Raw genomic sequence first — 123571 nt, 5'->3', positions numbered from 1 at the left:
CTCTAATAATCAGTAGCGTTAACTAACATGCTCTACGCCTCCCCGCAGCTTAAAGTTGTGAGCCCCTACGCATAAGAAAAAATCACTTCTGCATTTATATTAGGTATTTACAAATATGAAAATACATGCATGTAATTTGAATCTATTTAAAAAATGGTATGAAAGGTTTTAAAAGACAAGCGGTAAGACAAGTGCTACAATTACAAATGAAAATGCACTGTTACTACAAAAATTACGATATTGGTAAATGCAAATTCCAATACTATGCGCTTTTTGATGGAAGCAAATTCTTGTGCTAGTTTCAAGTTCAGTTTTCGAGCACGATCGCTTTCAATGCTCAGCAGAGTTGTTCTTATGATTTCAGTTACTTTCTAAGCATTCCGAAATGAAACAATTTCTGTAGCTATGGTGCAAGATCTTGTTCATATTTCTGCCAGAAATTTGTAGCAGATTCCCCTACAACAACAACTAAAGAAACTTGCCAACAGCACAATTTCATCAAACCTTGCTAAAACGCAGGCGGTAGGTAGGGGAGGGGAGGGGAAGGGTGAAAATGTTTCCAGCACATTTCCTTGCCTGTCGTATTTCCTTCGGCCACGTAATCTATGACGTAAACTATTCAGCTAATGAAGGCTTTCTTCTAACCTGGAAATTCACTTTCTACTTTTCTAGTGATTAATATTTACAGTTTTAGGGCATAAAAATATAATTTGTTCCGTTGAAAATATATTTTAACGCCGAAAGGAAAACTTTTGTGAACTATCGGTCTTTCTTAACTTTTCATTCTTACTGCGTCCCCGAAGCTCGTGCGCCCCCCCCCCCTTCGCGCCGCGGGGGTTGCGGGGGTGTTACTTACTGCTAATAATTTGTTAAGATATGCTGAGAGTACAGCGCCTTGAATAACGTAGTGTGGAAAACGACCCAAGAAACTAGTTCCCCAGACGGATGACAAACATAGATGGCAGTGCGATAGAACCAGGTGCTGATTTGTGTAGATTTGTTTGTCTAGAAAGGCGGTAAGTGAATTGATGGAAACAGTTATATTTGTGGAGTGATTTGCAGTCACGAAATGACATTAATTTGGAAAGAAAAGTAAAATAAAATTAATAAATAAATAGCATGCGTAACACAAGAAGAAACATCGCAAAGTGATTCCGGACGTCAGGTGTTGGATTGTGTACTAAAGTTTTATTTTTCTATGTTATTAGAATATAAATAGTATCCAGAGAGATATTTCATATCGAGGCGACAAACCACAAGTGTCGCTTGGAAGCGAGCAGTCCGTAATCAATGCAGCCTTTCGAACCGTAGGGACACAAGCTCTGACTGCACCGTTTCGTCAAGGAGATTTTACAACAAAGCGACACGCGACAAACGATACGAGGATTTCACACCAAAGCGACACGGGTCCTTCGGTCCAAGCCAACTTTCATACCGAAGCGACACATGTTGCTTGGAAACGAGCCAATCAAGAGCAACATTTCACATCGTAGCGGCATGACGGGAAGCACAGGCAAGCGTTCGGTTGGTTAAATCCTCAAGCGATAAGAGTCGCGTGCCCCTTGTCGCTTTGGTGCGCAATCTCCCTAAAGCAAGACACTCATTGCATCGCGCATGCGCGAACAACAAACCACGGCAACATGTTGCAAGCTATTGAGGAAATGGCCCAGTTTGAGCGACAAAGCAACACGTGTGGCTTATCGTGTCGCCTAGATCTGTTGTCGTAATGTGCGGTTTGTCGTGTCGCCTATTTGTTGTTCGCACAATTAGCAGCGAACGCTTGCCAATAGACTGAAGGCACCATGTCGCTTGTCACTTAGTTGGGAACTCCCCCTGTAGCGCGTCGCTTCGGTCTGAGCACCCTTCCTTTAAGGAGCTTTCCGACCGAAGTAACAAGTAGCACGAGAATACGCCATATGAACGTGTCGTTTGCTGTTTGGACCCTCATGTGCAATGAATGCTATTTTACAGTCTGGAAGTGTGTCGTGTCGCTTGTCCCATTGGTTTGAAAGTTTCCTTACACTCATGTCGATGGCACTAAGAAAGTTTTGTGGGGTTCCCCTTGTCGTTTCATGGAATCATCATTATCATCATCGCCGCGATTAGTTTAAAGCGGAAGAAAAGAGACAGTAAATATCAAAAATACAAATGCTTCAGTGTGTATATCTTTAAAAGAAATGATGATGATGATAATAATAATGAACCTAATTCATACACAAAAATTTAGTTGCCAAGAGAATTCCACGCGTATTTCTTTCTCCCGTATTATTAACGAAAGTATGACGATATCAGGACGTGGTCGACTGTCTAGAATGTTCGTTAATATCTTCGAGACCACTGTACCAAATATCATAGCAATTATCACATTCATAGAAATGCTTCATGTAAAAGAATCAGACGATGCAGCGAAAACTCCATTTACTTCCATTATAAGCAGACGAATACGAAGCACCGGGTCCAACATCAGCGCCTCTAGCGAATCATTTTCGGGTGGAACCAGCCAGAGAGCGCAGAACCGTGCCGTTTTCCACACTACGTTATTCAAGGCGCTGTAGCTGAGAGGATGCAAATCAAACAACATGTTCCGGAGTTTTTACTGGAGAGAAATTTTGGGCAATGAAGTGCTACCACCTAGTGAGAATAACGCAAATTACCTTCTGTACGGGCAAACCTTCCTTCCATAGCTATTCGCCTCTCCTCTATGAACAAAAGTACACTCTTGATATCATCAACCGTTGACTCACACGAATGTACCCGCTTATCTTATTTGGGTCTCGCTGATGACGTAGTGGTAACATCGTTGCTTTATAATCCGAGTTCAAGACCCTGTGTATGCACATAATGGTTGAGATCCCTTTTTAAACTGTAGGTCCAGTCCCGATTAGCCTATCTGTCCATAAAGTGAACTCAAAACTCTCTCATCTGACTATATCTAGCCTCTACTTGTTATAGTTCTTGAGAATTAAGTGTTGTTTTAATCTACATTTTAACTGCCATGTGTATCAACTTGATACACAACTTGCGGACAGTGTGTATAGTTCTTATACACAGCTCCTTTGAAAACAAATGTGCATATGAGTTTTCCTGGCCTTCTGCAAAGGTCGTGCAGTCTTGGTTTCAGAGTTTTCTCACAGATGGCGCGAGAGTCAAGTTTCGAAAAGCAACTGCTTTATTCAAACTGTTTTACTTACTAATGTAGATTCAAGTGTCGTAATTTGCACTGTAATGTATGTTTTAAGTTTAAGGAGTATCTATTCAAATCCCTATCATGGGTTTCCACTATGACCTTGTCTACTATCCAGAAATTTGATTCCGAAAGATTCAATGAAGAGAACAAGAGGAAGAGACCCAACTTCACGTATTTACCCTTTGGAGAAGGGCCGCGGACGTGTATTGGTGAGTAGATTAGTTGAAAACATCTTTATTTGAAATTGCTTCTTCTCTGCGGAATCTTCAGAAACCTGACAACTTTGAACATTCAGTTACTGCAGACCCGACGCAATCTGGCAGACATGAAATGTTTACATAAAATCAATCATAAATGGAAAATTAAGATTCGAAATTCTACTTCCAGTATTCAATTTCAGATTGCCCTCTCGATCTACCCGAAACGCTCAACTGTTCCACAACTCTATCACTAGTCTTTCTCTTATACAGTACTATTGGTTTCACGGGCTGCCCCAGTTCTATAACAAACTACCCCCATACATTGGCATTTTCTTTCCAGAAAGTACTTTCCGATTGTCACTTACTTACTAGATCTTTTGTTTGTTTTTTGTTTATGTCTTGTCATGTTTATATTTACCTTTCTTGTTTTTACCTAAAGCATCTTGACTTGTTTTCGTTAATCTATTACAGTTTCAGCAGTGTAAAAGGGTCATTACAGTGCTCTATCTGAATTAAAAGTACTTAATTCTTGAACCGGATTGGTCTTCTTAAAGAAGGCTGAACTGGTAACAGCATGAATAACTATGCAATACATTCTGATATATTCAGATAGCTGCAAGTTATAAAATTCGGCTAGCAACAGTGAAAAAAATTATAATAGCATGTTTATTATTATGATTTAATGATACATGTGATAAATAAAACACACAAACATTAAAAAACACATACTATACTCGTTATTTTAAAGAAGGGGATGGAGATTTCCATAAGCGAACTCGAAATATTAAAAATAATAATTAGCAGTGAATTTGAAAATTTGAAGGCGAAAATTTTCAGCCACCATAGCAACCGGATGCTCTGTATTTTCCTACCCCTGTGTGTATATACATATAATTTATTTCATTTAGTATTCCATGGAAGTTAGAAGTAATTGCGTTAAATAAAATATAATTATGTCTAAGTATTTTCAGATATTATTTTTATGTATGACCTCGTGTCCTGTAAACAGTTAGACCAAGAGATAATTGTTAAGTATTATTTATTAATAATAATACTGTCTACTTTCGAATAGATTCAAGCGGGTTCTTTAAATATCATTGTCTTAGTGTTAGTGGTCGAGTGTGTTAACTGTTGATTTTCAATCTCGCCACCAAAGGAGCCAGAATTCGAATCCTGACCTAAGCATGGTTGTTCTCTGTGTTTTATACATTTCATCTAATCATCCCTCATCGTCGCTATTGCATAAAACGACGAAAAATAACAAACACGCCTACACTGAGAGTAAAAGCTTGTTTGGAATAACCAAAAACAACAGTTTCTCGTAACCAAATATTCATTTAAAACGGCAACAAACAATGATTGTCCAGCGAAACCAAATCCCTTTAGCAATCGTGATGCTCTGCACAGGTATTTCTTCACTGCTGAGATGCAGGTTTGAAATCAGAGACACAAATGTTCTGAGTTTCTGAGAGAGAGAAAGACATAAATATGCAAAATACCTACTTTCTGCATGCTATTCTTCTAAAAAAACAAAGAACAATATTGGAAGCATTGATACAATAATTGTTAATCAAAAGGAAAATTATACAAACTTTTCCTTTAATTATAAATATCTCTATCTACACAATGATTATATTATATTGTAAAACATGGAATTTCTTTATCAAAAAGATTATATACCAAATCGATCCTTCATGAGTATGTGATAGGATTATCTTTACTAATGAGAAAATGAAATGTAAATGGATCTTCAACTTTGTGTAGAAATGAACACAATACTTGTTTATACTATTTTTTTGAATCTGTAGGAACACACAAGTATTTACACAAATCATGTCAAAATGTTTACTTTCTTCTCTCTGATAGTTGTAGCCATATTCCACTTTTGGATTGCACTATGAAGTTCCCAGGATCAATGACCAATGGTATTTCTGTTTTACTGCAGGTTTTGACGTCATATTGAGACAGCACTGTCGTTAGTCCAATTTTTGTTTGAAGCAAACCGAATCTGTTTCCTGGAAAGGAAGCAAAATGTTACTAATTTTATGTTCCATAAGATAATCGTAAATTTTGTGCATGTCTTAAATCTTATAAATTTAACTGTTCTGCTTATTGTTAAAAAATACATTGACTGATGTGAATTATGAAATACACATTCTCTAATAAGAATAATTTCGATAAGTGTTAGGAGCATATTGAAGCCTAGATAGCTGTTAATCTAATGCTTTTCTGTACAATTTTCAAGACATCTTTCTTTAATTAGGGGTTTAAGAGTAAGAGAAAGGTGAACTCATTTGTAAGGCAATATTTGTCACCAACAATCCCTTTACGCGTGTTCCGCTTGCTGTTGCAAACAATATTGCACCTGCACCGGAATTGTTCTGTAGATTTCAAATAAGTTCACTGGTGTTTATGCCAAATTACATGAATACATAAATACAATATAAACGAAACGAAAGTAACAGAAGGCAGTAGCGGCGATTGGGGGGGGGGGCAGTTGATCTCCCACTTTTCGCCACGTTTGCACCCGCACTATGCTAAACCTTATATACAAAGGTAAATATACGGTCTCCCCCGGTTTTGGAACCCAATCGTCGCCACTGACAGAAGACATACCGTCGTATACCCTCGATTACAGACGGTTCAAGAAAGAAAAGGCAGTCGTCGGAAAGGTACAGTGATGTGTCTTAACTCACACAGGCCAGACCCGAAAGGTGAGCTTGTAAAATGAATCAACTTGAAGCCGGACATTTCAAAGCCGGGGTACACTATCATGGCGGCGATCATACCTTCATATTTCTACTTGTAACAACTATTTTGAAGATTGTGAGTCTTTGCACCGCACACGATTGCAATTTTTACGTTTTCTAAGATGGCTGTAACTCTACATGCTCTAATGCGCAGCTCCGCCATATTTCTATCCCCATGGCAATGCGCCAGCCAAGATGCGCGGCATCGTTACGAGTCTGTAATTAGCGTTACGAGTCTGTAATTAGATTAGATGTTTGTGAATCACTAAGCCAGTTTTAAACAAGGTTGCCAGGTGTAAGAGTATATACAGCTTTGAAGATGGTATCCTACAATACCACCAACATTAAGACCATACTTGCCTATGCACTGTCTAGGACCCTGTCCAAAGGGCATGTGTGTGTAATCAGCTTTACTCCACTTGTGTTCTTCGCTGAATCTGTCAGGATTAAACTTCTCAGGTTTCGGGAAATATTGTGGATCTCTCTGTATGCCGTATATGGGTACGTGTACGTTTATTCCCTTCTCAATTACCAAGTCGGAGTTTGGTACTTTGTACTCCTTTGTGCATTTTCTGCTGAGGATTCCAAGGGGTGGGTATTTTCTCAAGGTTTCTGAAAAAGATAGGTTTTGTTTGCATAAAATCACATTACTGGTTGCTAATTTTGTCCCGTTACTTTATTATGGGTGTGTGTTTTCAATCATTTATGTACTACGTGGTAGGGACATTTCCTAATGCCAGTGGCATCAGCACTAGAGTTGACGAGTAGTATCTTTGTGGGTGAACCATGACCAAACCAGCCTGCGCAGTAGCTAGGGGAATACTTCAGTCACTGCGCATCATTCTTCTTACTCTGCAAGATCTGTCGACCACACAATGTCGATTTGGTAACAGAGTCACACGAGGTCACCCTTAAAAATACACCTCGTCAACTCTAGGAAGCAATGGTGGACACTAACGTCTTAGAAATAACAGTTATCTCTTTCTCTAAAGGCAAAATCTAATTAGCTACTTTATGAAAGCAGTAACGGAATTAATAGTTACTTTAAAAGTCATTTTCTTTGTATTCCCTAACATTAACAAAGTTTTCAGAATAACACAAATTAAATTGTTATCTTCATGTATGCATTCGTTACAATAAAATTATTTCGTTCACGTAATAGTTTCCAAGAATAAGGATTAACTTTAAATCTTATCATGTCTATTTACATTTTTAAACATGAAGGTTTGTAATAATTAAACGAATATTAATGTTAATTTCAGATGATAACATCAGTACAGAAAAGAACAGGCTGATTACAGTTGATACTTTTAAAGCAAAGTGACGTAAAACCAACTGTAACTCATTTTCTTTTTAACAGTGAACTTTCTAGATACTAGTCTTGATACCATGCAATACGCCACTGTCTAGCTGTATGTCTTGTATGCATGAAAACTTATAACGCTAGCCAGAGTCGTCTCGTGAACGCATGCGTCAATTGTGGGAAAAGGGACAGCTTGCTCTGCGACGACATTCATGAACATTTCTACATTCTAATTTCTTCATATAGGAGAAGTATTTATTTTGCACGAGAGCGCTCAACTAAGCTTATGGGTCATTCCATGTCAAATCATCCAGAATTTTGAGAAAATGTCACCCACCATCCCCGATTTTGATGAAATTCGGTATGCTTATAGAACTTTTGATGCTGATCACAAAAATGACAACTTTTTTAAAATTGGTCAAAGGGTTCAGAAGTTACGCGCTTTTTAAGATCTCCGTGTACGCCACATGCGGCTCCACTTTGAATGTCACGCATTAGGTTATAAACGATCGTATCTTCCCTCGGGTTTGCCGTAGAAACTTCAAGTTTGTTCTATTTTGTTCAGAATAGTGTAAGCTTTCATTTAAATAACGTTTCAGATGAATGCATCAATAAACATGTATTTTTATATATAGTTTTATGTATTTTTTTAGAAAAAAAAATGACTAACTTCAAGAGCGAATTTCATGCAATGCCCCCCCTTCAATTTCCCCCCAATTTTATATGTAGGCAGCTCAGAGTGTGTACTAATGCCTGATGAAAAAATTGGGATGGGCGGTTCAGAGACAGGGTGATTAAAAAATCATTTGCATAAAATGACATTAAAAGTAAATCATCTTAAAAATTAGCACAAAACCTGAAGTACAATATGTTTCAAGCTACAATATTCAAAAGTTATGTTCACTATGTGTGAATGTAAGCATAGGCGTAACCTGGCGGGGGCAAAGGAAGCTCTTGCCCTCTCCCAAATTTATAGATTAATTTAAAATTTGCAAGTAATAATTACAGTGGAACTCATATTGAAGTTCCTCGATTTTACATTTTCCTTCATTTTGCATTCAATCTTGGTGGTCCCAACATAGTAAATTGTTTAGAAATGTTCTAAGATTTTACATTTTCCCGCATATTAATTTTTTCAGCTTGGTCTCCTGGATAAGGTAAAATCGAGGTTCCACTGTATCTAAGTTAGTTTCAACAGTATTCATTTTTTTAAAAAAATTATAGATTATATAATTATATATATATAATCATTATGAACATTCTCAAGTTTAGCAAATTTATCTTCGAGAACATTCTTTTTGTGCATTTTATCTCAATATGGAAGTTCTTTTTTGGCTACTCTTCATGGGGATACGTAATATGACGTAAGAATTAATACTACACATTTGTACTGATTGAAGTTTTTTTTCAAATTGAGCTTTTTTGCCACATACCACAGAAAATATCCTTGTGACGGGATGGTTGGAACAGAAAAAAAAATACTTGTATAGACTTCTATAGTATAAAGCAACAAGTACGGAAATTATGTACCAATTCCGTAGAAACAGTATTCAAGGCATAAATTTCTTAGTAATCATCTAGGGTGAAATGACAACCCACAGTTCAATGTATCAGCGATTGCAAAGTACTACAACAGTACCAGGAAGTATGCACTATTTTGAACTTACAGATTCCGTAAGTTACTTTTTACAAGTAACTGGGTTTCTTTTACAGTTACTGTAACAGTAACGTACTGTTAATGATCATTGATTTGTGTAAAAGTTACACAAAATCAATGATCATGAAGACTTCCGTGTTTTACTTATGTTTCTAGTACATAATATGTATTCATATATTTACATTATTACTGCTCATAAATGATGGAAAACACAGTCAGCTTTGCTTGAACGATTATAATTAAAAAATCATTTGTATGCTGACCATGGTGCTTTGAATATGGTGTCATTGATTCCACTTGCACCTATTTCTTTCTCCTCCATTTCAAGTTCAACAAGATCCAAAGATCCACTCCCTCGACAATGATTTTTTTCCTAGCTGCACAACATTCCAAACGAACACAGCAGTCTACCAAAAACAATGGAGTTTTCACATGCAATTAGAAATGAATTACAGTAAAGCGTTGATGTTCTAAATTTAGCATGCAACAAAGCATAGCTTCCTTGCCAGCAATTCCAAGAAAATCCTTTCATGTACCATCCGGAGAAGGTACATATTTTATTTTTATAGTCTTGAACAGAATTGTCCAATTTAGCTATTTCCCTACTGCAAAAAGTAACTCTGTTACCGTTGTTAACGTTACAGGTACTTACTTTTAAAAGTAGCTAGTTACAGTTAGAATTCCTAAATAAAAAGTAACTGTACTTGTAACTTTGTAACTATTTACTTCGAAACACTAGTTGTTTAACAGTCAGAGCAAAATAGTATGTGCTGATGTAATATGTTTTGTATAACTGTATGGTTTGACTTTTGTGAAGAAGTGGCTTTCCGAATTCCAACTGTAAACAGTTATGTAGTAGCATGTGTGTGCGTGACTCAAACTTGTTTGTAGGATTGCTTCAAAAGTCCACGTGAAAATGGAGATGCAGCTATTAAATTCTCGCATCCACTTGATCCATCAACTTCCTACTACTGGCCACAAAATATTCTGTGTCCAGTGGACATTAACAATACAAATGTATGGACATATGTACTTATTGATAAGTCAAATACTTTAGTGTGTTTGGAATGGTCAAAATATCCATGTAAAATGTGAACGGCACAATTTATAGTAGGCTACATGAAATTTTGGCAATGCATAGAGTACAATTTTTAGGTACTATCTTAATGGGTGTCACTTGGAAACTATCTTCGGGTTGAGATAATCACAAAGTTTTCCATCGCATAAAAATAGTGTCCAGGATTATTTGATAAATACATTTGAAAAACCACAATTATTGCTCTTTATTCGTTTGTTCCTCAAGTGCCAGGAGGATCAGAAAATATATTTAACTTGTAAATTTTAATTAATATATAAATTCGGTAGTGGCAAGTGTTTCCCTTTGCCACCGCCAGGTTACGCCTATGCTTACATTCACACATATGGAACATAACTTTTGAATATTGTAGCTTGAAACATATTGTACTTCAGGTTTTGTGCTAATTTTTAAGATGATTTACTTTTAATGTCATTTTATGCAAATGATTTTTTAATCACCCTGTCTCTGAACCGCCCATCCCAATTTTTTCATCAGGCATTAGTACACACTCTGAGCTGCCTACATATAAAATTGGGGGGAAATTGAAGGGGGGGCATTGCATGAAATTCGCTCTTGAAGTTAGTCATTTATTTTTCTAAAAAAATACATAAAACTATATATAAAAATACATGTTTATTGATGCATTCATCTGAAACGTTATTTAAATGAAAGCTTACACTATTCTGAACAAAATAGAACAAACTTGAAGTTTCTACGGCAAACCCGAGGGAAGATACGATCGTTTATAACCTAATGCGTGACATTCAAAGTGGAGCCGCATGTGGCGTACACGGAGATCTTAAAAAGCGCGTAACTTCTGAACCCTTTGACCAATTTTAAAAAAGTTGTCATTTTTGTGATCAGCATCAAAAGTTCTATAAGCATACCGAATTTCATCAAAATCGGGGATGGTGGGTGACATGGCCTGGATGAATTGACGTGGAATGACCCTTATATTACATTCCTTGGATCTGAAGTGAAAGAAAGTAATAATTATTTGCCCACAATTGATGCATGCGTCACTTCAGATCCAAGAAATGTAATATAAGCTTAGTTCAGCGCTCTCGTGTAAAATAAATACTTCTATATGAAGGCATTAGAATGTAGAAACGCTCATGAATGTCGTCGCAGAGCAAGCTGTCCTTTTTCCCACAATTGGCGCATGCGTTCACGAGTCGTCTCTAGAACCAAAACATTATCCTAGTAAATTCTTCACATACATACCTGAAAATAAATAACAATCCATTACTGGACTATCAGAAACAAGTTTCATGAGACTGTTTAGTAATTTGTTGGGAACGAGTAGGAAATTGTTTGTGTTTAAAAATCTGCTTAAATACGTGACTAACATATGAGTGATTACTAGTATCAAACATGTTGCTACCCGTTTGTATAGTGTTACGAAATAATTTAGTAAAAAATTTCAAATTTAATAATGGCTACCACATTTTCTTTTGTTTACTGATAGTGTTACAAGATTAACCAGGTGTGTTTGTTCAATTCATCCTTTATCTGAATCTTCCTAAAACAATTATGTCGATAACGAGAGAATTTTAACAATCCTCTTGCAATAATCAAATGTTTTGTTTATAAGCAAACTGATACTAATCTTATCTAACACCTGTGCTATTTCTAAAGTCTTATAGTTTTTCGTAATTCCAAAATTCCGGATTTCAACAATAGTTTAGTGATGCTACCATCTATCGTGTTTACCTTTAATTAAAATTAGACTCCCACTGCTGAATACATACCTTTTATGACTTTATCGAGGTAAACCATTTCGTGGATACCTTCATATGTCATTCCGCCATGTTTCTGAAGATTCGAGTCCATCTCTTCCTGTAGTTTGGTCTTTACTTCCGGGTTCAAGGACAGTTCGTACAGGGCAAACGTCATTGTGTTTGCGGAAGTTTCAAACCCGCCAATGAAAAACAGGAACGCCTGCGCAGTAAGGTCATCATGTGAAAATTCTGCAAAATTCAAAATATAAAGAATGTTCGTTTTGATAAGGAGCTTTACTTTCAATGGACTTCGGCTAAAGTTAGGTACATATATGGAAACATATTTCAGCTATTTTGTGGACCACAACACATTTCTAAATAGTTTTCCATTACAGTGATATTAAAATTGGCTTTTGTAATATGAAAATTGCTAATTGCTTCAAAACATTGTTGATGAGATTAAGTGCTAATAGCTAAATACTATTGTACTATTATCTCCTTACTAGATACAATTCGGAACAATCAAACTATAATTAATATCAATCTATTAGGCAACGCCTATGATTATTGTACACTAGAGCCCATATGAATCATATTCACTATTTCAAACATCTCAATACAACAGACACTATATGGAAGGCTTATGGCTTGAATGGATGTTTCTTTGTGAGTGTTCTTTATCCAATCATCACCACCGGCACGATTAACTCGAGGCTGAAGAAGTGTGACGTACAGTCACAGGCAATAAAACAATACCTATCTCTATGGCGGTAATACGATTTGCCATTGAAAATTTGCTATTAAAATACACTTATTACTGTAGAATTAGGCGACACACATAATACCTAGCAGGGAAGCGAACAGTTGAGGATCTAGGTGTCTCGTTTTTATTGTCTGTGACTGTACATTAAGAAAAATCTAATAAATGAGACATTGCGTCTATGTGCTGACACATTATACATGAATATGCATAACACTTGTTACAAACAGTAATTGTTTTTGTTTCTTTTTTGTGTTTTGTGTATAACTCTGTAGGCTGGGTTTTTTTCCATGGTTCTGTGTAGTTTAAAAGTGCCAATAAGATTTGAACTTTCAGCCTTCCCCCATTTGACGAGGGAGGAAGTATAAATATGGCCTCTTACAGAGGGCAGGACAGTGTGTGTGAAACGGATAGCAGAAGGGAGAGTGATCTTCGGTCTTTAGCTACCTCCCATGAGAAAGAGCATTCCGAGGCGGTTCCGATGCTTAGCTTCCACTTGGCAGTTCTGCCGTGGGGCTCAAGTTAGAGAAATGAAATAATGTAAATTAGAGAATTATTGGAAGAATCCGAGCCTTGTTTTGTTGAATTGTAAATAAATGTATAAAGCCCATTTCTGCGAGTTTTCAGCAATCACCCTGCAACATTAATTCTGTAAGTTCTTGCCTGTGATTGATTCTTTGGTTCCGAGCTCTCTGGTGAGGAACGGGATTGGAGCATAACCAATCAGAAGCGATCTCTAGGTCACGAGTGCAGTTGTAATGGCGGCCGCGTGAGATGTAAACAATGTATCACTTCACATTTTTAAAAGCCGTTAACTATTAAACCGAGAGGAATAACGTTTCGTGTAAAACGTTATTAGGTACAAAACAATGGCGCTGCTTAAATACATACTTTACAATGTTTACTATCCACGTATGGAAGAATATTTTAGTTGTTTCAATTGTAAACACTGTACACCCAGCATACATCGGGTAACTCAACATGCCTTTCATGCTGTATATGTTATACATTGTAATCGCAAAAGTTAGCCGAAAAGTTACATGAAATGCTTCCGTGTAAAAGTACTATCTGTTATAAGATTTCTGAAAGCATTTACATAGCATTTATCTAAGCAAAAGTGTTAATGGAAATGCTTTCGTCTAAAGCCGCCTTAATAGAGTTCTCGTTGGGATGACTTTTCAGTAATGAAGAAGATATAGGTCTACATTTTCACCATGCAATTCTTACTGTAGAAACAATGCACATACACACACACTGTCTCTGCCTGTATCAACTACTTCAAATATATATTTATCAAATGGCATAATCCAATTCTTACCTTGCTTTGGACCATCGTTCAACACATGTTTCACTGGGCTCAGGTCATCATCCTCCACATACCCCTTGTTCTTCAACTGAATCAGCAAATCTATCAGGTCATTTCTGGACACTTTATTCTTCTGGCGATGTTCCATGGAGTTCCTTACAAGATTCCTGAAAAACTGGGTGTTCTCTTCAGATACAAATCTTGCCCTGAAGTACTTGTTGAATCCAGGAAAGAAAAAGATTATAAACTGCTCAAAGGCCTTGTAGAAGCTTGGATTGTCCGTCAACTCTTTACCGACCTTTCTGAATTCAGCGTTTGGATCTTGAAGGCAGTTGCACCTCACGCCGAAAGCACAGGAGGAAATGACGTCAGTTGCGAATCTTGCCATGGTCTCTTTCACGTCAACAACTTCCTGCTTCTTTGCCAGAGGAACCAAATAGTTCTTCAGTTCCTTAGCACACTCCATCATGAGAGGAAACATCTTTTTCATCTTACCGGACGTGAACATAGGTGTCAGCTTCGTCCTCATGTTCTTCCACTTCTCGCCTGTCATGATTATCAAGTTCTTAGCGTTCAGAGGGTCAACGTCCTCGTGGACGGTGAAATTGTGGTCTTGAAAATGGTTGAAGTCTTTGACGAGGACATGCTTTATCAGGTCAATATCCCTGACCAGAAGACTCGGTCTCCACAACTCGTAGAACCCTATGTACTTCTCACCCTTTGCCTCATTGTAGAAATCTTGAAATAGTTCGGACGTCTGCTTCTTTTGGAAGAAGTTATCAGAAAGATTCCCCAACAAGAAAGTTGGCTTAAGTTGCTTCACTCCTCTTTTCTCCCAGTACTTGTAATTGTTGACCAGGTACAGGTACAAGACTCCCAGAATTCCAAAGAATATTGACAAAGCATCTAGAAGCCAGCTTCCTGTAATGATGGCCATCGTTCTACTTCCGGTTATCCTACAGAGAATAAAATAGAATAGGGGTCTTTAAGCAGACTTCATGAGCTGTTCTTGCAACCAACCTTTGTCAAAGTTACAATGAAATAATAAAAACAAAGAAGGAAAATGAACATAATAATACAATAAAGATAATACAAAGATTATACAATGGAGAGTCGAATGAAAACCTTAATTTGTTTTTGTTTGTTATCTAGTAGATTTCTGTATGTTGGGTTGCAAAAGTTTGCTGCACATTAGTACAGACCTACATGTACAACTTTAAGTTAGTTTCTGTATTCCTTAAGAAGAATAAAGTCATTGGGATCCACGTGCAGTCACTTGAGTCACTGCGAAGGCCTTTCCACTCATCTGCCTGCGAACTGAGGTCATTTTCGAACTTTCTCCTCTATTAGTAAACTTCCTGTGGTAAGCATGCACAGAGATGAAGCATCTGCTTCTAGTCTTCTTGATCTTAGTAAAATTGGCTCGACACATGCAATGAAATTTTTCAGCCGATAAATCATGCATCTTTATTCTCAATCAAAATTTCTGCTCATGGCAGCACTGTACAAAACTGTCTATGTCTTTTGGTGAATGCATTTCCCCCACATATAATAAAATTTCTCTGGTCCATCTTCTGTTTTTACAGATTTTTACTTTCTTGAAAGCAGACATTTCGGCTGTAATAACTAATAACGAGTATGCACGTATGTTATGATGTTCTTCTGAACACTCCCAAATGTTAACTTCATTTCCACGTACTTCACCTCAGCAACTGCAATCTTGGAGACCAACGAGGCTCTGGCGTCTGAACCTACCAGCACAATCCTTTGTAGTGTTGTTTGATTTGAGATTTTCATTTTAAGTACACTTTATGCACAGATAGGAAAACCCGGAGTGGACCTACAGTTTAAAGTGGGATTCGAACCACAGGGTATCGAACCAGGGTAACCTTGATCACAAGGCGACGACGTTACACTAAGCCATCGGGGAGGCTACCTTTGTATGGTTGTATGTATGGTCTCCTGTGTATTGCTCATACGAATATATGTGCTGAACGCTCCAGTACCGCCTCGGTTTTTACCTTGAAGTAAGATTTTGGACACACGCACGGTGATTTTTTATACGTTGCAAGGGGTTTGGCCTCATATAATATGACGGGTGAAAATAGCCTAAGTGCTGACGCATACAAAATTTTACTTTCAATCAATCAATAACATTCTTCCATGACCATCGGTAACAATTAAACAAAATTAATGGCTAGTTAATACTACAACAAAAGAAACAACTATTATTATTATTAATAATAATACTAATAACAATACTAATATAAATTATTATGATTATTATTAAATGCGATTGTATGTATATAACAATAATATACTACTTAATAGTCAATACTAGTTACAATACGTGTAAATGGAACTAAGGATACATGCTGCTGGAAGAATCCGATACACACACTACATAATTCATTTTTATATGAATTCTAAATTGAAAACCAAGAAATACAATATGTCAAATTAAAGATATGCCTTTACGCTACAATGTTTGTTTGGAACATTTTCTTCTCAGATGCCTAGATTATTAATAAATTAATGATAAATATAAAATTATTAGTAAAAAATACGATTTTTCTTTACTAATCCGTGATTAACTACTTAACGGTTGCTCCTATCGAAAAACTAAAGATAACATTAAACATAGAACATATATCAAGCTTTCATTTAATGAAAAGTTCGTTGAGATTGGGCCATTGGTTTCAGAGATATAGTCATTTATTCAAATGTCAACATCCGTCATCCTGGATTGGCCACCATTTCTATTAGCTACCAATTTGAGGTGGCAATCATGGTTTTTTGGCATCTATTCATAACCATGTAACTGTGGTATAAAGGAAAATTAGTACCTCCAAATTATACCGAATTCTTGATTTTGGCCACTTGGCCCATAGGCTATAGGTGACGTCACTTCCATCAAGACTGTACTTCAAGTCTGCACTTGGTACCTTTCGGACACAGCTTTTATAATGAATTAAACCTCCGCTGGGCACGTGGGGTCTTTAGAGGGTAACGACTAAATATATATATATATATATATATATATATATATATATATATATATATATATATATATATATATATATATATATATATATATATATATATATATATACCAGTGTCACGAACGGTTGAAATAACTTACTTTGATTTATTTTCTATAGCATCGGCCTATTATAACCGAAAAACAATATTTTTTCGTTAATTTGTCCTAAATATAATGCTACTTCGTACGGGCACTTGGGTTCTTTGAGGACCCCAATGAATATTTCGATATATTGTTTCTTCTACCGCTCGATATTATTATTATTATTATTATTATTATTATTATTATTATTATACTCCTTGTTTACCTTTATCTACAGTAGCTCACAAAACTCACACAGATAAGGGATCTGATAAGTTTCTGGGTCAATCAGTGCAGTCGATAGAAAACAACCAGGTTTTAAATGCATCTGGTTCCAAAAACACTCATCAAGCTTCGACCTTGCAAAATGTAAACAAACAGGTGAACGACGTGAAGAAATCAGTGCAAGGTCAGAATCCATCTACTAGGTTAGCAGTGCAACGCAAAGTTTTTCCTCGGAGAGCTCTATTTGTGACTCGACTTCATCCTGAAGTTTCAAATTCTGACCTTCAGCAATATATTGCTGAAACTTCTTCCGTAAAGAAAATGGTATGTACAAGGCTGAAAACTAAATATGATTCTTACTCTTCTTTTCATGTATCTGTTTCCCAGGATGACTATGATGTACTATTCGATGAAAATATCTGTCCTATAGGGGTATTAGTAACACGGTTTTATGGCGAATTGAAAAATGACAATATAGTTGCCAACAAAAACAAAAGTGTATCTGATACAAATAGTAACAGTAAGTCTGGAGAAAACTCAACTTCAAAAAACTAAGTTTGTCTTTCCTTAGTAATAATATGATTAAATGTTTTTATCAGAATGTTAGAGGAATTAACACCAAATTTGAAACATTAGTAAGCAATATAAATATTGAAAATTATGACATAATTTTTTTTACAGAAAGTTGGTGTAAACAAGATAGAGATTATTTTATAGATTTAGATCCAATGTACAGGGTGATAAGAAAAGATAAAAATCTGGATTTAAACAAACAGAAATCTGGTGGTGGTGGTTGTCTTTTATTTATTAAAAACAAGGTTCAGTTTATGATCTTGGAATCACCTTTTACAGAATTGGATGTTATTTGCGTAAAATTACTGTCTAATAATTCTGATCCAACCATAATAGGATTGCATTACTTGCCACCTGATTTAAACTGTGACTTGTTTGCAAACTACTTTGATTGGGTAGTTCAAGAGATATTAATGAAACACAATAAAATAATTTTAGTTGGAGATTTTAATGCTGGTGGAATTGACTGGGCTACTGGAAATTTGTATTGCTCTAATTGCTCTATGTTAAAAGAAAGGCTGAAAAAATTGTTGAAATCGCAACACTTTCAAATCTAATTCAGCACAATGTATCGTATGACCCTTCACTGCCTTTTAATGTTTTAGATCTTCTACTTACTAACATTTCCACTTGTAACATTAGTTTTAATGAACATCCTTTATCTAAAATTGATAAGTTTCATCAACCGTTTTCATTTTATTTTGAATTGGATAGGTCTAAAAAAGACAATATAGATACAAGGGAAAATAATATTTATAGATGTCTTAATTTCTCCAGAGGTGATTATGTGAATGTTTATAATGAATTGTTGCATTTACCATATATGGTTGAAATATCTAATGATGTACAACAATCTGTTATGGAACTGACTAGAAATGTGTATGCAATATTTAAAAAGAATATTCCTTCAAAAGTTAAAAGAACAAACAATCAACTGCCTTGGATGACAAGGAAACTAAAGAGAATGATCAATAAAAAGAGAAGGTATCATGATAAATTTGAACTTACAAATAATTGTGTATATTACAGTACTTATTCCCAATTAAGGAAGAGATGTTAAAAAGGAATATTCTAATGTAAAGGAGCATTACTCCTCCTCCTTAGAAAACAATGTTAATGGTGACAAGAATGCTTTTTGGTTTCACTTTAATAGAAAGAAGAGAGAAAATATTATCACTGAAATTATTTATGATAATGATGTACTGTTCAATGAATATGATATTGCTAATGCTTTTAGTGAGCTTTTTCACAAATCTTTCTCAAAAATAAGTCATGTAAATTTTAAAAATATTAATCTTCATTCATACACCAACTTAATTGATGTACCTGTTATCTTGGAAAAGGATGTAAGTGATACAATTAACAAACTAAAAGGCAGGTCTTCAATAGGTCCTGATGGCATACCTAATTTTATTTTGAAAGCAAACAAAGATGTTTTTGTACCATTGTTAACTAAAATTTACAACATGTCACATACTTCTGGAATATTTCCAGATATCTGGAAAAATGTGTTTATTGTACCTGTAACTAAAAACAAAGATGGAAAAGCCAATGATATTAATAATTATAGACCAATTACTATATTAAATTCCATGGCAAAGGTTTTTGAACACATAATTGCTGACTATTTGTCTTTTTCTTTTAAACAATATATTGATGGAAATCAGCATGGATTTTTTAGAAAAAGGTCTACTATCACAAATTTATTGGTTTTAATAGACTCTCTTAAATCTAACATTAGGAAGCAATCCCAGACCGATATTTTATTTATTGACTTGGCTAAAGCCTTTGATAGTGTCAGCCATCAGCTATTAATTTACAAACTCGACCAAATGGGATTATCACCACGATTTCTGAAATGGTTTTCCAACTTTTTAGTAAATAGAAGTTTCTCTGTTAAGATTGGTGAAACAAATTCTTCTAAAAAAGAAATACTTTGTGGAGTACCTCAAGGGTCGCCACTCGGCCCAATTCTGTTCGCTGTTTTTATCAATGATGTTACATTATGTTTTAAATCTAGCACATGTTTACTATATGCAGATGATATAAAAATTTTTAAGAGTATTTTAACAAATAATGATGTCGCTCAACTTCAGGCTGATCTCGATAGAATGATATATTGGTGCAAGATTAATGAAATGGAAATTAACTTGAAAAAGTGTAAAGTTTTAAGATGTACTAAGAAAGTTCATTATATAGTCTCCAACTATTTTATTTATGAAAATAAAATCCAAGTGTGCGACAGTCATACAGACTTAGGAATAGTAATAGACTCCTCTCTCATATTTGATGTGCACATTTCAGAAATTTGCAAAAGAGCAAAGAGAATGCTTGGTTATATATTTTTCTCGTGGAAAGTTTTTAAAAAGGAAGATACCTTAATATTCCTGTATAAAACGATAGTTCGTCCTATTCTTGAATATGCAAATGAATTATGGTTTTTGACTGCAACCAGTCACCTTCAAAAAGTTGAATTAGTTCAAAAACTTTTTATCAGGTTATTATGCACAAAGTTTAAAAAAAATTACTATGACCAACATTACTCTGAATGGTTATTACAGTTGAATATGTTTTCCTTAGAAGAAAGAAGAAAAATGAAAAGGATAAATTTTGTAGAGAAGATATTAAATTTCCAAGTTGACAGTGAATACTTTTTGAATAATATAGCTTATAAAATTCCCAGATATTCACATAGGTATATCTCAATTCTCACATGCCTAAACAAGGCAAGAGGTTTAGTAGCTGATCTTGTTGAAACCTACAATTTGAATTTATGTTGATGTATAAAATTGTAGGATCCACTGTTTTATTTTATAATTATGTATTCATTTTTTTTAATTTTGTATAACATAGTGGTTGTTTAATCGTTATCATCACTTCAATAAATATGATCATTATTATTATTAGAACAATACACAGTTAATTGCAGATATTATATAACAATAAACAATTATTACTATCAGAGATATAATAGATCTCATTGAAAACTGTAACTTGAAGTGTCAATATGCTAACTTGTTATGTTATGTTATTCTACAGCTTATGTATTTTATTCGTGTAACTTTGTACTTTTGTATTTGACTTAGTGCTGTATTAGGTTTCATACTGTGCTCAACACTTAAAATAAACGATTATTATTATTATTATGCACAAAGTTTAAAAAATATTACTATGACCAACATTACTCTGAATGGTTAACACAGTTGAATATGTTTTCCTTAGAAGAAAGAAGAAAAATGAAAAGGATAAATTTTGTAGAGAATATATTAACTTTCCAAGTTGACAGTGAATACTTTTTGAATAATATAGCTTATAAAATTCCCAGATATTCCCATAGGTATATCTCAATTCTCACATGCCTAAACAAGGCCAGAGGTTTAGTAGCTGATCTTGTTGAAACCTACAATTTGAATTTATGTTGATGTATAAGATTGTAGGATCCACTGTTTTATTTTATAATTATGTATTCAATTTTTTAATTTTGTATAACCAATTTTGACATAGTGATATACCTGGTTGTTTAATCGTTATCATCACTTAAATAAATATGATGATTATTATTATTATTATTATTAGAACAATATACAGTTAATTGCACAATATTATATAACAATAAACAATTATTAGTATCAGAGATATAATAGATCTCGTTGAAAACTCTAACTTGAAGTGTAAATATGCTAACTTGTTATGTTATGTTATTCTACAGCTTACGTATTTTATTCGTGTAACTTTGTACTTTTGTATTTGACTTAGTGCTGTATTAGGTTTCATACTGTGCTCAACACTTAACAATAAACGATTATTATTATTATTATAGTATCATTTGCTGTTTTTCAGAATTATGATCCTCGGTTGGTCTGGCTGCCAAGTATTACGAAACAAGTCCCGTTTCCCGGATATCTATTGTTCTTCCAAAATTGAAATGTAAACAATACATACGGTAATTTGGTATCAACTTTTGTATCGTTCGCCGATTCTCAGAATTGTCTTGTTGGTTGGCCTCGCTGTACAGTGTTATCACAGAGACTGCCGTTTTCCGTAGATCCAAGTGTAAGAAGTATCATAGGAAGAGGTATTGTTTCTATAAAGTTTATTCTGCATGACATATCTTACTATAACAAAACAAAATTAAGGTGGAAACACTTATTTGAATTACAGTAATGATTGGAATGTAATATATTATCCATCAATTTCAATTTCCTTAAAACATAAAGCTGGAGTCTTAAAATACTATGGCGGTTACAAAAAATAATCGATCAGACAATTCGATTATAGATGGCGGGGAAAGAACTTCCGGTTTGGGCAATTTTCGATTGTAAACAAGTGTTATACAGATCGTCACCGAGCTTATTTTCTTATAAAAGATCGTTTACCAAATGGATGACTTCAAATTTTTGAGTGATATAGAGAATCAAAGGTACCTAGAAAAGATTGGCAATTTCCCGGATCCCTTGGATGAAGATTTACCGAAAAATAGTAGTATTTTCCAAGACAATGTTGATCTTCTACCAACAGTTTCGTGTTAAGACTTCTGCAGGTTGCATAATCATTGAAATACTTCAATTTTACAACAGTAAAATGTATAATTTTCTTCATTGTGAAGTCAAACAGAGTCCCTTTCATTTTATCATATGGCTTAGAGAGAGCGTCGTCAGGAATTTTTGTAAGGGGTAAAGGCCAGTCATAAAAGTAGAATAGTAGAAATAATAATAATAATCACAACTGTTATAAATGTTATACAATAAATAATTACTAAACTAATCAAATTTTATTCTAAATTTTTTGTAATTATTTATGTATTAATGCTATTGGAGTGCATATCCAGCAGAACAGTTACAATACTAAAATGCAGTTATTGTATTTTATTATTAACTTTTGCAAGTGTCGTTCAAGAAAAGACTTTAGAAGTTAGTAAAAATTTTACTAATAAAGTTTACATTTATTACATTAAATTATAAAATTATATTTTTTGGAGTTCTGGATGATTATAAACAGCTTCAATTTTTAAATATAGTCAACACATGTGCGTTAGACGATTATGGTTTTCGAAACACGTAAAACATTTTCATTTGAATTAATCTGGTGATGTAGTGTCGACTATAGAGCCTATTCCCTCGTGTTTAGTCCAGTCTTTTCGCTTTACTGCCTGAATTCACTGATTTGTCCGTATCGGATCTGTCTGAAAACTATGTATAGATAGATACCCGAGAAAAAATATTTGTTCTTAACCGCGTGTTGTAACCAAAAACCACACAATGATTGTCGCCTTTTCTTAAGACACTGCCTTGACACCTTTGAACTCCATGTTATTCTATTGAAAACCGGAAGTAAAGTTCCCGCCAGCGCCAAGGAAGCACAGAAATGTAAACATCCGGTGAATAGCCACCATAATGAAGCTGCAATATCTACACTGAGCGTGAGCATGTGTAGGCATTCTATTTATTTTAGTTACATCACCGGCCACCAGGCGGTAGTCATTTGTGTACCTCAAGTGGCAGAGGAGAGCAATTTTGCTTTTGTGCAATGTAAGAAGTGTCAAATAACCACCCAGATCTCGCAATTTAACACATTAGATTTCTACGTCTGGGAAACTGAAGAACAATGTGTACGTGACAAATCCATGGGCACTGGATGACATGAAACATCGATTGACACCACCTGTACTTCTCTTCCTGTGGAAACCATATCTGCTGCTTGCTGATTTGTCGATCTGTTCTGTAGCATTGCAGACAAAGCATTGCAGCCAATGAACATCTATAACTTTAACGTGACATGCAGATAAGTTCATACTCGTACTTGATGTTACTAGTATTCCCAATATTATAAGCGTTCAAAGAGTGTAAACATTTTTTTGGGACACTCTGTATTTATTCTTTTCTCTTCAAATGTTATCGACTTTTCTTTTTGACAAAAACACTGCTATTTGGGAGTGTTGATCTCAATAGTAAAGGCTCTAAACCTGGAATCACCTGTAATAAGGGTGTAATCAGAGGCACAACCACGAATTTTTATCTGGGGGAGGGGGGGGGGGCAAGTACCAGGATAAACGTACTAAAAATAATAATAATAACATTATTATTATTATTAGTAGTACTACTATTAGTAGTAGTAGTATCAAATACGTTATTATCCTCATAAATTACGCAAAAAGGGGGTAGAAGCATTTGTTTGGAACAAACTATTTGAAATTATTTTTCAACACGTTCAATTTCACATTAACTAATAATGGAAAACGAGCATACAAACTATATTTTTAAATGGAAGAAAATGAATGATAAATGCATTCCGAACCGAATGTAACTCTTTTTGTACATATAACATATAAGAACTTTCATTTACAACATATGTTTTACGCATATGTAACACGGAGCGACATAAAATAAGAACACTAAACTGTATACGTATTCTAAGTTAATTCAATACATTATACAACATATATTATTTAAATAGTAGTAGGTCCCGGGTTCGATACCCGGTGGAGGCACATAGTGATTCGGATCCCACTTTATACTGTAGGTCCAGTCCCGATTAGCCTTACTGTGCATAAAGTGGACTTAAAACACCAAAATCAAATTTTAAATAGTACATTACAGAAAACAATCAAAATGCGAGCGAAGGGAGCATGAAAATTTTTAGATCCAATTTTTGCAACTGTAAACAATATTTATTTAATAGGGCGCAAATAATTTGACGGGGCACCATGGCACTCTCTCTCTCTCACAACGTCTTTCATTTAGATCCCTCGGCATTCATGGCTGACTCCCGCTGCCCCGTAGCTACTACGGCTCTGAGCTTGACAAGAGTGAGAAAAGCAGAGACTGTGAGCGAAGCGAGCAAGAAAATTTTACGAAATATTTGAAATCGATGGGGGCAATTGCTTCTCTGTGCTTCCCTGCAGGTTCCCTTGATCGTCAACGTTTGCACCCCCCCTAGAATGGTCTTCCATCGAAGGTTGGGGAGGGGGACAATGACCCCCAGCCCCCTGTGATTGCGCCACTGGTAATACTTTGTGAAACAGGATGCTGTATAGATTTCTTGTACACTGTAAGTGTGTCAACACTTTTCTCATTTGCGTTTTTACAAAACATATTTGATAGCCGAACGAATGAAATATTTAAAAAAAAAAAATTAAAGGAGATATTAACATGAATTGCACTTGCTACAAGGACAAAATTAAACATCACTTACCCTGACAACGTCGTCTTACTCCACCAGGATTGAAGCCAGAATGATTTGAAGTTTACATGCGCAGAGTTCCATAACATCCACGCCTGCAAGGCAGTGGGGTGACCTTGAAATTAAACTGTCTTCGAAGATCAGGAAAAAGACAACACAAATCACAAACCACAATGGCAAAACTTCATGCTTAGTATCACAAAGCTAAAGAAAAAAAAACTTACGTAATGGTGTGGGATCTCAAGGCTGTTCAGCCTCTCCCAAATATTTCTTTTAAGTGAAGATGCACCGTTGACATTGTAGCCATTGTTGATATCAGGGACTAGGCATACAGGGCGACAACAGGGGTTATGAAATGCTACAATAGTTCAATATAGAGGGTGCTCCATAAGTACGGAAGCACCAGTCTAAAACATTTACCAAAGGTGAAACAGGAATAAAACAGACTCAATCATGATACAGGGACGAATAAGGTATGTGACCAAAATGGCAGCCATCTTGAAATCCACCAACTTGGATTCAACTTCAGTAATTTAAATGGGAAGGTGGGCATGCGATATATGAAAATGGGCTGCAGGGTGTTGCAAAATACCTGTTACAACGCTTGGGAGATGATTCGATAAGTAAAAACAAGGAAAAAAAGGCGAAATCGGCACCGTTTGCGAGTGGCAGGCGTGCGAAAATCGCCTCACACTATGTTTAAAGCACAATAACTCAAGAAGGAAGAAATATATGAATGTCGGATTAAAAGAATGCAAAGAAAGTCGTGCCTGACGAATACAATGGTGCAGCAATTGAGGCCCAGTGTAAATTGCGCAAGGGGACTCTCAAAGAAAGTGCAGAATCCCCTGATGGAAATAACTGGAAATTTACTACTATTTTCTACATAATGTTGAGATCGGAATGTAGGCAGTAAAAATAACGACGTATGTCCACATGTCCCACTACTGCTGGGACACCGTCCCACACCCGAGAAATAGGAAAATAACTGCAAATGTCCTGTTGTACACGATTCACATTGCGGTACGAAGAAGAAAAGAAACCAATTTTTCGCATGTCCCACTACTGCTACTGCTGGGACACCACCACAAATGGAAAAAGATACGGGAAAACCATAAAAAAAAGTTTTCAATCCCTTAATGTTGACACACTACTTTGCAGTATACGAAAAACAAAAGTTAAACAATTGCCACATGTCGTCAGGCTGTGCATACTAAAAGAGAGCTCCCCAAAGAAAGTGGGTAATCCTCGAAGGAATGAAGACGGAGAATGGAGAGAAAACGCACACAATGGCATGTAACATATCCAGCCACAGCACATCTTGAAGGGATTCCACTGAGAAGCGCACAACTGAGAACTGAGAATGCGGAACACATTGCTATGGTGAGTTTGTCGCGTACGAGTAATGACAAGTGGAGCGTCCTATGAGGCCAGGAGGCCGGGCCTACCCACGCCATTACTCTTTTAAAGGTGTATTTACGTATTTCGTCAAATAATATATATAATGCAATGGAAAAGTTTGGAATTTTTATTTATGATAATTACAAAAAAATTCTGTCCAGTATACGAACTTTCCACGGAGTGAGGCACATTTGCTGGTGCCTCTTCTCTTCACATTCCGTCGTACGGTTGTATATGCGGGAAGCCTAAACTTACGAGTTCTGTACGTATGCTTATAACGTGCTCGTGAGGTCGGTCTCGCGGTGTTACCCACTAGGACGAACAGAATATCAGCAACACTGCATTTCCGCCAGGGTTGGAAATTTGCGATGTACCAGTATTTTTTATAAACATTAGCCTGTGTTCGTGCAGAGAGATTTCTATTTCATTGTACATCCTCCATATTGTGTACGAAACTTAGGTTTTCCTTCCTTTCATCGACAAGTGTAAGTGAAATTGAAAATTACGGAGTACTGTAGTTCTGACTTCGTTTTCTGGTCAGACTGCTGATGGTCTTGTCGCTTCACCCAACACCGTAGCGTAAACAGAAAGTCTGAAGAACTTATATTTGTAAAGTAAGTCTTCATACCAAATTATGTAAATTAGAATGCTAGCTACGCCTTATATTTACAAAGTAGTTTTACTTTCACTGGAAATAGAATAATTTATTTTTATCGTGAACGGGGATTCCCTCCTTTGTTCCCTGTCTGTGAAAACTTGCCTCCTGCTCAGGACGCTACAAGGGAGCGTGGCTCGGAGCGCGAGGTTCGTGGCGGTAAAGCTTTGTTTGTGATTCGTGTCGTGTGCAGCGATCAGATTTATGCAAGAAAGTGCAGGACTGAAATACAAGAAGAATCAAGTTCTTAATTGAGTAAAGATGTAATCATCGGTAAGGTAGGACTCACTTTTGGTCTTTCATGTTTCCTTTTTATAACAATCATTTCTAAAATGTTTTCAACTACATTTTCCTTTGCAAGTAGCAGTGGCAAGTGACAGCAAAAGTTGTTGAAAAGTTATTTAATGCGTTAACACTGTCGTCCAATAGATATTTATGCAGCCGACACAAACGAAGAGGTAGGCAGTTTCGTTTACCCTGAAGGGATAAGAGAAGTGGGCGGGGAATTAGAGTACAATGCATGGGAAGATTTTTTTTTTGGGTTTAGGACAAAGAGTGTTATGGGGTTATTGCGCGGGCCATGTCTGTTTCAGGTCTGGCGGAATAGGCCAGTGTTGTCACATTGGATTGGCAGAAAAGAGCTAAATTGCGTATATAAATTGGGATTCTATTCTCTCAAGCAACTACATTTATTATAACCTGTTTATATGTTACATAGTAACCTGTCGTGTTGCCGGGTCCCAAACAAGGATCCTATGTTCTATTATCACGTAAAGGTGTCTACTAACACAAGGGGTAGAACAAACTACTATGCGAAGTATACACACTGAATGAGAGAGGTCACCTTTAATTATGTTATTTCTTGAAAGCGGCGTGGTGGTCATCCTAACACGTTACATTGTGGTCATGTCAATGTTTCCTGATCATCTTTAATTCATTCTCCATACATTTTCACCGTCACGATTAGCATAGAGCAGAACAAATGAGACGAAAAGAATCAAAATGTAAATTATGTTTACTTGCACATACAGGTGTCAGAAATTCATTTATCTAGAAAGCCATACGAGACAGTGGCGAAGCGTAGAGTTCCTAGCAGGGTATTCACAAAAGTGCGATAATTTCCATTAGTTGCTTAAATCCGTAAAAAGAAAGTGTGGGGGCTATGTCATGGAGAGTGGTTCAATGTCTCTCCAGGCCACTTCTTTACTTGCCACTGGCGTGACGTTTTCAAAAGTGTTGTTTTACACTTTAACTTTTAACTACAACCATGTCTTTAGTTAGACAACAGATAACAATGGTGTTTTCCTCGGTGCAAGGAAGTCTTGCTAAAAAAAACTAAGTTGGGAGCAGTAGAACGTACCAAACTGACAGTCGCTGAAAGTGCGGAATTCTGTCGTCTGCTCACGGCTCAAACGTCAGCTGACCCGAAAATTATGGGGTTCTTCTAGCCCTTTTCACCTCAATTGCAAAATAAAAAAATAAATTTAGAAAAAAAAGTGATGAAGAATTGCCAACAGAGCTCGAGCACTGTTCGTTGGATTTTCACGATGTCTCATGATTGGTAGTTCTTTCTGGAGGTGTGTGCATAAATCAGGGGTTGAAAAAATACAAACAAATAAAAAACCCGAAATGAACAAAAATCTAGATCGATGACATCTTGTGGGCGGGAGGAGAACGTCTAAGACATAATTATTGTACTGATGGCCGGTAACAACACTTTTGAAAACGTCACGCCAGTGGCAAGTAAAGAAGTGGCCTGGAGAGACATTGAACCACTCTCCATGACATAGCCCCCACACTTTCTTTTTACGGATTTAAGCAACTAATGGAAATTATCGCACTTTTGTGCCTACCCTGCTAGGAACTCTACGCTTCGCCACTGCTAATGACTGGTGCCAGGACGGTCTCGTATCGCGTCCAACACGTCCTCTTCCAATTAATTGCACCGTGCGCGGGATGGGGGTCTTCCACAATCCCACCTGCGGGGTAATAGAGATCCAGTTTCACGGACTCGAGCGAGCATCAAGTCTTTGAAAGAGTGCATGTGCTGGTAACCGCCTATTGAGAAAACGTTCGTGATACGAACGCCGTGCTTCACGGCTGTTTCGATTTGAATATCCATAAACGAGATGCATATCAGCAAGCTCGTGGGTAGTCCGCCATTGTCCAGTTCGAGAACTGACAAGCACTTTCGCTCCGAGTGACGGACCACAACTACCGTGATTTGCACCCGCGTAATGTCACACAGGTGTCCACGCAGATGTCGCAAACCCAGAAGGAACACTGGAATACGTACTCTACGTACAATATTCCTTGGCGCAGTTCAACCACACACACACGCCAGACTAAACTCCACGCTGCGAGACGAAGAACAAGACAGGAAAAACAACGGTCGACTACACTCTCTACGTACACCAACACTAATACGTAACAGGTGACCTACACTCCCAGCGCCTATAGTGGGGCTTTATTTTTCATAATTTGACAATTCACAGAAATTAAAATAAATTTCTTATTGAGTAAAATGGGAGTTTTTCGTCTCCACAACCCGTGACACAAAATTGTTGATTCCTAGCTATAAATGTGGGAAAATATTTTAAGGGTAAGGTAGTTCAATCAGCAATGTTAAGTTTAATATTTCATTGCACAGAAACTGTAAGAAAAATGTTGCTTAACTATCAGTAGAATAGTTACTTTACTGTAAAAAATGTAGTCCGCTTGTCCCACCATTGAAAATGGAATGCGCCATATATGTGTGTGGAAAATGTAATGTGTATCTCTAACATTACTTATCGTATAAGTACTTGCCTGATACATTACTGCAAGAAATACGTTTCAGTTGCGTGGCAGTTAAAGTGTTTTCTAGCCTTAGTAGTTCTTGAGAGACCGATAGTTGAATCGAGTTTGTTCAACTATCCCTCGAAGTTTAAAAATGTGCGTATCATTGCCCAAAAAATATTACCGTTGATTAACTCTTGCCGTGTCCGAAAGGTGCATACTTCGAGAATGGTCTTGCAGTTCGGTCTTGAAGTCATGTACTTGAGAGCTTTTCGAATTACACTTCGACTGCAGCGCCATGTAAAACTGAGGACACGTTGTTCTTCCCGCGTTTTAAACACTTGCTTTTCACCATAGGAAACACATCGCATTATTAAATGTTCTGATACATATACAGGGTGTCCCAAAATGAATGTTACCATTTCAAATGTAAATAACATCTTTATTAATCAATCTGTTGACAATAAATTTGAATGACACATAGTATACAAACAGGAGATTCACTATTTAGGTGTGGAATACGATATACCGTAGATGGCCTCCATTATTGGCCAGACAGACACTTTGGATCTTTAGAGAAAGGATAATCTCTCGATACTCTGACTTTAACTGGCCTCCCAGATTCCCTGATTTAACAGCACCAGACTTTTACCTATGGGATTTACTCAAAGACCGGGTGTTTAGAAGTAAGCACAGGGCACTCCCCATCTCAAAAACAACATCCAGGAGGAGATTCAAGACACATTAAGAAAAGTTATGGAACAAGCCAATTGAAAGGGCATGTTTCTGTCTGGTGAATAATGTAGCCCACCTACGGGATATCATACTCCACACCTAAATAATGAATCTCCTGTTTGTATACTATGTGTCATTCAAATTTCTTGTCAATAGATTGATTAATAAAGATGTTATTTACACATTCATTTTGGGACACGCTGTATTTCCACATATTAGGAGTACTTGTTGGCTTTCTAACTCCGTGATTTCAAACAAATGAACAAGGAGTGCATGAGTCAAGTTCTTAAGCCTGAAACGATGCGTGCTCCACGCTGCGTTCTCGATTGCGCGTTTAATTGGCGCTGCACTAGGTGACGTCACTTCCGACAAGACTATACTACGAGAGACAACGAAGCAGGGTGGGGGGAGGTGCTTTACACAAATTGTCTTTACTGGAGGCAGTCACACACACCCACACCCACCCCCTGCATTACGCCATTGCCTCAGAATTTCTCTGTTCGATTCCAGTTCCATGCGTAAAGTGGACTCACAACCAGGGTTGATAAAGGTCCAAGAACCAATAAATTCGAATGGGGTTCTATTGGGTTCCACAACAGGACCGGAATTTGTTTGTCGCACAATTTAAATTTGGTCCAAGTTGTTCATTGGACCGGATTTAAATTGATCCGGAATAAAGGTTCCTGGAACGTACGTAAATTGATCCGAAAAGAAAAATAGGTCCCTGCGCCGTATTTAAATTCATCCGGAAAAAAAGGTCCTTGGACCGTATTTAAATCGATCCAAAAAAAAAAAGTTCCTTAACCGTATTTAAATACTTTTCAGATAAAAGGACTCTATACGGTCCAGAACCCATGTACACTTGTTGATTTTGCCTCCCGGACGGAAATTGAATTTATTTAAAATTCTGAACCTTTAACAACGCTCCTTACAGCAACTGCTGTCATCTCCTCGGAACGTAGCCCTAACCAAAGGCTAGTTCTCTCTCTCTGCAAACCCTGAGGGAGATAACCTTTGATATACGGCCACATCATATTTCCTCTTTAGCTCTTCTTCTTCCTAATAGAGTAATGACAGAAATGTGCTACGTAATCAAATCGGTCAAGGTCTCGCTGCAGTGATGTTCAGTTGGGCTGTGTTAGTGACAACGAATGATCTAGGCCTGTGGCTTTGGCAGATGGTAAGTCAGTTATTTCATTGTATTAGCGTTAGATGCTGAGTGTTATTTGGCCGTAAATACCAATTTTCAGAGATGAAGTGTGTCCTCAATGTATGTAGATAATTGTCAGTATTTCGACTTAATCTATATACGTATATATAAAAATGAATGTAGGCTATGTGTATGACATGGTATGCATGTTTGTTCAGGCATAACTCTCGAACGCCTGGAGCAATTTCAACCAAATTTGCTACACATATGACTTATAACCCGGAAATAAATACTGTTGGGGTAAGACACCCCTGACACCCCTAGGGTGGGGGTGGAAAGGGAGTGACATATAAAAATAAAATAAAAACGACCGATATTAGTGTGGAATCCATAGTTTTCGGGGTCGCTAAGCTAATTGGTGACATTCACGATGTCATTTGAGAGAGAGAGATGAGTGGATTTAAGATCTCCATGTTTCTTACACGGTCAACTTTAATAGAAGATTGGGATAAATACCTGGGCAACGCCGGCCAATCAGCTAGTTTTAATATAAGATACGCCTCTCAACTTATCAATCTTGATGCAAAACCTCTGTCATGCACACATGTTGACTGATTTTTTTTTTTTATTTTACTTCGATTTTCTGTTACTTTTGGCTAATCGCGATGATTTTGAGATACTTTTAAGATAACTTTACGCACAAAAAGGCTAATCAGGACTTGACCTACAGTTTAAAGTGGAATCTGTATTATGTGCCTCAATCGGGTATCGAACCCAGACTCCTTGATTTCAAGGCGAGGAGGATACCGCTACGCCACTATAGTGATTCGGATCCCACTTTAAAATGTAGGTCCAGTCCCAATTAGCTTTTCTGTGCATAAAGAAGACTTTAAAACAAACTCAAACTAATACGCCACCAAGAAGGGAATCGCGGAGATGTGGATGAGTGATGATATGATGAAATTGATGAGCGGACATTCATAAAGAACATTCATGCCCAGGCCAGGATTTGAACCCTGGACCTTTGGTGTCGTAGCGCGCTGTGCTAACCACTTCCCCACTAATACACCCCCCTCCCTTTCCACACCCGCTTGGGCTAAAAGCCACGACCTGAAACTATTTATTGTGCAAGAACAGTAGCGGTGACCGAGTGCCAAAACTGGGAATGAGAGGGTAACGACAGTTTACTTCCTCTTGTAGACAAGGCTTTTCCCTACTGGGGCAGTTGCCGATCACTGTTGCCAACTTCGCTCTTTTGGAGCCAGATCTGGCTCTTTCGTGCACTCGTTTGACTGTTAACTGTGGCACTTGCCCTCTGCCCCACTATTATGCCACCACTGGTTCCGGCCCATAAAGACCAACCTTTGCCATGAGTGTACATTTTGCACCTGACGTGATATTCATATATAGGCTGCGTCACCCACCCCCTCTTTACTCCCCAGGTATATTATATATAGCGCTGTGGCTAAGGTGAAGATGCCAATATTGTTATCAGGGAATCCTTTATTTTCGATTTGATATGAGCATCATTGGATTCTTGAGTTGGGTGATGCCGCCAAATCTAGGCGGTGAAAACTAAGAATAAATTGCCATCACTTTAAAGCTAACGGTAATAGCAGCGCCCCCACCCCTCCGACACCTAAAATTACCCTAGGAGCACTTTATGCAGCCTTCGTTAATCTAGCTCCTTGAAAGTCATCTTTAGTTCTATTAATGGTGAAATTTAGCTCCTTTATGCGCATCAGGTTTGGCAACACTGCCAGGATGGCCGTAGGAGGCAAGGAGAAATGCACTAGGCTTACGGGACCACTATTTTATTCGTTCTCTGGGGAATATCAAACATCCAATAACGTAGAAAAGTACATGGACGGAAAAAAGGACACGTTGATCTATGTCATAGTAGAAGAAAAAGTCGAAACTCCCATTTGATTAGCCGTAACTTGAAGTTGAAGTTGATTTCCCATAAGGAACACACAGGATTCTGTAAATAATTATTAATCATACTTTTTCAAACAATGTGTCTATCTTACTAATCAACTTCAAAAACAGTTTCCACTTGCAACATGGAGGAAAATTCATACTCTCTTGCATACTAAACCCTTTTTTTTTAAAATAGCAGTGCCCAATCCAACGATATTGAAATAAATGCACAACCGGTGCGTAATGGTCCCTCTTCGCCTTAACACTAAGAGACCATAATGCGGGGCAAAAAGTGGGGGCAACTGCCCCACCTGATCGCCGCCACTGTGCGAGACTATTCTTGAAAGCGAAATTGACGTAGAAAGTTGTAGATCAAGTTCTTTCCTACTCACATACGTTGTGTGGCAATAATTCGTCTCTCTTTCGCTAGAGGTCAGGTAATCGCTCAGTTTATTGGGCATCCTTGATGGCGAAGTGGTAACGTCCTCGTCCTGTAATCAAGGGGTCACGGGTTGGATACCCAGTGAAGGAACGTATAGTTATTTGGATTCCACTTTAAACTGTTGGTCCAGTCCCGATTAGCCTTATCTGTGCATAAAAATGAGCTTAAAAACCCATTCTAGTTACCATGTGATCCATTATTGTTCTTGGATATTGTTGAAATAAAGGCTTCTTACTTTTCAGATCCACTGTTTGGAGCAAGGATGGTGATTCTACTGGCATACTGGCTTCTTGGCCCAATCTCAATTCTTCTGTGTCTCCTGGGAATACTATATATCTACTTCAGCAACGTTTACCAGTACTGGGAGAAGAGAGGAGTACCATACATAAGGCCAACGTTCCTGTTTGGGAATCTGAAAGAGAACTTCCTCCAGCGAAAACACACATCTCATCTTTTCCAAGACTTCTACAATGAAGCAAAGGGGAGGGAAATAGTGGGAATTTATGAAATGTGGAAGCCTAGTCTTGTGGTGATGGATCTGGAAGTTATACGAAGGATCATGGTGAAGGACTTCGACCATTTCCAGGATCACAACTTCGATATCCACGAAGAGTTTGATCCGCTCAATGCTAAGACCTTGATGACTTTGAAAGGCGAGAAGTGGAGATACTTGAGGATGAAGCTGACGCCGACTTTCACCTCTGGAAAGATTAAGAAGATGCTGCCTCTGATCTTGGAGTGCGCCGAAGGGTTGAACCGGTACCTGATGCACCCGGCAAAGAACAAGGAGGTGCTGGAAGTGAAGGATATCTTGGCGAAATTCACAACTGACGTCATAGCGTCGTGCGCGTTTGGAATCAAGTGCAACTGTCTTGTAGATCCGAATGCAGAGTTCAGGCAGGTTGGGAAGAGACTGACGGATCCTCCTGGGTTCGTCCGTGCGGTCAAGTTGTTCATTCTCCTCTTCCTTCCCGCCCTCAATAAGTGGTTGAGATTTCCCTTCGTGTCTTCTGCAGATGCGGACTTCTTCCGCTCCATCTTGAGAGATGCAATGGAGCATCGTGAGCGTCACAAGATCATACGTCACGACTTTGTAGATCTGCTTCTGCAGCTGAAGAACAAAGGGTATGTTGAGGACGAGGAGGGTGAACACGCCAAAGGCCCTACAGGAATCGGAGCAACTAAACAAGGTATGGCACACTGTATTATAGTACAGTATGTTTCAAAAAGAATGACCCGGTTTCAAATAATTAAATTTAATAATGAAAATGTTACAGAATTTACTGCAGCCATGATTCTGTCCTTGAGTTCATACAAGCCAATGGGTAATGGTGGAACAAAACACGATGTTTTACGTATTCCCACAAGGAAAAGTCACAGAGTGTAATGTCTTGCTGAATTGGAGAACACAAGACGCTTTTTGTTGCATAGACGGTATCTTGTGAACGAGTCTACTATTTGGGTGCTACTAGTGGTATCTAGCGGCAGTCATTTAGAACTCTAGACCATGTGTGTTCAAATAGTGCGTTTCGTTAATTGGCGGTGCGTGGTTACACAGATATGATATTTTAAAATCGGGTCATTCCTTTTTAAATACGCTGTATAATAGCCTAGAACAAGGGTTTTCTTTGGTGTCAGAAAATTATACTATACCAGGGCCAACCCTATGTGGGTGCAGGGCCTGGTTTCACGTGACGTCAGGATTCGAACCACCACCATCTTGGCGGCCTAGTTGTTTGTCGTCTGCACAGAAATACCCACCACTTAGCGTTCGTTACACCTGCGACAACTGTGCGTACGTTTGTTGTTAGTACTGTGTAAAAAGTGGGTAAAATAATGACAATGTTGTCCCATGTGGAAATAGCGGAATTTTTCATATGTTCAAACTCTTTGCGCAGTCGACAGAAAAAGATATGGAGAAAAAGCGAAGTTTTGCGATGTAGATCCAGGTGAACTTGACGATAAGGAAATTAAAATGGGCCTAAACTATTGGCCAACTTTAGTTCACGTGTGTGTATTTACTTGACCCAGCTACCTAGAATCAATTCGTTTTCGTGGCCACTGTAGAGCATGCAACTGATGCCAATATGACTGTGAATTTATTTTGTATTTCAGAACTGTCACATGACGATCTGACCGCACAGGCTTACATATTCTTCATCGGCGGTTTCGAAACGTCCTCCAACACAATGAGCAATGCTCTCTACGAGCTGTCCCTGAACCAGGAGATCCAAAGCAAACTTAGGGAAGAAATGGACGCAGTTGTCAAGAGATACAGTGGAGAGGTGACTTATGAAGGCATACAAGAGATGACATACTTGGATAAAGTAGTTCAAGGTATGTACTGAAACGAAGAAATTTTTTTTCGCTTTTCATCAGAGATAGCATAACATCTTTAGGCCAAAAATGTTCGTAGGAGGATCAGTATTCGACAAAAAAGATTAAGTCTAGTAGCCATAAAATCAATATCAGTAATGTTACTATGAATTAATAATGGTTGAACTGGATAAAGCTACACCCTGCTCATTGCAATACGCTGTTAAGTGAAGATTATAGGCGTAGCTACGGGGTGTGCCGGGTGTGCCTAGGCACACCCTAATGGGCTGCTTTATCAAAGAGAATTAAATACAGATATTTCAGCAAGAGAGAAAATAAGCGGCGGTTTGTAAGAAGTTGAAAATGTCATTACTTGGTACAAACGTGTGCATTATCGCTGATGAAACGAGTGTCTATAGATTTTCGATTTTTTGATGTCATTGGAGAAAGAAGATATTTACTGCATTCTACTCTGTACTACAGCGCTTTTCTTCTATACCTGTCACAAGCTGCACATGTGAGAGCTTTCTCCAAGATTACCCAAGTTAAAACTAAATTAAGAGCAACTCAGAAGCAGGGTAGATTGGAAGCCCTGCTCTTGCTATTTGTGGAACAAGAAAAAGCTTCGTCTATTGATGTAAATGAAGTTATTGATGAGTTTAAGAACATTGTACCTTTTGACAGACGTCTCTTGTTATGGATGACGTGTATTTTGGTGTATTTGTTTATAACATTTATGAACATTTTGTGTGTGTGTAATCCCTATGCAATTTGATTTTTTTCTACTAGATATATTCAGAAATTTTCAACACTGTAATTTAGTGAATTTATATTCCTTTACAAACATCAGTGCAGTTAAAGAGCCAAGTAATCGTGTTGCAAAATATGCTATTAAAAAGGTACAAGACCTCATTTTTCTTTTGTTTGTGCACACCCAAATATAAAGTTCTAGCTACGCCTATGGTGAAGATCGTGAGTTGACCATCTAATGTACTCGGCCCAATGGTTGTGTTCAGTATAATGTTCACAAATACAGTGCCTCTCGTAGCCTAGGTTGCCGCAGAGGCGGCGGCTAGCGCGCCGGAAAGTAAGGTAGCATCTGCCGGCATCTACAGTCCATACCAGCTAACAGTAGACCAGGCGAACGACAACAAGTCTCTGCGCAAGTACTGACGCGAGACGGCTCCACCAATGAACAGTGAGAGAAACTGGATTGTGTAATGGGCAACGGGACTTACCCGATTTCCTGTAAGTGTTGCAAACTTTTGAAAAGGATAATACCGAACGCACATGGCAAACGCACATTTGTCTCCAGGTCCGAAACGATTGGTTTAAGAATTTCTTAGGGAAATATTAGGGATAAAACTGCAAGAGAAAATTTTCACAAGCCGTGCATTTAGCGTACGGACTAAGGTCTGGACCGTACGGTTGGCAACACTGCGCTTTCACCACTCGATTTTCCTCCTCCTCTGGCGTTATGCGCGGCCCTGCTCTACAGTTAGCTGGTATGGACTTCAGATCCACAGCTGTACGCTAACCGTGGCACTGGACTCGTCAGTGCTTAAGTATCCATATAGCTGGTGTCCAGTTTGCACGTGCTTGTGAAGTGTTAAAGTGTTAACAAGTGTTTTTAATTGTCTTGTATTAGTTTACGTATTGCTGGTGCTTTTTTGCTGTCTAATAATGGCACATATAATTTAAAACAACGCATTTTTATGTACGACTCCTACGTCAGTACGAATTCTTGTAGGGAAGTTTGAATGCTTTTGCAGCAGAATTCTCAGATGAACCTCTTTCACACAGAGACAGTGTTCGGATACTTGTGAACAAATTTGTGGTCTGTTCTTGATAAAAAGCGAAGGGTAAAAGGGCGTGTGCTTACTGGGGAGAAACGAGTGGAACATAATCCTCAAAAATCCCTCCGTCGCCTTGCACAAGAACCATACATTCTCATGAAGTCCGGGTGGCAAGCTATTAACGTTTTAAACCTGAAGCCGTACATTAGAAGAAGAAGAGAGAGAGAGAGATTGAAGCAATTTCGGAAGAGGAACTGATACATGTTAGTGAAAATTTCCTTAAAAAATGCCGTAAATGTGTGGATGCAGGAGGACATGATTTCCAACACTCCTTGTAACAAGGAACGTCATCAATTTAATTGTACGAGATTGTTTCGTTACACAGCTGGAGGTTCCAGTTGCGCGGATGTGGCATCCGGTTTGCCGGCAGACGCGCTCTCACTTCCCGGCGCGCTAACCGCCGATCCGCGGACACCTCGGCTGCGAAAGGCACTGTATATTGTATTTTCCCATATTTTGACGTATCACTCATTATTACTTTCGATTGGAAAATCTAAATTTTCATAATACAGTGTGTCCAAAAATAATGTTTAAATTTTGAACGTTAATGACAGGAATACTCATATGTTAAAGTTATATATGTTCAAATTACTACCATTGGCAGCCATACATCGTCTACAACGCTGAACAGGTCGACAGCAGATATGGTTTCCACGGGAAGGAAAGCACTGGTAGTCTCAATCCAATGTCGTATGTGATCAAGCGGCTATGGCTTTTTGTCTTGCACATCGTTCTTCACAGCAAGCACGTAGCCAGGGGGAGGGCTAAGGGGGCTGAAGCCCCTTCAAAATCCTTCAATTATCTAATTTAAATAGTGTATAGTGGTTTTTAATTTTACTTCCTTAGCAGGATTAAACATTAGATCGAAAAAAGTTTAGTGCATAATAGAGGAAGTATGTTATATTTTTATATTCTACCATTTAATCCAGAGAATAAATGGATCCACAGCTCTCAAGATGTATAGTTTCTTTGTGAGAGGTATGTGTGTAGATATTTTCAATTTTCATTGTTATTAATCTTGTTTACAGAGACTTTACGTAAATATCCACCTCTTGCTATTCTGAGCAGAAGATGCACTAAAGAGTACAAGCTTCCAGCATCTGATGACGTCACAATAGAGAAAGGTACGGATGTTCACATACCGATCTACGCTATCCATCACGACCCACGGTACTACCCGAACCCGGATGTGTTCGACCCGGAGAGGTTCAGCGAAGCTAGCAGGAAGCAAAGGCCCAACTACACCCACATGCCCTTTGGCGAAGGGCCCAGGCATTGCATAGGTAAGGTGAAAGTGCAAAGGGAGAGTGACTGTCAAAACCATGTGTATGATTTACGTTGCATGTTAAAGGAAGGAAGATAAAAGGGGGAATGAGAGAGAGAATTGAACCAGATAGAAATTGGAGAGAGAGAGAGAGAATGTGGTAGATTTGGAATAGAACGAGAAAGAAAGGATCAGGGAGAGAATAGAAGATAAAGAGAGAGAAAAGAGAATAGAGCAAGACAAGAAAGGGCAGAATAGAACGAGAAGGAAAGAAGTGAAAGAATATAACGATAGAAGAGAGGATGGTAGAACGAGAAAGAAAGGTAAGAGAGTAAAACGAGTAAATAAGGTAAGAGAGAATAGAACGATAAAGAAACGGGAAAGGGAAGAAGGTAAAAATATAAGTAGATAGAGAATGGAATGGAAAATAAAGGTGAGAGAGAAAAGAGAGAGATAAAAGAACGAGGAAGAAAGGGGAAGCGAAAGAATAGAACGAGAAAAGGGGAGAAGAATAGAACGAGAGAGAGGATAGGAAAAAATGGGAGAGAGAGAGAATAGAAAGCGAAAGACAGGTGAGGGGAAATAGAACGAGGAAGAAACTGCTAAAGGGAAGAAGAAAAGGGAATGAGAAGGAGAGTAGAACGAGAAAGAAAGGGAGCGAGAGAATAGAACAAGAAAAAGGGGGATAGAACGAGAAAGAAAGAAGCAGAGAGGGCATAGAACTACAAAGATATACACTCATGGTCATAAATTAAGGATAATGCTGAATCTTGAACAAAGAAATATTTGATGTGCGCGTTGCAGCTTGAAATGATGTCTGGGTACTGTACCAAAGAACCTGTGTTGACTATGACCTTGGTCCAGTGTGTGGTAGCGCTGTAAGCAGACAAATGACTCACAGGAGCGAAACTGCTGATCAGAGTACAGCGCCTATAGGAAGTGTGCAGTTGTGTTCGGTTGTGCTAATGGTGAGTGTGTGTGTGAAATGGCTCAACAAACACATATTGATGATGTAATGACGGGAAGGATACTTGGGCGGCTAGAGGCGGGCCAGAGACAGCAGGTCGTGTCACAGGTGCTTCATGTGCCACAAAGTGTCATCTCACGATTATGGCAACGATTCCAACAGACTGGAAACGTGTCTCGGCGCTACAGCAGTGGACGTCCACAGTGTACAACACCACGAGAAGACAGGTATCTCACCGTAAGTGCCCGGAGACACTGACGGAGTACTGCCGGGGGCTTGCTCGAGACCTTGCAGCTGCCACTAGAACAGTTGTTTCCAGACACACTGTGTACACACGACTCAACAGGCACGGTTTATTCGTCCGGAGACCTGAAATTTGCATTCCACTGTCACATGGTCACAGAGTAGCCCGTAACAACTCGTGTAGAAAACACAGGACATGGACAATGGAAGAATGGTCTCAGGTACTCTTCACTGACGAGTCCAGGTATAGTGTCAACAATGATTCTCGTCGTGTAACCATCTGGCGTGAACCAGGAACCAGATACCGACCCGGTACCATCGTCGAAAGGGACCAGTATGGAGGTGGTGGTGTCATGGTGTGGGGTGGCATTATTCTGGGTTCACGTACACCCTTGCATATCTTCAACAGGTACTGTAACAGGTCAGGTGCACCGGGATGTTATTCTGCAAGACTACGCTCGTCTTTTCAGAGGTGCAGTCGGTCCTACGTTCCTCCTGATGAATGACAATGCCAGGCCACACCGAGCTGCTATTGTGGAGGAGTACCTTCAAACAGAAGACATCATACGAATGGAGTGGCCTGCCTATTCCCCCGACCTCAACCCAATCGAACATGTTTGGGATGCTCTAGGCCGACGTGTCGCCGCACGTCTTCCACCTCCTGGGACTCTTAAGGAGCTCGGACAGGCACTGGTGCAAGAATGGGAGGCCATACCCCAACAGCTGCTCGACAACCCCCTCCAGAGTATGCCAAGCAGTTGTACTGCATGTGTCAATGTGCATGGGCATCACATTCCATACTGAAACCTGTTCACATGCTCAATGAACTGTGGAACAACATTTTACAATCTCCCTTGCTTTGTATCATATGTGCGCTCTTTGGTTTTTCTCACGTTTTCGGCAATGAACAGGGTTAAGCAATGTATGTGGATGTCTTTCTTGTGTGTTCAACATGTGTCTGTGCTACCACAACTAATTTGTGTCAGTGCTGTATCGGGGGGCACCAAAACTCTATTATCCTTAATTTATGAGCATGAGTGTAGAACTGGTAACCGAACTTTGCGTACACCCTGCAGTGGCGGCGTTTAGGGGGCGAGGGGGGCAGTTGCCTTCCCCCCCCCCCACGTTTTGCCATGTTTGCCCCTGCATCATTTTAACCTTTTAACCTTATGTACCAAGGAAAATTAATTTTGGAACCCAATCGCCGCCACTGTGTATGAGATATGAAGCAGTTGGAATAAATTAATTCTCTATAATCCTTTTTACTTATTGTATTCAGCATTTCTTGTATTTTAATAACTAATTTTCTTCTTTTAATGTATTCCAGGCAACCGATTCGGCCTTCTTCAAACAAAGGTCGGTCTGATCACCGCTCTGATTCATTACCAGTTCACAGTATGTAGTAAAACAAGAATACCTTTCATTTTCGATCCAGGTAACTTCTTTCTTCAAGCTAAAGACGGGATATGGCTACAGATATCCGAAAGGGCACGGTAAATCTCAAGCAACTTGTAATAGTGCATAGTATTTCCTGCATATAAGTAAAAGTTACTTGGTAGAGTGCCAAGATAGACACAGTACTTACTTTCATTACTACTGAAGATATATTTGATTGGACTACTTCATGGATGTTGTTGAATTGAACTGGCCACGGCAACAACACGGTGTTCTTAACAACGAGAATATTGTAGTTGTTCCTCTCGTGGACAGATGGCAGCATTTGCACAATGAAAATTTCCTTTGGGAAGAAGATCGTGTAATAGCAAGAAATATGGATAATTGTTTACTATTACTTGAAATTTAGTCTTTTTTGTTTACTGTTTGTACTACCGCTATAATTAAAATATAGCCATGCTTTATTGTTAGTGTTTAATGTGATTCCCACATACCTTTTATAAGACTCAGATTTATATAATGTGATTCTGTGAATAGTTGTGAACGATAGAAGAGTAATGTAACTACGATTTAATGTAAATTATGTGGAACATATTAGTGGTTGGTTATATGTTACCACTTAACACCTGTTTTTAGTAGAGGTCCAGGCTGAAACTTAAGTTCCGTCTGTTTCTAGATCTCTATGTTAATCTTGAGGATGAGAATAATGGTGAACTGATGAAATTAACGAAGATACAATGAAAGATCCCAGCTTCATAAACAAATCGAACTTAGCTGGCATCTTAGCGTGCTACCCTAACCGTTAAACCACGGATGTTTGTAAGAAATATACGTTACATAAAGTACCCTACCTCGTGTTCAGGAAAAAGTGATACCTCGCTCTCCCTCCTTTCTCCATGTATTCTCTCTATCCTCTTTTCTTACCAGTTATATTTTCTCTCTTTCATTCTTGTTCTATTCCCTATCTGCGACTTTCTTTCTCGTTCTACTCTCTCCCTCTTTCTTCCTCATTCTACAGTATTTTCTCTCCTATTTTTTCTCATTTTATTCTCTGTCTCTCCTTTTCTTTCTTATTCTATTCCCCTTCTCCTTTCTTTCTCGTTCTATTCGCTATGTGTCACTTTCTTCCTCGTTCTATTCTCTTTCTTTCTCATTCTATTTCCCTTTTTACTTGTTCTATTCTTACGTTCACGTGCTTCCTTTTTATATTCATATTCACCAACGAAACTTGTTTTTTTGGTATGTTGTAACCAAGAGACCAACAAAAATTGACTCCCACAACTTTTGTTTGCAAAATGCATACGACGATGTCAGGATAATTAATTAAAGCTTAATGTGGCCGTATTTGCATCAGGGACCTTATTCCCTATCTGCCACTTACCACTTTCTCTCTCTCTCTCTCTCTCTCTCTCTCTCTCTCTCTCTCTCTCTCTCTCTCTCTTCCTCATTCTATTTTCTCTCGTATTTTTTCTCATTTTATTATCTCTCTCCTTTTCATTCTTATTCTATTCCCTTTCCCCTTTTTTCTTTCTCGTTCTATTCCCCCTCTGCCTCTTTCTCGTTCTATTCGTTCTCTAAAACTTTCTTCCTCGTTCTATTCTCTCTTTCTTCCTCAATCTATTTTCCCCTTTTTCTTGTTTTAATCTCTCTCACTTTATTTTTTCTTATTCTATTCTCTTCATTTCCTCCTCGCTCTATCTCTCTCTGCCTCTCTCGTTCCCACTACTTCATCGAGGAGGTTCTTCGATTCCTAAATATAATAATATTAATAATTATAATAACCAAAATAGCAATAAAAAGTCTAAGAAATATGTTGTCATATTAACCGTTAATTGATTTCCAGCAATAACAAACAAACATACATACTATAGAAACAACATAACAGTTACAATGAACTGAGAGTCGGATGTCTAGTGTTTTTATATCTGAGAGAAACTGTGCATCCTATAAGACGAGTAACTCACAAGAAACAAAATTTTCAAAATGCTAAATAATTTTTCGAGAGCAGAACATAAAATATAGGAACTTGAGATTACAATTAAAATCTCTTTCGTTCCTGGTTCATTTTTTTATTATTTTATTTCTGAAATTGCTTTTCGTCTGGTGGATATCTTAAGCCAGACTCCATTCTTCGGCGCCATTGTTATTGCTGCAGGATCTATGGTGATGGGGACTTCAGTTCTTTTACTTCTGTGGACTTCGTATCGAGAGAGAATGGAGATGAGCTCCATCTTGATCTGGAGGAGTCCAAGCATCATGCCTGCAATCAACAAATATTTTAAAACTGAATGACCAAGCGTCGAGTACTTTAATTATGAATTTTAAAAATGTTCATTTGTCGATTGACTGATTGATTTCTTTACTCTACTTCGCTTTTCTGCCACCTTTGCTAATCGCGACAGTAATCAAATTAGCAAAGGGGCACTCATACAGAACCGGTACCCACGTTCATCTGTCAAATTTTAATTAAATAAGAAGCAATAAAATATGTGTTATGGAATTATTTTGTAGCACCTATCTTAAATCATGCATTTAATAACATGTTTAGAAGAAAGTATCTCAATGTTTTAAATATTTTAAGTTTGGAAGCAACAATCTTAAATCGTGAATGCTATAACATATTGCCAAGAAATTATTCATAATGTTTCTAAATGTTTTACATATTTCAAGATTGAATCTGTTCTAAATTGTGCATGTTAAAAAGATTTACAAGAAATGTTTTAAATATTCCAAGGTTGAAAGTAACTATCTATCTTAAATCATGCATGTTACAACATAGTTGCAGGTAATTCACATCAATATTTTTATGTTTCAAATATTTCAAAGTTGGGAGCAAAAACACATACCTATGCACGTACGTGGCCCCTCGATGAACGGCAAAAACGTAAATTTAGATCTGGATTGCCTCATGTCCTTGCTGAATCTCTGAGGGTCGAATTCTTCAGGGTCAGGGTAGTAAGTGGGGTCATGGTGGAGGGCATAGATGGGCACAAAAACTGCCGTTCCTTTCTCTATGACGACATCAGAGTTTTCGAATTTGTAGTCCTTTGTACATTGACGATCAGCAATCAGAACGGGTGGATATTTCCTCAAGGTTTCTGAAAGCAGTAATTAGTTATAACATCATTTCCATTATGTGACGGTCCTGTGAATCCGCACAATATAATTATATATTTATACCTACGCTGTATAAACGAGATATTTTGAATTCTAACGTTGCTATAGCAACGAGAATCAATAGTCATTATGTGGTATTGTGTGTGACAAAATGGAAATATAGGTAATAGTGAACTGCATATTCCTCAGTTATTTCACTAATATATAGACCCATAGAAGTTGTATCTTCACCTTCGCGTTTTTGCTTGAAATATTTATGAACGAAATGTAATCGTGCAAATGATTGACTAGTGAATGTCACAATTAATGCACTTCTAAGATTGGCTCTTAATTTGAAGTTACGGCATAATTGTACAGTCACGGACACTTCTGGCTTGTAACGACCTTATTGAAGAAGCACTGAAGCAAGCCATCCATGTCTGACCACCAAGCGCCTTGTGACTAGACAACCCAACCAGCATTGCAATTCTGCGGCTTGTATACTAGTCACGGGTATACATCTCTGTAAATTGAGTAGTGATGCCAAAGAGAAATACGAGATGAAGATTGTCGATCGTAATGTCTCGTGTTCTCGACATCGAATAATACTCGATCCACGTTACGTTCCATTATTTAATGTTGTTTGGGAAAGAACCTGACGAACTGGGTTTATATTTTCACTCCTTGCATTACAGTAAATTCCATATTTTACAATTATATTAATGCTTTGAACGAAAATAATACCCAGAAAAACATCGAACACACGTGCACACCACTCTTCTCACACACATGCACGTGAAAACAAACACACAAAGCTAAGTTTTAACTTCCAAGTGAATGTCCATATAACAGTAAATGGAGAAGCACGATGTGCGAAACATGGGACTTTCACAGAAAGAATGCGTCTACTTTTGACATACGTGGTTTCTATTAATAGACAATGAAACAATTATGAGAGAAATTAAGATGCATTTTTGTCTTCAGGTGTTGAGGAAAGAAACAGACTGACTGGAAAAAAGAAAACATGGTGTTATTGATAGAGTGTTGGTTAGCGTACAGAGCTTTCACCAGTGAGATCTAGGTTCGATCCCCACCAAGGACAATTTTTTTTATTCTTTTCTATTAGTGAAGAAGTATGTAATATTGTTTTCTAGGCATTTTGACGAAAGGATACACATCAAATGTGTTCGTTTAATCTGTATTTTTATTCTAGTAATAAGTTCTCTATCACAAGGGGATATAGAGATTCTCTATCTAGGCGATAGATATCTTCTCAATGGTTCCGTAGCTACGATTCTCCAGTCCCTTCCACCCACTTGTCTTATTTATTTACTTTATTCATATCAACTCACGAAACACCATGAATCTAACGAAAACACACAGATATAGTTAGAACAAGAAACACACCTCGCGTCGAAGGTTCCACACTCTGAGTTCTGGTTTTTTTGCGAGGGTGATTATTCCTGTGTGTCTGTTTATCATCTTTGTCTAAAAAATATTCCTCATTATTGCCGTGATTAACCTAGGGAGAGACCAAAGCGACTGAAATAACAAAAGTACAGAAAATGCAATACACATCTGCCTAGGCATGTTATACCTTGGGAATTAGCAATCTGAAAATTAACTTGCGTTTCAGTCGACTACTTGCGAAAGAATTTTGAGTTGTCTCGTTTCGAGTGTTGGTTATCCTGTCGGACTAACATGCACGCAACCCGAGTTCGATCCCAGCGGAAGGAAAGTTCTTTTTTTTGTCTAATTTCATCCAATCTTTTTATAAAACTGAGGTTTCTGCAAAACCTTTTGAATTGCATGCCACTTCGTATGTTGGTAATCTGAAAGCAGCAAAGATGAAAATTTGATGTTCCGAAGCGACGATATATTTGTGTATGTGTTGAAAAAGCGCAGTTATTTATTAGCGAAAAGCATGCAGCCATGTGATCATTGAGAACGCTTTCTAGTTGTCAGTGTTAATATGGCAGTAACTACAGTCTGTCAACACTCACCAACTTTTACGTTCCCCGTAAAATGATTACCTTTCCACGTTTCAAAATCATGAGTGCTGTCTAAAGCAATACTTTGATACTTGCGTTTGCATGTTCGAATCTAAAGTAATACGATTTTTTTTTTACCCAGCAAATGACATTGAAACCATTAATAACTGTTTGCAATGTTATATTGATATCATATATGGAAAAAATAAAAATGGAGAATATCGCTTAAAACAACTTATAAATATATTAAATAATGTGGATACCTGATCTGAAACGTACGATGCACGATCAGAGAGCCTGAATGTTTCATTTAAAACTGCAGAGAACAATGACTGACTTATGAACAGTGAAAGGTTTTTCCATGCTCCAATGGGATTTTATTTATAACTATAAATAAACAAGCCAGAAGGACACAGGTTGGTATGATGAACTAAATTGTAAACTAAAAGTTTTAGTTGAAAAAACAAAACACGTTCACGGTTAAAAATAGGGCATTCAATTTCAGGCACATTACACTAACTGACTGAAAGACTATTTTCAAAATTAATAGTATCACCCGTTTTTCACCTTTTTTTCAGTTGTCACACATGTCAATTTCCTCTATATTCTCTGTATTCTCATTGGGACAAACACACACATCCATGCTCGAACCGAGTATTGGTAAGTTTGATGCGCGGTTTAGACACAAGTGATTGGAATCCCACTTTAAACTATAGATCCAGTTTTCTTACTGTGGATTAAGTGGACTTCAAAAAAAAAATAGAGGAAAAGCGCTTGAACGTCTCGATGAGTTCCAAGTGCCTTGATGATTTTCAAGTGGTCAAGTAGCCCCATGGTATTATTTTTTACTATAGTTTTTTCACATGTCTCATCATTTTACAAACATACTCAATAAAATGTTATGTCTGGCGAAAAGTATATATTTTTTTTCGAGAAAATAATCCAGAAATACATATAATACTATTCACAAGAAATTATCGTAATCGTTTGGAAAACAAAATTCAATTCAAAATTCAACAATTCGCACAGCAAATAAAATAAGAATGTTCGCAATAAATAAATTGAAATATATAGTCGCTCCAGTTAAGAAAAAAATTGGAGGCAATCAAACGGGAATCGAACCCAGTATCTCCTGGCGTCAAGCTAACACGCTACCACCCCACCACCTGGTCTTCCGTCAGTCGGACAATATAATCGTCTTGTGAGTAACGCTTGCTAAGTTTCTAATCTTTGAAGCTCTTGTAATTTTTGTTGTGTGTCACGGAGTTATGTTTACTTCAACATTTGAGCACACAATCCAAAAATACGTAAATTTTGTACACAGAAAACATGGGTTTTCTGCACATAATTACGGAGCATGCGCTCTGTCAAGGACTAGAAGAAACCTCGCAAAAGTTACCGAAGCTTCTCTGCGGTGCTGACAGTTGGTCCCGGAGTCACGTGGTATCTCGTTATCAGTCGACATGACCTTGTGCCTGCAGAACCAGCACACTGAAATGAACGAAGGTATTTTACGTGATTTGTAAACTGGAACAAAACACGCCACGCGTTACAACAGACAGAGGTTTGCCTTCAGTTTTCGGACAGACAAACCACACTACGCATACAGACAGAGTATAATGTAAGATAAAAGGAAATTATTTCTCCGTCTCCTCAAACTGACAATTTTATTGCCTTTTTCTTTGGAGTTATTTGACCACAGAAACGGATTATATAATAATAATAATCCTATAGCGCAACAGTCCAATATTGGGCAAAGGCTTACCTACCGACTGCTGGCCTCCCTCCCACGCGGGCCACCAAGGGGGCGTGTAGATCTACAGCCAGACTAGGGGGACGGGTGGTCGGCCCGACCAACCCCCAGCCGTTATAGGACTTCGCGACCGGAAGAAACAAAGGCTATCCTTTTTAAAGATTACGCTGAATAATTGTTATTTGATTAGGAAACTAAAAATGACTTCAGTATTCCTATGCAGTACACAAGAGATTCTAAACACACTCTAAAACATACTACTGTTCGTTTCAATGTATTATTTCAACAAACAAGACACAAAATAAAGGGCATGCTCAAGAAAAATTATGTTTCTTTGATTATCAAGTGCATTACGTGCTTAACATCAAGTTTGGATCTGCCAGTTATCCAAATATTATTTATTTTGAAAATAGTCTTTCAGTTAGTGTAATGTGCTTTCACTGTTCATAAGTCAGTCATTGTTCTCTGCAGTTTTCAATGCAACATTCAGGCTCTCTGATCGTGCATCGTACGTTTCAGATCAGGTATCCACATTATTTAATATATTTATAAGTTGTTTTAAGCGATATTCTCAATTTTTATTTTTTCCATATATGATATCAATATAACATTGCAAACAGTTATTAATGGTTTCAATGTCATTTGCTGGGTAAAAAAAAAATCGTATTACTTTAGATTCGAACATGCAAACGCAAGTATCAAAGTATTGCTTTAGACAGCACTCATGATTTTTAAACGTGGAAAGGTAATCATTTTACGGGGAACGTGAAAGTTGGTGAGTGTTGACAGACTGTAGCTACTGCCATATTAACACTGACAACTAGAAAGCGTTCTCAATGATCACATGGCTGCATGCTTTTCGCTAATAAATAACTGCGCTTTTTCAACACATACACAAATATATCGTCGCTTCGGAACATCAAATTTTCATCTTTGCTGCTTTCAGATTACCAACATACGAAGTGGCATGCAATTCAAAAGGTTTTGCAGAAACCTCAGTTTTATAAAAAGATTGGATGAAATTAGACAAAAAAAAGAACTTTCCTTCCGCTGGGATCGAACTCGGGTTGCGTGCATGTTAGTCCGACAGGATAATCAACACTCGAAACGAGACAACTCAAAATTCTTTCGCAAGTAGTCGACTGAAACGCAAGTTAATTTTCAGATTGCTAATTCCCAAGGTATAACATGCCTAGGCAGATGTGTATTGCATTTTCTGTACTTTTGTTATTTCAGTCGCTTTGGTCTCTCCCTAGGTTAATCACGGCAATAATGAGGAATATTTTTTAGACAAAGATGATAAACAGACACACAGGAATAATCACCCTCGCAAAAAAACCAGAACTCAGAGTGTGGAACCTTCGACGCGAGGTGTGTTTCTTGTTCTAACTATATCTGTGTGTTTTCGTTAGATTCATGGTGTTTCGTGAGTTGATATGAATAAAGTAAATAAATAAGACAAGTGGGTGGAAGGGACTGGAGAATCGTAGCTACGGAACCATTGAGAAGATATCTATCGCCTAGATAGAGAATCTCTATATCCCCTTGTGATAGAGAACTTATTACTAGAATAAAAATACAGATTAAACGAACACATTTGATGTGTATCCTTTCGTCAAAATGCCTAGAAAACAATATTACATACTTCTTCACTAATAGAAAAGAATAAAAAAAATTGTCCTTGGTGGGGATCGAACTTAGATCTCACTGGTGAAAGCTCTGTACGCTAACCAACACTCTATCAATAACACCATGTTTTCTTTTTTCCAGTCAGTCTGTTTCTTTCCTCAACACCTGAAGACAAAAATGCATCTTAATTTCTCTCATAATTGTTTCATTGTCTATTAATAGAAACCACGTATGTCAAAAGTAGACGCATTCTTTCTGTGAAAGTCCCATGTTTCGCACATCGTGCTTCTCCATTTACTGTTATATGGACATTCACTTGGAAGTTAAAACTTAGCTTTGTGTGTTTGTTTTCACGTGCATGTGTGTGAGAAGAGTGGTGTGCACGTGTGTTCGATGTTTTTCTGGGTATTATTTTCGTTCAAAGCATTAATATAATTGTAAAATATGGAATTTACTGTAATGCAAGGAGTGAAAATATAAACCCAGTTCGTCAGGTTCTTTCCCAAACAACATTAAATAATGGAACGTAACGTGGATCGAGTATTATTCGATGTCGAGAACACGAGACATTACGATCGACAATCTTCATCTCGTATTTCTCTTTGGCATCACTACTCAATTTACAGAGATGTATACCCGTGACTGGTATACAAGCCGCAGAATTGCAATGCTGGTTGGGTTGTCTAGTCACAAGGCGCTTGGTGGTCAGACATGGATGGCTTGCTTCACTGCTTCTTCAATAGGGTCGTTACAAGCCAGCTGTGTCCAAGACTGTACCCATAAGCAATGCTCCTATTTTCAAGATAAGCATAATTCATGCAATATAACGATTAATCACAAGCAATGTGGGCATAACTTGATACATATATTAAGAACGCCGGCAAAAGATGGTCAGGGTGCACTTCCCCCTTCCCCTCCCAGACATATCTGGGAAGAATTAATACAATTCTAATTTTGAAACTACACATAAAACATAGATGCGAGGTGCCGTGAAAGACAGATTAAGCGTATATGCAGTAAAGAAATGGGTACTTTTTCCTACACAACAGAAAGACATTTTTGTCGATTATTCACTAACCCTTTACTTCAAGGCCGCCCGTGGGATTTTTGTGTGTGTAGAGAGGAAAAGTGGAGGAAACCTAGAGTTATGCTGTCCACAGTTAAGAGGATTTTCATTAAGCACCACCAGCACCTTCAGTTAATTTAAAACTAATGAAATTAAAAGCCATAATTAAAAGGATATTCTTCCAGATCTTTCTATAACCTTGAAATTGCAGTCCAAAATAGCATAGTACAGAAATCATGTTTAATATTACATGGAAAGACACGACATTTGAAGTTCAGGAGTTTTCTCCATTAATCATCATCAGCTTAACTTCTAATATGCTGTTGACGATAACCGCAAATTATAACGTTTATGTTTTATTTACAGTTATTGGCAGTCATCTCCTTGAGTTGTCTTACAATGACGTACATGTAAACAAGAAACACAATGTTTTAGAGTGCTACGACAAGCTGTATTGACCACATATATTTCAAACAAGTAGTGGGAAAGTATATAGGATAAACCCAGGAAAGGAAGAGCCCCCCTCAAGCAGGTTTGGCTATACTTAAAACTAGCTCAACATGAGCATATGAGCTTTTTGCTCTAGTGTGGAACCCTGCCTAATCCAAGATTTTTGTAAAAATGCCCTCGGGAATTTTTTGTGAAAGGAAGAGCCCCCTCAGATTGATTTGTCTATACTTAAAACTAAGCAAAGTTCTCTTATCATCTTATTGTTTATAGTATGTTTTTCTGTCAAAATCCCAGGAATCTTGAATTGATATTTATTGGGTTCTGAGAGCCAGTAGAGTGTGGTGCATGGTTTTTATTGCCTTGTAATCAAAAAGCTCGGGTTTGAATCCTGGTAAAATGTGAAGCCTCCCCTGATGGCAAAATGTTAATATTGTTGTCTTGTAAACAAGGGGCTCTGGGTTCGAGTCCTGATAGATTGAAATATGTGTGGCAAAATAATATTTCCATACGTGAGATTTTGAGAATAATTACTGCTAGTTGATATACAACTCCCAGATCTGAAAACCTGGTAAAAGTGTTATACAACAGAGCATATTGGGGATTACCCAAGCCTAGTTAATAGCTGTTGTCTGGGTATAAAATCATATTAACTGTTGTTATATTTTTATGAGGCAAAACTCCCTGATCAATACAATGGAATAGAGGTCAAGCAAACATAATTAATTGCTTCCATGTTCTTCTAATCTTTTAATCAATCCTATGTTTTGGCCGGCAATAAATTATGCTTGCCCGGGAAAATTATATTTCTTTTATGCCAACAGATATAATCTACACTGCGTCTTTTCAGAGAGAAATAACATATTATTCATCATCAAAGAGTAATTGCCTTCTTTCTGTATGCCTGGGAGATTATATCTGTTGGCTTAACCTGCACTGTGCCTTTTCCGAGGGAAATTACATGTCATTTGTCATAGAACTCAAAGAGAAATTCTTATTTGTACTGTGCCTCTTTTCAGGGAAAATTACTTGCCATTCATCATATTGAGGAAATTCCTAGTATTGGCTTCATGGATATTTGTCATGCAAACTGAATTGCAGGTTTGGTCTTGTTGCAATAATATAGGCTCAAGTCTTTAACTTACAGAATAATCATTGCAATATTTCTGTATTTCAGCTTTTGGCAGATGTGTTGTGTTTTGGGTAGGTATAAAAGCTTTTCTGCCACGAGCAGAGGTGCTATAAAATTTGGGTAAGTAATATATTTCCTGACAGCAAAGTGTTGGTATTATTGTTTTATAATCAAAGGGCCTCTGTGTTTGAATCGGAGCTCTAGAATTGCTCTGTGACCCTCTCATTTCTTACATCATAAACATATGATTTTTCACCTATGAGAATAACACTACATATGGTGTCATCAGGTAATGCCTCATGGAATTCACAGATAATTTTAATGTTTGTTCTGTCATTCACCACAACTTGTTTCCTTTTTGAAGTGTTGATTACAAACATGGGTCTCTGTGCTTTGAATTCATCTGGTGTGTAATACATGTCAGTATTGCCTGTAGTGACCCTTTTGAAGGATGAAAATGCTTCATATAATTTAAGGAAATCATTCTTGGACATGTCTAAATTGTAATTTTCTCTAGGAAAAACCTCATTTCTGCCATTTTTAAGATATATGTTCTTGATGTTGCAGCTATCAAATTTACTTGAATTTTTTTCCTGATTGTTGTGTCTTCCAGTCTGAAACAATACCACTACAAAATCAGGCATGTCAAATTGTATGCTGGAGAATGAATTTGTAGCATCAAACTCATAATAAGAACCAGTTGCGGGCTTCTGTACACATTGATATGTATAAAATTGTAGAGAAATTTGTGGATTTTTTATTATATCAGCTTTGTATTTAAGAGCATAACTGGCCTCGTATTCAACAACTGGGATTCTTAACTCCATAGTCTGAATAATGCATTTGCCTGCATCAGGTAGGGTATTAGGCAGAGCTTCTCCTGTAGAGTTTATTGCACTGTACCTCATCAAAGCATTGTTATAATTTGCAGCTCTTCTAAATGTGATTCTTAACCCACCCTTCCACATAATATCTTTGAAATCCGAGAAGAATCCTGGCAATAGGCGCATAGGGAACAGCACTGTGTGGTTTTTAGATAATATCTTATCACCAGCCTCAAATCCACCGATTTTGTAGTATGAAGCCTCGGTTTTGGATAATTTTAATGTGGCCAAAGCTGTGGAGGTAATGCCGGGATAATCTATTCTGTTTATAACAACACCATGTTTTCTGACCTCAATTTCAGAGAATAGATGTGGCACAAAATTGTCTACAAGTCTTATATTAGAATTTGCCGGATAATCTGTACCATCGAGCTTTACAACATCAAATTTGATGTATAGATCTGCTCTGTGGGGGTGTATAAATCCATCCCCTACATCAAGATCAACCTCAATTTCTGTGTTGGGTTGATTTAAATTTGCAAATGTCCTCCTGTTTGGGGGGAATGATTGTAGCTCATAACTCTCAATATTTTCCATTTTCTTCTTGTATGTATTTTTATTTAAATGTTAATCTCTATGATTGCAGTTGTTGTGGCTCCAGCAAAATCAACTAATTCTTCTTTTTCATTAGTGACCATCAATTCAATATAATCTATTCTGTTATGACACACAGGAAAATATAATGTTGGGGATGGATTGTAGATGATGGGCTCCATGAATTCAGAATTAGGTTTGAATGTTGCAATGATGCCGGTTTGTTTGTGAGTGCCTATGCCATTTGATTTGGTGATCATACCCTCAGCTACATTACAGTGAATATTCAGAGTTTCTATGGCCAAGAATTTAGGTATATTCATAGCAGTGTGTTTGATGCCTGGTTCAAGTTTTGTGTTGTTCTCAAAGCCTAACAGCTCTCCTATAGTAGCCAGATCCACTGTTTCTGTGGCAGATACAATTTCCACTCTGTGAGTGACAGAATTTTGACTTAACACTACACCTCTGGGTAATTGAGCATTTAGAGTGGAGAGATTATATTGCCCTGGAGTGATGACAATTTTTTCATCCCCTACTGCAATTGTATTGTTGTGGTGTGTAATATTAGGGATCAGGTACATGCCATAAAATGCCCTGAGAGCTATTGTTTTGGGATATACTATGTCATCATTCAATTTGAGTTTCAATATTGAATTTTGGCTGGTGAGATGGAATACCCCCATGATGTTTTAAATACCACAAGGCTTTTTGAAAATCTTCAATTGATGGTTTATTTATTTGAGACATATATCTAAGAACAGATAAACACAAATGTCCGCAATTAACATCTTTGAAATTTTGAACACGGGCATTATTGTAATAAAGATTAGCTGAATTTAGATATTTTATTAAATTTTCAGGTGGAACACCTCCAAATGAATCAAACACAAATGCCTCATCTTTTAAATATTTAAGATAACATATCCAGTGAGTGCCCTGATTTTTGTACTCATCCAAATTAACAATGCCACACTCTTTGTTGAGTGGTTGTTCTGGTAAAGAATCAGACATGTACACACCTCTAAAATGTTTGATGCCCAGTGGCTTGATTAAAGCTTCAATATCTTGGTTTGTAAGCGGCTCTTGTTTTTTTAAACTTATTCATGGCTCTCTTAACACCTTTGCCTTGTTTCTCTATTGCCAGGTTATGGCGCTTCTGCTCATCTAATTCTGCCCTATTTTTCTTGGCATCTATTACTGTTTTTGCTATGGCAGCTGATCCCCCGGCCAAGCTCCCAACAGCACCGAGAGCAGCTAAGATGGCAGGGATGGTAAATATAAATCCCCCCACATGTGATTTTTTTCTTGATTGCTGTAATTTTTTTAATTGGGGGGTACTAAGTAATAATTTCATACCATGACCCTTTGCAATACAAGAATTTTATTTCTTGCGCTGCTTTTTGGTTAAAAGACTGTCAATAGTTTTAAGAGATTTGAGACCTGCATAAGGTACTTTGATACATAACACCCTTGGCCTTCATTGTAGGTTTATTATATACATATTCACAACCCCCACCCCAGTTTTTGTTTGGTGCTCATAGCTATGGTGGTTCCCAATGCTGCTATTTTTTCACTCAAAGAAGCATCTTTGTTTACAAATCTGCCAAATGCAGCCTCTTCTAATTTCTTATCTGCAACATGTCTCTTGTCAAGATCAGAATGTGTGTTGTATGCAATATCATGGTCTCTACAAGCAGCATCTAAGGGATTAACACCAGGATCCCCTCTGTTTAATCTATGATCCAGTTTTGTGCCTGGACCACAATACTGATAGCCTGGAATATGTAGTTCAAATGGCAGTTTGTTTATAATATCATTAACAAGGCCCCGACCCTCAGAAATATTCCAAAATTTGGGGGGTAGGGTATTAATAATTTTTATAAGATATCCAATCCCCTTAGTGTCATTCACTATAAAATTAGACAATTTGGTGCTTATCATATCCATAATTCCAACCTTTTCATTGTAAAAATTGTGGTTCCCAGCATTTTCCTCCCCAGCTATCACCAATAACCTATCTACAAGTTTCCTGACATCATCAACCCACACAAATTCTTTAGGCAGGGTGTTGTATTGTTTGATTCCACTGCCAGTCTTGATCTGTGACCATATGGGTTTGATTAAATTGTTGTATTTTGCCCCACTGCTCGACTTGACTCTTTTTTGTGTGGGATCATTGTTCTGGTATAGAGCATCTGATTTTATTAATATTTCTTTGTAACCCTCATAATCTTGATCTGTATAGCTGCCAGGCCTTTTCCTAGTCATCAATTCCCACAATCCAGGTGTGCCGAGATACTTAACAAAAGCACCTTTTTCTCTAAGTCGACATTCTGAATATACAATTATATCATCTCCCATAAATGTTACTCTGAAATTGCCAATTCTATGTATGATGCTACCATCAAGCTCTGTGTCAGCATATAAGCCAAAGACCTCATCTTTATTGTCTTTAGGTGTGGTTAAATATTTTTGAGCAAGAAGACCCAATTCAATAGGATCCTGACTAGCCTCAATTCTTCTAGGAGCAATAGGACTAGGTGTATGAATACTGGAAAGTGGGGTGAATGGATAATCTAATATGTTCCTTGCAGCTACAGGTACAAGCTCTGTGAGCAAATTTTGATTCTGCTCTGTAACAGTTTTGATATTCTTACCTAAATTATTAATAGCATCAATTACAGGCTGTTCTGTTTGTTTGTGTTTTTCATAAATTCCACGGTTCTCTGATTTCCATCCCTTAAATCTTTTTACAAGATAATCTCTTAATTTAAGATCATCAATTATTGGCCTTTTCATGTTTATTTATATATGTTTCAATGTCTAAAAAATTGTTGATTTTATTTCTGTATTTACCAGTATTAGGTGTTCTTGTCATATCAATTGTGACAAAGCCATAACTGTCCTGGTTCCAGCACCTGCTGCAATACTTGGAAAAATTATTGTAGCTCAGGTCCCCACCTACATATTCATCATGTATGTGTTTGAGGTTGGTATGGTCTTGATGAAACACACATATAAAATTGCTGTTGTCTCGGATCAGCTGCTTGGGTATTTTTGAAAAAGTCTGTGCCAGGTAGAAGCAATCAATGTTTTTGTGCCGGCCCTGTGTAAAGAAATTTCTAACCTTGTTTTGATTATCCAGTATAATGTCATCAAACACAACAACAGAATTATCGAGACATTCATGAAGTGGCTTAACATCTGGTTCAAAAGTGGCTATATCCAATCCATCATATAGCTTTATCAGCTGCTGATATTTTAATTGTTCCAAGCTCTTAGAGAAGATATACAAGTGCCTGTTTTTCCAGTCTAACCAGTTGGGTGCCAATAAAAAATTATCAACCATTAGTGTAGTTTTACCACAAGCAGATGGCCCAACAATAAGACACCTAATATTATCAGGTAGCAATTTGCCATTTCTCTTATTCTGCTGTTCAGGTTCTGGCAGCCTCTTTATAACATCCCAGGTGTTTATATTATTATTTTTTTTGCATCGATCCAGCTGTGTTCTGGAAGTCCCAGCCATTTGACAAGTAACTTGTTGCCTTTTCTGCGGATGATTTTTTCTATGAGATATGTGTCAGGCTGTTTAGTTTTGCTGAGCTCTTGTTCATAGAACCTGCCTTTGAGAATTTCTCCTCGGTGATCCTTTATTATATATGTGTTGAGGGTCCCGGGTTTAACTTGAACCACTGTAAATAATTCAGTGCTCCAGTTTCTTGTAAAGCCTCTCTTGAATAAGTGCTTATATTTGCTTATTCTTACTTGATCCCCCACCTTGTATTTGGCCTTTCTTATTGTTGGCTGATATCTAGGATAATAAACAGTACTGATCAATTTTTGCTCATCAGATGAAGTTACTTCAGAGGGTTTCATGTTGATTGTGGAATGGACCGAGTTGTTATATTTATGTAGAAGTTCTGGAAGAATATTAATCCATTTATAATTAATTACCTTGAAGTGTAAATTGTTTATACATAAGATTTTTTAAGGTTCTGTTGAATCTCTCTACAATTGAGGCCTTGAGATCACTGTAACTCGAATAATGTTTTATTGCCTGGCTTTTAATAAATTGTTGAAACACTGAATTATAAAATTCTTTGCCATTATCTGTTTGCAAATAGCGCGGGGATCTTCCACTCTGATTGATGATTGTTCTAAAAGCTTCTGTAACACATTTTCCAGTCTTGGATTTGAGTGGCACAGCCCAGGCAAATTTTGAAAATGTGTCTATTACAGTGAGTAGATACTTGTAGCCCTTGTTGATTTTGTCTAAGTTTTTCAACTGTGAGTGTGGACATTATTTATTTGCTCTTCCAATTGTTGTTTCAATTGCTCAGAGTTGTTAGCCTGGGTCTTAAATTTGGCTTGAAGAGCTGCTACAGCTTCTTCCAAACTTTGAAAATTATCTAATGTGGCCAAATCAGTATATTTCTGAAGCAGCAATTTGAGTTCAGAATCAATTTTCAGAAGAGGGTCCATGCATTGTGATTGCAAATTTGTAATTTCTAATTGAAGACTGGCATTGAGTGTAGTTTGTAAAGCTTGTAAATCACTTCTTAATTTCTTGACTCTGACATCAAGCATCAAAATCTCATCACTGTGATCTTCATGTCTTGTGTGGCCAAAAATATCATTAGGCATTTTTGTTTTAGTGGTTATTTATTATTGAATATCTGATTCTTAATTCTATAAAAAAGGGTATAAGCTTGTCATATGATCCAGGGACCTCAATATATAAGCAGTCACCAGCAGAAACAGTATAAACAGTGCCGGAAATCATGTTTGAGTGCTTAATTCTATAAATATTTCTCCCTACTGAAATTTTAACATCACCCTCAGGAGTTGTAATAAATTGCAATTGCCCACCTACAGGTAATTGGTAATGATTTAAATTATTGTTAAATATGTACAATATTTTGCCTGTTTCATCATCAACATCTGTAAATATGCTGTTCAGATGAATAATTAACAAGCCACTCAGTTTAGATATCATATCAGAAGAGGGTTGTGGTGTTGGCAGTTCCATAATAGCCCGTTTTTTGAACCCAAATAAGTTCATAGGCATGTTTATTTATTTCAAATCATGCTCTGTAATTGGGCATTGATCCCCATTTTTCAAATCACAATGCCCCCATGGTAAAGTATGTATGCCACATGATAAAATGCATCTCTTATCATCATGTGGGTCCAGAGCCACTTTTCTTACAACATTTGAAGTCAATAAGTGATCCACACTCTGAATTCTGGATTCTGATGTTTTGATTAAATTCTGGGATTTGATGCAATTTTCATAATCTTCAAATTCAAGCTCTTTTTCCACAGTTACTTTGCCAATGCCCTTGGCCTTTTTGGCAGCAACACCACTACATGTTATAAAACTGTACATCTTGGCACTTAACCCAGCAAATGCCACAATAACATCACCAAGTGTCTCATCTTTTAACTTGCCAGGCACCTTTTTGTTGTGGGGTTGAATTATTGTATGTTCACTGGTATCAAAATATTTAAACAATTCAGGCTGGGAAATATCTTGATAAACATCTTCTGTTTGAATATCAAGAACAAAACTATCCGTGTCCATGTACATCAATTTTATATTATCACCATAAAAAGGTTTCAACACATCATAATACAATATTAACATATGTAATTTGGCCAATTCCAATATTACAGCCCCTACATAAATAGGTTTTTCAAACTTAATTTTTGTTTTTTTCATGTTGAAAAGTGCCATATTTTCATCATAAATTCTTCTATAATTGAAATTAGGCTTTGCAACCAATTTTTTGCTCAGGCTGGGGTCAGTAATTATTTTAACATCGGTATGTTTTCTGACATTTTCAATTGTTTTGCCATATACAGAATTGACCATCAATTTAAACAAAGATTTATCAAATTGGCTCTTTGCAGATGTTCGAAGCTCCGTATTTGTATTAATGTATGGTTTCAACCATTCTGAGTGCCTGAACCTCAAAACTTTGCCACGTTTGGTCACTTGAACACCATGTTTCATCAGGAACTGGAGGTTTTTGTAATATATGACATAGCCTTGTTTTGGCTCCAGTGTCATCATGAGCTTCTTCTGTTTAGAGCCAGGTGAGCACTGAACCTCAGGAATTGGGGGCAGATCAGAAAATTTATTGTGCAAATCATCAGGAATTGTCAGATCAACCTCTAAGAAGAGGCCATAATTACTGTCATCAAAGTCCTGAAGATCCTCAATATTGAAATCTTCAACCCATTCAAGCCCTGCATATGGCAGTTTTTGCATCATGGCATGACCATAGAGGCTGTTTGCATCTACATACAGTATATAATTTGATGGCCGTGCTGGATCATAATCAGGCATATATTTGTTATTTGCTCTGGCATATCTCTGGGAACATTACACCATCCCCCCCTCTTATACATTCCTCCATAAACAGATACTTATTTTGATCTTGGATCAGATCCAATGGCATTTTAGTGTTTAAAAACATTGCAGCCCATGCTAGGCCCGGGGCACTGTAAAAATACACTGGGTCCAGCTCATAATTTTGCATAGAAGATTTTCTGAATGATTGAAGTATATCAGCTAAGAGGGTCACATCAAATTTCAAATATGCCATGTGATAATCACCAAATGTCTGGCATTTTAAATTGTTCCACATCAATTGGGCATGGTGATAATCTTCATCAGTGATTCCAGATCCTCTGATTTTGCTGTAAAACTCTTCTTGTGGTGGCAAAGAACACTCATCAAATTTAGAAAAATCTGTGACATAATCATATGGATATACACCCTTCCGCCTAATTAATTTCAGGTCCTGATTTGGAAACAATGCACGTGTGATTTTGAATTGATCATCAGATAATTGAGTGGCCAGTGTAGCCAGGCTAGCAGATAAAATTCTGTAAGAATCAAGAAATCTTATGTGAATAGGAACACCATCAACTTTAATTATTTTGCTAATAGATATATATTTCTCATCATTTTCAGCTAAAATATTTAAATTCTGCTTGTCAAACCCCTCATATCTGATCAGATGATGAAAATCATAATTGGATGCTCCATGGCAAAATATGGGGACAAATTTTGGTCTCTTGATCTTAATATTACAGCTATTACACAGGGCCATTTTGAATTTACCATCTGTATGAGAATGGTGTTTCACCTTGATTTTTGTATCTGAAAATTCAGAATCACATACCGGGCATTTTTCTGCATTGTTGAAATCTTCAATCTGTTTCTCTGTTAAAGGCAACATGGGTTTTGATTTCAACAAAATATTAGATGCTATGTCACGGCACTCATTTTCTATTTTATGTGCAAATATTTTGATGGCATCTGGCCCCAAGTATGAATCTTTTTTAGTAACAACACCATCCTGTACAATCACATAACAAAAACTGGAAGGTTCATGTAGCTGGTATGGTGTAATTGAAGATTCTTCAGGATCTGGATTGCAGAATGCAAGAGGTTTGGGGTTTGATTCAAAATCACAGACAATATATGCTGGGTGTTCCAACAAGGCTTCAAATTTTTTGAATTTGCAATTTTCACTTGGATTAGGCATCACCATATGAACAGGTTTATGGTTCCCACAGTATTTCAGATGCTCAATTAACTTGTTTTTGGCAATTTCTGCATTCACTTTACAAACCCCTTTTATTATTTTTTTACCATCAAATACAGCTAAGCATCTTCTGCACAACTTGAATATTGTATTGGATTTGTCTAGTTGTGTTCTCACTAAAGCTTCAAGATTATGTATCAGAGTGTAATGATATGTGCCATCCCCTTCAATTAAGAGCAGATCAATCGGAATTGCAGATTCATCATCAATTGTACTGATTCTGAGAGGTTCTATCAAGCAATTGCCACTGGAACAAATAAATACATTAATAGATAATTGTTTGCCATTGATATTCCTGGCCTTTTTTTCAAATTTATCAATATTCTGAACAGATATTGGATATTCTAAACCCTCCATTGCTTCATTAAAATTCTGTTCATATTGTTTGTAATAAGTTATTCTCTCAGGATGCCTTGAAACTGGATACAAAGCAGTTAATATACACCACAAAAAGCATTTATCATCATTATTTTCAATATTAACCACGGCTCTTCTGTTTTTAATATTGGCAGGTAATGGCAGATATGTAGATCCTTGCAATGGGCTGAATTCAGAAATATTAACATATAACTTGTGTGGAGAACCGCATAGGCTCCATCCAGACTCTTTTGCTGCAAATTCAGAGTGTTTAATATTCAATTGATCTATCAACCTGCTTATTATTTTGTCTGAATTTGTATTTGAATATACCGGTACAGTTTCTGTTTTGTGGGGCTGTGTAAATTTTGTGCCATTTGGCTTCTTATATTGTGTATACAATTTGAGGGACAGCTTATAAGAACCATTTTGTGCATTTAGAATTGCCTGCACATCAGGATTTATATTGTTCAAAAAATTCTTAATACCACATCTTGGCTCTGATACAAGCCGATAATCTCTTAATTGGCCATTAAAACTGCTATGGATGGGTGGTGCATAGCGTGGCTGCTTTGCAGGTCCAGCATTAACAGGTGCTTCATGCTTTCTTTTCAGACCAGATGTAGATGGTTGTGAGGGCAATGTTGATGATTGTGCAGAGCAAGTATCTTTATGTGTATATGTGAAGTATTGCATGCTGTATTTTCTATTGCATTTGGGGCATATTTTTGTGGGGCTTCTGTATTTGTCTGGGTTACAAATCTTTTGGTGTCTGGCCCAATTAGAGCTAAATATATTTTTATTGCACTGATTGCAATATTTTTGATTTGGCATTTTTGCTGTTGTTTATTATATACAATTTCCTGGGTTTCAATTCAAAACTTTATACTGAATAAAAAATATCAGTTGGGTTTAGCTGTGTGATTTGTGTGTATATATATGTGTGTGTGTGTGTGTATGTGTGTTAATATTTTTGGCTTTGGTATTTATATAAAATTTCCTGGGGTTCAATTCAAAACTCCATGCTTATTATGACAGGTTGTAAAGCCAATAGCCTACAAGTGGAAAAAGAGAATAAATATTCATTCACATTGACCCAGCGCAAATACCTGCACAAACATGCATGTCTAGAATGGCAATAACCTTGTTATGTATTGATTTTTGTATAACAGGCTGGGACAAATATAAGCTTGACTCTAAATATGAGTGGATTACAACAAATATCAGATTTTATATTGTTCAATATGAATAATTATATATATTTAAACCAAACAGGCCTGTAAGTATGAGAGGCACTGTATCAACACATCTGTTCTCCTCAACCACTCTCACAATACTGGCTGATGCAATTTTTTTTGTTTGCACGCAAAGCTTCATTACTCGGAAATTTCTGTAAGGACCGGCGCAGAAGAGAAACATGCAAAGCAAAAAATCAATACTACCGTGTCGGGAATTGTACACACTGACACAGAGGAGAATTACTTGAAACATGCAAACATATAATATAAAAAATAAGAGAGTCACGGAGCAATTCTAGAAGAATTGCATTGTTTTAATATTAGATAAACAATTTGAACCTGGTATCCAATTAAACTTAAGCCAGAAGTAAATATGTATAGGTGGGTATGGGTTTTTGGCTTAATTTCAGGTATAGCCAAAAAAATATCAATTTTTGACAAGTTTATGGACAAAAATCTGGCTGATGCAATTTTTGTAAGTATAGACAAATCAATCTGAGGGGGCTCTTCCTTTCACAAAAAATTCCCGAGGGCATTTTTACAAAAATCTTGGATTAGGCAGGGTTCCACACTAGAGCAAAAAGCTCATATGCTCATGTTGAGCTAGTTTTAAGTATAGCCAAACCTGCTTGAGGGGGGCTCTTCCTTTCCTGGGTTTATCCTATATACTTTCCCACTACTCAAACAATGTATTATAAATTCCGTTAAGGTTTTTACACTCAAATTTAATTGGTAATCCTAGCTTACTTTATAAATTTTCCAACTGTAAATTTTTTTATAAACGATTGAAAATAAATTACATTGTTCCCTAGGTTGTTCCCAATATTTCTGTATTATTTTTGTTCATAAAAAGTACATGTAATCTAAATAGGAGGCAAGATGCAATAAGTGGGTCTATCAGACGCCATGTTTAAAGGCGCGTCATACGACCGATCCACTCATGCCAATGAAAGTGTATAATTGGTTGGTAATGATGGTATTTTTTTGTAATTTTTATAATTAATAAACAACTGCACCTCTATAAACAAAAAAAGCATTAATGAAAAATTGTTATGGTTTTTGTGAGTTTTAGTGAATGGTAAAATATGTGTGTTACATTCATGCAATAACAGGTCATTATTTCTTATTAATGATGGTTATTTTCTGTAATTATTATATAATTAATAAATAACAGCATATATACTTTACATATATATATATATATATATATATATATTTATTTATTTTTTATTTATTCCTTGTTTTGGATGGCGAAGTTAAGGCACAAGCCTTTTCTTCCACTTAACCATCTCTACATTACATTTTATAAATTGATTTTTATAGCTAACTGTATGTTAAATATATAAAAAACTAAATATTTAAGATACCAAGAAATGAAATCTATAAAAAACTAAGAACATTGAGATACCAAAAAAAAGAAAAACACAAGAAAAAATAAAAGAGAAAGACGCAAAAAACATAAAAAGTAAAGACAAAAATACATACACACTAAGTAAAAAAAATACACGTAAAACATAAACTCACTAAGTAAAAAAAAATACACGTAAAACATAAACCCACACGCAACAAACATAGTGAAATTACGGATAAAGTCGGTGGGTGTTGGTCCTACCAGTTTACACGAAGGTTTAATTTTATTTCCCTGTTTTCAGTTCTGGTAAGTTGACTCCAGAAGATGATTTGTTAATTTTGATTTGAATTGGAGAAGAGAAGAAGAGTTTCTTATGTCGTTGGGGAGGTCGTTCCACGCTCTGGTAGCAGTGACCGTTAAGGAATTTCCATAAAACGTTGTCTTGTGGGAGGGAATGGCCAGCAGAGAGTTGTCTCTCGAACGGGTGGCAAAGGTGTGTGGGGTTGAAATCGAGAAAGTAGGTAGGACGGCTCTCGTGAGTTTACTATTTTGTAGAGCGCTGTAAGAGCGTGAAAGCGGCGGCGAGTGGAAAGGTCGAACCAGCCTAGGTCCTTGAAAGCCGGGGTCAGGTGGTCAAAAAATTTGATATTATAAATGTAGCGCACACATGCATTTTGTATTCGCTGTAGACGTCTTGCTAGTTCACCGTTGAGGTCAATATATGTCAAATCACAGTAGTCTATATGAGACAGAACTAACGACTCCACGAGTGTTTTTTTTACTTCTTGTGGTAAAATATTTTTAGGGCGGTACAGCGAGTGTAATGCTGCGTAGGATTTTTTACATATGGCCTTCACATGGTCACTCCAAGTGAGGTTTTCGTCCACAACGACTCCCAGGTCTTTGACCGAAAGCGACAACGAAATGGGGTTTCCTTCGACAAGAATGTCAGGGATGGAGGACTTCTCTGTTGTGGAAATGAGCTGACGTGAGCCAATTAAAATACATTTCGTTTTCTCAGCATTTACTCGCAGACCGTTTGTCTGAGACCACTTGCAGACGTTCATAATATCATCGTTTAGGGCTTTGATGGCCATATTGATGCTTGTTTTAGGGAACGACAAATAACAATGGACGTCATCAGCGTACAGATGGTAAATTTGTCGATTGAAAGTTTCGAGATATATCATTTACGTACATGGAGAACAGCAGCGGAGACAGGACGCTACCTTGGGGTACACCGCAATTCGTCGGCAGCCACGACGACTTATTGTCAGAAACGAATGTGCGTTGCTGTCTGGCTGCTAAATATGAGCGAGCCCAGTCAACAGCGGGTTGGGAAAAGTTGAAATAAAATGACAATTTCGCCAGAAGGATATCGTGGTCTACGGTTTGGAAGGCTTTCCTGTAATCGAGGAGAACTAGCATCGTCAAATATCTCTTATCCATCGCCGACCTTACATCATCCATCACTTTAATGAGCGCTGTGCTGGTGCTGTGATGTGGGTGGAAACCGGACTGGAAGGGGTTTAACAATTTTTTCGATTGCACATACACTGGTCAAAACAATTAGGGGAGCAAGCAAGAAATCCCAAAACCAAAGTTGGAAAGTCAAAAGTAGCAATGTATGTTGATGAAGTGAGTGTGTCCTCAACCAGTACAATTCATCTGTGATGAATCATCAGCATGAAGAGCTCTCTAGTGACACCATAAGGTACGTGGCAGAATTTGTGATATGAGAAGCAATCACTAGGTCACTTGGGGACACCGGTTGTGTGGTGCTGGCAGACGGTAAGTGCAGGTGGGATTCAGTTGAGTAGTGTTGAATAGGAACGATGGCAGAACAACACGATTTAGGGGAATCTAGCGCATGGAGAGCCATTGGGAGGATGGAAGCAGGGCAAACACAACGTGAGTTGGCTGCAGCCCTTGGTGTGTTACGCAGTGTCATTTCCAGGTTGTGGACACGATTTCAACAGACAGGTACAGTACGAAGGAGGCCTGGGCAAGGTCGCCCACGGTCAACAACAGTTAGGGAAGACCGGTACTTAGCATTGTCGGCTCGCAGGAATAGGCAGCAAACTGCAACTGACTTGCAACGCGGCCTTGTTTTGGCAACAGGACGAAGAGTCTCGGGCCAAACTGTACGAAATCGCCTGCGGGAAAGGGGTCTTTATGCAAGAAGATCAATGGTGTGTGTCCCTCTGAATGCCCAACACCGTAGGGCCCGCAGACAGTGGGCTGTGGAACATCGTGAGTGGGGACATGGAGAGTGGAGTTCAGTTCTCTTCTCGGATGAGTCGCGTTTCAGTCTCCAGTCAGATAATCGACGCATTCTCATCTGGAGTGAACGTGGGACTAGCAATTATCCGGCACATGTGCGCGAAGTGTCTCAGTATGGTGGCGGTGGCTTAATGGTATGGGCAGGGATCAGTGTTGGTCGACGTACCCCCCTGCACATTATCCGGAACGGTACTTTGACAGCCTTACGGTACCGGGATGAGATTCTCAGGCCTCATGTTGTCCCAATGGCTGCAGATATCGGTGATCGTTTCATTTTTGTGGACGATAATGCCCGACCTCACCGAGCACGTCTGGTTGACGCCATGCTACGGGATGAGTGTATCGAACGAATGGTATGGCCAGGGTCCTCCCCAAAGTAGAATCCCATTGAACATGTGTGGGACACACTCGGAAGACGCATTGCTGCTCGGCCAGCGCCGCCTACAACTCTGCAACAGTTGGAAATGGCCCTTCTGGAGGAATGGGTGAATATCCCACAGGCTGTTGTTGATAACCTTGTTGGTTCCATGCAAAACATATGTGCAGCTGTCATAGCAGTTCATGGCGACCACACGCCTTATTAGAGGTATGGATCTGTTGCGTATCTGTCCATTTCTGTTGTCTTATCACCGTGCTGTTCTCCTGATTTTGTGCAGTACCTTGCAGAAATCACCCCTAGAACTCTGTTGTGCTAATGACTCAATAGATATGTATTGTACTGGTTGAGGACACACTCACCTAATCAAAATACATTGCTACTTTTGACTTACCAACTTTGGTTTTGGGATTTCTTGCTTGCTCCCCTATTTTTTTTTGACCAGTGTAGTTAAAAATTTGCTCGTGAACGATGTTTTCAAATACTTTTGACAAAGTTGGGAGAATACTGATCGGTCGAAAATCTTCAGCTCTTACTGGGTTGGTGATTTTAGCCAGGGGGCGTATGTGAGCGAGTTTCCAAATGCTTGGGAATGTGCCAGTGTACAGGGATGTGTTGAAAATATCTGCAATTGCGGGTGAGATGTGGGTAGCGATATACTTTAACATGTTAATAGAAATTTCGTCTGCTCCGGTTGCATTGGATTTGATTTTATTAATTGTAGTTTGGACCTTTTCATGCGTTATAAAAGAGAAATCGAAACTATTGTTGTTGTTGCTTTTATGAACACTTATGGAGTCGATTGTACGTTTCTTAATTTCAGGATTTATACCTGATACGTTTTGCAAGTGGCCATTTAGTTCTTCTGTGGAGATGCCAACAATTTCATTACTATCATATTTTTTCCCAACGCCGAACATTTTAAGTTTATTCCACAGCGATTTCGGCTGCGATCTGTAGTTTAATAGTTGTCCCGCAAAGCAAAACTTTCTCTTTCGTATTTCCTGCGTGCACCGATTCCGAAGAATGCGGTATTCTTCGAAATAATCGTGTACTGATTCCAGGTTTGCTTTGAGTGTGAACTTATACCGCCTGTAAGCTGCATCCCTACGGGACATCAGCTGAAGAATCTCGGGGGTGATCCACGGGCTGGGAGGTCTCGAAACTCTTTTTCTTTTCACGGGCGCGTGCTTGTTGTAAATATGAAGGATGAGGGAGTTTAAGAGATTCACTTTCTCGTCAACTGTTTGAAAAGAGGACACGAGGTGCCATGGCATGTTTCCTGCTTCAATATTCAGGGCTCGAATATCAAGCCGTTTAAAATCTCTGAAGGAGATTACTTTTGGTTTATATTTATATGTCTTCAGAGAATAGGAAAGAAAAATAAGATCGTGCTTCGATATGCATGGGACTGGAAATTGTCCGAAATTTAGAATTTTTAGTGGGTTGGTTGTTAATATATGGTCAATAAGCGTTTCACTTTGATGAGAACGATGTGTGGCTTTTAACGAACAGGCCGATAGGTTGAGAGACGATATGGTGTCTTTGTAATTTCGTACTTCCGGTTTGGAGGTCGAAATTTACGTCACCAAGGATAATACAATTTTCGTATATCGGTAAAAAATTAGATATTTCTTTTTCGAAATTTTCAAAATCAGTTTTCGGGGGTCGATACACTCCGCTGAGGAGGATTTTTTGGTTGTTTACATTTAGTTCAAGGATCAAATATTCCGAACTACTCGAGTATTCTCCTTGCGAACGAGAGAGGATTTTGACGGGAATGTTTTCTTTTACATATATTGCACAGCCTTCGCCTCTTTTGTTTATCCTGTCGCAACGATAAAGCCTGTATCCCTGCATGCTGACCAGGTGATCTGGGATCGATGAAACAAGCCAGCTCTCAGACACTAGAATTGCATCGCAAGAAAGAGGGGCAAAAATAGTTAGGAATTCGTCGTAGTGGGACAAAAGACTCTGACAGTTGACGTGCGCTGCGTGGAATGCCCTTGGGTGTTTGGCTAGCTCCTCCTTCAGTACCTTTACAGCAGGGTGGGAATGGGGGAGAGAAAGCGAGGGAGGGTCGGCAGAGGGTTGGGCGCTGGACTCGACTTCCATTTGGCATAGCTTCATAAAATAGGCCGTGGTTGGGCTTAGTGTTGCCATCTCTTTAAAATAGTTACAAAAACAACTAGGCTGGTCCGGGAGTGAAAATAAGATATGTTATTGGACTTACCAGTACTGAAACAAGGATTCTCTTGCTGCATGTATTGAAGTGGATGACCAAAATAAACTGGAGAACGCCCGCATGTTACTTTTAACACTTGCACAGATTTGACATGAACGCACACACACTCGACATAAACACTTGAAATATGATTAAAATACACACACACACATAAACACATACACTTAAGTACGAAAACACAGAAGAACACACGCATGCAAACACAGTACATAAACTCAGAGATCCAGTACATTTGGTGGCGATTTATGAGATGTCCTTCGTTCTCTTTCGTTTCGCTTCCGTCGTTGCAGTTTGCTGCTTCACCTTAGCGCTGTAGGAGAGATTCGAACTCGCGAGCTGTGTTGATTCTTGTCCTGCCGTTGCTGGATGATGATCCGGCCATCGGACGTCCAGCAGCTCTTCACCCCGAACGTCTCCTTGGCGCGGCGGAGAAGTTGCTGCCTCGTTGCCGTCAGGGATTCTGTTATCAGGAGGCCGCTTCCTTTGAGTTTCCTCTTGGCTCTCCACACGTGCTCCCGAGTTTGGTATCTCAGGAACTTCACGATGATATATATATATATATTATAATCAACAAAGGAAGCAGTGATTAAATAACAAAATGGTTTCTTGAATTTTAATGATAAATAACGTGTGGGCCTGTGACCCCATTCCCCCTCCTCAGGTAAGTACGTTTCTCGTAATGCACGGGTAAGCTAGGCTTAACGCGGGATCGCTGGTGGCTACCCTAAATCCGACCTTGTGACTATTCGCGATTAAAATTAACCAATATGCCATCTGGTGGGATTTTCAAGAACTGACTACTCTATGTAGGATACATTGTATTGAAGCCGTTTAAAGCATGGATAATATGCGAAAGACTAAGGTCTACTGTTCAGGTTTTTTTTGCTCTAAATCGTTTTATGGGTCAGAACAAATGGAAAGTTTTCATGTGTTTCCACCCCGTGAAATCAACACAATGAAATTTGTGAATACATCAGGGAAAACATAATTGATTGACAGAAGAATGGCATGGGGAATAACACTGTAATTTAGCAAGAAAATTACGAAGAATGCACGAATCTGTTCACTATATTTTTCGAGAGAGAAATACATATTACCATGAAAGTAAAGTTTTAAATTGTACTTTATAAATAAAACTATTTTATTTTTCGAAAACTTATGAAGCGTCTCGCCCAATGCATCCATGTATTATGTATGTGTGGAATTTGGAACAGGTGCAAGTCGATTAAGAGAGAATATGAAAATAGTTGGAGAATGAACTAATGTCAAATGTAACCAGAAAGAGAAAATGGAAATGCTAATGTTGCTGTTTCATCCAGAACGATGTTCTTCTTCAGTTTTAGGATAGCCTGGTCATAAAATCGTGACATATTATTATTAAACCAGCCTTTCACTTTCGAGAAAGAACTGCAACGATACGTTCGTAATTTTCTCCTGCCTTCCGAGAACCCAAGTTACAACATGAGGTGCAGATGATACAGCACTGCTTTGATGAACCAGTGCGTATACATTAGTTTTTCATGTTATTTTTGCCTATCATAATTAAATTCTTCGTTCTCAGCTCAGTTTCACCTTCGTTAGATTTCCTGGAATTCACATCGCATTCTCAAAATTTAAAAATGTCGCGTAATTTAAACGTTTTCTACCATACCAGCCATGACAACACGCTGCTGTTTCGTATTGCTGCTGAATGCAAACAAAGATTTATCCTACATGGAGCGGCCATATTGGAAGCGACACTAGCGCTCAGGTGGTAATTTTAATCGCGAATTCTCTGCACCAGCAAAAGTGATTTTGTGAAAAGATTCTCTCGGGCTGTCGACCAGGTGAGTTGTCGAAAGGTTTCCAAACTTTCGGGAGCTAACGTCACTGATCTTCTACCTTCAAGAATGAGATTGAAGTTAGCTCTCCAAAGCTTGCAATCCTTTCCACAACTCTCTGTCCGATAGCTCGAGAGAATCTGTTGATCATTCATCACCAAGAAAGGATCGAGACTTACTTTAAATTAATTTTACCTATATTTTTCCTTGTAAATTCAATATGTACTGTTCGTCAGTGTGCGAATTAACGGGGGGGGGGAGGGAGATGCCGGGGATTTTCCCCTCACAAAAAGTGGTATCCCCTGTGCAGGGATGTTTTTATCCCCCTCAAAGGAAATCAAATTGAAACCATATATTAATAGTGTACCATTTAATAACTATGTAAAAATCACAATTGAAGAATCATTGATGTTCATTAATGGTTCAGTCATCAAAAATTTCCCTGCCGAAAAGTATTGAGCCTTGTGGCTTAAAGGAGGTCACCATTCTGCAACTGACTGACCTCGCTTAGCCGAGACAGCAGCTACAGTTCTCATGGCATAGTGCTCATATTGTGCATGTATTAAAGTATTCACAAGAAACTTGTAGGTAGGATAGGTTAGATGTGCGTGAAGTTTGAACTTGGCAATAGATATTTGGTCAAGTTTGCAGTGTTACTATTTCAATAGGTCTTTTTGTGCAACAGTTGGGGTTTCGTTAGAATGTGTGTTTCTAAATTACATTATTATAAGAATAATTGACAGGTTATAACCAATGCAAGGCAATAGTTTAGTTTACTGACTGGTAACGTATACAAATTTGCATACCCAAAGAAACGTACATCCCGAAATGCATCCCGAAATGATATCCCAAATACGCCCCTTCACCCAAAGCCAAAAGCTTAATTCGCGCAGTGCTTTTCAGTGATGTACAATGTTCGATGAGTTTTTAATCTAGTAAGTTGTACAGTACATACACCAAGCAAAAGATGCCTATAGATTATCAGTGTAAAATAAATATTAACCTAAAAAAAAAGCGGAAAAGGCAAGAGATCTAGGAATACTTTTTGATTCTAAATTAACGTTCGCCTATCCTCGTAATAAGCGAAGTCCGCAAGCTTGTTGGATTTATTATTCGCACGGGCAGGGGCTTCAGAAGTACACACACACTAAAAGTATTATATTATTCTATACTGAGTACAAAACTCGAATTTGGCTCTGTCATATGGAACACAGAAGTTCAAAAATATACCGCAAATTTAGAACGGGTACAGTCAAAATTATTGCGATACATGAAATTCAAACTGGAAGGTGAATACCTTAAGTTCTAATCACATCCTAACCTAATGGAGCAATTCCATATGGACAAACTCCACCACAAGAACGGCACGAGACCTTATGCTACTTTGGAAAATCTTTAACGCCAAACTTCGATCTCCTCTGTGGCTTTCACAATTCGAAATACGTATTACGAACATTAAAACACGACCCAAGCATGGAACCTTGTATGTGAGCAAAGCGCGAACAAATATCATGAAAAGGTCACCTATTTGGTGAATGAGTGCGGTCTACAATGCTATGGAGAAAGATAATAAAAGCATCGATTTGTTCGCAATGTTATATTCCCAATTAAAGAAAACAGTTATGAATAAATTGGCTAGAAAAATCGATGCAAATATGTTATGAAACTCTACAGTATTGTTAATCTATGTATTGTATAAGAAATTGTACTATTACAATATGAACTCTGTAAATTGGTGTAGGCCTAAACCTGTTGCGCTCAATTATAAATAAATAAATACTTGTGTATTTGGCAAAATTGATGCAGCTATTGTAACTTGTATGAAGGTAAAAGAAGCAAACTATAATTAATTAGTAAACTAGAAACAGAAACTCATCTCCATATTAGCGTATTCCTGAAATATTCGGCTAGAAGAAAATTACATCATTTTTTAGATCGACCAAAATTAAAATACTTTTCCTTACCTTGAACAACCATATCTAGATATGACATTTCCTGGATAGCTTCGAAGGTGATGTTTCCGTTGTGTTTCGCCAGGACCGTGTCTATTTCTTCCTGTAGCTCCTCCTGGTATGATGGATTGAGAGCCAGCTCATAGAGTGCCATGCTGATCGTCGTGGATGACGTTTCAAAACCAGCGATGAAGAACACGAGGGCTTGGGCTATTATATCGTCATCTGTAAAGTTTGAAATTAACGACATAGGTTTCTACACTACCTAGGTATCAAATAAGACAAAGTGAACTTAGCCAATGACGCACTTAAAGACCTTGATGTGTTCCCAAACGTCCTCTTTTTCCCGGACATGTCCTACATTTCAGCCTAATATCTGCCGTCCGGGAGGAATTTAAAAAAAAAAATTACAAATGTCTTACATTTTGAGCGTCACATAATTTGAATCATAAAAATATGTTTCGGTTGAAAAAGTTCTGTGGACTCCACTCGCACACTCAATAGTGAAATGAATTTTGATTCATACACTGCAAAAAAAGTGGTGCCAGAACAAAGATTAATACAGAACAAAAGTTATTGAATTTTAAGCCTCCAAAATGAAACTTCTGGGAGTTATGTTAAGGACATTATGTTTTATATTATTTTAAGTCATATTAATTGCTAAATATTTGTTTGCTGTTTCATGTTTTAATGCAAATGCTGAGAGAGTATTTTCATGAATGTCAGCACAATGTACTGATGAAAGAAAGACATTTCTCATAGAGTATTTAAAATGTTTGGTGCTGGTTCAGTATAATTTTAAACTTCTGAGTTTCATAAGTATATTTGACTACATCTGAAAATTTAAGAAAAATTGGCTCCCCCGAGGAATATGACTGATAACACGTGTGGTAAGAAATGTATTGTTTATTATTGATTACAAGTTTGTGCATTTCGTACCTAAGAAATCCTTAAAAAGTTATTATTTTTTGTAACTGAAAATGTGTCAATTTTACATTATTCACTAACATGTGAACTGCTAGTGCATATTATTTACTGCGAATGTTTTGTGTCTTACATTTTGGGATAGGATGTCCTACTTTTCCCTCGCAGTGATCTGCTAACCCCATTTGAATCCTCCCTGATAAGAATTTTAACTATAATCACTTCCTAACTTAAAATATTTTCATTTTGAGACTTTCTTACAGTTATTTATGAATGTTTGAATATGAATTGAAATTGCAAATACCCCACTGAGCATAGTTCTCTGAATATAAAGACTAAGATTTGTTGTTGGTTATTAGACATTTTTCATAACCTTAAATGGTGAGAAAGAAAATATTATGCTTCTCTTCTCTTTAGGTAGACTTAGGAATAGATATTAGTCACAAACAATATAACTAGTTGCCATATTGAAAGATAACATTACATGCAGAATTCGGAAGAAATTTACATTATATATTAGATTAGGATATTAGTATTACAATGCGATAAATACGCATTTCATCACATTAAACCAGATTTATAAATGCTCCTTAATGAATTGAATATCACTTAGTTGATTTACGGTCTAGTGAACATATTTTAACATTATACATGAGTATTCTGGGTTTTAACCTAATTAAAAGATAAACAAGAAATACAATTATATTTGCAAGTTGTCAATAGAGAGAGTTGAATTTAAAATATTGATAATCGTTGACATGCAACAACCATGATGACGTCACTTAGCTTGAGGCATTTTAAATATATTACGGTTACCACACATTTATCTTAGAAACTGTTAATAATACGTACGTTTGATAATTTTAATAGAAAAGTAAGGAATTAATACCTCTCTGGATTTTCCCCTCCCTTGAACCACCATTTCTAATTTAATTGAAGAAACAAGACAATCTTCTGGCCACTAATTTCTTAATTAGGAAAAAGATTAGGAGGTGGTATAATAAATAATTTTGTTATTGGAAAGTATCTGTAATACTTGATCTGAAACATCACTACTCTCTATACATGTGATGTTAATATTTTTTTTTACCGAGCGATCTGTTTGAATGGTTAAGTTGCCAGAGAAAATTTTACTAAGGTGTCATTGGCGAGAAGGAAGGATTGTCGTGGTAATATACCCCCAGAGATTGGGTACCTTCATTCTGTGCGTAAGGTTGTGGAAATATGGTAGAAATACTGTGAAAAGTTTGGTAGTTACCGTTAATCTATGATAACCTGTACTGACCAACTAGTACAACATTTAGTTTTGCAGCATCAGTTATAAAATAAGGAAGGTTAAATTATCCTCACCTGTTAGATTGTCTTTCATACTGTGATCGTCTTTGCTCCAATTATCTTCATCTTCAACATATCCATCCTTCTTCAGCTGCATCAGAATATCCACAAAGTCATTCCTCACCACATTGTGCACCTTCCGGTAACTCATCGTCTCCCTGATCGCACATCGGAAGATATCTTCCAACTTCTGAGGCATGAACCTCAACGTCAGCATCCTGGCCAATGGAGGTGAGAATATCATCACGAGAAATTTGATCCTGGTAAATAGATCTTTTGGATCCAGTAGGTTCTTCCCCAGTAATCGAAACTCAGAATTTGGGTTCTCGAGACAGTTGCAGTCGATACCAAGTGCGCATGAAGCAATAACCTCAGTGGTAGATCTTGCAATCACATCTCTCACGTCGACATCCTCATTCCTGTTGGCTGGACCTTGCAAATACATCTGCAGCCTCTTTGTACACGCATCCATCAGTGGAAGCATCCTCTTTACTTTGCTTGGAGAGAAAGCAGGTGTCAACTTCGTTCTCATTCGTTTCCACCTTTGACCTTCAAGAAGTATCAGAGTTCTGCTCCAGAGTTTGTCAAGATTCTCGTCAATTACGAAACTATGATCATGGAAGCTGTGGAAGTCTGTGACCAGGATCTTCTTTATGATGTCTGGATCTTTGAGTAAAAGAATAGGTTTGTGGAGCTGATAAAATCCTATATACTTCTCTCCAGGAAATTGCTGGTAGCAGTGCTGGAAGAATACCCCAAGGTTCTGTTTTCGAAGGGCGAAGTCTTTCATGTTTCCAAACGGAAATGTTGGTTCTGGATAAGCAACGCCTCTCCTCTTCCAGTACTGGAACGCATGTTGGAAGTAGATGTATGCAATTGTGACGCATGAAAGCAAAACTACTGTCACGTCCACCAGGATAGAATGGGTTAACATGTCCATAAGAATTTCCTGAAAGACAAATAACAAAAAGGCTCATTCCTTAGTTTTACTTCTGTTGGAGATAGGCACGTATCTAGAAATACATTTAGTGGGGTCCGAACAAAGTGTCACAAAATAATAATAATTATGTTTAAATTAAAATCATTATAATTATACTAATCAGTTCACCGTAGGGAGCAGACGTACAAGAAATCGCTCTTACAAACCCAACGTTGCCCAATGGGTATTGGTACGGAACAATGGATAGCCTGCATAGGTTGCTTCTGCATACTTTTCTGTGTTACATCGACAAAGAAAGGTGGAAATGGATCGGAATATCATTTCAGTGGTAAGTATTTTTTATAAATGCAGTCGTTATAATCATGCTGCTCCTGGCACAGGGGATTGAAGCAAATCCAAGCCCCGAGATGGACGACATCATGAAGATGCTGCAAGACCTGAAGGATGGACAGGCGGACCTCAAGGGAGAGATAAGGCATTTCCGGATGGAGCTTAAAAAAAAAACGCGATTGGAAAAATCTCCGCTCTCGAAAATCAAGTGGTGGAGGCGAAATGAGACGTCGAGCAACTGAGGAAAAACAACCTGTCCTTGCGTGAAAAGGTAGACTACCTCGAAGGGTAGTCAAAAAGAAACAATATCATATTTTACGGCGTGGAAGAAAACAAGGAAAAAAATGAAAGCTGGGAAGAATCGGAAGAAAAAATGATTGCTCTCATCAAGAACAAGACGGACGTGAATATTTCCCCAGATATGGTGGAGAGAGCTCACAGAATTGGCAGACTGCGTGGGAGAAGGCCGATCGTTGTGCTCTCAACTTTTATAAAAAGCGACAGTATCGGAACATTATTCGGACGGTGTGCAAAGAACGAGGGAAAAGCTGAAACCTCATTTGATGCAAGCATGAAAGGATGGATGCATCGCTCACCTGCCATACGACAAACTCGTCATAGATTGATCGGCGTACACATTGCAACAGTGCATTGACTGCGAGTGGGACAAAGCTGGACTCCAGATTTCGCCGAATCCAAGGAATCTGCCTCAGTGTCGTTCCTGAAAGAATATTCAGTGTCCGTGACGGGGCGGTGGAATAACCACGAAAGGGATTAAGCGCGAAACGGACTAAGTGGGAAAGAGCACAATATTTTTCGACTTGACAAAGCCTTTGATTTGGTAAACCACAAAATATTGATCTCTAAAATGGAACACTATGGGATAAGGGGCAACGCGCTTGAAATTATGAAATCATACTTATCAAACACAATGCAATGTGTTGAAATTAGCCACGAAAGAGAAGGAAACGTAAGAAGATACAAATCCACTCTAAAGACGTTAAAATATGGGGTTCCTCAAGGATCAATATTATGCCCGCTACTTTTTCTTTTGTACATAAATGATTACCTTTAAATATACAAAATACAAAGATTTTGTTGTACGCAGACGATACTAGCGCAATAGTAAAGGGAAATGATGTGAACGAGTTAGAAGCTAACATTGAAAAAACAATGGATGAAATGAAATCATGGTTCTAACAGTAACAAATTACTATTGAACGAACAGAAAACAAATTACTTGCTTTTTCACACTAAACAAAACAATAAAATTAAAGATGTAGTAAAGAATAGCCATCTTCCAGTAATATATATTTAGCGAAAAATGTTTTTTAGGAGAAACTATAAATGAAACTCTAAATTGGTCAAACCATGTAAAAATACTAGTTAAAAAAACTAAATTCCAAAATATTTGCACTGAGGATATGAAAACAAACACTTAATACAAATTCACTAATTCAGGTATATTATGCAATGTTTCATTCACTAATAAATTATGCAATAGAATTCTAGATGAATTCGCCGGCAAGTTTAGAAGCATTTAGAAAACAAAAGCAAGCCATTAGCAGGAATTAAGACTAGGGAATCGTGCAAAACGTTGTTTAAGAAATACAAAATATTAACCCTCCCTTCACTGTACATATATGAAATGGCATTATATGCGAGAATAAATATTACGCCACGAAGTTCAATAGAACATTCATATAATACCCGAAATAAAAGCCATACTTCACCAGGCTAACATTTGTTCAAGAAAATATTCAACCATTTACCAAATGATATAAAAGCAGAATGTATGATTAGTTTAAAAAACAAATTAAAGAAACTATTAGTTAATAAGGAATATTATAGCGTTAGTGAATATCTAGATTGTAAATTATAGAAATTTTGTAATTATATTTTTTATATGAACTGTACAGAACCCTCCAAATACCAATTGATATGTTTTATATGGAGTAATATATTCAAAATTCAATTAAAATAGTATTAATTAAAATATGAAAAATTAATTAATATTATATTTTTATTACATGAATAGGTAAAAATACGGTTGTTATAGGATTACGCTCAACATTTCTGTTTTCGAATGTAAGTGAACCCCAGATCCACCAACAAAAAAATATATATATCGAATAAAATGTGCGGATTCACTTTATGCAGGGATTAAACCGGAAAAATTCCGACCTTAGATCAGCCAATCCCGTAGAATCGACCCGGGTCTTTTGCCTGATAGTTAAACGACAAACGACATGCTGGCTTATTTTCCTGCTCTTACCAATGATCAACTTTAATTTTAAATGTTTATCAGGACAGAGGAATACAAATAGCTGCAGCTTACCAGGGATTCGAACTCCATTTTTTTTTTTATTGGCGCAGTGGAAAATGTCGTCTCTGGCCAAATTTTGTTTCATAAATCTACGTAAAAACTCACAGCGACAAAGTTGTAAAGATAATGATGAAATTATTTCGAGTGTTCCTGGGGTGGATGGTCTCAGGTTAGAATTTTACCGGCCTAGTCCCTGGATAAAGCGTCTCTGGGGCTCACACAGCCTCAAATCCATTTGTACCTGGTGGCAACCCTGGAGGGTAAAGGCGTGGTGCTGATCACATCACCTCCAAAATGTCCAAGATCGAGAATATGTAGTGGGGGGTGTGGGGCCCTACCCTCACATACCCTAAATGTGCCTTCAAGGCATGGTGTTGAATGCAGGGGGGAACCTTACCTCATATGGAATGTTTATTTTCGGCAGAGTCTATATATAGATTGTTATCTTTAGCTTCATTTTGCGGGAAATTTTATTTATAGTTATTTTTCGCATTATAAACAATGACACGAATTTGGGGTATACTTATATAAACATTTTTTTTTTGGTCATACTTCTCTTCAACGTCGCCGCAGGGAAGGGGTTAGTAATAATAATGATAATAATGAAAAACTAACAATTATAACAAATGTAATATATCGTATCATATTCGCTCGGTTAAGAAATATTGACCCTGGCAGACCTTGCCAAGCTCCTGCTCAGAAATCTGTAGGATAAGCCTTTTACAGGAAATGGTAAGAACACTGGCCTTTGGCGAGAGGTGACGAGAGGCCAAGCGAGGGTTTAAATAGGTGCGCATGAGAGCGACACCAGGTCTTTTACTTGGAATCATCGGAGAAGCAGCTATTAGTCTGTTTTCTAAATCGAACAAGGTAAGCTATCCTACACCCTTATCTGCCATTCGCATTGCTCACTTCAGTCTAAACCAAATCATGAGTTTATTTTAATGTTAATTTAGATAATTGTACCTGCCCGTTCAGGGCTGTCTCTACAATCAACAGTATTAATCGGGAGGGGCAAGTTACATCCCTAATTAAGATCCCCGCGTTCATGTTGGAACGCTACGTGGTGAGATGCGTAGGCTTTTCATCCATTTTTACGGAAATGTCATGAAAAATTAGAGCTACGTGGTGGATTGATGCGGGCCTTTTCATTTTTTTAAAAAATGAGAAGCGTCCTAGTTTAATTTTCTTAAACAGACATCGAAATTGCGTTGGGCTTTCATCCATTTCTAAGGGAATGGAAAATATGTCGCTATGCGATGTGGAATTTCATTTATTTCACCTCGACATAAAAAAAAATTGAAATCTGTTAATGCCATGCCAGAATTGTTTTGTTTTTTTTCCCTCCGCGAACCTTTATTTTTGGGGCAAGCTGCGTAGCACGCAGTTTTAATGTTAATGATGGTTAATGTCGATACTCTGCTTTCATTCACAGTCCTTTCCCACCACACTCACCGAATAGGCTAACCGCCCGCTGCATTAAAGCGCATTACAATGCGGAGGAAACGAAAATAGAATGTTTCCTTCGGTAGCCACGGGCAATGAGGCAACACCCCTGCGCCCTAGCTACGTCGCGGTTTTCCGCGTCGGTGCGATGTGGCGTAAGGTACGTACGTCATTCCGCTCGCCGGAAGGTTCGATGTCGGACATTCGAGTGTCATATTCCGCCCAGGATTTGGCCAGCCCGGGCACGTCTACCGACGAGCCCTTGTCTTTTCGCTCCTGGTAGCGCCGTGGTTCGCTCGAACCCGGTACCTTTGGTCAGGCCTTGATGGCTATGACAGAACTACCACCTGGGGAATTTTCATCAATTCACAGGATTTTATCTAAATTTTGAAAGTGGCATTTGATTTGATGGCCCTTGTCCTTGCAGTAGTCTCTTGAAATACAATTTGGTATTTTTTTTACATGAATTTGGTGCGTGACTTATGATAGTTCGGCTATAAACGATACGACTCAATCACACCATGGTGTGTGTACTTAGTGGGTCACAGCAGAGAGTATTGCTGAAGTCAATTGTGTTTTTAATTAATTAAAGTCCTTTAAAGTTTCATATTTATTTTAATTCATAAACAGACCGTAACTTGTTAATGATCCGAAAAGTAACGCCAGTTGTGTTTATGTGTTTAAGTTTAAACTGTTAAAGATTATCGCAAGGAGGATATTTAATTTTATCACGTATAGTTTTGAAATGCACAAGGTTCAGTGGTCGACTCACTCGTAATTAAAGTGACTGAAATCTCCTCGCCCCTTGGTACTAATAATTGTAGTGCAAATTGATAAGGAGATAGTCGAGAGAGTACACGAGTCAGTCTCAGTGCATTTTTATTTTACCTTATTTAAGGAATATTTTTTTTACTAAAGTAAAGTTAATATGTGAAAAAACGAAACGCTAATTATATTTCTAGGAATAGAGGAGCAATTATATGTCCGCTACTATATGCTGGCGTAAATAGTTAGAGTGACGCTACCATTCGGTTAGAGTATAGCCCGCTCGTTGATTCAATGTTCTAGCTAAGGAATAATAATAGGTGTTTTTCGTTGTACGCGCAGAAATACCGGTAGTGAAATATAAAAGAGTGCGCAAGTGTTTATATATATGTTTTAAGGAATAGAGGAGCAATGATGTCCGCTACTAAAGGTAGTAAGTGTGACGCTCCCTTCCATTAGTTTTAAGGTTATGTCTTCCCCTACGAATTAATTGCGTACACAGAGGTACCCGTAGCAAGAGGAATGACACTGTCATTGTAGCGCAATGACATAAGAATGACTTAGTCTGCATGACTTTTAGTTTGTTAAAACACCATAGTTAGGCGTAAGCCAACTTGTAATGAAAAGTAGAACGAGACGTAAGCGGTATTCAAGGCGTGGAGTATTTCACATATTAACGAGATTTTCTTTTTGTTATTATCCATATATTTTGTCTCTCTCTGCTATTTATTAAAGGATAGCTTAATATCCTTTGCATTTTGTAGCTTTGAATTTTAAATACCTTAAACTTCATGTGTATTTATATATATATATATATTGTTTCAATTTTAAAAGATAAATATCACACTTTCTCTTCAAGTTACGGCATTCCTTAATGTTTAAATAAACACTCCTTAGCGTTATTCAACAGATTTCTTGTGCTTAGTTAATCGCATAGCAAATCACAGTTGTGAGTTGTAGTGGATGGACGTGCTTGAATAGAGCTCCGCGCTTTCACCCCTCAGCTAGCCTGGCATTCTATTCTCCACCGCTGTACGTTGCCACATCTTCCGCCAGGTCAATAGCTTCACCGTGTGGATCTTCGGGGTTGTTATCATGTCCAAGCCTACACTATCAGTTGTTTCGACCAAAGTGGAAGAAATAGGCAAAACTATGGAAGCATTCCAGCAACGGCTTGATGAGTTGCTAGACAACCATGGATCGGTGCAAGAAGATGCTGACCTCCGCAAGTCACTCCTGAACCTCAGAGAGGAGTTTGTGCAATTTAAGAGATCGACGAGCGACTCCATGACAGAGCTGCGGCGCGACCTAGAGAGCATGAACAAGCAGATACGCACGAACACCATTGAAATAGATGACCTAGCGCAGTACTCTAGGAGGAACTGCATTTTGCTGCATGGGGTCCCCGAAACTACCAACGAAGACGTGGACAGCATCGTGCTCCAGACTTTACAAAATAAGCTTCAGTTGCAGCACATCAAGCTCGAGCACGTTGACCGGTGCCACAGGCTTGGCCCTCCGAAAAGATCGTCTGCGGAAGTTTTGAGATCGGGAAAACGCCCCATCATAGTGAAATTTGTAAGCTACCGCTCCAGGAACGAGGTGTGGAAATCAAAGAAGATGCTAAAGAACTCGTCCCTATTAATTACAGAGTCGCTAACTCCCTACAGACAGAGGGTTTTGCGGGTGGCAAAGGATCGCGTAGGGACACGCAATGCCTGGAGCCAAGACGGGCGCATTTTCGTATCTCACGGAGGTCGTCGCTACCTTATATCTTCCCCCGAGGATCTTGACGTTCTCCCTTGAGATGGGGTGCAACGCGAACTGAGTACGAAGTGTAATGAAGAGCATATGTGACTTTTGTCGTTATGATACGCTTTTTATGAATATTTGTGTGTGTGATGTGTTCAAATCATGTGTGTTTAGTGTGAGTTTTTTGTCCGGGTTCTTGTTTATGTTATCGTTTTTTAATGTGAGTGTGTGTGTGTCATTCCCTGATGCTTTCCTCCATGCTATTCTGCTTGACAGGGTAAGTAATAATTCTAAATTTAATTTTGGTATGCTAATGTTTCTTCTCCCATCTTGTTTCTGTTCGTTAAACCTCAATTCTAAAAATGGCTAATCTGGCAACAACGCATCTCGGTGACAGTGGACGAAATTCTGAAGAGGGTCGTCGCTCTGCTAATTGCCCTGGCACTCCGCCCCCCGCGGTCAGCACAGCCGAAATTCTCGGAAATGAGCTGAAGACTTGTCCGAACTCACTGTTGGTGTCACACGTGAATGCACAGAGCATCGAAGCGCACCTCGATAGCTTCAAAGCTATTTTCTCCCCCCTGAATCTCCACTGCATTCTTGTATCAGAGACATGGCTTAATCCCCTCACACCCTCCAGCATGGTCTCCTTGCGAGGCTACAACGTCTTCCGAAACGACAGGTTGGGGAAACGAGGTGGCGGGGTGATGGCACTGATAAGGGAAGATATTACCGCGGTGGTTGTGGCTAAATCTGACGGTAACTAAGCACGAATGACAGAATATCTTTTCCTGGAACTTACCATCAACAAACAGAAGCTACTGCTAGCTGTTGCGTACCGTCCACCTGGAACGTGCTTTGTAAATTGTGAGGAGGAACTGGCTAAACTCATTCCCATGTACTCGCATGTATTATTACTTGGCGATCTGAACTTTCATTTAGAAACTGACAAACCCGAAGTAAATAAATTCCGCGCTGCTATCTCTTCTTACAATCTAAATATTTTGAAGCTCGATCCTACCTTCCACACGGCTACATCGCATTCTTGGCTAGATGTCATCTTAACAGGAGACTGCTCTCGAATCACCAAACATGGACAAACGAGCGCCTGCGGTCTCTCGTTCCATGATCTTATTTACGTTGCTTACTCGCTCAATGTTCCGAAATCCAAGCCAAACATAATTGAATACCGCGATTTAAAGAAAATTAACCCCGCTTCACTAAACGAAGATGCTACAAGAGCCTCATGGAATTCAATAAACAGCTTCACTGATATTAACGATAAGCTTAATGAATTAAATAGTCTAATCTTACACCTTTTCGACAAACATGCTCCACTCAAGAAAAAACGCGTCACGCGGCCTGCTTCCCCCTGGATGACCGACAGCATTCTCGCACTTATGGCGGAGCGTGATTCGGCTCACCGCAGGTTTAAATCTGACAAGCGCCTCAAATCTCCAAATACTTTAAACAGTTTTAATAACTACCGCGTTTTGAGAAATCGATGTAATCAGGCCGTGCGCAACGCAAAGAGAAGGTTCTCTTACGAATTACACAGGGCCGCAAATTAAATTCAATTTAATGTTGTTTTTTGTTTAATAGGTGAACTTTATTATTTGTGCCATGCTGATCACGAATATGAAATTCGTTTTTCTCTATCACGCAAGGTTTTCTTACAAATCAAATTTCAAAATTTGGGCTTTGTCCAATATTGCATACTGTTTTATTATAATGTTTCTTTTCTTCAATCAGAATAAGTAGCTTATCACACTAAACGCATCAACATGTTTATTTTAAATGAATATAGACAGACACAAAGGACCCATATAATATAGAAAACGACATATAGCAGTATATAATATACACACAAGAAAATCATTACACAATACATATTTTTCAGTTCTGTTTAGCACGCTTTCTTCTGTAAGCTTTTCTAACTTTCTTGTGATTTTCTTCTGGCGTTTCTCTGTACAATGCCCAACAGTAGTCAGCCATCATGCTAACACTCCAATGTCCTTGATACCTTTTCTCCATATCCCTCATGTCCTGATGGAACCGTTCGCCTTGTTCCTCACTTAATTCACCGAGATTTTGTGGTAAGTTATCAAGGTGTGAATGCAAAAAAATGTAATTTGAGATTCATGTTGCAAACCAGCTCTTGAAATTTAAGTAACATATTCTCAACAACTTCTCTGTAATCAGGACTTTTGTGGTTCCCCAAGAAGTTCAACACTTTTAAATCCTATAGAAGCATCTCTTTCAGCTACAGTCATTCTTTCCTCGAAGTCTTTATCATTCATTAATTAATGGTCCAACAAAAACACCTTCTTTGACTTTGCCGTACGACAGGGATGGAAATTTGTTGCATATGAACTGGAAACATTGTCCTTCCTTGTTAAGTGCCTTCACAAATTGTTTAATCAACCCTAATTTGATATGAAGAGGGGGAAGTACAACTTTCTTAGGACTGACTAAATGTTGTTGTACGATGTTCTTTGAACCCGGGTTCAACGTTTTCCGTATTGGCCATTCTTTTCTTTCCCAGTGGCAATATCGTGCCCTACTATCCCACTCACAGATGTAACATGGCATTTTCGTATATCCACATTGTAGTCCAAGTAAAATGCTCAAAACTTTAAGATCACCACACACCAACCAACCATGGTCCTCGTATTTAATTTTATTAAGAACAAGTTGCATATTGCTGTAGGTTTCTTTTAGTGACACAGAATGAGCAATATTACATATTCCATTATGTAACAGAACAAATTTTACACTTGTTTTATTCGAGTCAATGAATAGCCTCCAATCAGTTCAAAGACAAGGAAAATTTAACTTAGTCAGCAAACCGGACACATCCCAACAAAACACGAGAGAATCTTGTTTCGAGAAATAAGGCACAAAATCTTTTTCTCGGTGTCTGTACCAGGAAAATGTTGTTCCACGAGTCAGCAAGTTCATTTCGTTAAGTCTGGAACCAAGAAGCTTAGCTGATTCTTTAGACAAATTTAGGTCTCTAACTAAATCATTGAGTTCGCTTTGAGTGAACGGTATAGGGTCACTTCCTTCCACTGAATCACTTAGTGAACCAGGATCACTTACACACTCAAGGCTTGATGGAAGTGTCGGTACAGGCAAGTCTGGACCGTGCAACACAGGTTTCATTGCAGAGGGAATATTGGGATACACTATCCTCTTCTTGTTTCTAATATTTCGACCTACAATTTCACAGGAACAGAAGTAACAATCATTGCTGTGATCCTGAGGCTCCCTCCACACCATGGGTATTGCAAATGGCATAGATGGTCGCTTTCCCGTGCTCCAGTTTCGTAAAGATTCCACACATGATCTACATACCTTGTGTGGGGCCCACGATTTATCTTGATCTCCTAGTTTCATTTTAAAGTATGCGTAATAAGCTCTTCTTACAAAATCTGTAATTTCCTGTCGCTGTACCTGGGGAAAAAATTCACCGCAGATGTAGCAAAACATATCTGGGCTATTCAGACAACCACGAGATGCCATGGCCACACCATGCAAATTAGGACTTTTGAGAGTTACATATAAAACTAATTTCAAATGATATATCAATATTTTACATAGTATTATTTTCAGCATTTAGGCAAAAAACATATTAATTAATTTAAATAAAACAAAACTTCTCTGTATTTAAAGCTTGTTCGTCTTTATTACTTGTTGAATAATTTTGAATCGTACCAGTGACATCTAGCGACAATCAATTCAATTGCACTGAAACGTGCATGCCACAACCCACATATAAAAACCATGAATTGTAAAAAATTCTTGCGTGATGTGAGAAAACTAATGCCAGTTTCAGCATCAGCAAGTTCAAATGCATGTAAAACACACAAAATTATAAAAACAACAGAACCCATGCGGCCCTGTGTTATTAAATATGCAAGGCAACCCCCGAATGTTGTGGAATAACTTAAGAAATCTAGGGCTAGGAGAGAAACGTAAAGTAGATCCTACTCGTGTTTCGTCCCTTGATGAATTAAATACACATTTCTCTCTCTCTAATTCAATGAATAACGATGCTAAAAATGTTACTATTAGAGCTATAGCAAACCACAAAACAGAAATGATAGAATTCAATTTTAACCCAGTCTATGAGTTCCAAGTTGCAACTGCAATCGGTCGGATCAAATCTGGTTCTGAAGGAGCCGACAACCTCCCATTGCGACTAATAAATCTGATTTTACCTCATGTATTGCCATACATCACTGACATTTTTAATCTTTCTCTGCGCTCTGGTATTTTTCCAGATAAGTGGAAAATAGCACACGTTCTTCCTCTCGCCAAGACTGACCCCGCCACTTCCATTGACAATTTCCGACCTATCAGTATTCTTCCCGCGCTATCGAAAGCATTAGAATACATTGCTCACGACCAAATCAGCCGACATACAAATGAAGTTCTGGCTCCGTTTCAGTCGGGATTTAGACCTAATCACGGCACTAGCACCGCCATGACTCACATAACCGACGACGTCAGACAAGCTATGGACTGCAGACAGGCGACAGTTTTAGTTTTATTGGACTACACGAAAGCTTTCCAGTCACTCGACCATGATATTCTCATTTCCAAGCTAAAATCATTTTTTAATTTCACCACCTCTGCAACCGACTGGGTCAAATCCTACTTAACTGGACGTAAACAAAGGGTGGTTTATGATGGCAAGTGCTCGGCGCTATCTGAGATTACTTGTGGCGTTCCGCAAGGAAGTGTACTCGGCCCTTTATTATTTTCTTTATACATTAATGACCTACCAAATATCTTGAAACACTGCCGTTATCACCTGTATGCCGATGACCTCCAGTTGTACTATTCTGCACCCCCAGTAATGTTAAACGATGGTATTTCCAAGGTTAATGAAGATATAGAGAGGATTGTTAACTGGTCGCTAGACAATGGCATGTATATTAACCCTAATAAAACACAAGCAATTTTGATTGCTTCCGATAAACTGAAACGTTACGTAGATCTTAACATTCTGCCTTCCATTCTTGTAGATTCGACTCACATTCCATTTAACCAAACTGTTAAAGATCTGGGAATTGTATTAGACGGAAATTTATCATGGTCACATCACACAAGTTCGGCGTGTAGAAAAGCTTTCGCATCTCTGTATTCTATAAGACGCATGGGCAAGTTCCTCCCCACCTCTATCAATGCCAAACTATGTCAGTCCCTAGTTTTATGCCATTTAGATTATTGTGACGTAGCGTATTCCGGCTTAACAGGTGAGTCAGCTAGACGTCTGCAGAGTGTTCAAAATGCCTGCGTACGATACATTTTTAATTTAAAATATTGGGACCACCTATCACCTTATTTTCTCAAATTGGGGTGTCTACGTATGCAAGAAAGACGAACGCTGCACACTCTGATTTTACTTTACAAAGTTCTCAACCTCAAGTCACCTTCCTATCTCCTCTCTCGCTTCCAATTTCTTCACGAATTTCACGATCGCGACACCAGATCACGCAGCTCCTCAGTTCTCTCTATCCCCGTCCACAGATCAAACTTCTTCTCCAACTCTTTCTCCGTATCGGCTGTAAGACTATGGAATCAGCTGCCAGAAAGCACTAGAGCAGTAAGCTCCGTCGGTTCCTTTAGCAGACGTGTTCGCCACTCTCTTCAGAGTAGTCGTTAGATCTTCCCCTGTCAAGCAGACTAAAAAGCATGTGCATGTGAACGAACTCTTAAAATACCTTGCAGTTACTTAAATACAATTTTAAATTTTGCATTCTTTCATTCCATATTTAGTTTTTTGTGTATTATATATTTTGTATTTTGTGTGTTATATTCAGGGCTTTAAGACTTGTGTGTATGAGTATAATGTGTGTGTGTGGACCTATGTGAAATGTCTTAGTGTACTTTGTGTATAATATAATAATGTATAATTTTAAATGTATGGTTGAGTGGAAGAAAAGGCTTTGTACGGCCTTAACTCCGCCATTTAAAACAAGGCATTAATAAATAAATAAATAAATCACGATAAAAGTTAAAAAGGTTGTTTAAATTAAGGTAAAACTGGTTGTCCTTTTTTTTTCATTAAATAACGATGAAGTTTTGCGAATAATATAATCAATCAAGCAGAATCTTGTTAGCCGTCCCCTTAGGGATAATCACTTTTACATTCCGTCAGCTTTCGACAGGTTTAAACACGCAAGTTTAATCTCTGCACCGAAAGCACGATTGCTGATTCATTCGTTGTTTTCCTTTTCGTTCCTTCGAACTCAGGATATGTGCAGTCGCAAGACTCAAGTCAAAGATTTTCCTTCCATGTAAGTCACCAGATTTCCGTGCACGAAGCGCTAAAATAGAATTTTCCGTCTACCTACAGCTGAGCTGTTTCAACGTATCATATTACGCAATCAAGGGCGTCCGGTATCGAAGCTGGTGATGTGAATTGTCGTGTAACTAGCCCTTGGCTCCTTGCGGAATGTGCTGATTCGGACTAGGGATGACCAGATCCGGATCCTTGCGGATCCGAAATCCGGATCCGTTTGGTTCCGGATCAGTTTTGCCATCCCACATGAGCGTTTCTTTGGAAAGTAAGAATGTGTTTATAACATATTGTTACCTGCTAATATATATATATATATATATATATATATATATATATATATAATATACATACATACATACATACATATATATATATAGTGTGTGCGTGCGCGATTTGTAATTAATACACTTATAGGGAGGTCTAAGTGTCCCCCTCCGATTTCCATGAAACTTGGCAGGTGTATAGAGGGGCCCAAAGGAAGAAATACGTGTTTTTTTGTTTCAACTTAAAAAACGGTTTTAGGGGACAACCCCCTCCCCCTCAAATGTCAAGATAAGGAGAAATTGAAGTGGGGATCTGACCCCTAAACCACGTAAATATGGCATAGGAAGAAACAGGGAGCATATACAACTGCCAAATTTCATGGAAATCGGAGGGGGACACAGGGGACAGATCCCCACGTCAATTTGTCCTCATTTTGACATTTGAGGGTTTTTTAGCCGAAACAAAAAAAAACACGTATTTCTTCCTTTGGGCCCCTCTATACACCTGCCAAGTTTCATGGAAATCGGAGGGGACACTTAGATAACATCCCTTGTTAGTCTTACACTTTGTAATTATATAACACTGCATATATTATATTTTTTTATTTTAATTTTTAAAACTGTAACTGTAGAACAATTGTATAATTTTTGTATAACATTTCTATCTTGTTAAATGTATTAAAGGTTTCATCCTGGAATGGAATGTCTCACATTTATGTGTGTTTCCATTTCCAATAACCTACATTCGAATGTTCGTTTCAATGGCATTTACAAAATCACCTCTAACATCTTATGTTAAACAAGTAAGATTATTTTTGTGCACGAGTGTGTTAGCCGATGCGTATTTTAGGAACAACACTTGAAAAAAAATCTTGAAGGACTAACTAATGAAAAATGTCTTTGTAATCGAAGATCATAATACCTTTTAAGGTGTGGTAATATTATAATGGGATTGAGATACCAAACTCTCGGATCCGGATCCGGATCCAGATCCGGAACTTTCGGACCCGGATCCAGATCCGTTCGGGCATCCCTAATTCGGACCCATAGCCCCACATCGAGATACTCGGAATGAACATTTTGTACCGGCGAGATTCTTGCAGCATATTGAACTTTAAAGTCACGTGACTTTCCTTTCGTAGCGAGGCAACTTCGTGCTTTTAGAATGCAAAATAATTACTTACGGGATTACAGATTATTTTAATGTCCACTTTAACTAAATTGTATAATAAAGAATACTTGTATTTATATTTTTTAGCTTTTCCTACGTCATAAATCAACTTTCTTCATTTTCATTGTGGCTCAGGCCCTGTTTAGGCACCTGGGTTAACCGCAACGAACCATGGCAACAGACGTACAAAGTGACATTTAGTCGCACATAAATTTTCCGTCGCAAAAGTTCACCAAGCAAAGTGCGACGGCCGTTATTTTAATTTTCGTTATTTTATTCCCGTTTCGTTATCTAATTTTTTTAGCAACTGTTTGTATGCAAGTGCAATGTTTTAGCGATTAAAGACCCTTAGGGATCCTCCCGTAAGCAGGGACACATTTTATCACATTGTTTTGCCGTTTAAGCAACTTTAACCATTAGTTTCAAAGTTTCGTCATTATACGCCATTAAGTCGAAAGAACATTAGTTTTGGGTTTATTTACATTTTCCGTTGATATTTTATATCATGTTACACCTTTCTGGCATGTCATATTTAATGGATTGGGTTGGTTACATGATGTGACACACAGGGGCTTCATATTTTATGACATACACATATTTATCCATCAATATTTAATCCCAGTTATTTTAGGTTTTTTTTGTCCCTCCTTATTGTATATTGATCATATACGTGTACCAACAAAGGGCATTTAGTGCCATATCATAACTTTAGTCTTATTTTGCACATTATTCTATATTTTGAGAGAAGCCAGAGGCTATATAATTTAGTCAATATATGTTTATTAATTTTCAAGAAGTAATATTTTCATTTTAATAGTGTTCCAGGGTTAAGGCGTCAAAGTACATTTTCCGCCTTTTATTTTATTTAGCCTTCATTCCAATTTTGTTTTATAATTTATATCCCTTATTGGGCAGTTTAGTTTATTTTAGTTTATTTATCTTTACTCATGATTTTCACTTGCCTATAAAATGACGATTACTTTACACATTTTTTATATATTTTTAATATTCACTGACAGAGCAATGTAGTCTTTCCAATGTCCTACCTGTTTCCTACCCTGCTCGGAAATTCTACGAGTTCCAAGAATTTCAAAAGTCGTCCAGAGACTCCTTTTGAGGCCGGAAGAAGAACACCTCATTCCTGACGGCTTTGGAGCTCCTCACCCTCCTTTGGATTCCAGCAGTGTATGTCACCGGTGTGAGAGCTGAAATCGCCAGGGATTTTCACCTCAAGACGCCCCTGCTGCTGTTATGCATCTTCGATAATCACGTCAATCAGAACGACCTATCCCCTTTTGGTCGTCTCCGCCCCTGTTCCTGTTATCTACCAACAATTGGGACCAACGAAGCAGCAACGAAAATCTTACCCCACGTGACATCCCAGGATCGGAACATCGTCCAAAACATAAGAAGAAACATGAGCATCTTTCATGTACATCATCCCTTTTTGCTCTGTAAGGCCAGGCAGACATATTGGAACTTACCGGGTACAGTCAACGACCCACATGTGTTGAGACCCCGCCCCTGTGGATCTGCAACCAGCCTGGCCCCCCTCTGCACAGTTTCACCTAAGCAGTGCCCATGTTTAGTGTTCCCCTTCTTGGAGTGACCGAGGCGTCGCAACCCCTGGAGACCTTGCATACTGTACGCAACGGCGCGGTATACCTTCCGTTTTCGTATGCAACCAGCATACGAAATGTGTCGCCATAAGATGTGTGCCGGAAATATGGAATGGCGTGTGCTTTGAACTTCCGGGGGCCTTTCATAAATACCCCCTCCCCCAGTGTCCGCCATTGGACAACGCATATTTTGGGGCTTGCAAACGCTACTTTGTGTGCCTCTCCATGGACTACCCTGTGTTCGTGCGTCCCACTGCCAACGTGTTTTCATCTACTGAACTGTATTCCTGAACTTTCCACACCGGGATTTGAACCCGATCCCCAGTGCAATTGTGATCGGTCAAGGACCGTGCATCTTCCGGTACAGTGCTTCGTACCCCAGGACTCCGGGGCAGGGACTGCGAACCGAATTTGAACTCGAACTGGAACATGCTCCAGTTCGACTTATAGTTCGCACCCGAACCTGAACTGAAATGTTTCGCTACATTCTGGTTCACCATAACCCTCCGTGTACTTTCAATTTAAGTTCTGTTTCGGAAAAAAACCTCGTAGTGAACAATTTTGGTATTTTGGGGGGTGCCAGATCCGAAAATTTGGAAATAGATAAGATCCGAAATGCCATTACGGCAGTGTTTCTCAATCTTCTTGCCTGAGAGTCCCCCTTGACATAACTGAATATTTTTGTGTACCCGTTATTAGGGCCGTTATTTAAAGATTATATATAAATATATTGAAATAACTGCCATTTTGATACCTAATATGTATATACATACATATATATATATATATATATATATATATATATATATATATGTATGTATGTATGTTTATATATAAATATATATAGTTGCGTCATTCCATGTCAAATGATTTGACTCAAATCAACACAATTTCTCGAAAAGTGAAAATTTTACAAGGTTGAAAAAAATTCTCAAAATAAGTTTATACCATCATCTAATAGCAGCCAGAATCTTGTTTTGGAATCACGAGATATAAGAGGTATAATGTAATTAGATTGCTTTATTTATTATGGTTGTGTGTACAATTTGTATCGATTTTAGTTAATTTTCTTAGTAGAAGATACATAACTTTTTCCACAGTTAATTTTCATCCCGTTGTTTGATCCTTTTTGAACTGAATCACTACGGTAAAGGTGACGCGGCGGATTCATATAAACTTTTGTTTTTCATTTCACAGATAATTACAAAAAAGAAATACAATTGTCAGTACAAGGTGAAATACAGTTCTTAAATGAAGAAAATGTAAAAGTTACTCAGTATTTTTCTCGATCCAAAACATCGCAAAACACGCCCAAATCCTTAACACTTGGGTCTGGAAACGGTTTCAGTTCGAGAACTGAAACATAACTGAAAACTTTCATTCCGGGCCAAACTGGAAGTGGAAGTTCAGACCATCCAATTACAGTTCGGATAGATATACTCCGGTTTCGTTCCAATTTTAGTTCGAGAACTGAAAACGAACAACAGGGTTTCATTCCGGGTCGAACTAGAAGTACAGCCTCAGATCATTCCAGTTACGATTCGGAGAGACATATTCCGGTTTCATTCCAGTTTCAGTTCGAGAACTGGAAGTGAACCGAAAGGTTTCATTCCGGGCCGAACTGAAACTATAACCCCAGATAATTTCAGTTACGGTTCGGATAGATATATTCCGGTTCCATTCCTGTTTCAGTTCGAGAACTGAAAGTGAACCGAAAGGTTTCATTCCGGGCCGAACTGAAACCATAACCTCAGATCATTCCAGTTACGGTTCGGACATATATATTCCGGTTCCATTCCAGTTTCAGTTCGAGAACTGAAAGTGAACCGAAAGGTTTCATTCCGGGCCGAACTGAAACTATAACCCCAGATAATTTCAGTTACGGTTCGGATAGATATATTCCGGTTCCATTCCTGTTTCAGTTCGAGAACTGAAAGTGAACCGAAAGGTTTCATTCCGGACCGAACTGAAACCATAACCTCAGATCATTCCAGTTACGGTTCGGACATATATATTCCGGTTCCATTCCAGTTACGGTTCGGACATATATATTCCGGTTCCATTCCAGTTTCAGTTCGAGAACTGAAAGTGAACCGAAAGGTTTCATTCCGGGCCGAACTGAAACTATAACCCCAGATAATTTCAGTTACGGTTCGGATAGTTATATACCGGTTCCATTCCAGTTTCAGTTCGAGAACTGAAAGTGAACCGCAATGTTTCATTCCGGGCCGAACTGAAACTGAAAGTAGGTTTCAACTGCAGTTCCTGCTCCGGGGTTCGTGTGTGTCTGGATTGCCCTGCCTTCTGACTTCGCAGGTCATAGCGTGCACACATAGTGTGCTACGAACGTGGTGTTTACCACGGTCTTTTGCTCTCGCCTCTTGAACTGTCATCCTGACGAGGTGGAAGACCGCGAACATTCGGCCTCAAGGTTTCTCACGGCTTACGTTCGGCGCTTAGTTAGCACTTGTTCAGAGGCCATTACTTATTTCTCCGAGTTGTTATGCGAAACGCACAAGCCATTCAAATGTCTCGAGTTACGATCCAGTGTGTGATTTTCCACGTAGTACACCCAACTGTCAACCTCACTTCCACGTTAGTACACCCTGGACTGCGTTTTGCAGACGAACGAGGCTCTGGCGACTGGCACTCTGGCAAGTATAATTTTGTGTGTGTTGTCCTGTTTTTTGTCGTTGTGTGTGCTGAGTGCCCCTTTACAGCCTCAGCTTTTAACGAAAGTCAGAACATTTTAAACTTTTAAGATTTTACTTATGCAACGTTAGAGTTGTTATTTGTAATGATAAGGGGCTGGACCCCGTATAATGTGACGGGTGCAAAATAGCCTAAGTGCTGACGCACCCAAAATTTTAAATTCAAATCAAATCAAACGATCCAGTGTGTTGAACTTTCCGCTGACTCCGCGGGCCTGCGAACAACACTTGCTATCGTATGTTGATTAAACGTGAGCATTTTTATATTACGAAAGACTCTTCCAGCGTGTGGCTAATGAAAACAAAATACTTTATTTCTGCAGTGAAGCTTGAGCTTAATTTTGTTCAATTTATTTTTTGGTGAAGGGTTTCCGACATTATTATTTTATTTTATGTAACCTTTTTTCATGTAATAAAATACCTTTTAAATTTTGGTGAATGGCTGAAGGTTCAATTTAAACTTTTAATTATTACAATTTCAATTTGGGAAATTGTTTTGCAAGAGGGGTATCGTAGCATATCCGTTCGGTTTGAGAAATATTGACCCTGGCAGATCTTGTCAGCTCCTGCTCAGAAATGTGTAGGGTAAGCCTTTCACAGGAAATGGTAAGAACACTGGCCTTTGGCTAGAGGTGACGAGAGGCCAAGCGAGGGTTTAAATAGGTGCGCATGAGAGCGACACGAGGTCTTTTACTTGGAATCATCGGAGAAGCAGAAGCTATTGGGCTATTTTCTAAACCGAGCAGGGTAAGCTAGTCTACACCCTTTATCTGCCATTCGCATTGCTCAGTTCAGTCTAAACCGAATCATGAGTTTATTTTAATGTTAAGTTAGATATTTGTACCTGCCCGTTCAGGGCTGTCTCTACCATCAATAGTACTAATCGGGAGGGGCAAGTTACATCCCTATTTAAGATCCCCGCGTTCATGTTGGAACGCTACTATATAATAACTAAAAAAATATATGTTTATTGTGAAAGGTAGGAAGCACTTTAATGCCGGCCGGGGATAAGATTTTCCACACCTTAAAGGGCAACATCGCACGGTGTCTTCATAATAATCATTGTGCCTTAATGATGCAAAACTACTTTAGTTTTATGGTGTGTGCTTTAGGGGAAAAAAACTCTTATCTAAAATCTCTAACAAGCTCCTTGAGGAAGATTAATGTTGCCAGGTTGTAAAGAGACCTGCGCAGAACAAAGAATGCACTAAAAAGATAAGGATGCAATATAAATGTTCATCAGAAATCGTGCGAAATTCTCGAGCAGTTAAAAACGTTTCAACAAGACCCGGATTTTCATGACCTAGAAAATATAAATAAAATGACTTTAAAAAAAATGTTGTCTTTATTTCAGGACATGACAGTTAGTAGTACGGCACAGTTTTTACTTCTGTAACGTTAGAACTGAAATTACAAGTTGTATGTGAATTTTAGTTGTAATAATCTAACCTTATTCAGAATTATTACAATAGGTAATGTCGAGAGGCATGTTACTTTGTTCCCACAATCACGTGGCGACTTAATTTATCTATTTATGTAATAGATCATGTAATAGAAGATTCCAAATACAAAGTAAGTCATTTTATTATTATTAACAACAAAAATAAGAACATGAACTAAACTTGCATGTGGTTAAGAGAGTTACATATTACTTTTAGCCAACATGGTGGCGATTTGGTTCCAAAACTGGGGGGGGGGGGGGGGCAAAGAGAGTATATTCCCTTTGTAGATAAGATTTAGCATAGTGCTGTGTCAAAAGTGGCGAAAAGTAAGGGGAAACTTCCTTCCTTCGTCCACCCACCGGACTCTAAAATGTGTTATATTATCAAAAATGTCTACTTGGCTTGTCAGATTAGTATATAAGCTTGGCAGTCTATGGAACAGCTGGCTTCTGAGAAGCGAAAGTTGAGTCCTTCTTGTTTAGCGGCGCGGCACTCGAAGGGGAATTTCCTGAAGAAGGCGGTCACTTATGATGTTGCCATTCACTATTTTATGCAGGAATATATGGTCCGCCAGTCTCCGTCACTCGTGAGGAGTATGGATATTTAACATTTGCAGAAGGATGGACTTTTGCAAGTGTTTTGTGGACGGAATGAGCAATGGCCAGGAAGAAATTTAGGACGGAATTTGAGGGGCATCCCATAGACCATATCGGAAAGCAATATTCATATTTTGGTGAAACAAAAGATTTGTAAGAAGTGCTGAGAGCAGTGAGGTTCATTTCGGTGAAACGAGTACACCCATACGCATGGAACCCTTAGTGACTGCAGATGTGGTCAGAAGAGGAGAGTTTCTCGTCAAATATGACGCCAAGGTCCTTCTATGCGGCAATTATTTGAAAACATTTACCTTTTATGAAATATTTAGTATTTAATGCATTTTTCTTTAGGAAGAAGTTCATCATGGTACAATTTTGAGGGTTGGTGTGTTTGTGAGTTCTTGTTTTCATTGTTACAGACATCAAGGCGATAAATATCAGTTCCTGGCTAAGAATGAGTGACTGAAACCTGAAACGTAATGTAATTCATTTTTTATTGTTCTTTTTCAATGACGCAAAAAAGATACCTGACAAGGACGTAAAAAGCGAAAAATGATAAAAAATGGTATAAAGCTTGGAAAATGATCTAATACACAACAAAATTCACATTTTTATAATCAGAGATTCATATTCAGGATTTTAATACCTAAGAGCAATGCATACTACATAAGGTCAAAAAGATGACATGTCATCAAAATCCTTGCCCTGGTTATCCGTAACATACTCAGGATGAAAACTGTACATACGAATATAAATATGTATGACGTATGCCTCACATTTCAATCGACAATGCGAAGAAAATACTTTCTTAACCTGGGTATATTCACTTGTATTTACCATAAGATATGAAAGGGCCACATTCACTCCCTAAACCAGGCGAGATAATTCGCCCCAACTTTACCGATCTCCGTGTTAGAGTAGTTAGCACAGGGTGCTACAGAGGTTCCGGGTTCGAATCCCGGCCTGGGCATGGTTGTTTGTGAGTGTCCATTCATCAATTTCATCATATCATCACTCATCCTCATCTTCGCAAATTTGCCTAAAGTGACACAAAAAGCGAAGTAAAATAAAGAATAAATCAATCAATCAATATATACCTATATATAACTGTTGTATTATAGGAATGTTCGAATCCAAATGTTTTCTCATTCTAGCCTTCTTAAACCCTAAGGTTCATGGCTTCAGTAACACAGGCCTTCCATCTGTCCCTATCCGGAGCAAGATCCATCCACTCTTTTCTATCCCTACCAATTTCCTTTAGGTCCATTTCAACGTTATCCCTCCATCTTCGTTTTGGCCTTCCTACTGGTCTGTTACCATCAGGTTTCCAAACAAGAATCCTGTAAACTCCTCTTTCCTCTCCCATCCGTGCCACATGGCCTGCCCACCTAAGTCATCTTGACTTAATCATTCTAATAATATCTGAACATGAATACAAATTATGTAGTTCTAAATTATGTAACCTTCTCCACTTACCTGTCTCCCCATCCCTTTTAGGTCGAAATATTTTTCTAAGGATTCTATTTTGAAACACACTAAATTTATGTTGCTTTTGTTAAATTTGATATCACATAGATTTTTAAATGTTAAATTTGATATTACATAAATAGTGTTGGTAAGTAACACACAATATATAAAAGAGCAATAACATGATTAAACTATATCTGATTTCCAATCATGTAAATGTAAAATATTTCTTAAGTAAATAAACAAAACATTCCTGGAAATGCAATCGAGTACCTTGAATCCAATTAGATGCAATTTGAAGTTGCAGACACAGGTAACCACTGATATCGAACTGAATTTTGCTGTCCTAATGAGCCCTCTACCAGTTTCACGTTGCTAACCACTTCTAGCAGGTTTTTAATTCAGCAGCACTTCTGTGTAGAAAATTCTCAGTCTACTGACTTTATATTGAGGAAGAAAAATAAGTGTGGGAACTCTCAAGAGTATGGGCAGTGTAATTGCTATAGTCATGGTTACTGTTGCAGCTAATTAGCGAAGAAGTGTAAATCAAATGGGTAATGAATGCATTCGTGTGAAACAACTGCTAACGTGAAAGGGATGTGAAAATTTTCTGATAGGGGAATACCATAAAAATATACATATTTTCGCCCGAAAATTATTTTTTTATGCATTTTTTCCCTTCGACAAAGGGGGGAAGGGGAGGAAGACTAGACGATCTGGCGCCGTCATAGCAACAACACGATAGGTAGTCCAGGCAGAAACCTTAAATCCGTGGATAGCAATAACAGAAGTTGGATCGGATTTATAGCCAGTAGGTACCAACAAAATAGAATGTTGCAGGGAGAGAGAGGGTTTCGTTCGATAGCCAAATAGTTCGCACGAACGACGCTAGATTGCGTACGCAATCGAGAGTTTCTTTGTTCGAGCGAATAACGTTCGAAACAGGCAAAACGAGAGGTATGCACTCGAATCCCAGTAATACAGTGTAAATATTTAGTAAGGCCTCACCTTTTACAAAAAAAAAAAAAAAAAAAAAACCGACATTGAATTGGAAACACTACAGCATCAATGCCGAAACTCTATCCAAGGTAAGGAAGTGCTGCACAGCTGTGAGTCGTGAACACCACACAGAAGAGCAATGTTAACCATGAGACGTCAAGGAATTAGCACAGCGTTTGTTTCTGTGGTCATTCGGCCTCGGAAGAAATATTTCTTGTCCATTTTGAGCTCTCAAGAAATCAGGTTCTGATCTGGCGATTTATTTCCTTCATGAATGAAAATAGGATGTTCATTCTTTCGTTTCTTCGTGTCATTAGCTCTAAAACAAATATAAAAAGTAAAAAGTGGTAACTTTGCTATTTTTACGACCATATTATATCCCTCTTGTTTACTTTCAACGATAATTACGAATGTTGGAGTGACCAGAAAAAATGAACGAACACAATAAGCTCTTAAATATTACCCAAGCTTCGAAAATAGATGCCGGCCCCAGTGACAGAGTGGTTATTACATCGCGCTACGACGCCAGGGGTCCCGCGTTCGAATCCTGGCCTGGGCATGGACTTATGAATGTCCATATAATCACTCATCCCCATATTTGATTGAGTTTGATTAATGGAGTTTGTGTTTGAAGTCCACTTTATGCACAGTAAGGCTGATCTGGACTGGACCTACAGTTTAAAGTGGGATCCTAACCACTATGTGCCTCCACCGGGTATCGAACCCGGGAACACTTGATCACAAGGCGACGATGCCACTGCGCCATCGGGGAGGCCTCCCCCATATTTGCAACTTAGCCAAAAGTGGCACAAGAAGCGAAGTAAAATAAAGCAAATCAATCAATCAATGAATCGAACATAGGGTCTCCGGTTTCATAGAGCAGTATGCAAAGCACTTGGTCATGAAGACCCTCAAAATTGAAATAATAAGTGGAACAAAAAACCTGATATTAGAGTATTTTAAGAGTTTAGGCAGATTAACAATTCACGTCAACCTACAACAATTTCACCTGTATCGTATGATATATGGTTCTGCCCTAATGTAATTGAACGTGCTCTTGCTATAATTCTTAGACATTTCCTCCTTCCAACACGCAACCTCGACTCGGCACGATTATGTGCATTTCCTTGATCCTTTTCTGTATTTTTTTTCTATTTAGTATATATTACGTTGCCTTTTTGCCTCTTGGTTAATCCGTGGCGATGAGAATGATTGACCAGTTGATAACATGGATGTGATGGGTCAAACATGCCTTAATCATGGTTCGAACTTAAGACCTCTGTCTTCAAAGCACGTTACAATCTACCACGTGTGTCCTTTCCTCTCCAGTCACCATTAATTTCAAGTGGTAGGAAACGACGTTACTCAAACAAATTGTATAAATAATTTTCATGACCATAAACATTTGTTGCACTTGTTGAGATAAATCCATACCCTCGTAATGTTATAAGTAAACGTCGACCTAGTTGATGTCCCAAGAACCCTTCCTTGCACGAAAATCAGACTGTGTCTACAGGATTTACGACTGAACGCTTACTAAAGTAATAGAAATGTGCATCCCCATTTCCATTAATCGTTCACTCTTCGTATATTTTGAGGTCAGCTAATTCGAACATACGACCCTAAGACAGCTACACACTGTCAAAAAACTGCAGTGTCAACAAAGTAATTACTGTATTTTATATATTTTATTTTGGTAATGGAATATTTTTCCCTTCAACTTCTTATTTATGTTTGATTTGGTTTATTTTACTTCGCTTTTCTGCCACTTTTGAGTAATCACATAGATAAGGATGAAAGGTGTGTTAAGATGAAATTTGTGAAAGGCAATCACAAACGTAGGACACAGCTCGAACATCACAGACCATTATACTGGCTGGCCTCGTGTCTAGACGCCAGATCCTCGTTAGTCTACAAAATACACTCCATGGTCACAATGACGTAAGCATTCGTAGAATAAATTTCTATATCATTCTCACTCCTCCCCCCCAAGAAACGTGAGCTAAACTATTGCGCATTCTGTGATATGTTCATTACTTCTCAGGAACCACTCGCGGCCTTCAACTAGTTTATCCTGAAAAAAAAAATTGGTTAGGATGGTAACAGATACTTCAGGGACAATATCCAAAGAATACTGTCACATACGCAGAATGCAAAGCATTTATATTTTCGCATTTCTACTACAATCCTGGCGAAAAAAAGGCGGCTGGAGCGTGGTGCTGATCGTATCCCCTCTAAAATGGCCGAGCTCGAGAATATGCGGTGCCCTACTACCACATCCGCTAAATGTGCCTTCATGGCACGTTGCTATACGCACGAGGAACTTTACCTAACCTTTGTACTACTAACTACTCATGCCAGGAGTTTTGGTATTTTTTTATACTTTTTTACTTGCCCATTGCTAACCTGGTTCATTCCCAGCCATAACAGAAATTAGTCGATGCAATAAAAATACGCCAAACTTAAAAAGAAACTGTTGTCTGCACACACACATACATAGACACCGGGGGGGGGGGGGGGGGGGGGTAGGAAAAAAAAAATCTTCCACAAACTGCACAGATCATGCCTCACAAGACCAACAGAAAGCTTTCCGGAAACAAGTTTACGTGCGCATAAGGTAGTGATGGCCTTGTCTGCAACTGCTTTTCCCCACTTTCTTATCCAATACAGGAGTAATGAAGTGTTTCCAACTACCTTCCAATCTAACTAAGAGGAGGGAGACCTTTTTTTAAAGTTCGCCAGTGTACATGTATAACCGTAATAATACTAATAATGACAATAATAATAATAATAATATTATTATTAGTAGTAGTAGTAGCAGTAGTAGTACTAGTTGTAGCAGTACTCAGGCACGTATCCAGGACTTCATTTCGTGGGGGCTGAACACCATCTTTTTGAGGGGTATAGATAGAACCTCACAAATGTTTAAGGCAAGTGGTGGCAATTGTATTCCAAATCGAAGGGGGAGGGGTGCAAGGAAAGTTTACTTTCTCTTGGTAGACAACGCTTAGCATTAAGAGGCCTAGTGTGGAGGCAATAAAATGAAGAGCAACTATCCCCCTTAATCAGAACGTGAAATCGGAATATTTTTTTACCACTCGAGTCCTCTTTTCTATGCATTAACATTGTGTGCCGGAACCATCTCAGTATGTGTTTGTCCATTTCTTCTCATCTGGCATCAATGCATCCATGCACCAAAAGTGTTTTTACGAAACTGTTACACATGCACTTTTACGAATTTACGAAAATAAATATACAAAATATATTTTTATTTGCATAAAATTTGAAATCGATGATAGAAATTACCTCTCTGTTCCCCCCTGAAGGTGTCTTTTGCCGTCTGGAGGAGAAAATATAGAAATACGCTACATGAAAACTAATTCCATCTTTAGTATCATTTTGTCCTGCTACTCTTAGATTCTTCTAGTCTTCCTTTTTTTTTTTTGCTTCAATATTTGCTCCCTTGACCCCCACGGAATATATTTTCGAGAAGATTGGAGGTGGGGGGTAATACCCCCTGTGATTGCGCCACTGGTTATCTTCCGTGGACAGATGGCAGCATTTGTACAATGACTTGGTTGAGTTGGTGTTTAAAGTCCACTTTTTGCACATTAAGGCTAATCGGGACTGGACCTACAGTTTAAAGTGGGATCCGAACCACTTGTGCCTCCGCCGGGTGTCGAAACCGGACCCCTTGATTACAAGGCGACGACGCTATCACTGCGCCATCGGGGAGGCCCTCATTTGTACAATGAAAATTTTCTCTTTTTATTTTTTTATTTATTTGAAAAGTCCTGAATACCGAAAAATCCATTTTACATCAGGATATCATCCGGAAATGAAATAAACAAAATAATAAGATGGACACATACACACACACATACATATATAACAAAAATAATAACAACTAGGGCAAAAATAATATTATTTACACTTCAGCTGCTTTATGCACGCCGTTCTGTAAGTCAGTTTTGATAAATAGAAGTTCGGAGCGTCTCTTAGTGAGTTGTAAGTGGTTTGTAGCCTGTAGAGAAGTGATATTTGTTCTAAAGATAGCCTTGAAGATTGAATGTAAAAGAAGTTGTTGCATTTACTGTTGGGACGTGGGATTCTGATATTAAGAAGTGGCAAGAGGTCGCTGGTGAAAAGTTGTCCATTAATGATTCTGAAGAGTAGTGTTAAATCTGAGAGTTGACGGCGAAGAGAAAGGTCATGAATTTGTAGAGTGGATAGAATTTCTTGTTTGGAGAAGTTTGCAAGGGTTGGGCATCTGTGTTTGACTATTCTGACGAAGAAACTTACTACTTTGTTTGTTTTCTTTAAATTGCTTTCACATGCCATTGACCAAATACAGGAGCCATATTCAAGAATAGGAACAGCACACATTGTAAAGTTGGTTTTGAGGGAAGAAACGTGTGTTATGTCTGTAAATCTGTAAATTAGTCCAAGTGTTTTCATCGCTTTCGAAGTTATGTAGTCATGTGATGGTTGAAAGTCAGTTTCCTATCAAAAATGACACCAAGATCTTTGTGCTGTCGTACGAACGGAATAACCTGGTTGCATAACTTGTAGGATGGCGCTGTGCTATTGGATTTTAGGGTAAACCTCATGCTAACATATTTTGGGAAGAAGATCGTGTAATAGAAATAAATACGGATAATTGTTTACTATTACTTGAAATTTAGTATTTTTTACTGTTCGTGCTACCGCTTTAATTAAACAATAACCATGTATAGTGGGGAGGCAAATGGTAATATATTTGCTTTCCGTGGTACAATAATGGGAGTTAGTTTTTCTGAAAGGTATTGGCACAAGGAAAACGAATATGGATGTTGCCAATCCCAAAAATTGTGCAGGGGGGTGGGAGGGGGATTCAAAATGGCCAACAACTCGTTTCACCGAAACAGCAATATCTTCATCATTTATACGACTACAACAAATTTTCAAAGCTTTAAATACTTCTTGATGCAGTTTATACAATTACTAAAATAATGTGAATAATATAAATGAACCTGTTAGCCTCTTACGGATTGCTTAATATAGCTCTTCTGGTTTCCATTGAAGGTTTACTTTCTGTTACAGAGTATAAAAAATATTTTGGAATGAAACAAAATATTCATTGTGTAGCTTTCATTATTTTTTTAAATTTAATTACGCCATCATCATAAATTTTAGAAAGAACAGAAGAACTCCATGGCATCACATTGATGTATTTGTTTGTTACCGAAAACACAATGAAATGAATTAAATATTATAATAATAATCTGTTTCAGAAGATCATTACTACAAAGTGTTTGAAAACAGGAGGTCATCCAAATAAAAATAATGTAAAATAATAATTACACTTATTAATCAGTTTCACTGTCTTCATATGAACTATTATCCCCATTCCGGTTAAAACAGTTATTTACATCATTGTCGGGTCCACACATTCACACATGTCGGTGCATGGAAAGGCATGACGTCTGCATTTACATACAAGTGTTGAACATCTACTATTTTTGCATGAACATTTCACTAGCTCCAGAATGGCCTGTGGGGCAGGTTGCATCGTGGTCATCTGGGACAAATGTACCGTTTTGTCTTTTCCATCCATAACCAGCATCTGGCTGTGGAATCTTCAGATTCGCAACATCACCACTTCGCCATACCATGGCTTGATGTGCTCTCAATATAGCATAGCGAAGAGCTGACTGTGTTGGTGGCATTTTCTCTGATTCGGCAATTTTCTTTTAAAACAAGGTAAACTGGACAGCTCCAACATCCGATTTTGCAGAGGATACGACAGGGCTCCTAGCGGCATTGATGTCAGTTATCATCTCGGGGCTCGTCGCAGAGGAAGGCGTGGTCTACGCTACACGCTACAATGAAGGTCACGTGCTAGCAGAAAGAGCGAAGGGAGGAGTCAAAGGGTTTGGATGTTGATTCGGGGCTACTTCCGTGGCGTCGCGTTCTTTCGATCCCGCGTGTTGTAGTGTAGCGTTACGGTGGCTTTTATTCGCTATGAACAAAGTGGATTTCTTGTTGGCAACACCATTTCAGACATTGAGTGACCAAGTAGAACTTGTTGTTAAACAATTAGGTCCTGACCATCCGAGTGTTACATTAATACAAAAACACAAATAGGCATATATTAAATAGAATTATCGAATGTTTAAAATTCTGTGGTCGACCTGAACTTGCTCTACGAGGACATAACGAAAGAGAACAATCTTTAAACAGAGGCATCTTCCTAGATTTAGTAAATGAGATTGCTAAGCTAGATAACAGTTTGCATGAACATTTAGAGGAATCTAAAGTAAATAAATACACATCAGCCGTGATACAAAATGAGTTGTGTTAACAAAACAGCATGCGCTATTGAGTGCTGCGATATAATTAATCATCAAGCCGAAGAGAGATTTGGGGCAACTGAACATCTAGTCCAGGCAAATTAGAAAAAAGAATGGAAAAAATTCCAACAGAGATAAAAATTGGTAGATATCACCAGTATGGTATTTCAAACAACATACTAAAAGTCCCCGACAATCCGAGTTGTGCTCTGGCCGCCATATTCGAAAATGGCGGATGAACGGTGACGTTTGATCATAATTGCTTTATTAACTAAAAATGGTGAAGGCTAAGCCGAAAATGTGTTCAGACATAAATTAAAGAAAATAAAATTTCCAATAACTGTAAGAAGATAAATTTTTGTGATTTAACCTACCATTTCACTGTTAATAATATATGTAATTTCTTTAAGGGCGCTGCCCGTTGTGGAACTTCGATGTAATGGATCTGATCATCAGAAAACAAACTGAATAACCTTTTTGGCAAGGCAACAATGGATATAAACCAATATTGTATTATTTGTGAACAAACGTTGAGTGAAGGTGACACTGTGGTTGTGATAAAAGGCTTAAATGCTATAAAGAGCAGCAGTTTACGTCGAAAAGATGGAATATTTGAGAAATTGGAAAATGAGACGAATGTGAGGTTACATATTAAGTGCCGTACAGACTATACTCGTGAGAGTAGTATTACTGCTGCAAGTAATTGTTCACCACAAAATTCAATACTCCTTCGATCAGCAGTGCATATATTTCACTTCAAACGTGATTGCTTGTCTTGCAGTGAAGTTTGTGATTTTCAAGCAGAAATGAAAAACAAAAATGTGAACCGACGAGTTAAAATATTTGAAGTTCGATACTTAACATTCAAGGATCAAATCATTGAAGCTGCCATCAAGAGGAACGATGATTGGGGAAGGACAGTGCTTGATCGAATGCATACCGTTATTGATCTAGTTGCAGTTGAGGCTAGGTATCACCATCCTTGTTTCACTAAATTTTACACATCCTCACCCACATCGGGAAAACGTGGTAGGCCTGTAGATGAGTGTATTTCTATAGCATTTCTGCAGTTATGCTGCTACCTTGATAATGATAACGACGAGTGTCAGTACTCGATGAATCAACTTATGACGAAGATGAAGGAATATCTTCCACAAGATACTGATGTCTCAGAAACAACTCTTAAGAAACGCCTATGTGATCACTATGGAGAAGACATGATAATAAAACACGTAAAGGGCAAACCTCTACAGTATGTTTCAGTGATACAGGTTATAAAAAAATATCCAAAAGTTGGTACACACAGAAAGAAGAAGATCCAAAGAACGAAAGACTTAGAATTGTTAGAACTGCTCCCGCAATAATTCGGGAAGATATACGATCTGAAACATATGCCGAAGATATGTATCCAAATCCACATGAATGCTTGAAGACAGCTGATGATATGGTTCCAGAGACATTAAGGGTCTTTTCAGAGGGTGTGATTATGAAACGAATAAAAGGAAATGAAGACTCCATCAAAAGAAAATGTGTGTGTATTGAGTATGCTATTATATCAGCAGTAAGACCACGGTCATTCAATTCAATGATTCAGATTGGACTTGCAGTTCATCCACATATTTTGGTTCAAGAAATATTATTGATATGTTATCAAGCATGGGTTTATGTGCATCCTACAATGAAGCCGTATTGTATCTTAGTTCTGCAATGTTAAGTGATGAGGAAATTGTTGTTGACAAGGAATTATTGAATCAGTTTGTTTTTGATAATGCAGGCGTCAATGTTCGGACCTTGGACAGACTAGGAACTTTCCACAATACGGGGAACATTATGTGCACTACTCCTGCAAGATCTGTTCATCCCAGAAAATAAATTGTTCGATTGAAGAAGCAACCACCAGAATGTTACCTTGCCAAATTTGGTAATGTTCCATTACGCACGTACGTTGTGCCTGCTGTCCGTGGCCTGGAGAAAATCAAGATTAAAGAAATTGAATACACCAAACAGGTAGCACCATCAGTGCATGTTGCATCACTTCTTGATTTTGTATGGATGTGTGGAAATCACCTTACCTTGTCACCAAGTCCAAGTTGGAGTATTTATATGGAGCTTACCACTGAAGGTAGCAAGGAATATCACATTTCTGAAATAAGTATATTACCATTTATAAAGCTGCTGCGGACAAGTCCAGATGCCATATACTCATCCCTTATGTTCGCAGTTGAAGAATACATGAAACATGGTCAAAAGACATGTATTGTTACTTTCGACCAACCTCTATATCTGAAAGCCTCTGAAATTGTTTCGGCTTCTCTAGACAACGGAGATATGTCGTCTAGGTGGATTCCACATGCTTATGTCGTACATGGGAGCGATAGGATACATGATGAGGGGAAGCGGATTGGAAGAAGCTTGGTCAGTAATATATATTATTCGTTACAAGTCGCGAAATAAAAGTGTAAAACTTCAATCAACACCAGGAAAATTTGATTACAAAATAATGGGAAAAGTTTCCACAGAGTTAAATTTATTTTTTACATTATTGGATTATATTGGTTAAATTTATTTAGATAGGTTGGTTAAATCACAAAAATTTATCTTCTTACAGTTATTGGAAATTTTATTTTCTTTAATTTATGTCTGAACACATTTTCGGCTCAACCTTCACCATTTTTAGTTAATAAAGCAATTATGATCAAACGTCACCGTTCATCCGCCATTTTCGAATATGGCGGCCAGAGCACAACTCGGATTGTCGGGGACTTTTAGTATGTTGTTTGAAATACCATACTGGTGATATCTACCAATTTTTATCTCTGTTGGAATTTTTTCCATTCTTTGATGACATTTTGCCTACTTTTACTGGACTAATCTGGAGTGTGTCAATTTAGTTGACCCTGCAAAATTCAATGACTGGAGGAAGTCTGATTTTCTCGATGATTCGTGTAAGAATTGTGCCAAATATTATCCCTTCATAGAAGAGGGAAAACTAAAGAGTGAACTTCGTGTTCTTTATTGTAGTGAAGAGTTTAAAAACATAAACTCTATCAGTACATTGCATTCGTTTTTCATTGAAAATGATTTAGAGGATACCTTTTCAGAAACAGTAAAAATGACAAACATAATTTTAACAACTCCAGTGGCAACAGCTGAATCTGAACGATGTTTCAGCACATCGAAGCTTATTAAAACCTGCTTAAGAAATGCAATGGGACAAGAAAGACTCAATGCCTTGGCAGTGCTTGCAATAGAGAAATAATACATTGCAAACATAGAGGGCTTCAATGAAAAAATAATGACAAAATTTGCTGAGCAGAAGAACAGGAGAGCACAGTTCTTGTTTAAATGAGAACCAACGTTCGTAGAAAGGTACGTTTCACAGCAATACCTGTTTCTTTTGTAATTCATGTGAATGGTCATTATATTTTAAATTCTTTAAAAAAATAAGTCCAATTTTGTAGTTTAGAAGAAGATAAATGCCTGTTTTTTGTAATTCATATGAATTGTTATTACCTTTTAAATATTTTTTTTAAAAAAATAAGTCCAGTTTGTAGTCTAGAAGAAGAAAAATACCTAGTTTTTGTAATTCATGTGAATTGTCATTATATTTTAAATTCTTTAAAAACTAAGCCCCGGCCAAATTTGAGGCCACGAGACGCCATTGCATAACACGAATGTTTTCATAAGTGGTTTGCACATCTACCATACTCAAGGAACCAGTCTTTAAACACTCTTGAATCATACAGATGAATTCAATCTCTGATGCAGCTTCAGGGGCTGTAGAGATATTGGGTGCACTGGTATCAGAACATCGTAGTACATGTGTCACATTATTTGCCCAGCACGGCAAATTGTGTCTAATGTCGATAGCGTGACCATCTTTAGGGTTGATTGCTGTATTGAGCTTTATCTGGAGGGCTGCATTTCCACTTTTAGCAATAGCATCACTCAGGCTTTTTTTAGCATGATCAACCGACAGCTTCCTGAGGGAATTTGCACGTGTCTGACCACCATTTCAGAAGAAGCATTCATCTTTGTTGAATGGAATGCAATGCGAACATGTTAGTCTTGGTGTGCTGCTTTCCGCTACAGTTGGTGTTTGCTGATGTTGGCTTTCATAGCGCTTTTTCATACGCTCCAATTTTCCCTTGTGAGTGACATCTTGATAAGAACTTCGGTGCCATGATCCCCTGTTGTCTGCCAGCATGGCAGCAGTCATTCCACGTAGACGAATATTAGATGATACATACTTCACGTTTTCGTATTCAGCATTCTCTTGCACACTTTGTAAAACCTTTTCATGTGTGGTGGGGTTTGTGATTAGTAATTCGGTTAATTTCTGTTGACATATTATACAGAGTGCATAGTTGATTTCCATTTTTAGCCTCGTTTCTGGTTCACTGAGATCCACTGAAAAATATTTTTTTTGTATTTAATTATGCATAACATGAGCTTGTTAAAGCTTTTTTTAAAATAAATATGTAGCGTTACCGCTAGTTTTTACACAATTCACATTATTCCTAATAATCGTAGAAACTGCATCAAGAAGTATTTAAAGCTTTGAAAATTTGTTGTAGTCGTATAAATGATGAAGATATTGCTGTTTCGGTGAAACGAGTTGTCGGCCATTTTGAATCCCCCCTCCCACCCCCCTGCATAATTTTTGGGACTGGCAACATCCATATTCGTTTTCCCTGTGCCAATACCTTTCAGAAAAACTAACTCCCATTATTGTACCACAAAAATCCCACGGGAAACTACATGCTCCCCCACTAGTATTGTTGTTCGTGTTCCATGTGATTCCCACATACCTTTACAAGATTCGGATTTGCATAACGTGATTCTGTTAATGGTTGTGAACGATAAAAGGGTAACGACGATTTACGATTTTATGCAAATTACGTGCAACATATTAGTGGTTGGTTATATCTCATATTTGTTCACCACTTCCCGCCCCTTTTTAGTAGAGGTCCAGGCTGAAGCTTAACTTCGGTCTGTTTCTAGATCACTATGTTAATCTTGAACATGAGAATAATGGCGAACTGATGAAATTAACGAAGAAACAATGAAACATCTAAGCTTCGTAAACAAATCCAACTTAGCTGGCATCTTAACGTGTGTGACGTGACGGGTCCACCTATATGGATTTCTCTTAGATTATGTTCTTCAATTCCATAAATCTGCCTCTCTTCTTCTTTCTTGTTTTAAGGTCCCTGAGGCAAATATGGCCAAGCTGGTAATATGGACAACTGGCTATCTTGCATGTAATTCCTAATGATAACTACAGATGGTGCTGACATGTTATTTTGGCATGTCCCCTGAGGGGCTTCATAAGAGCTGGTAACGCGGTGTCCGTTACAACGGGGCGTGGAGACTCCATATTGTCGAGTTGCTGTTGAGTTGTTTGTGTGCGTGTGCCAAGCAGACTTCTTCATGCGTAAAAGTGCTCCGTAAAAATCGACAAAATATGTGGTAATTAGTGAGTGTTAGTGTAAATGATGGTTCATGCGGTAGTGTAAGGTGTGCCTTAGGTCGCAGGACACCCGCACAATCTGTTCCGGTAAGTACTTTCTCAAACACTGCCAAAATAGTAATCGTGTGCACTCTCCATATATTTGTTATGGAGAATACTGTTGCCCGCAGATGAACGCAAAATACACCCCCTGCAGCTCACCCAAGGAGTAGTTTGCTTTGCTCACCCCCAAACGCTCACGTAAGAAGGACCAATCTTGATCTGAAAATAAACTAAAAGTGAATTCACCCTTAAGCAAAATAACTGTTGTGAAACAAACATCCACATGCTATCCTTATGGAGCCACGTCCGTTAAGCCTAACGGATGTCAGTAGTATAAATAACAACCAAACACAGACATCCCGAACTGAGTTAGCTTTGTTAATAAACATAGGAACAGGAATGGACACAAGCTACGCAAGGAAGGAGACTTCACAGCTTCCTTCCAAACATAAAAGAACGACTTTTGATGGACCATTTCCATCCCACGAGAGGTCTCATACATTTTCTAACGGGACACGGTCCCTACGGTCAACACCTAAATAAGCACAACCTCAGACAGACTGATAAATGCCTGAAATGTGAAACCCGAGACGGACACACCGGAACATAAAGCCTTCTTTTGCCAGACATCAAACAAACAAATCGAAGATTTAAGACAAAAGCTACCAAACTTCAACACGTACCAGTTAATAAGAAATCCCAAGCACTTTACGTTACTAAACGACTTAACAAACCTGGTGTCGAATGAGGAACATTCCCTCTTCAAATCCGGCATCACTCACCTCCCCATTCAACCCCTACCTCCGGAATGTAATATACCCCCCAGAAGATCACAAAGAATCCACCTTCGACAAACTCAACAACAGGACATCCCTCCTTAGGACTAAGATCACCAAGAGGATAATGAAGCAGAACCTCCCACAGGAACATCAAGAAGGAGACACTAATACACAAGACAGTGATACGCCAAAACGAAAAAAGGTTACGCCTCCCCGGAGAAAGGCAAAGGATAACACTGCAAGGACTCGACCCAGGAACCAACCGAATTTAACACAGATTTTTCTTTTTCGTTTCTTTCTTAAACTGTAATCTTACACCCCCTTCTTTATTCTCGTTACTAAACACACTGCAAACTTCTCTCACTGATTCTTGACAATTCTCTATATTTCCACTACCGAACGTACTAATGTACCCGATACTTCCCAGGAAATCCCTCCCTACTTCTTCCCTTTCTGATGATGTCCCGGGTACCAACCGTCGTACCGATGTTCATCCCAGTCCGACCAACTCTTGCTGGTCTCCCGCAAGTCTCCTTGCATCAGGTACCACTCGTTCTTTCATATCTCTTCCTACTATTAATACGTACATCTCAAAGTCAATAATACTCTCACTATCTCAAACATAACATACTAGAACATAGACCCTGCTTAACATTCATAGAATCGTGTTAATGTCCATTCCTCATCTCATCCATCAACACTAATGCACACGACACACAATAAAACTTATCCTAAGAAAACATTACCCACCCAATTACACACTTATGTAATTTCGTATCTGTGATCATAAATAATATTAATGTTAAACACTAACACTTATTTACTTCCTACTACTTCTAACCTTTATCTTAATCTTCTTACCTTGTAGAATGATGTGAAACCAACTTTGTTCAGGAAAACCGAACAAATTTGGTTCTTCACACTGGGGCATTCTTGCCAATGTCACAGTGAATTATTGTAATAAAAAAATGGAAATAAAGGATGAATCAAAGAAAATCGGGGGAATCCGTAAAAAAAATCACGGAACTGACTGATACCAGGGCATAAGCACATACCTCCGAAAGTAGTTTGACTACTTTTATCCGTATACATAAAATAATAATCGTTCTATGTAACCATATTTTGTATACTGTTTAGGAAATAAAATTCTTTAGTATGTCCCCTGAGGGGCTTCACAAGAGCTGGTAACGCGGTGTCCGTTACAACGGGGCGTGGAGACTCCATATTGTCGAGTTGTTGTTGAGAAGAAAACACGCTTGTTATTTCCCTGCGGTAAGTTCACATCTGTTTCTACGTCTATTTTACTGATAATTTCAATTTCATAATTGTACAATGAGTAGTATTCTGAACTTAAACAAGTAAATTGCCATAAATAAATTTTTTCTTAACCGTTAGTTTACTATTTACGATTTGTGTTATGACAATTACTTTTGTCACCAGTCTTTTTTGTAGTTTATGTGAGTGTATTTTAGAAATTTGTAAATACTGTAACAACTTTCTGTAGCCAGTTGTGCTTCTTGGCTTTTCTTGGATTTTCGGTTCTAGACAGCGAGGGTAGGAAAACAATACCGAGTTGTGTAATTTATGACACTAAGGGTGACTTTTACTTGTCCAGCAATAGGAAGAACGTCCAAGTTGCCGACCGAGGGGGAGTCCTTTCGCAACACGTGTGAGGACTGCTCTGTTTTCTTCTTCGCCCCCAACCCCCCAAGTGGACAACGAGGCTAGAAGAAGGACCACCGTCCAGCATTTTTTCTAAGCTAACGAACTTCGAGGCGGTTAGTTTTCCTTAAATACCCCTGGACTCCAGAGGACCGACACAGTTTAGCGCCATAACCAGACCGAACACCATCTCCGCGTCACTTTGCGCGAGATACGGAACTTTGCTTTGTTTTAACTTTTCGACCGCCTCGTGTTAATTGTCGTGAGTGTGTGATCACAGTGACAGTGCCAGGAATTGAGGCCGTGTTAATTACGTGTTTCACGTGCTCCAGTTGTGTTTTTCCCTTTTATGTAAGGAGGGACAGTGAATAAACATGGGCGGCTGAAAACTACGAGAGGGACGGGACCTTCGGGTTTCCGATTACTGCTGCCATGAAGCCAAGAGATGAAGCCACGACGCTTGCCTAACTATGCGATGCCATGAAGCCAAGAGAACCGCACCACGACGCTTGCATAAAGGCGTCTGAGATGAAAGCCACGCCGCAACGACAACTCGCATTGCCAACCCAGATGAGAGACGACAGTACGGCAAAGTCGACACCGGTGAGACGGATGCTACGCCAAGAAAAGGAGAAGAGATAGAGAGAAAGAGAGAGATGAAACGACGTCAACCGTTAGACTACCCGACGCCCTGCGTATCGCCGAACGGACAATGAAGCCACGATCGGATGCGAGGTGCTTTTTCCGCCCACCTTCGTCGCTGCGATGGAAAAAGGGAAGAAAATGAATGTTACGTCGAAGTACGCCGAAGAGACAGTTTTCGTCCGCCAGGAGGACAGACTGGCATAGCCACGAGTGTCGTCGGGACGCCGCAACGAGGACCGTTGACATCAGCGAGGGTACGCCGCCATTGAGTCGGTAGAGTATCCTCCAGTAATCTCTTCATGTGTGAGAGTGAACATTTGTCCACCTACGTCGCCACTGGTTCGTCATAAGACAAAGCGAGATGAAATCGAACAATGTTGCCTGCAATTACTAATTATTTTGGCCAATCAAATCAAAAGTACGTTAAATCTTCAAAAAAATAAGAACCTATTTCGCTCACCCTTCGAAATTCTATAAATGTAAAAGACCAACGATTTGTTATTGTTTTTCTTATCCTCGCGCCGAGTATTTATATAATTAATTATTTGACTTTTACCGTGCTCTTTGATATATATATAGGTATTAGAAAACTAGGTACTAAATAGTATAGTCGACTTAATCATTTTTTAATATATCCTAGTTTATATTACAGTCGTTTTTTTTATTGTCAGCAATCGTGTACTTGTAATCAAGTTAATTTTCTCTTGTCATTCATTTAGTGTATGCTTATTCTTTTTGCATAGTAGTGCCTCAACAAGTGTAATGACAATTATTATTTACTTTTGGAAACTATGACGCCTAGCTAATCGCGTCTCATACGTGACAGAGCGCTGGCCGCGCGTATTTACATTGAAAGCAGCCTAAGGGGCTAATAGAAATCTCAAATGTTCGAAGGTACACGGGAAATAAACCAAAGAGGCGGTTAGATATTTTATCATGTAATGGTATATTGTGTTCACCCCTGCAGCGTGTGTGTGTGAGAGCATGATTGAATGAGAGTGAGGGGATATGTAATGTGTTATATTATCATTGTTGTGTTTATTTTTGCCGAATACACGTATATATTCGTTATCCTACAGGTGTTCTTGATTCATTTATATATATATGTATAGATGTATATCCTCGTATGGTCGATATTTTTGGTTTTAGTCCTGAGTTTGAAGCTGTATAGCTTATCTCCATTGACCAGAAGGGTTATAGTTTTCTATTATTACAATTATTATTATTATTATTATTGCTATAAATGAATAACAGCACCACTTTATGCACGACGTGGCTTACCGCCGGAGGTGTAAATAACCGACCCGGTGACACGAACCTGGAATTAAACCGTTAGCTGGTGGTAGGGTTCGTGTTTCCTTAACCGGAGACGCGAACCAAGGACCGACGACCCTCCAATCGGGCGGCCGCGGAACCCTGAACCAACGGACCAGCGGTAGAGTTGTTTGGCACATCGAACTGGGGACTTCGGTCTCCCGGACGAATTGTCAAACCCTTTACAGTGTAATATTACATTGAGGTTGTTGATATGGCCATACTTTGCATTTTCACTTGCCCAAAATGCACCCAATAAAGTCAACGTAAAGAAATGAGGTAACTTATTGTTTTATTGTAATTCTTATGTTCTTTTTTCATTTGTAGTAAGCTTAAATGTTTTCTTCTAACATTTGAATGCATAAAAAGTAACAAAAATTATAATATAAAACGTTAACAACTAAAACAGTGCTAAAATGTTCCAAACGTCTTTCAGCTTGCTTAATAGTCTTTACATGTTTAACTGTATCAAATTTAAAACCATATTATTGTATAAAATAACATTTAAAAGTTGTAAAACTAATTTTACATTTTATTTTTTATTGACTTATATCATTTCAAAACAGAAAAACAAATGGTGGCCATATTAACCTCTTATGCTTTTAATATGGCCCATTGTCAGGCTTACGTTCACGTGCTTATTTTTTATATTCATATTCACCAACGAAACTTGTTTTTTTGGTATTTTATAACCAAAAGACAAACAAAAATTACCTCCTACAACTTTTGTTTGCAAAATGCATACGACGATGTCAGGATAATTAATTAAAGCTTAGTGTGGCCATATTTGCATCAGGGACCTTATTCCCTATCTGCCACTTACCACTTTCTTTCTCGTTCTACTCTCTGTCTCTCTCTCTCTCCCTCTCTCTCTCTCTCTCTCTCTCTCTCTCTCTCTCTCTTCCTTTCTTCCTCATTCTATTTTCTCTCGTATTTTTTCTCATTATTCTCTCTCTCTCTCTCTCTCTCCTTTTCTTTCTTAGCTTATTCCCTTTCTCTTCTATCTTTCTCGTTCTATTCGCTCTCTGCCACTTTCTTCCTCGTTTTATTCTCTCTTTCTTTCTCAATATATTTCCCCCTTTTTCTTGTTCTAATCTCTCTCACTTTATTTTTTCTTATTCTATTATCTTTCTTTCCTCCTCGCTCTATCTTTCTCTCTCTCTCTCTCTCTCTCTCTCTCTCTCTCTGCCTCTCTCGTTCCCACTACTTCATCGAGGAGGTTTTTCGATTCCTAAATTTAATAATATAAATAAATATAATAACCAAAATAGCAATAAAAAGTCTAAGAAATATTCCCATCATCAAAAATAAGAAGTATGTTGTCATAATAACCGTTAATTGATTTCCAGCAATAACAAACAAACATACATACTATAGAAACAACATAACAATTACAATGAACTGAGAGTCGGATGTCTATTATTTTTATGTCTGAGAGAAACTGTGCATCCTATAAGTCGAGTAACTCACAAGGAACAAAATTCGCAAAATGCTAAATAATTTGTCTAGAGCAGAACATAAAATATAGGAACTTGATATAACAATTAAAATCTCTTTCGTTACTGGTTCATTTTTTTATTCTTTTATTTCTGAAATTGCTTTTCTTCTGGTGGATATCTTAAGCCAGATTCCATTCTTCGGCGCCATTGTTATTGCTGCAGGATCTATGGTGATGGGGACTTCAGTTCTTTTACTTCTGTGGACTTCGTATCGAGAGAGAATTGATATAAGCCCCATCTTGATCTGGAGGAGTCCAAATATTATGCCTGCATTCAACAAAAGGAAAAAGAAAAGTTAAAATAAATGCAGGAAGTAAATCATGAAAGATGAAGAAGCTACACTCCAAGACTGCTTAATAGTGAAGCAGTTCACTCTTGTATTAATCCGCGAGTGAAGAGAAAATACGTAGTCCAAAGATAGGCATCGACGCCATCGAGTGTGTGTGCAGTTAATGAGCCTGTAACAGTTGAGGTCCATATCTGTTGATATATATATATATATATATATATATATATATATATATATATATATATATATATATATATATATATATATATATTGTCCATGTATTACAAAGTATAAAACTATTTTGTTACAGCTGGAAAATTATGTCATAATAGGAAATGCGGAAGTGGAACTGTATTCTACACACATGTGTAACTACTGAGTTGCGAAACGGCTTCAAGATTGTCTTGCCTCGGAGCATAGTTGTGGCACAATGCCAGATTGAAGATTAATAAGCACTGCTACCTTCAGTCTGTGAAAAATACTGCGCATGCCCGACTACCAGATTGAGGCGGCACGATGTTGAGAAATGTACCCAATCCGAGAGACACGTGCAGCTTGAGGTATCGTTTCGTTATGGAATTACTTTGGAGCATCTATCTATGCCATCATTCAAGTTACAGCATTTTTTAGAATAAATTCTCATCAACGGTAATAAACTTTTTAAATATTTGAATATTAGAAGTATGTATTTTAAATCGGGCATTTTTTAAAAAAAATAACAAGAAAATCTCATCAATATTTCTAAATGTTTTATATATTTCAAGGTTGGACGAATCTATTTTAGTCTTTCATTTAAAATGATTTTCAACATCGATGTTTCTAAATGCTTTAAATATTTCAAGGTTGGAAGCATCTGTACTTAAATAACGCAAATTACAACGTATTTGCAAAAAATTCACATAAATGTTTCTTAAATGTTTTAAATACAGTATTTCAAAGTTGAAAGCATTTCATATACCTGTGCACATACGCGGTCCCTCGATGAACGGCAAAAACGTAAAATTACGTCTGGATTGCATCATGTCCTTGCTGAATCTCTGAGGGTCGAATTCTTCAGGGTTAGGGTAGTATATGGGGTCATGGTGGAGGGCATAGATGGGCACAAAAACTGCCGTTCCTTTGTCTATGACGACATCAGAGTCCTCGAATTTATACTCCTTTGTGCATTGTCGATCAGCAATCAGAACGGGTGGATGTTTCCTCAAGGTTTCTGGAAAGATAAATTTGTCATAGTCATATCACAGCAATAGTTATATGCAAAAAAAACCCTCGAAATTTGAGGTTCACGAGTTCCTCCCATAATTATAATCAGCTTAACTTCTGCTGTTGACCAAGTATGTTGTTAGTTGCTGTTAATGGCCAGCAGCTCCTTGAGTTGTCTTTCCATGACGTACATGGAAACAAGAAACCCAATGTGCGTTGTAACTGAAGCCGGGTCACGTGACTATAGTGCTTTGCACCACGCCATTAAGGCTTCTAGGGGGTGTAGGGTTAGGCCCCACACTTTCTCGATCTCGGCCGAGCTGGGGGTGATGTGATCAGCACCACGCCCCTGGCCGCCTGCAATTATAACTGAATTCAACTACTTCTCTTGCAGTGTAAATTGACAGATACGATGGTAAAGGGAAAATTTTGAATTCTGCAGAATTACCACAGTAAAATGCTGCTCCTGTTTTTCCAGACGTTGATTTTGAAGCATCTGTATATATGTGATATTCACATTGTAATTTTGATTGTATGTAGTCTTGATATACAGGGTGTTTCAGAGCGACCCAGACACTACCTTTATCTCGAGAACGGGAAATCGTATCAAGTTGAAACGACAAAATGCACCACTGAGTTGGGCCCAAAGAATCCGTAGAAAGTATTTGAAACAGCCCGAAAGCCACCCTTTGTGGTTTTAGTGGGGGGCATATGCCCGTTCGGGTGATTTTCAAATGGGAAAGGTATGTTTGGAATGAAGATTCGGAAAGGCGGGGAAAAAATACGATTGAAACATTTGTCTGTACCACCTACCGTTTTCCGTGTAGAAAATGGTTTTGCAAAAAAAAGGAAGGTGAGCCAAATCGAGTATACCGAGCTTAACAATTAAGATAAGTGCAGCACCATAACAGTTTCGGAAAATGCAGGACACAAGCTTTCCAACGATATGCCATATGACGACTGCGGGACTAAAAAAGGATGAAACCGCGTGACCCAAAAAAGGGGGTCCAAAGTTAGGGAAGTACTCGAAAATTTCAAATGGTAAGGGGGGTCGAGTAATACCTCGTTGTAAAGGTCACAGAAAACGTGAAAAGGATGCGAACATGATTTTGTAATCCACTGGCCGGTTTCAAAATGGCGACCAAAACAATTCCGACCCCTGAAATTGGTGTTCCAAAGTGAGGAATTACGTACGTAAATAGCAAAACACAAACACTGGACAGAGTACGTAAGATCCTGTACAAACAATTAAGGTAATGGGTCCGCTCTTGAAACACGGTACTACTGTAAGCTTTGTTTGAGCTGCAACTTTGACCGCCCTTCACACTTTCTCCAGGCTTAGGAATGGCAACGAATGGTTTACTGTCATGCACAATAAGGAATTCGTTGGCTTCTTTAACGGCTGCTTCGTAAACGAAAAAGGCACTTTTCTCACAATTGATTGCCAAACCATTGTTTGACAAGAGAAATAGGCCTAACTGAAATGATAAGAAAAACGAAAGAGTAATCAGAAACCAATGAACAACGAAAATGAGAAGAATAGGTAAAGCGCCCAGTGTGATGCACATTTACCAACTTACAGTAGATGTTCGAAATGTCTTTCCTCGGTCTCAATGTATTTCTGCACACGGATACTGAAATAATACTGTGCTACAATAACTTCTGCCTCACTAATCTGCCTGCATGCAGCAACTATGCTCTCGATCATGTCGTCCCTCGTTGTAGGGCGATTTGGTAAACGATTTCTTTCAGTCGTCCCCAGAGGTAATAATCTAAACATGTTAAGTCTGGTGACCTAGGAGGCCAGGTTACAGGCCCACCTCTACCTACCCAGCAACCACGAAACATTGCATTCACCTGAATCCTCGCTGTGAGCTCAAAATGTGCTGGGCAGCCATCTTGATGTAGCTGATGTGTAAGGGGACGTCTTCGAGAAGACTGGGCAATTGTTCCTGAAGAAATATGAGGTACACAACACCCGTAAGCCTCACTTGAAAAAAATGAGGTCCGATTATTCGTCCGTCGATGATTCCACACCACACATTCACACACCAACTATGTTGATGATCAACCTCTTGCATCCACCGTGGGTTTTCGGCGGCCCAGTAATGCATGTTGTGCCGATTTACCAGACCATCACTTTTAAATGTAGCCTCGTCAGACCATAACATTTCGTCAAAGAATCGAACATTTGCATTCACTTGAGCTTGAGACCACATGTAAAAGTCTAGCCTGCTTTGAAAATCAGTTCCGTGTAGCTCTTGATGTAAGGACACGTGGTACGGATGAAATCAGTGATCCTTTAAAATCCTTCTCACCGTACTTGCGCTGACACCAGAATCACGAGCAACTTGCCTGATACTCACGTGAGGATTGAGATGGAAGACTGCAAGTACACCAGCAGACCTCTCATCTCGAACAGGCTGAGCAATGCGTTCATGTTTGCGACTGCTAGAAGGATGAACATTGCCCCTTCTGCGTACACGATCGGCAAGGGTGCAAAAAACATGTCTTGAACGATGTTCCCGATCGGGATACCTTGCAGCATACACACGAGAAGCAGCAGAACTATTTCGTTGGCACTCACCCAACACCATGAGCATATCAAATACTTCTTCGTTCGTGAAAGGCATTATTAGTTCACGTTCAACAATTTGCCACTGCGAATTAAGTACAGGAATGCACACTGCCCGCGAGGAATGCACTGTAGAACGCCCTGAGGTACCACACAATGCATTCGACGATGCAACAACTTGTAACAGACAACGGTGAATGAGACCAAGATTGGAGGGGCATATTCGCGTTATCAGTGGAAGCGACTGCTATGCAGGAGAGCTCATCACACCTCGACCCGTGGTACTTTCCGATTGCCTTTGTTGAACCGAGCAGTGGGAACAGCGTACGTGCAGTCAAATGGAACTGGACGCACCGGCAATTGGCGTACTTTGTAATTTGTCGACTGGGCCAGCATGCTGTGTTGTGTACTTCAGCGTACCCAACACGTGGACTTATGCTTATTCCTACTCGTACACAATGGACCTGAAGTTCTACTCACTGCATGTTGTACACTCACAGAGGCATGCACTAATACGTAACCGCAAACCTCTCACCCGGACGTTCAGCACACTGACGTTACATGTGACGGGTGGCAAGGTCTGACAATGGTAGCGAACCAGTAACCATTTAGAAACTTTGTCACGAATTAACAGCTGTTCCGCTGGCATTCTTTGTACAGGATCTCATGTACTCTGTCCAGTGTTTGTGTTTTGCTATTTACATACGTAATTCCTCACTTTGGAACACCAACTTCAGGGGTCGGAATTGTTTTGGTCGCCATTTTGAAACCGGACAGTGGATTACAAAATCATGTTCGCACCCTTTTCACGTTTTCTGTGACCTCTAAAACGAGGTATTACTCGACTCCCCTTACCATTTGAAATTTTCGAGTTCTTCCCTAACTTTGGACCCCCTTTCTTGGGTCACGCGGTTTCATCCTCTTTTTAGTCCCGCAGTCATCATGTGGCATATCGTTGGAAAGCTTGTGTCCTGCACTTTGCGAAACTGTTATGGGGAGACAAGTGAAATAGCACAACGCTAGGACAACCTTGAACAATAAAATCACCAGAAACCATATATTTCCCAAACAAATTGAAGAAAAACAATTTAAATTAACGAAAATAATTTGCAGCTATTAAAAAATAGAAACTTCAATATCCAAAAATAAAATTAAAATCGAAATAAAGGAAGTTGAATCGTGAAAATTTGCATACATATTAAAGTTCAAAACCAAGTTCGTACTGGCAATACTATGTGTTTACAGCATGGGAATACGATGAAGGAAATCTCCTATGGTTAGTAATGTAAAAGAGTCTATATTATTTCACTTCTAATTGAAAAATGCACAGCGCCAAATCGAAGAACGAATGAAGTACTACGAGTGAACATATTTTTCTATTATGCCGAAACTGTAAAG

The 123571-nt window shown here is 38.2% G+C and overlaps 3 protein-coding genes across 3 annotated transcripts in view; 1 reads left to right on the top strand and 2 right to left on the bottom strand.

Moving 5' to 3' along the window:
- Positions 1-4952: 4952 nt before the first annotated feature.
- LOC145996335 (uncharacterized) lies at positions 4953-99690 on the bottom strand. Its single transcript, XM_083132766.1, has 12 exons — positions 99635-99690; positions 76236-77169; positions 73974-74186; positions 45032-45283; positions 44260-44445; positions 40784-40916; positions 34500-35307; positions 25076-25158; positions 13975-14945; positions 11927-12145; positions 6498-6749; positions 4953-5402 (listed from the first exon to the last, which is right to left on the bottom strand). Exons 2-12 carry the CDS (start codon positions 77158-77160, stop codon positions 5233-5235), a joined length of 4212 nt encoding a protein of 1403 aa, XP_082988892.1. The 5' UTR covers positions 77161-77169; positions 99635-99690; the 3' UTR covers positions 4953-5232.
- LOC145996087 (cytochrome P450 6j1-like) lies at positions 31726-42649 on the top strand. The gene is made up of 5 exons (XM_083132338.1): positions 31726-31812; positions 34387-35334; positions 36260-36481; positions 39345-39599; positions 42118-42649. Exons 2-5 carry the CDS (start codon positions 34407-34409, stop codon positions 42285-42287), a joined length of 1575 nt encoding a protein of 524 aa, XP_082988464.1. The 5' UTR covers positions 31726-31812; positions 34387-34406; the 3' UTR covers positions 42288-42649.
- An 18483-nt stretch (positions 99691-118173) lies between the features above and the next one.
- LOC145996482 (cytochrome P450 6k1-like) overlaps positions 118174-123571 on the bottom strand; it is a 36527-nt gene continuing 31129 nt past the window's right edge. Inside the window, exons 4-5 of the mRNA XM_083132973.1 lie at positions 119354-119605; positions 118174-118373 (exon numbers count right to left, since the gene is read on the bottom strand). Of these exons, the coding sequence (XP_082989099.1) occupies positions 118183-118373; positions 119354-119605 (443 nt within the window). The 3' untranslated portion in view covers positions 118174-118182. The remainder of the gene's footprint in view (positions 118374-119353; positions 119606-123571) is intronic.

Source organism: Lepisma saccharinum, chromosome 12, assembly GCF_977018435.1.
Source record: "Lepisma saccharinum chromosome 12, izLepSacc3.1, whole genome shotgun sequence".
NCBI classification, from domain to species: domain Eukaryota; kingdom Metazoa; phylum Arthropoda; class Insecta; order Zygentoma; family Lepismatidae; genus Lepisma; species Lepisma saccharinum.
The sequence above is the reverse complement of the archived record's forward strand: the minus strand, read 5'-3'. Positions and strand labels throughout refer to the sequence as shown.

Coding starts and splice junctions, on each gene's coding strand:
- LOC145996087 (XM_083132338.1), top strand. CDS start 34,407: ATGGTGATTCTACTGGCATACTGGCTTCTTGGCCCAATCTCAATTCTT. Junction 35,335..36,259: donor AATCGGAGCAACTAAACAAG/GTATGGCACACT, acceptor TTTGTATTTCAG/AACTGTCACATGACGATCTG. Junction 36,482..39,344: donor CTTGGATAAAGTAGTTCAAG/GTATGTACTGAA, acceptor TCTTGTTTACAG/AGACTTTACGTAAATATCCA.
- LOC145996335 (XM_083132766.1), bottom strand. CDS start 77,160: ATGGACATGTTAACCCATTCTATCCTGGTGGACGTGACAGTAGTTTTG. Junction 40,917..44,259: donor AGCAATTTCAGAAATAAAAT/AATAAAAAAATG, acceptor TGCAAATTTCAG/GTCTCCGGACGAATAAACCG. Junction 5,403..6,497: donor GGGTCCTAGACAGTGCATAG/GCAAGTATGGTC, acceptor CTTCCTTTCCAG/GAAACAGATTCGGTTTGCTT.